The sequence below is a fragment of the Podarcis pityusensis genome (genome assembly GCF_964106645.2).
Source record: "Podarcis pityusensis genome assembly, chromosome: 1".
NCBI lineage: Eukaryota > Metazoa > Chordata > Lepidosauria > Squamata > Lacertidae > Podarcis > Podarcis pityusensis.
Genome location: NC_138028.1, coordinates 67,389,198 through 67,506,134, shown reverse-complemented (window position 1 = coordinate 67,506,134; position 116,937 = coordinate 67,389,198). Strand labels below are relative to the sequence as shown.

The following is a 116,937-nucleotide window of genomic DNA, read 5'->3' as shown; positions in this document are numbered from 1 at the left end:
GAATTCAGTCCACATATTGTTTCAAAAAGTGTAAATAAATCAGATTTACCTTTAAAAATGAAATGAATCGAATTTGCCCCCAACCCTAATAGTACCCCAGGACAGCCAAGTTATTCTGGCATCTGAGGGAGAAAACCTTGGAAGTAATTGTCCCTTCCCCAGGGAGTAAAAATAACCCCACAATAAATAATAATAAATTAAATAATGCACCATTTGCTGCCATTTCATGCCACCCAAAATCAACTGCCTAAGGCAGCTGCCTCAACCTACCTAATAGTAGGGCTAGCACTGAGGCTCATATATACATCCCCTTACATTTTGATTTTTCTTACAGAAATGAAGAGAGATAGCTATCCTGAGGCCAACAGCTATAACACTGGGGAAGGCCTTAAGCAGTTCTGCTAAATAAATATTATCTTGATCAACAGTTGTTAGCTGACTTTTTTTTTTTTAATGAATCAATGAGGAGCTAATCTGTACCTCAGATCACAACATGGGGAGCCAGACTGACATTTGAATGTAACCTAATTGGCCAGTTTTGTACTACATTCAGGAAAGGAGAAATAATCAGTGTGCCATTTGAGGGGTGTTAACACAATGACGGTGACTAATAGTAACCATGGAAATGAAAAGATAGCGGATGGAGCCCAGTGCACAAACCTCACTGGCGTCCTCAAAGAGCAGAAAATAGGAGCATGATTAATTTTGTACACATCAAAGCAAACTCTTGTCAGTGGCAATTATATGAAGGACAAAGAAAGCGAAGTCCATGGAGCCTTTTCAGTGGTCTAAGGTATTCAGGATATATTATCATTTCCCATTGCAAACAATGAAAATGCCTTTGATGTCAAGAACTGAGTGTGCACAGTGAAGATTTGCCTTGAATTTACAGCATGCAGAAGTCGTGAGGTAGAAACCACAAATTAGCTTTGAAATAGGATTGATGACAATGCGCATTAAAGGGGGGGGGGAGAATAAATAACAGCATCAGTGGGTGAGAGTTCTTCCTTGGAATGGAAACCAGGAAACTAGTGGCCTACGCCAAATGACATCCCATGGGCGATGCATTGTTGAGAATTTAAGAGAAACAAAAACCTGGAAAGTCATCACTTGAGACGTGAGGTTGCTAACCAGGCATCTCATTACATATGACTGCAATCTACAGAGTGGCTTGTTAAAAGAAAGCACCAGGTTGGTTCATTTTGAGTCTCCTCATAATCAAATTGGCTCAGAAGTCTCCATTGTTTGAAAACATTAGCTGGCAAGACCTAACAAATCAGAACAGAATGTGTTTGCAGTTCCCAATAACATCTTCTGCCAATTTGGAAAATGGAGTGTCCCACTCTGTGTACCAGGGGTGGCTAATATTTTTTGGTTCAACTACTGGATTCGTTTTTGGGCAGTCATCTGGGATGGGAATGCCATACCAGTGAGGAGTGTGACCACTGTCTTGCATTGACCCCCACCACACACACATGCATACAGAACAAAGACACATGTGCAGGATTCACCCACCCACAGGGGACACAAAGACACGCAGCTGATCCATGCATTCACTGGGGAGGGGTTTATCATGCCCTTCCCATTCATCAAATGACTAGGGAAGGGCACTGGACTGGGTGGAGCCTTTCTGAAATTCTTTTTCCACCACCAAAATCAGCAGGGATCTTGGGAGAGCCTGAACAATTTGCTTACAAGTCAGATTGTGCACTTGAGATAGGGAGGGCAGCCATCCCTGCTTTCCACATGATCTAAATCCTGCACAATTGAGGTTCCGGGTCAGACAGAAGCCTTTGTGTGTACAGCTGTATGTTTGGAAGCACCATCCTTGCAGGCATGCTGGATAAACAGATGCCAGGAGAAGAGGCTAGTTGGTGTGACGGCCCCCATTCCTGTAGATTTTTGGGTGGTACCTAAAGATGCTAGAAGCAGCTGGTGTGCATGATGCTGGTGGCAGGGCTATGGAGTGTAGTCCCATTCTCACAGTGGGAAAGTGTGTGAGTGGCCTTCTGAATCGCATTTGTATCACTGCTCAAGTGGCCATGGAGAGTCCTGTTGTTGTACTGTAATAAGGTAAGGTAAAGGTACAACTCCCATCATCCCTAGCTAACAGGACCAGTGGTCAGGGATGATGGGAACTGTAGTCCCAAAATATCTGGAGGGCCGAGTTTGGGGGTGCTTGCCCAAGAGGCTCAGTGGTTTACCACAGCGCCACCTAGAGCCCAGACTCCCTCATTTTTGTTTGTTGTGCACCTGAGGATCCTCCATTCTAGAACCACCCTGTTCTTTTGCATTTCTTTGTTTTCTATGGCTGCCACTGGCCTCGGATTCTGGAAGCCAGAATGACTTTTTGGTAAACTGGGGTAAGCTCAATCTAGCAGAAGAGATCACTGTAGCCTTACTCTGCACCCCTGGCTGTGGGTGATATTTTATTTCTTTCTTTTTTTTTGCACTTCCACATCCAGTGGTCTGTGCAAGGTAAAGCCATGCTATGGATAGTGAAAGCCTGCTATTTCTACCTCCTTTTTTTGGATTTATCCCAATGCCAAGGATAAATCCTGCTCCTCCCATGCTTTTGCCAGAACATTAGGAAAGAAAGGTATAACTATCTCCCTCTCTTCTTCCAGCTAGCTTTTCCAATTTTCCAACAGTTTCATTATCCTGCTTTCTCCCTGAGCACTGAAGCATCACTGCATAACCTCATTTGACTTCTTGCACCTTCATCTCTAAACCCCCTCAAGGTGTCTTCTGAAGTAGGTCACTCCACCCAGTTGCATGGCAAGACCGGCCCTGCGCTGGCATGGAAGATAATTCAGTGCGAAGGAAGAAATTCTGCTAAAGTTGAGCAGCTCCATAGCCGAGATCCTGAAAATCTCAGAAGACATTAATTCTGTATTAGTTCTGTTCAGCATTTACATTTTGGCCAAGTTAGCTTAACTCTCTGCACAGAGGCATCTTTCCTATTGGGCTTATTGGTGCTTTGCGCCAGGGTGCTGGCCTCTCAGGGGCACCCCAGCAAGTGGAGGAGCTGCGCGGCTTTGCCAGCGGCCTCCCCTTTCCCTTCACCCGCCAGCTGCACCTCGCCAACCATATGGCTGGCGGGCATGCAGCTTGCCTCCCAAACCTCTGCAGGAGGAGAGCGATCCCTGCAGAGGCTTAGGGTGGAAGCTGCAACCCGCCAACTATATGGCTGGCGGGTGTGCAGCGCTCTCTTTCTCTTTCTCTCTCTCTTTCGCCTGCCTGCCCTGTGGGAAGAGGGAGGCGGGCGATGGCAAGGGGGAAATGGAGCGTGAGGAGGAGGAGAAAGGAAGAAGAAGAAGAAGAGAGGCGTCCCCCCCTACTTGCCCCCTTTCTTCCTCCGGCCGCAGAGCCTCCGGGCTGGGTTTGCAGCCCTGCTTGCAGAGTCCTCTTGCCCGTCCTGTTCAGCTACATCTAGCCCAAGCCGTGAGTAGCAGTAGCTGCTGCCCTGGTTTCTCTCTCTCCCTGGAATCATGCCCTGTGTTTAATGTTATGGGCAACTCTATCCCAGGGAATGGAAGCCTCTTCCCTTCGCTTTTCTTCTTCTTCTTCTTCTTCTTCTTCTTCTTCTTCTTCTTCTTCGAGGGTGGGCTCCTTCTCCGCCCTAACCCTAACCCCACCAACAAGGTCCGTAGGGGTTGTAAAGCAAGCCAGATCATTTATCACCAACCACATTCATTCCAGCAGCTGGCCATCACCCACTCCAAGCCCTGCGAAAAATATCATCACCATTATTAGTATTACTACTACTACTACTACTAGTAGTAGTACTACAACTACTACTACTGCCCTCCACCCATAGATCAAGACGGCTCACAGCCTGAAACTACGGTACTAAGCACATGCTAAGAATTAGAACATAGGCAAACCAAACCAAGCCAGCAACCCTCCTTCTCCCTTATTTGTGAAACAAGCCTGTTAATTGCCTATCCAACTAAAAAAAAAAGGCACTGAAGGTTTTTGAGATCAATGCAAGCTAAATAGCATTGCAGGGGGTTGGGCTAGATGACCCGCAGGGTCCCTTCCAATTCTACGTTTTTCTGAAAAACACACAAGCACAACCCAACTGTGAGACTTGCTCCCCAGAAAGTGTGCCTTGTCTTGCTACCTGTGGTTTTTGGTCTCTCGTCAGCCCCCTCCCCCCCCCCCAATCTATTCATATTCCTTTCTCCCTAATCTCCAATATTACATTTTCCTCTGGCTGAGACTTAAAACAGAAAGCTCTAATTCCCAACTGTGTTTCTTGCTGCAGTCCTACTGTCTACTCAGAAGTAAGGTCCTATTAGATTCAGCAGGGCTTACTCTCAGGTAAGTGCAGTTAGGGCTGCAGCCTTTGTGACCCAAGTTTCGGGTCCTTTTTAGGTTTAGGATGTCACTGCTTCACACCCACACCCACTCCACCGCCCACAATATTTGAAAACGTCAGCTTTGTACTTTTGTTTGATGTATTATAGTATTTTAATATTCTTTTGGAAGCCGGAGTGGCCGGGGAAGCCCAGCCAGATGGGCGGGGTATAAATAATAAATTATTATTATTATTATTATTATTATTATTATTAAAGACAAATTGGCCGGGAACTGCATTGTCTGTGTCTTTATTAATTTATTTAAAGAACAACAAACTGGTGATTGCTTTAACTTTTTGATATGTGGTTATTTGAATCATGAGGATGAATTAGAAGAACTGCTGAGTCTTGAATGAGTCTTGCTTTGGAACTGAGGACTTCATTAGATTTCTTCTGCCCTTTCATTTCATTTCATTTTGGTCAAAGGGCTTGTTAGAGATAACGTATAAGCGTGGTGTCAGCTCCCAAAAAAAGGTCAACAACTTTGGGGTCCCCCCCCCCTTAAAAAAGGTTGACAACTCTGGGAAACAGGGGGGCGGGTGCGCCGGAAGGATCTTTGCACCACAGTGCTGGATATGCTTAAGACAGCCCTGTCTCTGCAATGCTTACAGAATTCTTGGGGGAGGCGGAAGACTAAGGTTTGCTTGGGTCTGATCTAGCAAGCTAAGTGGAACTGTCCAAGACACAGCCGAAGTCTGGAGACTAGCTTTCAAAAGGAAGAGACGGAGATAAATCAATTGCCCCCCAAAGCAAATTTGCTGATGTGTAAAGAGCTCCTTCTCATTGTTTCTATTTGCTAGGATGCCATCTGCTGCTGGCAGATGGCACAACTTAACAGTAGCCCAGCAGCTATAAAAATAAGGATGCAAAGAGGGAAAACAATAAAATTATTAGTGAATGTGAAGGTGTAAGGAAACGAGATATCTGATTGGATTTCACCCTTTTAAGAAGTGCCTGCTTGGAACAATTGCCATGTAAGGGAGAGGTTTTTGGGACCCCTCTCTCTTTTAAAGGCTTCAGGCAAGGGGCTGAGACTTTTTTATTTCACCAAGCTTTTAGTATAGGTTACAATCCTGTCTCCCTGCTATAATGCTGAATGCTTTTGACCTCTTCTTGATTTTAAAGCATTGGTTTTAGTAATTTGAACTGGTTTCATTGTGTCCTGGTTTGTTTTTTCCCTTTGTGATTTTGAAATGCTATTGAGTTTATTCTAGAAAGAAAAGTGGAGCATAATTTTCCTTTTTAAATAAGGCTGCAAAGCAAACCCCTGACCCACCATGCTTAGTGACTGTGTGGATGTGTGGATGGGGCAGAAGTATTCCTCGGCTTAGCCCAAAACTGCTCTCCTAGTCTCTGCCTGTGGAGGGATGCTTGTGTCATTCCTCCAGCATCAAGCTCTGTATACTGCCCACTGAAATTACCACTTAACATATTGGGGTCTGTATAATTGCTTGCAATGGGACATGTGCTATTGCTATATACCATAATTCAGTGGTTCTCAATTAGCTAATTATTGAGGAACCCCTATTTTTCGAAAGCCAAGCCACGGACCCCCTACTTTTGAAAATTTTGATAACTCTATGGTAGTTACCTGTGCAAAGCAATTTTTTTGAAGAAAATGTGGGGTGAATCCGAATAATCAAAGGTATACTAAAAAGCAGACCATAAAATTTGGGATATTACCACAAATTGCCTATCCCCAGACAGTAGGGAGAACTTCTCTCCATTGCTCCACTACAACTGAATTTTTAAAAAGCAATTGTTTCCCTAACTTGCAAGTGTTCTATACGCAGAAGGCCAGTGTGGTGTAGTGGTTAAGAGCTGTAGTCTCATAATCTGGGGAACCGGGTTCGCGTCTCCGCTCCTCCACATGCAGCTGCTGGGTGACCTTGGGCCAGTCACACTTCTTTGAAGTCTCTCAGCCCCACTCACCTCACAGAGTGTTTGTTGTGGGGGAGGAAGGGAAAGGAGAATGTTAGCCACTTTGAGACTCCTTAAAGGGAGTGAAAGGCGGGATATCAAATCCAAACTCCTCTTCTTCTTCTTCTTCTTCTTCTTCTTCTTCTTCTTCTTCTTCTTTTTATATGTGAGAGTATTCAAACATGCTATTCCTTACTTGTAATCTGAGGTGGTACACCTTAGCAAAAACTTTGCAGCATATGATTCTGCTAACTGAAGGAACTTGCACCTTCAAGACATAGGTGAAGGCTTGGTCAGGGCTTAATGAAGTATTGGTGAAGACGGAGTAGAAAACAGCTGGAATTTTGTAATGTTGGTAATAGTAGTAGTAGTAGTAATTTATTTATTTATTTATTTATTTATTTATTTATTTATTTGGCCAGCCCTCCTGTGCCCAAGTTTCATCCCTGGTTCAAAGAGGTTAATTAGTTAAATACAGTACTTACTTGGAGTGAGGTTTTTATTCTTGCTGATTACCCAATAGGAACAACCAACTTTTTAATTTATTAGGATTCTGCCGTACATCTGTTTCCTCCCACCCCCAAATGTAGCCACTTTGCTTCCCACAGAAAACAACCAAACAACATCGATGCAGACTACCTTTGCACAAAATAGGCCTGGATGATGTATTGATGCATCACGCATGACTGGTAAGAGGGGCAGACTGCGATGGCGAGTGAAGCCACCACTGTTTTTTACTCCCTCCAGCTGGCGCTGGTAGCAGAGGGACTCAGGAGTGGCGGCGGTTTCACCAATATACCACTGAGTGAAGCCATCCCACTCTGCCCTCATACTGGCAGAGGGAGAAACAAGCTGCATTGGTGAGGCACAATACAGTTTATTCCTCCCTCCCTCTGCTTCTTTAAACTGCTTGGGTGAGGAACGTGTAGCTGTCCTTGCCTAAGCCAAGCAGTTTTATGGAGATCTGCCCTGCCACCGGCTCACATGAAACTGCTTCACTGAGGGGTTTATGGTTGCTGCTCCCCTCAGTCAAGGAGTTAATGGAGCCCCAGCCTGCCACTGGCTCGTTCAGGTGGGATGGGGTGGGGTGGGGTGAGGTGGAAGGCCTCTTCCATCCTCCGGCTGAGCAGTTCAGCAAAGACCCAATGCTCCTCAGTTTGCACATGAACCTGAGAGGCATCAAGACTCACTCACTGTGCAGGGCTGGAACTGTCCAAAGATGGGACAAAGCAGCCAAGATAAATTCCATACATCATGATATATCAGCATATACTGGTGTTTAGCTGCTGATATACCACAATGCTGAAAAGAAAATCTCGCCCAGCCCTAGCACTAAACTAAATCATCAGAGGGTGAGCTGTTGTGCTAATCATAGCGGCAATTAGCTTAGCTATTTCCCCTGTTGGACTTCCAAGATGAGACATGAATCCCAAACTCATCAGGAAAGATTTACTGAAAGCCCTACCTACAAACAGTGAGAGAGTCCTCTAAACTTGATAGCTGTTGAAAGCAATTGGTTCTTTTCAAAAAGTAGAGAGCAAGGGAAAGGAATCCCTTACACTTAAAAAAAATAATGATAAGCATGTGAGCTGTTCGCACTCTCTCTTCCCCCCCACTCGCCCCATCCAATCGCAAGAACCCTAAGAAACTGTGTCAGAGGTTTGTGCCTAATCCCAGCTCACTTGCCATCCAGCAGCTCTTTCCCAAGTTTTCCCCCTGCCAACAAGCAGGTGCTGTTTGTGAGCAGAGGCTGGATGATCTATGGAAGGCTTTCACTGTGCAATTAGAAAGATAAGTGAGTCCCCTCAGGTGCATTCCATGGACCCCCAGGGGTCCCCGGGCCCCTGGTGGGGAACCACTGCCATAACTGGATCCCTTCAGACACCCTGTTTCCTAGGGATCCAGCTGAGCTGGGCATGAAGAGTAGTCTTTCTTCCCTGTCTGCACAAGGTGGGTGGCATAAAAATGCTTTAACTACCGGTAAACATTTGAAAGTTAGTACAGAAGGCTGTTCCATTAGAACAGCAGTATGTAGGAGTAGGAGTATGTTTAGAAGTTGTGTATGTGCAACAGGTATTCTGTGCATTAAAGAGCACTGTGCAATTTATGGGATTCCCAAAGTTCACAGTAAGTCAATGGTCATTGAGAGGAAAGATGTCAAAAGCATTTATCAGGATTGTGTTTTAGGAGGAAGAATCTAAGAAGATAATCAAGATGAGTCAAGCAAGAAAGGCAGAGTGGTGAAGCAAGAAGAGCCAGTGGAGCCAAGGGATCAAACCATGAAGTCAGACCGTAAGGTAGACAATGTGGACAGGAAGATATGGGCAGGAGCCTGGGTGGAGCACAGCCCAGGAGAACTGAATATGAAATTAGGCAACAGTCATTGCTGGAGTGAAACTGGAAGGTACTTTGGTGTAAGAACAGAAGAACATAATGCAGGCGGCCACCCTGGTCCTTGTGTCTGGGAAGGCAGGAAGAAGAAGAGTGCATGAACACACAGTGAAACAAAAAGGACAGTGGTATAAATATAATCTTGTGCTTGGGGACATTGATTACAATTAATGGAGAACTAATGCCTTATAGAAGTATCTGAGAATCTTATCAGGAGTTATACAGCCTCGTTTAAAAACAAATTTATTGAGCATAATGATTATTTGGGGTTGTAGTAGATAGCTCAATGAAGACATCAATTCAGTGTGCTTGCAGCTGTGAAGAAGACAAATCCCATGCTAGGGATCACTAGGAAAGGAATTTAAAATAAAACTATCAACATTGTAATGCCATTATGCATTCTCTATGGTGCAACTGCATTTGAAATACAGTGTACAGTACCAGTTGTCTCAATTGGAAATGCTTCTGAATACAAATTGCTGGAAACTACAAGAGGGAAGAGGGCTCTTGTGCTCAGGTCCTGCTTGCAGGATTTCCGCAGGCATCTGGTTGGCCACTGTGAATACAGGGGGCTGGACTTGATGGAGCCCTGACCTGATCCAGCAGGCTCTTCTTATGGTGTTGTCATTGGCGACTGAGGGCTTTAACAACATTTCAATCGAGGTTAAGTTCCTTAATTATAAAGGTGAGGTCACACAAGTTAAAAGCAAAGTTCTGTATTTATGCCACTCTGGGGGGAAATATGCAACAGGGAACACTTAGATGAATTTTACTACAGCACTTGACTCACAAAACTGCAAACTTCATGTTCTCTCTTCCCTTTAGAGCAGTTTTTCACATCTCTGTCCTTCATCCATTTTGGGCTACAACTCCTATCAGTCCCTCCCCCACCCACATGATGATGGGAGTTGTAGTCCAAAAGACGGCCAGCATTCATCATAAGCAAGTTATTTACTTTGATTCTGCCGCTGCTATGCTAAAAGGAGACATCACCAGGAGCTTGAAATGCCAGTCAGCAGATTGGCTGATAAGATTAAGTTGCATTGATTGTTTACTACTGGGCCTATGTTGAGCCTACAATGGCTACCATCTGAATTATGGATAGATGAGGAGAGTCAGCCACAATGTTGTAACTAGTGTTATGCAAAATATGTTTTATAGTAAAAGAACTTTTGAAAAGGCTGTAGTTTATTTCTTGAGCATGCCCACAACACATTATCTGGCTTTCCTGGTTTTCCAGGATGAATGACTGTGCTGCTTGTGAAGTTAAGATCAAGTTCAAAAGGATTGTTCAGCACTCTTAGGGAACTCCCTTCTTGACTACAGTCTGATTCACAAATACAGATGAATAATGTTCCTGGAATGTTTCCCTAAGTACTTCCTGTCCTCCTTCATAAAAACACAATAAATATAGGGTGCTCCCATGTTGTGTATTTACCAATTATCAGGCATACACCCTTGGGTGGAATGATATAGGTTTTCATGGGTGCAGTTTAGAACACCAAGGGCACAATCCAGGCATATTAAACCATTTCAAATCCCATTCATCTCAACTCTCAATAGGAGTGTTACTAGTTAGCGCTTTCATTATAAGTGCTTAAGTTCCGTTGAATCCATATTGCTAGTTGCTTCTGTTCTCTACACCAATATTTCCCAAGTTGTGGTCCGTTAGCTCCATTCAGATGGTTCACAGCATGTCTGTAGATTTGTTGTTGAATATGGGAGATAGCCCATCCATCACATAAAATGGTTTTAATTTGAATTTTTGTTGCTTTTTTGGTTTTTTTTATATTGTATTTTATTGTATTACACTTTGAATTGTAAGAAATAGAAGAAATAAAAACATAATTAAAAAGCATACAGCCTCCGGTGCAGTCTGCTACAACTACTACAACAGGTAGAAAAATCGTTAAGTTGGCCCTCCAAGACCCTAGGCATATTTCAGGTGGTCCATGGAGGCAGGGGAGTTTGGAAAACACTGAAAACACATGGGGGTGGTTTGGGGAGCAGATTGAACAAATGGAGGGGAATGAGGGGGCATAGGCATGGGCATGGGGCAAAAGTGAAAATTAGTGCAAAATGGGACTGCAGAGAGAGGAGCGGCTTCATAAATGGGGTTGGGAAGCTGAAAACTGATCTTAGTAGTTGCACAGAGTGGGAAGGGGAATCTCTAGATTAATAGCCCATGCAGAGCTTGTCTGAAGCCTGGGGAAGGAGTCTTGTTCTTGCCATGACAGCCGAAGTTCAGCAGGGCCCTGGTGCCCACCGCCTATGGTCAGCTTAGCCCTCTGAGGCCCAGGGCAAGTGTACCCTGCTTCCCCCCACAGGCTTGGTAAAGGGGGGCAAGTGGAGCAAATAGGGGTGCAGCTGCTGGTATAAAATATGCACAGATAATTTAAGTGCAAAGGGCAGTAATGTGTTTGTTATGCTGATGTTCCTATGTGCCTTGTGAAACTCTGAAATACTTCAGTGGCAGTTTAATGTTATGGCATGTGAAGATGGCGAGGATGGGCAGCATCCCTGGCAGCATGATGTCATTGCTATGGCATTACAGCAGTGCTTCTATGGCACTTTGCGGAGGTTGATGTTGCCATGGCAACTACAGAGTTGAAGCTGTGGCAGTATGAGGGGGTGGTCACAGTAGGGATGAGAGAAGTTACTATTGTAGCAGCACACAATGATTTTTGTGGGAATCTTGCAGCATATTGTTGTGATGTAGTCTGAGATATGCTGCAGTGGAATTGTGGGGGGCAAAAATGGCAGGACAGATAGAAACTGAAGAACAGCAGGATACTACACTCTGCTTAAATGGTAGAAAAAAGTAAAAGGCTTGGGAAAAGGGCGGGGGGGGGAGTATTTTCCTGACACTGAAATAGCAGCAATGGGGGCAACAGATGAACTCCTCTGAGGAGTACGATCCAAATACTGGAAGCCACAACTGGAAAGGCTCTATTTCAAGGTGTCACACATTAAACTAAGAAAGTGGGACACCTGGAGAACGGCCTCAGCTAAAGATTTCAATGAACGAAGGTATTGAAAGTATCCAGTAAGCATCTGTGTGGGGTTTTAAAAATAAGCAAAAACACTTGGAATTGAGTTTAGAAAGTAACTGAGAACCAGTGGAGATATTTCATCAGATATATGATCCCTTAACTCCGCTTTTGTTAGCAGTATAGCAGCTGTAAATGTAATCCTACTAATAGTGAACCTTTAGTTTGTAAGCTTGATGGCAGCGACTGTCTTTTATATCACTGACATGCAAGCTGCTTCTGGCTAACAGGAAGATAAAAATAGTTATAAAAATAATCAAAAAATACAATCAAGGGCCAAGAGAACTGGTGGCTGAGTCCCTTTCCCACCACCCTGGAGCTGTTCAACATCCATCTGCCCTGAGAGAAGGCAGAAGAGGGGAGGAAGCCCAGGCCAGAGAGCTTGTGCCACCAGCTCCTAAAAGGGGACCATTTGCACCATTCGTCGGTTTTAGTGTTTCACAACTGTAAGTCGCCTTGGCGAAAGAAAGAAAAAAGAAAAGGAATCATGCAAAGAATGTAAACAAATGACTAAATTAAGGAGCATGCATTGTGGCAGAAGTCGCAATGCATCTGTTCGGTCTCTTATGGCACCGCAAAGAAGTCCGTGTGGGCGTTTGCCGCAATAAGCCGTCCTCTGGAATTTGTCGAGATGGAAACAGAGGGCGATGGATGGGGATGTTTTCCCAGCGCACGTCGGGAGAGGCAAAGGGTCCTGGATGCGGAGTTGCGCAAGGCAGCGCAAAGAAGGCTTTTTTTGCGATCAGCAAATAATTTTTTTCCACGGGGGTATTCCGTGTTCATAACATTAACTTGTGCCGGCGATTCCTCAGGCGGAGCGGGAAGTCAATAACGCTTCAGCACCAGAAGCAGCATCTGCCCGAGATGAGCGGGAGGCTGCTCGGGTGAACTGACGGGCACTAAGTGGCGGGCAACCTTGGCCGCCGTTTGGCACAGGCGCGAGAGGGCGCCGAGAACGGGAAGCCGCGCGCCATTCCCGGGGGAGGGGGGCCTCCCCGCGAGGAGCGAAAACGCGCAGAGGCAGCGAAATCCCTCAGAAGAAAAACAGACTCCGCTGTCTCCGCCCAGCGCTCTGACGCTAGCGACGCTCGCGCGCGCGCAGGGAAGGCTAGAGCCCGCGCTCCGCGCTACAGCAGGGAGACATCCGGGTCCCACCCGTCCCAAACAGTCACTTACGCAACCGTTAAGAGGAGCAACAACAGGCCGGCAGGAAAGAGCGCGCGCGGGGGGGGGGAGCCTTGCTCCTCCTCCTCCTCTTCTCCTCCGCTCTTCCTCCCCCCTCGCTTCCCCGCCGCCTCACAAGTTACAGCCCTTTAAACAGGCGGGAGGAACGAGAGCGTTGATCCCCCGTTCCGTCGCGTTTCTCTCTTCTGCCGACGCCGCCGGTTGGACGGCCGGGGCGGAGGGCGGGACCGCGAAGCCTCTCTCGGCTGCCCATTGGGCGTCGTGCCCGCGTAGCTTTGTCCCGCGATTGGTCGGGAGGCGGGCCGGGGCTTGGTGCGGGGGGAGAAGCCATTGGTTGGAAAGTAGGTTAGTGGTGCGACGTTCAGTGGCAAGCCAGGCGGAAAGTAGGTCAGGTATAGGGGGCTGCTCGCGCCGGGCGTCGCTTGTGTTGCCATCCCGCGCGCCGTTGTGGGGGCAGCGCACTGTCACCCCCCCGCACCTCCCCCCCCGCTCGCCGCCGCCGCCCTGCTGAAACGGTGAGGAACGGGACCGGGGGAGCGCTTCCCTTCCGCAGTCAGGCTGGGGAGGAGGGCAGAGATGGAGGTGGCGAGGGAGGGGAGCGGGAGAGCGGAGCTGGTGGAGGAGATTCCTGCTCGGTGACTTCAGTGCGGGGAAGCGGGGGATCCCTGCCGGCGAAATGCGGAGCCCCTCTCGACTCCTGTCAGGTGCGGGGAGAGGTGGCTCTCCTTCGGGCTGCGCTGCTGCCCTCTGCGTGGGTGGGTGGGAGTGCGCGGAAAGCGCGGGTCTGGGTGCATGTGTGAAATCTGTCTCACGCATACCAGGGCGCTTATGCCCGAGACTTTTCGGGGGGGGGCGGGTTGCCCAACAGATTAAACGCATCTACTCCTGTGGGTGAGGACTTGAGGTAGTTTTCCTCCTCGGGGCCTCCGGGTCGGTGCACTGGAGAGGGAGAAGGGGGCTCGCATGCACAGGCGGGGAAATTATCCCCTTTCCCTGTGTTTCTTGGGCTTATTTCTGGGATATTTGCTAAGGAGCGATAAGGAAACGGGATTAGATTGTCTTCCTCTGGACCAGAGAACAGGGAGCGGAGTCTGTTTACCCAGGGCTGTCCTATTAACAAAACAACAGAAAACCTATATACATTCAGTGTCACTTGGGTGGTATTCTGGACAGAGGTTTTTTCAAACAAAAATTCAGTGGACAGGGTGGGAATGGTACCGGCATTGTAAATCCACAGCCCACCCTCTTCTTATTATTTTAGAAACAAAGTTGTGGTCAACTGAGCAACTAGTAAGGCCTTAGTAACTGACCTTAATTTTAAAATATAACTCATGCAAACTTAGTAAGAGGCAAAACTTGGGAGACAAAAGATGAATGGGCCTTGTGTTTCTGGGAGGATAAAGCTGACTTGCAGTGGGACTTACTCCCTGGTAATTATACATAAGATCACGATCTTATTTCCTTTGCCTGGGTTCTGGTTCTTTTAGTGGAGATGTCAGATGTATTTCTTAATACACAGTTTTGTGGTTCAGATTTATGACCAAGGCAAATAATTATGTGTTGGGTAAAATGATTTGTCCTGCTCATAAATCTGAACTAGATACTATGATTGTTCAATAAAGATAGCATTTGTGTCTTCTTTCTTGCTCTTATTGAGTTTGTATCCATCAAGCATACTACACGCTTAAAAATCTTGTATTTTGTATCATTTTAACCAATACCAAATCACTCTCTTGCTACAATGTTGCTGCCCTTCTTAATGCATGGTGATCTATTTGTCAGGTGGCCCCTGAACATAGGAGGATTTACTCAAAGTCACTCTTAAGTAAAGTTTGAATGGACCTTGGTGTAAAATAGCAAAATCTCTGATGTGTTGTAATTTTGTCAAGAAACAGTACCGAAAGAGGACATTAAAATGCTTGAATGGGGAAAAGGCAAATAGTTTTGTAAGTGCTTGATGAGTTAACTTCGTAGTTATTAATGAAGTTTCCAAAGCTCACTAGTAGAGCATTTGCTTGGCATGCAGAATCTCCAAGTAGGGCTCGGAATGTCACCAGTCTGAAACCTTGGAAACCCACTCCCAGTCAGTATAGAGGATACTGAGCTGTATTGACCAATGGTCTGATTCAGTATAAGACAGCTTCCTAGATCAGAGTGATGTTTAAGAGCATAATCCACTCTTCATCAGGGTGGATAACTGGTGGCCTTCCAGATGTTCCTTGACTATAACTACTATCATCCTTGACCATCAGCCGTGCTGGCTGAGACTGATCAAATTGTAGTCCACAGGTTCTCCGCCTCTGTTCTACATGTTATTTGTAAGTCCTACTGTGTCCAGTGGAGCTTACTCAAAAGTATATTTAGGATTGCAGCCTATATATTCATGCATGATAACCTGTTGTCTGTTGTCTGAAAACCATCTAGTGTATGCACCACCATGCAATAGGAGTATGTTGCATTGTTCACATTGTCTCTGCTGGGGGATTCTGTGCCTATTAAATTGAGTCAGTAGTGGATATATTGGCCATTTGCGTAACCTTCAGTGGCTATGTTAATTTAGTTTCCCTGTTTTCCTGAGCAAAGTGAGCTCCTTGATTCCAGACTTCGATCAAAATCAACATTTGTGTTGTGCTGATTGCTTATTCCAGCAATTAGAGCAATCAGAAGGTGCTTACAAGTTGTTCAGATGAGGCAGAGGCAAATTTAGGGCAATACAACTGGTTCTGCTGCATTGGGGACGCCATAGGATGTCACTACTATAAAATAGTGAATTGAGCAGAATGGAAGGTGAAAGGGAGTGGTACCGAATTTTGACCATTCACAGGGCACTGCTGAAATTTAAAAGACCAAAGTCCATCCCTGGATGAGGCATATTATCAGTCCATTTGTCCTTAGATGAAAGAGAACTAGAGAGGCAATGTATGGACTAAGAATCAATTTCTTACAAGATTAAATGCACTTGTGAAAGCTTATATGTTCTGGATATAGTATGATGCATGTGAAAGCCCACAGGGTATATGTAGTTCTGCTTGATACATTGAAATTTGTTAAGGCTGCAATTCTAACCATACTTAAATTGAGCCACACTGAGGTCCTAGGAAGTTCTTCAGTGGTAATTACATCTGAATAAGTATGGTTAGAATGGTAGCCTCACCTGGGATTAAGAGATTTCTAAGCATTTTATAAAGTTCACTTTAGTGTTGTACTTGCATTGGTCCCAATGCAGTGCCATTAATATGACATCATGAGTTCATGTAATAGATGTGGGCTGGTGGAATTCCCTTGCTGCTGTTCAGAATATTTATATTTGTAAACAAGGCTAGATGACAGCTCTAGCTCTGGCTTTGCACCATGGGAAGTCCACATCAAGCATGCACATAATACTGTAATTGTAGTTCTATGTGCACCTACTTGCTGCATTGAACTTTGTGGGACTTTAATTTATGAGTAAAAATGTGTAGGCTGTTGTAAAAATCAAATTTGAGTTAATATTTTTAAAAGGCATGGTGGGAAAAGGGGGTAGGAGTTACTGCTTTAAGCAAAAGAAACAAACTAGTGCTGCATCAGCCCTCTAGTGCTTTAGCAGCATAGAAAGGAACACACAGCCACCAAGGGTCTGCATTTCCAAAAATAGCGTGGACATGGGTCAGGAGCCACGGTCTTGTCACTTAATGCCACAGGCACTACCCAGTGAGTGCTCACCATGTTTTAACACCATGTTTCAACAGTAGCAATGAGTGTGCTTGCTTAGAGGAGGATCACTTCCCCAGCAACAAAAATATTTTGAGTACTAAAAAAATCACAGAAATATTACCTTGAGCATAGTTCCCATGCAACAAATTAGTCACATATACATTTTGCTGTAAATTGATCACCTAAGAGATTACTGAGTGCATTGAAACCAACGGAAATGACTTCCAAGAAAGTGTGTTCAGAACTAGGTTGTCAGTGAAAGAGGATAATTCTAGTACTTCAGATAAACTGTTACTTGATGTAGCTGTAATGGTCTAAAAATAAATTGTTTTATTTGGTTTGAGAACCTACCCAGTAGTAAACTCCAAATTGATAGCCATAAATGATGCCCTTAAATTAAACAGAGTAGAGACGGTAAAAATACTACAGTTAAAAATGCTGCATTTATAAAGCTCTTCATGCTTTCTGCATGCTTAACCACAGTTTCTAGGTGACAACCCAAACAGAAAATGCTACAGTCTTTTTTGAAATAATGGCTTTGGGAAGGCTAGAGTTCTGTAGTGTGGGGCACTCTAGAACTGGAGTATATCCTGTTACTGCCTTGCATGGTATTTTTTCAACTTTTGAGACCATGTGGGAAGAGCCAGATATGTCATATTTATTTGAACCAAGTACAGAATTGGAAGCCTAATGGTGTGTTTCACTAGGTGTCTGTAAAATTGATCAAGTTGTTGTTGAATACACACACACACACACAGAGAGAGAGAGAGAGAGAGAGAGAGAGAGTTGGTATCCTCATAGGGAGTTTATTGAGCCTTCCAACCCGCTTCCTCCTCACTGAACTCCATGTGCTCTACAACAGACCCAACCATTGCCATGAATGTGAGGCCCTTTGGTGCTAGAGAGGAGCAGATCTCTTGATAACTTCATGGGAAATGTTATTCAAGGCACCTCTCAAATGTACATAAGTATATTTCTGGTATTTAAAGAGCTAGAAAGTTTTCATGTGGGTAAGGGGCCAAATCAAGAAAGTGAGGAAGAAACAGTCAGTGCTTTAGAATAGTACTTATCTTACTTCACAATGCACTTTACCAACTCCCAGGGTAAACAAATAACCAATTGTGTCTTGTAAGTTATAGAAAAGTGTTACAAGCCACATTCAGTAAGTTTTCATTTTGCCTTTTTGATTTTGTTGGAAAGCAGAAAGCAATAGAATACACTTATCTAGATTTTTAGTAGTGCATACTAACTTGATATTAAGCCCATTGGCTATAAAGGTATGCTGTGGTAATTCTAATAAATTCTTTGAATAGAGAATATGGGCAATGTTTATTCTGTACTCAAATTTTAAAGTTTGACCTTATATTTATGTAACGATACTTACAGGGTGTGAAAGGTACCTTCTACCTTTTTACAGGGTATATATGTAGATTGGAAACACTGCTTCTGCCATGCTCCACTAACAACCACAATGTCATTGGCTATTGTAAAGATGCAACCTTTGTTCCCCTTACCAGAACTTCACTGGTAAGCCTATCCTACTGCATAATAGTTTTACAAGGTACATTTAAAGCATCTTCCAGCCTAGGTCAGTGACTTGCTCCTTTTTCCTGCAAAAGGATAGGAAAGTACCCTCCTACTGACATAAATGGAAAAATCCAGCAATTTCCTCCATTTCCTTCCATTGATTTGTGTGGGTATATATTTAATGTGGTTATATTGCCACTGATGTTTACCTTCTTTTTCTATGCAGAATGCCTGCAGCTCATTTTTTCATCATCCCCACCACACACACATTGTTATGAGTTCCAGCAGTTTTCCCCACAGCTCTCTTAAGATGTGAGTTGATGCTGGCTTGTGTTTCATCTCATTCTCACCAAGTTGTGGGGGTGGGGGACCACCCCAGGTTGGCAACATATTAGCTTGGTGCACATGAACTTGCAGAGAAGTTATGGCAAATGCTGTTTGGCTACCAAGTCATTCTTCAAGGTTAAGATACACTTTTGGGGTTACTTGTTTGGAGAGGGAAGGTGTGCTGGTTAAACAAAAAGGCTTGCCTTGCTTGTGAACTGACTTAAGTCAATGTTCAGTAGAGCTGACTTAATAATTTTTCACCTCTTACTAAATGTACACAGAACAACGGGAGAATGTATAGCACAGGACTGAGCACATGTGTTGCAAGTGGAAAACCACAGAGACAATTTCTGGCATTTATCTCTGGTTGTAGGGATGGAAAAGACTTGTGCTTGAGACCTTAAAGACTTATCAGCTAGTCAGCATAGACACATGGACTTGGATTGGTAAAGGTTTGGTATAAGGCAGCCTCATTTATTCAGTGAGAGAATCTCTGTATGGTCCCTATTGCATTTTTCTAACCTGTTTTCCATTTTCTCCAACTACTTCTAATGTAGCATACACTTGGCAATAAAAAATATTCAATATATGTATTCTTCTCTTTGGAACTTTGTTATACTTAATCAGTTTATAATGGAAAACCCTTTGATATCTAGTCTCAATAACGTGATACCTAGGATCCCTAAAAGCAGAGCAAAAATGTTTGTGACCTTTTCTGTAAACCTGAAGGAGAACGTCATCCCCTTTGCGCTGCTTTGGGCAACGAGTAATACCTAAAATGAGCTTTGAACTCCTTTAACACTGTCAGACTCTTGGCTGTCCTCCAGCAGTGAAGCAACTAACATGAAGAGCAGTAAAACTTGTTGATAAATTATCCCTCCTTCCTGCTTTGTTCTTATAAATAAGCCAGTGTGTAATTCTGAGTTAATTGTGTCCGGAAAGATCATTTTAGGGGGAAAAGGAGACACTTCCAGGTCATCTTTTCTCACCTATGATGGCAATGAGTATTAGTTGGCACCCACGAACTTGGTAACCTTTTCAGCCTCCTGCTATTTGAGAAGTTTGATATTAAGAGACTCAACAGCCAAGAGATGTTTCCAAGTCAGCTGCAGGAGCTGGAACAGCTTGTGATGTTGGTGTGATGCCACACTGTAGTGTGTTGGGTTAATTTCTAGTAGGAATGGTGCCAGTGGGCTACTCCTACAGCAAACAATATTGCCTGTGAATGGCATATCCTAGTCGAAAGATCTTGTAACTCCATTCACAACTCACTGAAGCTTATTCACACTCTAGTATACACATTAACAGCCTGAACCTGTGTGCAAATACTGAAAAGAAAATCCTATTGATTTCAGTGATACCCTCAGGTAATTTTGCAGTCTTACTTGAAGGGTGAGGATTATTGATAGCATTGGAATTTGCTTTCTAATCAGTGCTTAGGTTACCAATCTTAGGTTCCAGTCCTGGGTACTTCTAATATATTGATGTGGTTGATTGATTTAAAAGCATTTCTAGACTGCATCATATTTTAAAAGTTCCCTAAGTGGTGTATGAAAACAGTATTAAAAACAAAAAACAAAAAACCCAATATAATAAAACAGAATCAGGTAAACACAGGAATTTAATAGCACAATCCAACCTTGTATATAAATGAAAACCTGGGCAAAAAGATACGCCTTCACAAAACATCTGAAGCAACTAATATATGGCAGGGGGAAGAGCAACTTCACATATGGCAGGGGGAAGAATATTCCATAGTTCAAGGGCGACAGCAGAAAATGCCCATTTTCTGGTCACTGCCCTGTGATAGTCTGTAGGGTATAATTTCCCTAGGTGATATAAGTGATTACAGGTCTGTATAGGGCAGCCGGTCAGGTTACTTGGTCCCAAGCTGTTTAGAGCTTTATATGTTAGTAGCAATATCTTGGAACATGGCTGGTAGCTGTTCTATCCCTCAGCGCAACTTTAATATTTATGTGTCCAGATGCTCCACTCAGCAACCTGGCTGCAGCTTTTAAACTGGTCTTGAAGGAAGCCCCACATAGAGCACAATTATTTTTCCTTTTAATATTTGCTGGTAAGCCTATATTGCTTACCATTTAAACATGGATTCTTACAAAAGCCCACTAAACCTGCAGCCCTGCTTGTATTCTTAGGGCAAGATCCAACATTGCACTAGCAGACCTTCCCCTTCCTCTTCTTCCCCCATGCCTTCAATGTGCTCCAAAGGTTTTGAAAACTCCAGAAGCAAATTTTAGGGGCATCCATGGTGGGGGAAGGAGAAGAAGGGCCAGTCCCATCTGCACAAGTGAAGATCCATAATACAAGTGGGCAGCCAATATTTCATATCACCCTTATTATTCTCTCCACTCTATAAACCCAAGTTTGACTTGGGTATAGCTGCTTCTGCATTTTGGCAAACACAATCATATTGTGCCCTCTGTCTGTAGCAAACTTTTATTTTCCTTTTTGTACCCATGAAAAATAAGGTCGAGACAATGGCCTGGAACTGATACAGCACTGAATATGTATGGGTTATGTGCTGCCTTCTGATCCTCTGGGGAAGGATTGCAAGTTGATCTCTGTCAGAATCCCTGAGAAATTGTTACCCATAAGTTATCAAGTACTTCACAATCTGAAGACCCAGTTTGGCATCAAGTAATGGACTGGTTGCAGGCTGAGTTACGAACTGACTTGAGATATCAGAAGGCAGCCTTCCCAGCCTGTTGGCCTACAGCTTCCATTGTCCCTGAGCATTGGCCATGCTGGCTGGGGATGGTGGCAGTTGTAGTCCAAAACATCTGAGGGTTGTCCTAAAACAACATTCCACACACTGCTTCCTCCTGGGAATTAAATCAGTTTACTCCCATTGATTTGAGCGGGACTAATCTAGATGTTGCTTGGATTTGTATCCAGTTGGGTTTACTGCATAGGAAGCCTGTTTAGGATTGAAGCCTACATTTATACAGCTAGGAGAATTAAACTTTTTAGAGTTTTTTGTTTGTTTTGCACAGAACGCGCATCTGTAATATTTTTTATTTTGCTTGTCACATAATTGATTTGGTGACATTTGTTCCACATAAGCAGTACTGTCAGTTCCCATATGTTCTTGGCATAGTGCATTTTAAATTGGTTCATGTAAGCACTCATGTTTCAGTAAGTGAAGGGTAGTTAATAACTTCATAAGGGCGGGGGTAGACTTTAGTTTCAAAAAGAAAATCTGGAAGCTACATTTAACCTCATTCTCTGCTGCAGCCTGTCAATCTGATTTCTGAATTGTCTAGTGCATCTTTGCCTTAGTTAATTTGCTTAGTGGAGAGGTTGGGATCTAGGATGGCAGCTCCAGTCCTTCTCCTCCCTCCCCCTCCCCCCATTTCCCTCTCTTTCTCTTTTTCTGTCTCCCCATGTGGAGAGCCCTACGGGCATCTGATGGCTCATTGATGAAGAAGTTTTAGATTAGATGGCTTGATCCCATAAGACAGTGCCTGTATTTTTAGGCAGTACCAATGGATCTGTGCAGGTTTCATTTTGCAAATCATAGAAACCCAGGCCAAGTTGCAACATTAACATATACTGTATGCAGCCCCTGATGTTTGAAACTCCTCTGGAAAGCGGTAGAGCACAGGCTTTGCACAGTACAATTCCTGGGATCTCCAGGATAAGGGAGCAAGTGAGGCGAAGGGGAAGTCCTCTGCCTTTGGAGATCTTTGGAGATCCAATCAGAGCAGATCATATTGGATTAGGTGATGCAACAGTCTGATTTGGTATAGGGCAGTATTTTCCATTATAATTACCTATTTGGGTAACGGGTGTATAAAATTGATAGCTTAATTTTTTTTTTAAAAAAACCACACACACTGTAATTCGAGGTAGGGTCATCTAGATAGCAAGCTTGAAAATTTGTTTTTGGTATTGCCTGAAGTTGAAGGGTGTTTTTTGTTTTTTGTTTAATCATTGCAATGGCATGAATAATATCCACTGCAAAGTGGTGACTTGCCACAGTAGGTTTAGAAGTGTCCCGACAGCAACTGCTCACATTATGAGACTTTTACTCACATTTCTGCATAGGATCTAGAATCCAGGGAACCATTGAAAATTCTTCTTATGGTGTAGACAGCTACTACAATAGGTGGTTGCCCATGTAATTGTGTGTGCCTGCACAAGGGTGGGAAACCTCAGACTCTCTGTCTAGCCTTTAGGACTCTCCCCATGCTACACCCCATCTCCAGCATTGTTTTCATCCTCCTGGAGTGTTCGCGCCTGGCTGGAATGTGTACTTGGAACATTATAAAGACTGTTGCTTGCCTGGGTAGGGGTATAAAGAGGTATGTGTAGAAACCAGTGTATTTTACACAGGTCAAATGTCTATTAATTACTCCACCCACTCTTACCTTTGTCACTGTCCACCACTGGCATGCAACCCTGGAAGACTGCCCAGAAGGGAATGCAGCCTTTGGTCCTAAAAGGTTCCCACCCCAGCAGTAAATCTAGCATTTGTTAAACTCTTATCTGCTTTTGCCCAGTGTCTCTTTTCTGGCATAGGCCTCATGTCATTCTAAGGCTGCAATCTTAAGCATGCATTATACCTGATGCATGGTTGTAATCCTAAGCATACTTGCCTGGAATTAAGCCCTGTTGGAATCAGTGGTTTCTGTTCCTAGTAGACATAGTAAATATAGTACTATAAAGTTGCATACTTGATCCCTTGGGGGACATTCTATTAATTGAACAATGGTGGACAGGCTTAGTTCAAGGATTTATGTTCTTTATTCCAGTGATTTCTCTAAATAATGTTGTGCATAAAGCACATGTTTTAGGATAAGTGACTGTGGCAGGTCACCAATTCAGATTCTTCAGGAAATACAGTTTGTTTTGGTAACTGACAAGTAATGTGAAATGCTGAACACAGAAATATGTATGTATGTCTATCCTGTTATTATGTGTGGTGTAAAAAAGATATATGTGAGAGTCAATGTTGCCTTTGCCAACTTGGTGCCCCATGTGATGTTTTGAACTACAGCTCCCATCAGACCTATTTAGTAGAGCCAAGCAGGCTGGCGCTGGCAGGACGTATAGTTCAAGACATCTGGAAGGCACAAGGTTGGTGAAGGATGGCTGGCCAGATGTATAGTAATGGTTTATGTTTAAAACTAAGATTTCAGAATATCTTCCCCTAGATGAATAGGAAGCTCTATTTGATGTTCACAAGGTCCATAATTTATAACTATAGATTAGAACGAGACCTTTTCCAAGGTTTTTGGCTTAGGGTGTTGTTTACATACGCAGGAAAAGTCAAAGTGCAATCCTTAGCACCTATACTAGTGAGTAAGACTAAATGAAAATTTCCTCTGATTATACATGCCTGGATCACACTGTATGCATCCCTTTAAAATGTACCAAAAGCATCATGGTGGTCCTGCCTTTGCAGGGATTGTTATGCAGCTTGAAATACTGTATATGTAAAGCTTGAGGTACATCTTTTGCTCACAGTGTACCTCTGTGAATAACCCTTACCAAAATGCATAAATGATATGGGAAGGCATTACACAAGCTAATGTCAAACCATGGGCCAGGAGGTTGCTTTGGTTGAACACCTAACTGTAGAACTCGAACAACTTCCCCTGGTTTGGATGCAGTGCATATTAAGGGAAAGTGGGAGTAAAAGCTTTCAAAATCCTCCCCCCTTCAATAATAATAATAATAATAATAAATTTTATTTATATCCCGCCCTCCCCAGCCGAAGCCGGGCTCAGGGCGGCTAACAACAATCAAATAATCAATGAGTCTGGAAGGAGACTAGTTTTGTTCATGTCTCACTGAACCATGGTTCAGTGTAACAACTCAATGTGATTTTTTTTAAATAACTTTTTTATTCAAAATTAAAACAAAACATATTATCCAGAAACATATCATCCTTATCCCCCCCCCCCCATTTTTGTATAGTAAATTGGGACCTTTGCAAAAAATAATTTTCTAGTAAATTCTCTAATAAATATTGTAAATCAGAACACAGATGTTTACGTTCTCTAAATTTGTTTTGTTGCCCCATTAAATCTGGGTCTTTTAATATGATACAGTTGACACAAGTATTTTCACAATTACATGAAGTGTATGTGGTTCATATGATTGTGTCCTTGTGTGATGAAATGGACGATTTTGAGGGCAGGCGAGGCTGGAAACAAACATAGAAAATAGTTGCCAATGGCTAATGCCAATGGCTAATGGAACTTTGTATAGGCATGCAGGCAAATAAAAAATGTAATGAGCTGTTTAGTAAGATCATTGCCTACTAAGAACATTTGGTGAAGTCTTTCTGCGTGTCCCATCACCTGCTGAGGTACAATTGGCAGGGATGTGCAAGAATCTCTTATGTCATGCCATCAAGAATGTGGAACTCCTTGCCTTGGGAGGTTTGTTTGGCTTTTATGAGCTTTTGATTTGGTAGCCTAAGGTAAAGGCAGTGCAGGTGCTAGTATTGCTCTTGAAGTACTGAAACAGATTGTTGCTAGCCACAAAGCTCAGAGCTGCACTAAAAATCAGAATGGATGTCTAGAACTGTAAATTGTCTGATACTGTAGCTGCTTAAAGATTTGCTTGTACTACTTGCAACAATGTATGAGGTTGTGATTTGTGGCCAGTTGGATAAAAAAGAGCACTTACTCCTTTTTGAAGCGTTATTATGTTTATAATTCCTTGACTGTGTTTCTTAACCACCCCCTTGGACTTGTTCCTATCTTTCCAAACCTATAGGTAGGTCAGGTTTAACATGGCCAGAATGCAAGGCAATAACTCAGCTGCTATGGAAAGATGTCAGAGCTTTGAGTGAAGTTCAGTAGACTATGAAAATGTGTATTCAGAAAGTAAAATACCTGGGGGTCAATATGACTGCTAAGAATTTAAACCTATTTAAAGATAATTATGAGAAATGTTGGCTAGAAGTGAAAAAAGATTTAGAGATATGGTCAAACTTGAAGCTTTCCTTGTTAGGCCGAATTGCTGTTATTAAGATGAATGTATTGCCAAGAATGTTATTTCTCTTTCAATCATTGCAAATTGTGGAGAAAATGGATTGTTTCAAGAAGTGGCAGAGAGATATATCAAAATTTGTCTGGCAGGGCAAAAAGCCTAGAATAAAATTTAAAATACTAACTGACGCAAAGGATAGAGGTGGATTTGCCCTGCCAGACCTTAGACTCTATTATGAATCAGCAGCCTTCTGCTGGTTGAAAGAATGGCTGCTTCTTGAAAACACAGACATTTTGGATTTAGGTTTCAACAATGTTTTTGGGTGGCATGCATATTTATGGTATGACAAGGTTAAAGCACATAAAGCATTTAAAAACCATATTGTCAGAAAAACATTGTTAAATGTCTGGATAAGATACAAGGACCTATTGGAAAACAAAACCCCTAGGTGGTTGTCACCGATGGAAGCAAAGGCCCAGAAAAGGCTCAATATGGAGGCCAAATGGCTGAAATATTGGGAAATTTTGGAACAGGAAGGAGACAAATTGAAATTGCAGAGTTTTGAGAAACTAAAAAACAAAGTGCGAGACTGGCTCCATTATTATCAGATAATGGAGGCATATAATTTGGATAAGAAAATTGGCTTCCAGGTGGAAAAATCAAAATTGGAAACAGAACTGTTAGAACCCACTACTAAGACTCTGTCAAGAATGTATAACTTGTTGCTGAAATGGAATACTCAGGATGAAACTGTGAAATCTGCTATGATTAAATGGGCACAAGATTTAGGACATAATATCATGTTTGCTGACTGGGAACAGTTGTGGACCACAGGTATGAAATTTACGGCATGTAATGCCCTAAGAGAGAATATTATGAAAATGATATACAGGTGGTACATGACCCCAGTCAAGCTTGCAAAAATCTATCATTTGCCCGATAATAAATGTTGGAAATGTAAAGAAACTGAAGGTACATTATTTCACCTTTGGTGGACATGCCCAAAGATTAAGGCTTTCTGGGAAATGAGATATAATGAATTGAAAAAGGTATTTAAATATACCTTCTTGAAGAAACCAGAGGCCTTCCTCCTGGGCATAGTCGGCCAATTGGTGTTAAAGAGGGACAGAACTTTCTTTATGTATGCCACAACAGCAGCAAGAATTCTTATTGCAAAGTATTGGAAGACCCAAGATCTACCTACCTTGGAAGAGTGGCAGATGAAGCTGATGGACTATATGGAACTGGCGGAAATGACCGGCAGAATCCGAGACCAGGGAGAAGAGTCGGTGGAAGAAGATTGGAAGAAATTCAAAGATTATCTACAGAAATATTGTAAAATTAATGAATGTTAGAATGATGTTCGATAAAAACTAAGTGGTTCCTAGCTGAAATGTTACAAGGGAAGATGAAAAAAGGGTTTATTATGTAATATGTAAAAATCTGAAATTACAATATTTTTATGATTAATGATTAGGATACTAAAAGAGGGGAGGGAACTGCTGAACAAAATATGTGAACTGGAATACAAAAAAGGGAGGCATGAGGAGGTCGGGGAAACAAGTAAATGAAAGATAAGACATAGAAAGACTAATCTGTTTTCTTAACTGTTTTTATTTTGTATTTTGTATTTCTGTATTTATATATATATATATTTTATCTGTTTTCCTTTTTCTTTTTTCGCTCATTTTTGTAATATGTTGAAATTTTAATAAATATCATTTTTTTTTAAATGAAAATGTGTATTCAACCTCAATGTGTATGTAATTGCAGGCCTTTCATTCATTAACATTTCCTATTGTTTATTTGGAGGGGGAAATACTTTATTATTTTGGTGAGCCATGAGCCAAGTTATAGCTACCTACTGAGAGAAGTCATTTTAACATGCCGTATTTCAGAATTTTATAATGTCTTTTTGGTGGACTCAGACATGCTTCATTCTGGGAGGGGCAGTCTTAGCATCCTTAAAAAAAAACAAAAACCATTACATGTTGGCAGGCATTGGGAAGGAATCATATGCACCACCCTCCAGTGATAAGGGTACATTCACCAACTTGTAAGCCAGCTCGATCCTACTCACCTAGCAGCCCACCATGGATGGACAAATCCATGTCCAAGCTTGATTGATTAATTGAGAAGTCTATGAGAGGGTCATATATGGTTGTATAATGAATCAACTACATATCTACCTGGACAAAATATGGTGAAACATCCTTAATAATGGTCTTCAACTTAATATAGATGCTGACAGACACTAACTTGTGGTGCCAACTTGGGGTCCATCCCATTCCAAGGCATCAGAAAAGGTGTTGTCCCTTTGCCCACTCACTTAAAGCAAAAACATTCATTGAAACAGCCTCCTCTCTCCTTTGAACAAGCTACAGTATGTTTAAAAGTGGGAGAGAAGATGCTTCAAAAGGCACCTTTGCAAAGGGCTTTAAAATAGCCTTGTCTCCTGTTTGTGCTTCTGGAGGTTCAAATGGGAGTGGGGGAACTTTATGAAAGCCTTTACAGGTTTCACTGTGCTCCCCTTTTAATTTTAATGGGATTTGTATTATGGACCATTGGCAGACTTTTTTCTTCCTAATTTCTAATTACGGTTTCTGAGTTTTGACGTTATTTCATGTGCTTTATTGGGATAAATTCTGTGGATTGGTGTTGCCTAATTCTTAGGTGTGGGGTGTGAGTTCTGGCCATTTTCTGGTTTAAGATATTTGGGAAGGCAGATTTTTTGGGTCTGTTGTTCTAAGCAGCATTTGCTGCTAATGCCTGCTGGCTTATAAAAAAGGAAATATAAATACAGATATGAAAAATAAATAAATAGAATCAGATTAATTGTATATTGAAATTGCTTTACTTACAGGGGTTATGGATTTCATTGAACTATACAACTGATAGTCCTGGGTGCAGGAATATTTTACATTAGTGGCAATAAAGTTTAGGTTAAAAAGGGGCTCTCATTCTAAAGGTTGGGAATTACTGCTCTGTTTTCTTCTGTCTCTTCTGCCTCCTCTTCCCACCAACCTCTTCCTTTTCTCACTTCCTCTTCCTAGCCTTTTCATTTGCCCAAGCACTCACTTCCCTCAATCTTTCCCCCTTCATTTTTACTGTTTGTTTGAAAAACCCTTTAAGCATTCATTTCAGAGAAGTGTTTTTGAAAACAGGTTTGCATATGAGGCTGTAATGAAATGGCTATTAGTCATGATGCCTTAATGCATGGGTAGGCAACCTAAGGCCCGGGGGCCAGATGTGGCCCAATTGCCTTCTCAATCCGGCCCGCGGACGGTCTGGGAATCAGTGTGTTTTTACATGAGTAGAATGTGCCCTTTTATTTAAAATGCATCTCTGGGTTATTTGTGGGGCACAGGAATTTGTTCAACCCCCTCAATATAGTCCAGCCCCCCACAAGGTCTGAGGGACAGTGGACTGGCCCCCTGCTGAAAAAGTTTGCTGACCCCTGCCTTAATGGAACATCCATGGTCGGAGACTTTTTGCAGCTGAATGCTGATTTCTAGGGAGTGACATTCCTGCTTGTAGGCTCTTGGAGGCATGTGTTTCTCCCCTTTGGGAAAAAGAGTGCCAGTCTAGATGTACCTTTGTTTTCATCCTGCAGGGCTACTCTTACATTTTTCATAATTTTCCGTTCACAAAACACATGCAAAGTTGTTTGTTGGGAAGTCTGCATTGTATACTTTTGTCATTTTGGGATGCATAATGAAAGCAGGCACAACTTTCATCGTCGTATTTCTTTTGCTAAAAGAAGTGCAGTGCAGACATTGTTGGTAATTGAAAAAGAATGCCTTCGTGGTGTGGTGCACTTGTGATTCAGCAAGTGAGGAGTGATGTCTCGTTGGAAAGAAACAAGCATTGTTTTATGGTGACAGTAATTTTTCCTGTAGGCAGTGTTGGAGTTGGCAGCGCTTGCGTGTTGAGGTCTCACCTCCCAGATGGGTGCCTCAGCAGACTTTTTAAGTTGACCTACTTTTTTTTTTTTTGCTCTGACCTTGATTTGCTCATTGAGGTGTTTATGTGCTCATGATCTGATTTGCTGCGTGATTAAATCAATCATGTGACGATGGGCAGAAGCCCTGAATCCAAACGCAGGCAGAGTCTGTGACTTGATCCCTGATTTCTATTCAGTATCTCTCTGAGAAAATGTTTTAAGATAAAATAACAGAGGGAGAGTTGCATTAGCGGCAGAATGCGATCCATCGAGAGCATGCCTTGGTTCTCTTCTACCAGGACTCTAATCAGGAAGTGGCCTAGATGGCATTCTTTCAAATAAATCCTTGAAGTATCTTGGCAACAGGCTTGGGGTCACAATATGAAGAACTTGGCTGTGTTTGGGACTGTGGGTGTTCAGAGTATGTTACAGCAGGGCAGTGTTGCCTTGTTTGTGGGCTGTTTTGTGCAGTGCCTTGAGAAACAAGAGGACAGATCTGTTGTCAGTGTTCTCTCTCATTACATTGTAATAAAATGAGTAGCTGCCGCCTGGCAGTTAACAAGTATTATACCAGAGGTTACTAATGACAGAGTATTTTTTTAAAAAGTAACCTCAGTGTAGTAGATTTTATAATGGTTATTGTTTTTAGCACACAGCTAGTGTGAGGGAAGCAGTGCAGAGGGGTTGTTAAAAAAAGCAGAGTTAGAAGACATCCCAGATATGCATTGAAAAATATAGTGGCTTTCAATACATGTCCCACTGGCTTTGTTGGAAATTTGTTATTGTTGTTGTTATATTGATAAATAAGCCACTCATCTGACCCATTAATAATCCCACCCCCAGCAAATTAATAAACCATAGTAAACCATCACACATTAAAAAATTCCCTATACAAGGGTGCCTTCAGATGTCTTCCAAAAGTCAGATCGTTGTTTATTTCCTTGACATCTGACGGGAGGGTGTTCCACAGGGTGGACGTGACCACCGAGCAGATTCTCTGCCTGGTTCTCAGTAACCTCACTTCTCACAATGAGGTAACTGCCAGAAGGTCTTTGGAGCTGGATCTCAGTGTCTGGGCTGAATGATGGGGGTAGAGATGCTTCTTCAGGTATACAGGGCTGTGACCACTTAGGGCTTTAAAGGCCAGCACCAACACTTTGAATTGTGCTTAGAAATGTACTGGGAGCCAATGTAGATCTTTCTGGACCCGTGTTATATGGTCCCGGAGCCTGCTCCCAGTCACCAGTCTGGCAGCCGCATTCTGGATTAGTTGTAATGTCTGAGGCACCGTCAAAGGTAGCCCCGCATAGAGCATGTTGCAGTAATGATAATAATATAATAATAATAATAAATTATTTGTATCCAGCCCTCCCCGGCCGGAGCCGGGCTCAGGGTGGCTGACATCATAAAACTAACACAATATACAAAGAACATAAAAACAGACAATCAATTAATTAAAATTAAAATAGTAGTCCAAGTGGGAGATAACTGTAGCATATCTGCTTAATATTTTACATGATTCTAGTAACTTAGTTATGTTAGGTTTCCTAGCCTTTCATCTTGATAGTGTAAACATCTCCCTGTTCCTTATACCAAGAGTACAGCCATAAGCCCCACTGAATTCAATAGGACTTACTTCCAAGTAGACATGGTCAGGATTGCCCTGTAAAATCATTAGGGCTGCCATGTTAATTTAATCCAGAGGTGGCTAACCTAAGAGGTTATTTTGTACCAGCTGTCAAGACTCCTAATCACCTGGCAGTCATTTTATTTTAGTTCATTTTAAAACTAAATGAAGTGAAAGTCCCCTCAACTTTGGAGAGACCACCAACTCTTCAAAAATTATAGGCACCTCTACCTTGCCTTGCCTTGCAGAGACAACTCTTCTTGCTCAGGTGCAACATAATTTCAGAAAGGTCTTAGGGCTCAGGAAGGAGCGCTCCAGATGATGGGCCACAGACTGTAGGTTTATGAATTTGTCTATACTACAGTTGGCTACAACAAGAGAAATCTTTTTCACATCCAAATTATAGAAGTCCTTGCCCTGTGAAGCTCATTTGGGCCTTTTCCACTTTCCACTGGTTGGTAAATGCTTTTTTCTTCCAGCAAACTTTTGCCTTAATTAGTAGATGTCATTTTACCTTTTTATTCTTGTTTTTTACCTCTTTATTCTTGTCTGTTCTGTCTTAAACTGTTTGGTTCTAATATTTTATTACGAAGGGGCTATTTTAATGGTTTTTAACCACCCTGAATTATGAGTAAATATTAAAAGGGTGGGGATATACATTCTTGTGCAAATAAGCATACAATGTGTTCTTCTTGGCTGCATATCAGTCTTGCTCTATAATATGAAAATCTAACAATTAAAAAAGTTTTAGAAATTATGTAAGGCAACATACAAAAAGCAATGCTAACACTGAGAGCAGGAGGATAAGTAGTAAAATTACATTTTAATTAGAAGTTATTGAAAAAATTGTGTTTTGTGAACATGTAAATATTGAACCACAGGTGGTTTGCATAGTAAGCTTCTTTGGGTTAGATACAGAGTAAAGTGCACAGAGATGGGCTGAAGGAATTAAGCTTCCCAACTCCATCTTTCCTGGAGGTCAGGAAATGTTGTTGAATGGGATGAGGGGCTGAGGGAAAAGGAGGTTCCCAAAATGGGGCTGAGAAGCCATCTGTAAGCAGGGTTTCCATTCATGGAAAGTGCCTCAATCTAATGTTTGGCTATGTGTGTGCCCCCCCCTCCCCATTTCCAGGGGCTTCATTTCAGTATTGAAATGTTCCAGTATGTTGAAATTATGTTCCAGTCCACACAGGAGAGCTTCTATACATACATAGGTTAGGTTAGGGGCCTGGCAGTTGCCCAGTCACCTATCTATAAGAGTCTCCACCAAGGAAGTAACCAGGCTGAGAAACTTTTTTAAGTTGGGAAAGGGTTGGTACTTGTTCAGGCTGTTGAAAGTGCCTGGCACAGGCATGCTGAGACTTGTGAGTTAGTAAAAAGTTTTGCCAATATAGTTGCAAGGTTGCATGAGTGAGTTCCTCATTCACAGTAGCTCTGCATGGCCTTCCTTTGTGGGCATGGAGCTGTTCCATTTGTTGAAATTAATGGGGGTGGGGAGTTTGTGTATCTGAGCACACATCCTTGTACATAATTTCAGACTGGGCCATACAATCAGACGCCAGCCTGAAGGTACATTTAATTTTGTTTGACTTCGCCTTGAACTATGAATAGTCATCATCCAGTGCCATGACGCATGGATGTGAGGGGTGGGTTTTGTTTATGGTCTCTTAGTTTAACTGATTATTTCATTCATCTTTATTTGGTGTAACGAGAAACAGCATTTGGGGCTGCATAATGACAGACATGGTTATGTGTCTGTATTCCTGACTACTATGTATGTTTGTATCTGTTTAAAATACAGTGGTACCTCGGGTTACATACGCTTCAGGTTACAGACGCTTCAGGTTACATATGCTTCAGGTTACAGACTCCGCTAACCCAGACATAGTACCTCAGGTTAAGAACTTTCCTTCAGGATGAGAACAGAAATTGTGCTCTGGCGGCGCGGCGGTGGCAGCAGGAGGCCCCATTAGCTAAAGTGGTGCTTCAGGTTAAGAACAGTTTCAGGTTAAGAACGGACCTCCAGAACAGATTAAGTACTTAACCTGAGGTACCACTGTATATGCTTTTCTGTTGAAACAATATATAAGCAGAAACAGAACTATGATAAACATAATATCAGGCAGCAAGCAAAACCAATAAATGAGCAAAGTTTATAAAGCTTAAAACAGAATCCATAAAACTCACTTAAAATTCATCTATTGCAACAGCAATACTTACTAAACAGAAAGCTCTCTCAAATCTTTAAAAAACACTTAAACCACTATTGCACTCCAGATGTTCTGGGCTACAGCTCCCATCAGTTCTAGCCATCATGACTAGTGGTTGGGGGTGATGAGTGTTGTGGTTCAAAACGTTTGGAGGGCAGCAGGTTGGGGGAGGTGGGCAAAGTCTTGAAGAACAGAATGGGCTTGATTGTGGTCAAATGATATGTATTCCTCTCACCTATTGTGGGAAGAGCATTCCAGGCAGACATCACATACAAACAAAAAAACCTTTTTCCGAGTTGCACCCATACAATCTTGGTATAGGTATTTGCCAAAGGGGTATTTGCAGGAGGGGGTCATTTGGGGTGAGTTCCTATGGGACAAAAGGGCCTCAAGCCATTTAGGGATTAAAAGGTTAAACTCAACACCTGAAATTAGTGCAGTGCAGATTTTTTTTTAGATGCTGTTAATTGTCCAGAACGGCCATTTCCTCCCCTGCTGTGAACCAACTGAAATTTCTGAGCTGTCTTTGCCAGCCTCATGTACTGTGTAATGCATTACAGTATTACAGCCTGGGAGTTACGACACCTCTGATAAATCTGATGTAACTATATCAGCCTAGAAAGTGCCAGACCTGGTACATCTTATGGATGGTCTTTTGACCACCCACAGTATCAGCTTGACGTAAATGCTCTTCCAGACTACAAACTTGCTTCTTCATGGGGAATACAACCCCATCCAAAGTTGACAGAATGTCACCACTGAAGGCCAACTATGCACACCTCTCTCTTGTCTGGATTGAGCTTCAGTACGTTAGCCTTCATGCAGGGCATTACTGAGTCGAGGCATCGATTCACCACTGCCACCCTCTCACCTGATTCTGATATAAAGAAGTGGAATGTTTCCTAGCAGATTAAGGTGTGGACCCTTTGAACTGAACAATGTTAATTAGTTGTCACCTTGAACATTTTTTTAAAAGCATCGGAAGAATATATCTGGTGATATAATAAAGGAAATTGACAGTGTGATATTTCTTTCCTACAACCCAGGCATTTGGAAGCTGCTGAGAAACAAGGCTGGAGGAAATGAAAGGAGGGTTAAGGTGATTGGCTGCTTTTGCACTGGCAGCAGGAGTGCACATCCTTCCAGAGTGGATCTAAGATTCCAGAAATCAAGTCTACAGGTAGGAACAGCCATCAGGGTTTCGGTGCTTTTGGCTTGCGTTTGTATATACTCTTACTATATTTCACAAAGATGGAAATAAGAGTGGACTGCTTTGTTTGTTGAACTCTTAAGAACTCTATAAATGCTTATTACGCAAAACCGTAATTGAAAACTAATTATATTGCCCCACCTCTTTCCCCTTTTAAGTTACTTGAACCTTTTGCAGCTCTTTTTCCATGGAGAAATTTGTTTGCTTTCTACTACTCTCTTTTCCCAACTCTTTTATCATTTGTCTGTATTTTACAGATGTCTTGCCATCCTCTCAAATAAAGTCCCATCACTTTTAATCTTTTTTTAAATGTATCAATTCTAGGCTTCATATAATATTTCAAGAACTTGATATCCATGGTGTGTTTTAGGAATATGAGCACATGATGCTGATGAGGAACGTCAGCGGCTATACATTCAGAAGTGACCAGGAAATTACATGACAATTAGTTTTTCAGAGCAATCTTGTTGGCTACAGCTTTAGTTTAACAAAGAGTACTGTAGCACTTTGAAGACTAAAAAAAGCATAGCAAAACTGTTGCCAGAGTCATCTTTCTCTTTACTCAAATTGAAATTGTAAGCTTCAGCCATGGTCCCAGTGGCAAGAGTGTTAGACGTGGACCTGGGCATAACCATTCTGTTCAGCAGTAGACTACTTAGGTGATCTTGGCATGATGACTTTAAAAACAGACTGTAAAAAATCTCAAAGGATTATGGTGATTAGTCTTCATGGAACATCCAGGTTCAGAACCCCATGTACTTTTGACTGCCACCTCATGAGAACAAACAAAATGGCTGTCTCCATCTTACCTCTCTTGCGAGCTTTTCAGGAGCACTGGGATAGACATTATTTCTGATACTGAATGGCATTTCTTATCTATTTCTTCCAGTAGAATAGGGGAAAAGATTTCTTATTATACTTAATAGAATTGTTGTGGGCTGAGGTAAGAAATTATTGTAATGAAGTTAACTCTTAGGGATAGCAGGGGCTATATGAACCCATTAACTGTTCTTGTGGTGTAGCCATTCGGTAAACCAATTTCCTGTGCTTCTTTTCTTCTTCTTTTTGTGGTAATTCTAGACAATCCAATGGCTGACCAAAGGATGGACATTTCTTCTACAATCAGTGATTTTATGTCACCAGGCCCCACTGACCTAATCTCTAGTTCTCTTAACTCTTCAGGAATGGATTGTAATAGGAAAAGGAAAGGCAGTTCTACTGATTATCAGTAAGTGCATTTCCTATTAGTATAACCTTTCAGCTGTGCCTGTTGTTCAAATTCCATTTTTATTTGGAGTCTATTTTCCTTCCAAAAATAGTGGAAATAGATGAGGTGTTTTTCAACTTGTAAAAATTTCATACAGTGATATATTAATTCATGGGAAATAACAAATACACTCTTTTGAAGAGAATTGAGTTTTGGGGGACAATGGACTTTCATTTACATAAATGAAGACTGCTTTGTAAATGTGGCACAATGAGTTCTTATCCTAAATATTTGCATTTATAGGGGTATTATTTGTTGTATTATTTAATAAACAAGTCTTTACTTGTAAGTTGAATTAAAGCTGAAAATATGATTCAATTCTTTGCTCATTATTCTAGTTCTGCTTTCAGAAAAAGTTCAGAGATCTTTTGTCAGACCCAAAATGCACATTGTTCACACACTACTTTCTTTAGGTGTCCACCTGAAACAAAATATTATGAAATAAATAAAATATTTCAACTTTTTCAAAAGTCTTAACTGATTGTTGTTAATTCTTATTGATAATTTTATTGGGGGGGGGTTTGTATACCACTTTGAGGTGTCCTCCCCGCAATCAAGCAGTATATAAATTTCGTGAAAGAAATATAAATAAATAAAAGTCGTGTGTGAATAGAACAGACCTATACCTATGTTTGCAAATGCAAGTATCCTACTGAAACATTAGACAGGAGGTTCAGATTTTTAATAAAAATCTTCTCAAGGTACACAATTGCAATGATCAGGAAGTAGAAATTAAGATTCACTGAAAACTGAATGTGGATAGAAAATGCTTTTCATCATTTAGTATACATTGAACAATATTTTTCTCTCTTTTCAGACTCGATGGCTTTTCTTTTGAGTAAGTACAAACATCATATGGGGAAAGGGGGAGCCTTGTTACAATGCTCACTGTATAAAAGAATTGCAAGAGAAAAAATATGATTGTTTTCAAGCACAGTCTATATTAACTGTTGTTTATCTGGCTAGTCACTAGTTAGCAAAGTTCATGATTCTGATAAAATGCCTTTTTAAAGAAAAAAAGTGCTTGGGAAGGTCTGTCCTCAAATGTAGAAAGGGCTAGCTGAGGGGGAAATGACTTGCCATTTTCAGTGGCAGGCCAGTCCTGTGCAGGCATTTCTCATCAGATGATCGAAATCTTGTGGAGAAGAGACAGTGGGCCCGTAGGTATCTTATGCCAAATGCACATAGGCCACCCCCATGAGCTGGAACACAGAGCATATAGGGTTCCAGATCATGGCGATAGCCTATACATATTCTGTGGACTTCCCCCTTCAGATGCTCCTACAGCTCATGTACAGTGTTGAGAAGGGGACATTGTGAATCATAATGGGGAGACGGGGCATATAGCCCCTTGTCACTTGCTGCACTATATCAGTTGTGTGGAGAGAAATGCCTGAACCAGGCTCATGTGTTTAACTAGATAGTCCTTAATGTATCCACCTTCTAAAGTTAGCTGCTGTTTCTTTTAAATTAGGTGGATATATCAATGCATTACAAAGGATGGCCAAGTTCCAAGGATACACTTAAATGTGGGGTGGAGGTGAATGTCTGCTCATGGCCATTCAACAGCCTGTTTTTTATCTTGGTTATTTTCAGGAAATATAGATATAATGAATGTTGCTGCAGCACGCCATCTGTTTTTACTTGTGTAAATGCTTATGTTTTAGCAAGGTGTGGGAGTGAGGATCATTGAAGCAAATTCTGCTGCATTTTCACCATGTTGATTTTTCTTTTGTTCTGGTTTTGTAGCGAAGGTATGGACACAGATAAAGATGATCAACATGGAAGGTATTTATTTGTGCATCATTGCTGAATTGATTGTGCATCTTGAAAAATAAGTGTATTCAAAGTAAAGCTCGGATAATTCTAGAGAGTGAGATAAGGAGATGTGGAGTGTAATTGAGGTCTGTGAGAATCTGGAGAGTATACAAGGACTGGGGTAATCCTACCGGAAGATCAAGTCTTAATATAACACCTAGATGAAACAGAAATCCTCACCTTGGTGAGAAAATGCGTAGTTGTGATCCTTCTGAAATGGAAGTGGCTGTGATCCAAAGCATTGTGCAGTTAGTTCTACATATTCAAGTGGGCTTTGGGTATAGATTTATTTGAAAAGCATCTTTCTTCCTCACCTTGTCTCATGGCAAAGATTATACTGCTGTCTCAACTTGATTTGTATCACTTTTGTTCTCTGCTAGGTTGGAATATACAGACCAGCAAGGCAGAATAAAAAATGCAAGGTAAAACAAAGAGTCTTTGTTTCAACTCCGTGAACAGTGAGTGAGCTTATGATGTGATCCATAAAGGCCTTTTGGATGTGCTCCTATAATGGATTTTTATTTCTTTAATAGAAAATTATGCTCCTACACTCATGAGAGATGAGTGTATTAGGTTATATGAAAAAGCCATTTCATTTTTTGATCCAGAGATTACAACATTTCTGTCTTCTGCCAGTGCATCCCATATAGTTCCCACTGACAAGGATAATTTTCAAACCCTGCAGTTTGTGCTTCCTTAGTGTTTCCAGTTTATAGATTGTGGATGAAGTTAAAGATTTAGCTAATTATGAAGTATTTTAAATATATCACGTGACAGAGAGATTTATACAAGTAATAAATGTGCCACGTATAATAGATGTGAATTAAACACATAATCTTACAATAATGTTAGCTACGGCAAATCATAGAATCACTTCAGAGTTTGAGACCACGACCTTATGTTGTGTTCAGATTCCAAAAATGTTAAACAATATGGTAATTGAGTTAGGAGTGCAGGCTCAGATTCATCCCATACTTTTCAAGATCAGCATCACTAAGATTCAGTAGAGTGATGTACCTTTCTTACAGGATATGAAACACTCTTATGCAAAAAGGACATTTAATTAACTATGAAGTACATATCTTCAGAATATATGTAAATTATAAATACATATTCATACATGGTATTTATTGGCATGGCAAAGTTATATTAGAACACTTACATTTTTAACTTTACATATTTTCGAATATTTGATGAGTAGACTCATCAAAATATTTTGCAATACGCACCTGACCTATATGATCATTTAAGGTTTTTGAGTTTGGTGGGTCCCTAGAATCTGTGGGTGCTTGTGCATCACACACACTGCAACACCTATATGATCATCACTGAGCATTACCCATTCAGCATCTTTCTGGTGAAGCCTCACCTTCATGCTGTGTGGAAGTCCAATTTAGAATTTGATTGCCAGACAAATTGAGTGTTCTTGCAGTTGCATGATCTTGTGTGTGAAATGGCTTGAAAGCTCCTCTGAAATGGTCTGTCTGTTTTCCTGCAGGCAGGCATACCCGAGGCTCAGGGTTGTTGTCTAAACTAAAATAATTCATTTCAGATAATTGTAGTGCTTCTTGACTTCTTTTTTTCCCTTTACATGACCAAGACTATATCCTCATTTTACCCACGCGGGTGGCGCTATGGGTAAAACCTCAGTGCCTAGGACTTGCCGATCGCATGGTCGGCGGTTCGAATCTCCGCAGCGGTGTGAGCTCCCGTTGTTCGGTCCCAGCTCCTGCCCACCTAGCAGTTCGAAAGCACCCCTAAGTGCAAGTAGATAAATAGGGACCGCTTTATAGCGGGAAGGTAAACGGCGTTTCCGTGTGCTGCGCTGGTGCTGGCTTGCCAGAGCAGCAGCATCACGCTAGCCACGTGACCCGGAAGTGTCTGCGGACAGCGCTGGCTCCCGGCCTCTTAAGTGAGATGAGCGCACAACCCTAGAGTCAGACACGACTGGCCCGTACGGGCAGGGGTACCTTTACCCTTTACCTTTATATCCTCATTTATAGTTGGTTTCCCTCAATTTACTCATCAGCTTTCATCCTCCTGTTTACTTTGTTTCATTTCTTCATTATGTAGCCAATGTAAAGTAAATAAAGGTTTATCTCCTGATAACTGATAATGTAAGCAATCCTGTCTCTTTTTTCACAAAAGCAATTAAGATTTGTGATGTAACTCTGGATACCTGAAATGTCATGATCCTTATTTCATTATCACTTAGGGAGGCTCACAGTCAGATTGAAAAAAGACGTCGTGATAAGATGAACAGTTTTATCGATGAATTGGCCTCTTTAGTGCCAACATGCAATGCTATGTCCAGAAAACTAGATAAACTTACGGTACTGAGAATGGCTGTTCAGCACATGAAGACGTTACGAGGTAAATTTTAAAACAACCTGTGTAGTTAGAGAGGTTACTTGTGGAACTTAAAAACCAGGGGAAATGTTGGTGTGATGGAGCAGTGAAAGCACTTTGCACTTATTATTTCAGTATTGCTTACACCATTGTGGTTAAGTAGATTAGTATTATTTTAGATGGGAGAATGAAAGAGCAGCAGTTTACCTGAGGGCACCTTGTGAGATTTTGACTGAAGTGAGATTTGAACTAGCTTGCACCATGTGATCTACAGATTTGTTAAAGGTGCTTTCATACCAGTAAAAGATACAAAATAGATATTTTATCATGCCAACCTTTATTGGTAAAAGGTTTGTAAGTTTCTGAATAGAAAGAAATTGCTGCTGTCTCATAGTAGCTTTTGGGAGCAGCGTCTACTTGGTTTTTAGTATTTGAGGCATCATTCTAAGCATTACTAGAAAACAGACTAGGGACACTGAAAATAGTTGTGCAAATAGAATGTAACCCCTTCTGCACCTCGCACAACTGGTTTATTTACTCAAAGAATAATTACTTTTCTTCCCTTTGCCTTTAAGGTGCCACAAACCCATATACAGAAGCAAACTACAAACCTGCCTTTTTGTCAGATGATGAACTAAAACATCTTATTCTTAGGGTATGTGTTAACTTCAGATACATGAAAGCATGTATAGTGTGCAATGAAAGAGAAGATTCTTGTAAGTGTGGTGGCGTTTTCATGTAGGGTGGAGTTCTCTTATACCAGACACTGCAACCATAAATTCCTCCAGTGTAGGAGATGCATGCTATATGCAAAAGCTTCAGCCCAGGGCTTTCTTCAGCTGGAACGTACTGGAACTCATTTTCTGCACCTCTCAGGTGGGCGCCATTGTCATTTTAAGAGAACAAGGGAGGCGTTCATGGTGAGTTCTGGCACCTCTTTTTCCAGAAAAAAACCCCCTGCTTCAGCTCTTTTTAAACCAATGGACTTACCAGCAAGTCGCTGTCTGCCTGTTATGAGCACACTGTGCTAACCCCAATATAGTGTTGAGTAAGCTTCCCAGTAACATGAAACTCTGGATTAGTAGCCAGTAAACCAAAAAATTGATAATAAATTACCAGGGACTACAAAAAGTGATTATATAATTCATAATGCTCTACTGTTTTGAGGTTGACTAATGTGTTTCCTGAGCAGAAATGCTAAAGGGAGATGAAGCACCTTGGTTTCTAGAAAATGGCCTTTGATTTCGCTGTCTATTCACCCCACTCCAGTGTTTTCTTCTGGCAACAATGTATTCTGTATTGAATAGGGAACTTCTGATTTTGCTTGAAGTGCATGTGAAGGATGACACTGACTATAATTTCTTGTCAGGTTCAAGGTTTTTTTTATGGCAACGTGTGATATTTAAAACTTAGTGGAAACTGACTTGATATTTATTAAATTTGGGGTGTCCATGCTGTTTCAGTGAATTACAGTAATAAAGCCCATCTGCTTACCTGTCAGTAGAAAAATGGTATCCAGTAGTATCCTATACAACATAAAAATGCTCCGTTTCATTGGTTGCCACAAATCTTCAAAATCTCATTTGCGTTCTGCAAATTTGATCTGACTGCCCTGCAGGTTTTACCCTCTGGTAAACGAATGCCGAGTCTCTGCCCTGTCGAAGCAGCTTTGGTGTGCAACTGATACAAATATTCAGGCTTGAGTCTGTATGCTTCCATATGGACAAGCACTCCAGTGAAATTAAGTAGGATTTATAACCCTCTTTTTAAGATCAGAAGAGAACATCTCCTATGAAACTTTAGAGAAAGGCATCAGTAAAAGGAATTCAACTCTCTCCCACCCTGGGTGAGATTCATCATGGTCAGATAAGAGGTATAAACCAAGCGATAAAGGGGTGCCATCTTGTGGTGTAAGACAACCTCTTCCCTCCTCCCCTCTCTAACGTGGTGAGAAGATCTAGCAAGATCTTCAAGCAGTATTTTCATTCTTTGTTTTGCATGCATATGACCCCTTTCCAAGTGTCTGGTAAGATACTCCACAAGAATAATGTTCTGGAGTCTGCCTTGCATTAATCTAGCCTATTTCCAGCAATTCCTTTTCTCCTGGTTTCCTAGAAGCCCCTTTGGAAAGATTGCTGGCAACAGCCCAATGAAAGTGAGTCATTTTTGCCTTCCCTGCTTCTATGGCCTTTTCCACCCACACACATGAACAGCTCCTGGCAGACTCTTAAGATCCTGACAAAGGTTTCGTTAGAGCGAGAAGAGGAAGATTAGATGACCCCTTACTCTCCACCCCACCCCCCACGTCACCTCCTGCAGTTTTTGGAAATTTCCCTAAAGAAATGTTTTTAAAAAAGAAAAGATCAAGTGCTGTAAGGTGGTTTTTAAATAATTGCTTAGGTGTGACTGAATGTTACCCTTTACAAATAGACATTTACCAATGACATCCAGCCATTTTGCCTTGCCAATTTCTGGCATTATTATTTAAAAAATAGTGTCGCCACACTCAAGTCTCCACTGAATTTTTTTGCCATGTGCTAATCTAGTTACATTTAAATGCAAAGTGTTTGGTCACCGAAATTCAACTGCATGTTGTGAATAATTTTAACAATGTGCAAATAACACACTATAACAAAGTGGCCGTCCTGTGTTTCCCAATTAGGCTGCAGATGGTTTTCTCTTCGTTGTGGGCTGTGACAGAGGCAAAATACTGTTTGTTTCAGAATCAGTCTTCAAGATCCTCAACTATAGTCAGGTATATTTTGTCTTTCTTAAGATGTAGAAAAGAACAGAGCCTTGTAACATATTTTGTTCAACTCAGTGGTAGATGTAGATGACTCTGTGCTTAAGCTAACAATATTGTTGTCTGTTTTATTTTATGGGTTGAAGTGAAATATTTCAGTTTACAAAAACAGTATTGTTTTCATTCATTTAAAATATCAGTTAATTGAAATGTTACAAAAATGCTATTAACAGTTTTTCTTGCATGTCTGTAATAATTTAATTGGTTGTTAACATTCTTTATTGGCAGAATGATCTGATTGGTCAGAGTTTATTTGACTACCTTCATCCTAAAGATATTGCCAAAGTTAAGGAGCAACTTTCTTCTTCTGATACTGCACCACGGGAAAGGCTCATAGATGCGAAAAGTGAGTGACTGGACTGTTCATTGAGCTCCACAGGCTAGTTCACACGTCCTGATGATTTTAAACTAGTGCAAAATAAAGTGGAACTATTACCTTTTGTTACTTGGAAACTGTGGTTCAACTCAGGAAGCATGAAATCACACTGGCCCTTTTTACAGCAGTTTCACACTCCTGACTCATGTTTGGCCTGTAATCGACTGAAATTCCATTATCCTTTTCATATGTATTGTTGCTAAACCAAGTATTTCCAATCCCATAATTGCTTTCCCTGAATGCAGAACTTTGCTTTTGTCTCCATTCATTCTGTTGAGTTATGTTCATGGATACGAACTATCTAGTTACAGATCTGTATATTTGAAAATAGAAATTTAAAGCCAAGCCAGATTCACCATTTTGGATTTGTCTTCTTTCACTCCACTGCAGCTGGACTTCCAGTTAAAACAGATATAACGCCTGGACCATCGCGACTATGCTCTGGAGCAAGACGTTCGTTCTTTTGTAGGATGAAATGCAACAGACCATCCGTGAAAGTAGAAGATAAAGACTTTCCTTCCACCTGTTCTAAAAAGAAAGGTACCAGTAGTATGCCTTGATGAATCTAGAAAAATAATTTTGGTTCATTTCTCCCAATTAAGGTGTTTATCTGAGATCAAATAGACCCTGCAAAGTTGTAACTATGTGAAAAAATAAAGAAGAAACCTGACTCCCACTGGCTTACATTTTCTGACCTTATGAAGCAATTCATAGGTTTTGCATATGGGATCAGATTTGCACTGGCTACATAAAGCATCATTTGGAAAAAGAGATTTAGCTTCCAGTCCTTCCATGACTTTTGAGTCCACGAATAGTTGAAATAATAACATTGGAATAATGCTATTGCTAAAAACAGTCAATTCTCTTAGGAGTTTCTAATAATTTTTGCTCTCAAATAGTATATGTTTGGTGACGCAAGTCAAGTTGCTAGTGAGGTCAGAATATAGTTTGTAGACATAACATTTAAATTGTTGATAGCAAACTGCATTCAGAGCCAAAGATGACAAAACATGTAATTTTCTCTGATTCGTCCTTCCCCCTGTGTCCCCTGAAACTGTGCTCTAGGGTGTTGGTTGCCCTCCAAAGGCGGATGGGAAGAGATACAGGGAGCTTCAGAGAAAAGGGAAATCAGGGAAATATGTCTTCCCTCCCCTGAGAATTTCAGCAAGATAGCAGTTCCTTCTATGAATTCGGAAGGAGTCCCTGGCTCCAGCCCCAATGGCAGAGGAAGTTGCTCAGGCGCCTGGGACAGCATGCCAAGGGGTGGCAGGAACTGCACAAAGGGGCAGCGTGAGGGTGGGGAGAACAGCCCATAGGGGCGGAGCGCACCTCAAGGCCCCCAGAGTCTGCCTGCCTCCTCCCACTCAGCCGCCCTACAGCTGGAGGGAGGCAGCAGGCAGACCGTTTGGGCAGCACGGAGCCTGCACGTGCCCAAGCCACTGCGTCTCTCCCGGGAGAGTTGTGTGGCTCAGGCGCACTGCAGGCCCCACGGTGAGTGCCACCCAGCACTTTGTCACCCCCCTCAATGGTGACACCCGGGGCGGCCCTCACCCACAGCACCCCCCTTCCTCCACCCCTGCCCAGCCCATTGACATTAATATCTTAACCATTTTCCAAAGACAGAAAGGTTGTGCTTCACCTACTACAGATAGAAAGCCAGTATCACAACCATGCCCCGGAAATTCAACGTAAACTGTCTAAATTGGATGTATTGAGGATTCTATGGCAAGCTTGTCCACCTGACTTACAAAGTAGCAAAGTTGACATATCCAGCAGGAGTCCTTCTCTTCCTTTTCCTGTATTGATCAGATTATGTTGCCCTTGCTTGGAAATAAAATTATTTGACAATCTTAAGTGTAACAGCAATGGATATTTTTAAGGAGAAAGATTGAACCGGCCAAGTTCATCATAGTGGACTCAGCCTCGAAAATCAATATCTTTAGTTTTTTAAAATGACCATTTTCTCAACATATCTATAAATTCTACTGAAGCAGTGTGCATTACACATACTGTCAGAATGGGGTGTGTAGTCTGATTTTCTTATTAACAAGGCAGCACATGTCCTCTTCTGAAGGTCCATGATAACAACTAGGTAGGTGTACAAGAGCTGGACTCTGCTGATGGGAACCTGATATTGCTACCTATGGTGGGCCATAAAACAGCAGTGGCTTCTTGGAACCCACTGCATGACCCTTCTGGAGCCCTCCATGAGGAGCTTTTCTTGCAGACTCTTAATGGATCTCTGGTGTATGGTCAGCTAAAACTACCAGCTGCTGACCAAGATGATGATCCAAAAATTGCCTGATACCACTTTGGCAGATGTCTTTGTTCAGCACTGCTGTAGCACCTTCTTGATCCTCTCCCTGCCCAACCCAGGAGTTCTTGGTTTCTTCAGGGCTTCTTCAGAGACCTGAAGAAACCAAGAACTCCTGGTCCTGGACCAAGCATATGCATGGAAGTCTGCATACATACAGCCTGTTGCACATTGTACAGCTCTTCAGAAGTTGAATGCTTAAGATGCCAGATGTTTCATGTGCCTGAACCCCAAGCTGCCATTTTCCCACCAATTCAGTACTGATGACATAAACTTTATTTTCTTTTGTAGCAGACCGGAAAAGCTTTTGCACTATCCATAGCACAGGATATTTAAAAAGCTGGCCACCAACAAAAATGGGACTAGACGAAGACAATGAGCCTGATAATGAAGGCTGTAATTTAAGCTGTCTCGTTGCAATTGGACGGTTACATCCTCATGTAGTTCCTCAACCAGTAAATGGAGAGATCAGGGTTAAACCGACAGAATATGTTTCTCGGCATGCAATTGATGGGAAATTTGTATTTGTAGACCAGAGGTAAGAACAACATCTTTAATTTATGCTATCAGGACAATGGTCTGTTGACTTAAGTTTATTCTTTTACCTACTAATGTTTTTATTCAGAACAGCAATAATATTAGTTATGAAAATAAATAATTGCAAAGTACTTTTGGAGCAATTATGTATCCACAGTTTGTGACTCTAAATTACTTCTCACCCTAAAAGGCAGAATTCCTGTGGCATAAATGTAATCATTTGTTGCTCAAGAATATTGACACCTAGTTTGATGAATAATAATTAAACTTTTTGGTTAGAAAAATGGGATGCAATCCACAACCCCCCATGGTGCTCATATTATCTCCTTTCCTCCTAACATAGCACAGGAAACAAAGCACAATCTGACTGTTTTGTTTCTGGACCAAATTCAGAATGCTGATTTTAACCCACAAAGTCTTCAATGGCCCAGACATTAATAAACTATGAACCTACTTTACCTATATCTAGGGCTTGAGGTAAACACTGGAGGCCCTTCTCTGTGTGCCCCCTCCACCAATAGTCCAAAGGGCCTTTTCAGGGGTGACCCTCTATTTGTGGAATGCTCTCAGGAAGGTTCACCAGCCCCAGGCCTTGGCATCTTTTTGGTGTCAGGAAAGACATTTCTCCCAGTCAATTGTGTATTTATCCCTTGTTGCATTTGTTGTTATTGTTAACTTATTACCTGCCTTTTATCCTAAGGCTCCAGAGCAGGTAGCAACCATTTAAAATGCAACATTAAAAACAGTTTTAAAGAAATTACAATTAAAAGGGTTAGTCTTTGGCAGGGATGCTTACGTTGTTGGGGAGAGCTCGTGTTGTGTTTATGGTTTGATTATTTTTAGCGTTGGTTTTTGATTTTAAGATTATTTGTATTATGGAATGTTATTTTTATAAGTCATTCTGAGACTCCTTGTGGGAAGAAACTGATAAATTAAATGATGAGACTGGCCAGAGTAGGTGCAAGAGCTCTCAGCCTTACAAGATCATAGTTACCTCCACTGGGTTGTAAAAATATACCCATGGCTTCCCCAAATTAAATCCTTTGAATTTACTTTAACTTTATAAAAGGTGAGGAATAGAAGGGGTTGCTGATAAAGAGAAAATACATGAAGCTTCCACTTTTGTTGCATTATCATTCATTTGCACTTGATTTATTAAACCAAACTATGCCCCGGCTTAGTATTTAGAAGGGAGGCTAAGAAAGGGATATAAAAGAAAAAATGTGATTCTTTTATGCAAAGATGCACAACCTGCCTTTCAGTCTTTGTTTGGTGCAAGTGAAGGTTGTTTTGAGGGTGAAGGAACTTTACACAGTCATAACTGAATAATTAGCATGGCTGTGTGGCATATTTGCTGTGCACCCCTTTCCCCCTTCATTTTTGGCATGCCAAAGAGAACATGGCATGCCACAAAAATAAAATCTCGACTACAATTTCAGCGTTGGTTTCTGTAAACTTTCTGTAATGTTACAGCAAAATGCCACCTTTGTAGCCTTCTACTGAAGTGAGCAACGTCATTGTGGGCAGCAATCCATTTCTATACTGGAGCTACTGCTCTCACATGTTTTCAGTTTTGTGCAAGGAGGGATTATATCACTTTGGATTTCTAAATATATGAATACATTGGAGAATTGCTATACATTCGTTCATTTGGTAGTGTTTCCATTTTAACCCTTGCCAGTTAAATATTAAATGGTAAAAGCTAATAACTGGAAAATGGTCTCCAATGTTAATAAGTTACCATGGGAAGTTATATCCCTTATTGTAGTATGAAAATAAACCTTTAGCTTTCTGGACTATAATCTATTCAGCCAGCTGGCAGCTGGAAGAGCTAATCTGGATTTAGTGGAAGACAGAAACTTATTTGGATCTTTAACCTTGGGGGTGCTCATCATGTTTATTTATTTCCTTGAGTACTTTCATAAGTGAGTTTCTCTTTTATGCCAATAGCTAAATTGAAAATACTTGGCAAAGCCTCCCCAGAGTTATCTGGAATACAGATGCTAAAACAGATGGTACCTTAAAAACTACTGATAGAATATCAGAAGAAATATATTTGCATGCAAGAGATTTCCATGCCAACCTACTGTCCTGGCAACAGGAAGGAAGATCCTATTACTAGCAGCTAAATCATAACATGCAGATTACAGAGCAGAGGTGGAAAAGAAAAGGTTTCATGAATAATCTATCACATAATATACATTTTTGTCACTTCTTATTTTACATTTCTTTGTACCTTTGGTCTCACACTCAATGCACATTTGCTATCACCCCTTTTTTAACACTGTACCAAAAGTATGCACATACATGAACTTAATTTCTTGATTTGTTAATAGACTGAGTTTTGACTGTAACCACAAAATCCAACATCCAGTTACAGGCATTTGAAGCCCATTGAAATCAGTGGCATTGTGCTTGTGTACATCTGTCCATTTGTGGTCAACATATCTCTTTTGGGACACTGCTTGGAGATTTTTGAAATATTAAGTAGTTTATTGTTGTTAGCCGCCCTGAGCCCAGCTTCGGCTGGGGAGGGCAGGATATAAATTATTATTATTATTATTATTATTATTATTATTATTATTATAAAAATAAATCCATTTAAATAAATCCATTAAGTGCATGCTTTTGCTGCACCCCTCTGCCATATTTTCTGAAACCGTGTTCCCACATTAAGCTGTTATATACTGAATAATTAGCATTGGTTGTGACAACAAAAGGGAGAGGAAAGAGCTTCAGTGTGAGGGCCCATGTTTTTCGCAGTCTTTCTCTCTGACAGTAAAAGTTTCTCCTTGAAGGCAAAGGAGCAGGCCATGCCAATCTGTTTCTGGTCTGTTGGCACTCCTTTTTTATATAGTAATTTTCGCCTAGGTATTATTTTTTTAAGCTAAACAACCTTTTATATTTTAGGGCAACTGCAATTCTGGCATATTTACCACAGGAACTTCTAGGTACTTCGTGTTATGAATATTTTCATCAAGATGATATAGGGCATCTTGCAGAATGTCATCGACAAGGTAAAATAAGCAAAATAAAAAATAAAAATGCAAGGGGGTGGTAGTTAATTCCAAACTTTTTAAATTTCTGACTTTATTTCTGTTTTTTATTAAGAAAGAGTGGTTAGGAAACACAACCTGGATAAATTGAATAATGGGAAAATTTTAAGTTGATGTTGTAATTATAATAGTGCATATGTAGGAAATTTGCCACAGTGGGAAGGAGCACACAATGGAAAGCGATGAACACACAAGACTATCTAGGGAGTGTGCATTTATATTAACTTTTGTCCCATTTCCCCCTTCTTTCAGTTTTACAGTCAAGAGAGAAAATTAATACTAATTGTTACAAGTTTAAAGTCAAAGACGGATCTTTTATTACACTGAGGAGTTGTTGGTTCAGTTTCATGAACCCGTGGACCAAAGAAGTAGAATATATTGTCTCAACTAACACAGTGGTATCGTAAGTATTTTTCCTCAGGTGATAAGCTGGGCACTTAATCCTCCTTTCTATGTCTCAAAGGAGTTATAAGCAGACGTAGAAAATCAGCACATTGTTATCTGCTTGGTAACAAAGCATACACAGACATTCCCATTGACTTCACAGTTTTGTTAGGTCCAGTGGTATCAAGTGGCCTGCAAAACTGGACCCTACATGCTGCCTGGTTTGGGGCATCAACATATCGACAAGACAGTACATAGGTCCATACCACTTCATTGAGCCATTGATCTGCTTTTCAATGTCAAGAAATATTTAATCAAATAATGACAGAACTGGAAACAGCCAAATAGTCCTGATGTTCAAATATAGCAGAATGCTCCAATTTAGACTACCGTATTTTTCGCTGTATAAGACGCACCAGACCACAAGACGCACCTAGTTTTTGGAGGAGGAAAACAAGAAAAAAAATATTCTGAATCTCAGAAGCCAGAACAGCAAGCGGGATCGCTGCGCAGTGAAAGCAGCAATCCCTCTTGCTGTTCTGGCTTCTGGGATAGCTGCGCAGCCTGCATTTGCTCCATAAGACGCACACACATTTCCCCTTACTTTTTAGGAGGGAAAAAGTGAGTCTTATAGAGCAAAAAATACGGTAATTGTTTTCCTATCCGAAAGTTGCCGGAAAGACAAGAAAATATTTAACCTTCTGCAAAATAAGGGTCTTCACCTTGTTGATTGCCTTGGGTCATGGAAGGCAACTATTTCTGTTGCTATGCTCCATTGAAATGTAGGTTCTGGCCTATAATTTAGGGGTATCATTTCAGAATTTCTTCAAGGGACAAAAAATGAATAGGAAAAACAGAAGCAAGAATGGGAAGCGGCAAAGCTTGGTGGCGAAGCATCTGTCTTACAGAAGGGCCCTGGTTTGATCCTTGGCATCTCCAAGTAGGGGTGGGAGAGACTTCGGCCTGAAACTCTGGAGAGATGCTGCCAGTCTGTGTAGACATGACCAAACTAGATGGTTTGATTCCACATAATGCAGCTTCCTATGTTCCCTAATGCTCCAAGCATGTAAACGGCCTTCCCACCTTCCTTGATTCTGCTGTAATATGTAGTGGATCTCACCCCTGCTGCTGCTGAGATCTGGAAATCCCAGTTCTACTTTACGTATTGCAAACAGAAAGACAGAAACGTGATATTTACATTTTTGTTTTTGTGCAACATATGATCTGTTTCTTGATGATCAGTTTGTAATGCAAAGCTTGTAATTTCTTCTGTGTGTCTTTCGCTTTGTGGCTATGATCTGAAAAGAGAAAACACGGTGACTGGCTGCATTCAAGCCAAGGGTCTCATTTGTCTTTCTGTTTCTTTTGAAACCTCCCTCCCTGCAGTGCCAATGTACTTGATGGGGGAGACGCGACTTTCCCACAGCTTTCAGCTTCACCGCACAGCATGGACAGTGTGCTCCAGGCTGGAGAAGGTAACTAGAGCACCAAACAAAGCCATTCATAGCCGCCTTTTAGCCCCTTTAGCCAGTTTGGTGTTCCACCATCAAAGCTAAGTCAGCCAGTCAAGCCCATGTTCTAAGTGGCTCTTTTTGAAGCCAAGAAGCTCACTAAATTTCACGAGCCTCAAGTGCCAAATATCAGAGTCCAAATGAGCCCCTGAGCCAAAGAACACACATGAAGTTAATGTAACATAGGAGTTAAGTTTTACTTCATTACTGAGTGAAGATTTGAAGCTGGATCTTCCTAGTCTTACTCTAACAAACTCTAACTTGGCTCACTTTAGCTGTTAATAACATATCCCTTGTTGGTCAAAATATGTAGGTGTCCTGTCTGTCATTCTATATGCCTTCCTTTGGGAGTCATTTGAACAAGTAGCCCAAGGAAGGAAAGCACAGACAATTTCACAGAAGTTGCTCCTCTTGGTTGTGGCAGCAGCTAGTTTGAACTTTGGGGGGGGGGTGCATCTCATAACATCAAAGCATAACTAATTAGGATCTGCATCACGATTCTAAAATCTGTGAGCATTATTTTTTGTGTATGACATTGGGGTCTATCTTAATGCTCAAACAAACACACATGGCACTTAATGTAATGTCAGAAGGGGGCCTCCAAGCTTCTACTGCAACGATTGGAATCATTGGGCTATATCCAACAAACTCTTCTCAACGGTGCAAGGATTTACACAACAGGATCTCACCTCTTTAATAATAATAATAATAATAATAATAATAATAATAATTTGTTTATTTATTTATTTATACATACATACATACATACATACATACATACATACATACATACCCTGCCCATCTGGCTAGGTTTCCCCAGCCACTCTGGTCGGCTCCCAGCAGAATATTAAAAACATGATAATACATCAAAGATTAAAAACTTCCTGAAGAAGGGCTGCCTTCAGATGTCATCTAAAAGTCGGATAGTTGCTTATTTCCTTGACATCTGAAGGGAGAGCGTTCCACAGGGTGGGCACCACTACCGAGAAGGCCCTCTGCCTGGTTCCCTGTAACCCCTCTTCTCGCAGTGAGGGAACCGCCAGAAGGCCCTCAGAGCTGGACCTCAGTTGGGGGACCCCAGAACAGATTTAAAGGATGCACAAAGGAATTGGGGTGGGGAGTCCTGTTGTGCAAGCAGAAATCCTTGCACTGCCAGGACCCTAACTTGGTGCTACATTGGATACAACCCAATGACTACTGAAGTAAAGTATTTAACATTGGAAATGGAGGAGAGAGTGCTGGACAAGGGACATTTTCTGCCTTCCGCTGAAATTTTCATGTGTGTTAAAATTTTCATGTGTGTTAAAATTTTCATGTGTGTTTATGTTACCTCCTCCCCCCTTTATAAAGGTGGTCCTAAAAGGTCCCTTCCAACAGTTCCTGGTATTCCAGGTGGAACAAGAGCAGGAGCCGGAAAAATTGGCAGAATGATTGCTGAAGAAATTATGGAGATTCACAGGTGAGGAAAGCCCCAGTGCTGTTCTTCCATCTCTCAAGCTCTATTTCTCGAAAAAAAAAGGTGACCAGCTGCTTCCTTTCCATAAATAGCAAGTATCCCTGTTTAGTTGCTTTCAGGTTACAAGAAATCAATAGCTGCTGTAGTGTTACTATTGGTTGTTGCAGGAGCAGGAGGCAAACCTGACAAGCCCAGAACAAATATGCATTCACTTTTATCACCAAGTGTGCTCTCTCTTGATGCATTTACAGTAATTTGTGTAAGTGGTGTAGCTGTTTTTGTAGAAATGTGGAGAGAAAAATGTGTGGCAATATATTGGGTTATGTTGAGAGCAATGAGCCAAAATGGTCAAAACCTCTGCCTCAAAATTATGTTGATCACTGATAGGGGAGAGGGAGAAAAGAACCATAAGTGGTATAGTCAGGGCTTTTTTTCAGCTGGAATTTGCCAGAAATCAGTTCTGGCACCTCTCAGGAGGGCACCATTGCCATTCTAAGAGAATGAGGGAGGTGTTCATGGTGAGTTCTGGCACCTTTTTTTCTAGAAAAATATCGCTGGTTATAGTCAGTGGGAAATTCCTCATGTTATGTTTTCTACTTCCAATAATGTACACAATTGAGAACACCAAGGCATTGTAAGCCAGAACAGGTTAACACATCTGGCAGGTTAAAATTCAAAATGCTAAGTCCTAATCAGAGCATCATCTCTCTCACACTTGATAATGAGAGAGATAGGATCTCCTTGGGTACAATGTTCCAAGGTGGGTAGGGGACAGGTTGCCATGAATATGATAATTTGGTCAAACATTAATTGCATTGTTTAGCATAACCTTTCCAATCTGACTCCTTTTGTTTTGACAGGATAAGAGGCTCTTCGCCTTCAAGCTGTGGCTCTAGTCCATTAAACATGACCAGCACACCTCCCCCTGACACATCTTCGCCAGGAGGCAAAAAGGTGAGATGGGGTCTTTAAAATTGCTAGGCTTCTCTCAGCAGTCTCACACATTTGTTCTGCACATGTGCAGACATCCTGTGAGAACTTCCTGTTGCTAGATTAGTATTCTGTAGGGCTGAATTCTCAGCAGCTCAATTCAGGGGAAGAGTAAGGTCCATTCTGAATATTTTTGGAACACGTACAGCCAACAAAGTTACTTTTCAAATTGCCCAAAAGTTATCTCTCTACAGCAAATGCACAAGTTTTCAATTTTCAATGTGATTTGCTGTCTTGGCCTTTACCCCGATGCGCTGCTGCTTTTATGCACCAATTCAGCACTAGCACAGCTCCATCTCATGGTCTAGAGAGATAGATCTAGATGCTATCAACATATTGATGCCTCTGGGCTCCAAACCACCTGATGACCACATCCAATGGCAGTGGCACTGGGGACAAGCTCAACTTCTTCTTCTTCTTCTTCTTCTTCTTCTTCTTCTTCTTCTTCTTCTTCTTCTTCGTCTTCTTCTTCACATGAGCCTCCTGATTTGCACACCCCAACCCTTCTTCCCTGTGAAGCAGATTTTGATAATGCTGCACTCAGATCCACCTAACACAGCAAACCTTTCAAACATTCTTACTGATGCGATGACTCCTTTTTGAAATGTGCTTCTGCCATCTCCTGGTGAACATTTAGTACTGGCATGATCTTCCCGGATGGGTTTTGTTTAGGTTTTAGGTTCCCTCCTCTCCTCCCTTGCCCTCATTTCAAAAGAGCAGAGTAGGTGCTGAAAGTTTCCTAAGCGACATTTCAATTGAACTTTGTTTGTATATGAAATGGTAGTAAAACATGCCAGTAATAGTTACAACTAAGCTCCCACAACAAAAATTCTGTGGGTGCCCAGGCCCCTAGGGCCCCCTGGAGATGGCACCAGTGCCTGCATAAGAGTGCAAGAGAACAAAACTTATTTAGACAGGGACTGAGTCTTTTTTTAAGTTTGCAACCCCCAAATAGGTATGTGACTGCAAACCAGGTGACAAAGCACATTAGGAAGCTGTCTTTCTACCAAGTTAGACCAATGGCCCACCTAGCTCAGTATTCCCTACACCAGAGCTTTCCAAACTGTGTCGTGACACGAGTGTGTCGGCTGCAGTGTGTAGGTGTGTTGTGCGAATGCTCCCCGCACTCCTCCAGGGGCTGGAAAGGGGTTAGTTTAACCTCCAGTTTGCTAGTGAAACTGAATTACTGTGTCGCAAAATGATGCATATCTAAAAAGTGTGTCACCATCATGACAAGTTTGGAAAGATCTGCCCTACACTGACCGGCAGTGACTATCTCCAAGTCCTGCCTGGAGATGCCAAGAATTGAACCTGGGGCCTTTGGAATGCAAGGCAGGGACTTACCAGGTCATTTTACTGCCAGAAATAAAAATTTAGGACTATATGGAACTGGCTGAAATGACTGGTAGAATCCGTGACCAGGGAGAAGAGTCGATGGAGGAAGACTGGAAGAAATTCAAAGACTATCTTCAGAAACACTGCAAAATTAAGGAATGTTAGAGTGATGTTGGACTGAAAACAAGTGGTTTCCAGCTGCACAGGTTAAAGTTAAGGATAGATTAAGATTAAAGATCAAGATTAAAGATGTTTAAAGAAATGGAAATTTGATATTAAAAGGGAAAACTTTAAAGTTATATGATATTAAGATCAAGGATTAGGTTTAAAAAAATTGAAGTTATATATTTTAATATTTTATTAAATTAAAGATTGGGATTAAAAAAGTGGAAAAGAAACTGCTGGACAAATAATGTGGACTGGAATACAAAAGAGGGAGGTATGAGGAAGTCTAGAAAATAAGTAATTTAAAATTGGAAATGGAAAAGAGAGTTTGTTTTTAATTGTTGTGTTTTGTGTTTTTATTGTTAAGTTTTGTATTGTTTTCTGTGTGTGTTGTTTTTCTTGTTTTGTTGTTTAAAACTTTAATAAAAAATTATTAAAAAAAACAACAAATAAAAATTTAATTGCTTGTAACTCCATGTTTTTTAATTATAGTGCTATAAAAAAAATTGGCTATTCAGAGATTTTGTATTGATCTATTATTGGTTCACTTGCAGCACATTTAAATCATTCCGATGACAGTATAGCTTGACTAGCAGAGCTATTAACATAAGCACTAAAATAAGCTTTCATCACATGTTGACTCACCTTTTCATTTCCGCAGCCTAGCAGGTTTCAGTGGGAAGAAAAACCCCATGTGATGACTTGTTACATTGTGAATGGGTTGGTGCTAGGCCCAAAGGGAAATTCTTGCTGAGTCATAATGTAAATTTGAAGTTAATAATATCCTCCGAAAGTTGACGAATGGTTCCCTCTGCTTCAAATTCAGGTGTTAAAGCCACAAAGTTCCTAAGATTCACCATAGTGTGATACCATAACGTGTAGAAATCAGGAGAAATTATGAAAAGGTGTACAATTTTTTTTGTATTGGTTTTTTAAAAATTTGGCCTGTTTATTGTTAACTTGCTTAACTTTCATTTGTATTTTGTAAGTCACTCTGTCCTGAGCCAGGTGAACGGCAGCTTAATGGTTGAATAAATAAGTAATGTCAGAACTTAAGCTCTGTAAATGTTAACAGTTTGTAACAGGATCATGTGTGCAAAATATGCTACGATCAGAGCGCTCAGATCATGCTAGAGACTAAAGTCTGTTATGTTTTATCTATTTCTCTTTAGATTTTGAATGGTGGAACTCCAGACATTCCTCCTGCCAGTTTACTATCTAGCCAGATCCAAGACAATCCTGGCTACCCGTATTCTGACAATTCTTCCATTCTCGGTAAGTATATAAGCATGTAAGACAAGCTAAGACAAATAAAAGAAGGAATGGAGAATTGAACTACTTACTCCCAGTCACTATGTAGTAAAAATCCTTAGGGTTAGGGTCCTATCCCTCTAACTTAAAAGTATTGGTGAATTAAATCTTGAGGGCAAACTTCTCTTGATGGAATCCAGGGAAAGCTTCAGGGTCAGCAGCCTGGTATCACTGATACAAGAAACACTCTCTCCAGATGAGTCCCTCCCAACAAGTAGTATTTAACCCTCTGCTTCTTCTCTTATAAAGATAAGGTATTCTACAACTTTTGTAGAGCACCGATTCATTTGCATGTTTATCTGCATCAGATTATTTTTTTGTAAGAAAACTAGGAATATTTAATCTTTAAAACTTGAATTATTAAATTTCTTAGAACAAAGTATACAGAACAAAGGGAAAAGTAATGCCTCTTTGTAGTTTGGCATTGTTTTATCTCAGCTGTTTTTATTTATCAAATTTATATACCACCCTATAACTGGGGGTCTCAGGGCGGTTCACAGAATAAAATCAAGATATAAAACCACAAAATACCTAATAAAAACAGCAACGCAATAACCCCCTCCCCAACAACAAAAAACACATTTTAAAAGGGTATAGGATGTAATGGATCAGCCAAAGGTCTGGTTAAAGAGGCAACGTTTTTGCCTGGCACCTAAAGGTGTATAATGAAGGCACCAGGCAAACCTCCCTGGGGAGAACATTCCACAGATAGGAAGCCACTGCAGAAAAGACCCGTTCTTGTGTTGCCCCCCTCTGGACCTCTTGAGGAGGGGGCACACGAAGGAGGGTCTCAGGAGATGATCTCAGGGTCTTAAGTATACTGTTTGGACAGAGCTCATCATACTATAGCTTTCACTTTTTTCACCTTATTTCCAGGGGAAAACTCGCATATAGGGATTGACATGATAGACAACGACCAGGGATCCAGCAGCCCCAGCAATGATGAAGCAGCAATGGCTGTAATCATGAGCCTTCTGGAAGCTGACGCGGGTCTAGGGGGCCCTGTTGATTTTAGTGACTTACCATGGCCCTTGTAAATGCTACCCAATAGCTTTGAAATATGGATATATCAAAGTGCATTATTGGTGGAGTTCTCCAATCTGTGAAGCTTGTTGAATTGCTTTGATGTTTTAATTTCATAAAAAGCCATATCAAGAGAACAGTCATCCTTCTCCCATGTGTAATTTCAGACCACCAAGTGGAGATCAACCTGCTACAGTGTTCCTCCTACGTCTTTGATTTGGTTAGCTGTGTATAGCTTGCGTTAACTGTATATTTTGGATTCTGTTTTTGTGTTGACATTTTTTTTTTAAAAGGAAAAGATCACTGTGCGAACTAAGCACTGGCATCACTGGTAGCTTTTATATGCAAATGGTCATTTCAGCTGTATGGTGTGTTTTTACACTACAAAAATGGTCCCCCATGTGGATAATGGATATTTCTTATACTAATGTATCAAAACTGTTTCTTGTAAGATCCTTTACTATAAATATTGTTGAAGTGTAATGTATTAGACAGTTAAATATTTTTAAAATAAAATGTTTTCCCTTGTTCTAAATTACATTTACTTGGATTGAAAAAGCACTTCTGGTTGAAGTGCAGAATGACGACGGCGAAAGGAACAACAAATGCATTTCCGAAGCAAGTGATGGACTTACCTGAACAAGTATGCTTATGGGAATCCGTTGAATTGCCTGGCATCAATGGGGGTCTGCAATTTTTCAAATCACACACAACCAGGACTTCCTACGATGTATTTCTTCAGTCAAACGCCTACAAGTTTCAGCCTAGCTTCTGAAGCATGGAAAAAGATGTGGCGCATAGGAGATACTCTGCTGACAAAAGCAGGCGGTTAAGGTTTGACTGAAGAAATACAGGCTTATGAGATGAAGTTTTGCCTAAAAGCGACATGCAAAAACCTTCATACAGGGGAGGAAATACAGTGTTAGGTGCTGCTAACCACCAGGTCACTGCACTTGCCTTGTTGGCTTCTACTTATTCTTGACTCTTGAGCAGTTTCATCTCATGATCATAATCTAGATGTTCTCCTGCACTTTACTGCAACGCCTTCCAATACAAAGATGCACATCCCATCCAGTCTACCCTCATTACAGACAATGAATAACTTCCACATACCATTTGTTGTACTGGTCTTTTTTGATTTTACAGAGCTGCATATATAATCTTATACTTTTAGAAATATAGGAAGTTGCCTTACAACAGCGTCTTTGTGTCCTCATATACTATGACTGAGACCTAGGATATAGGTCCTTTCCATACCATTAAATGATTTCCCCTAAAAAAGACCAGTCTTTTGTCAGATGCGGATTGTCAGGGCATTTTATTTTTAAAAAGAGAGGGGGAAAGGGCATTGATTTTGGCACTAAATTCTGTTACGTAGTTTTACAAAAATACGTAATAAATTACTGTCACAGCTAATATTAAAATAATGGAAATTTTTATTTGAATGAAAAACTCGTTTACAATCAGTTAATAAATGAAGAGTGAACAATTTGCATTTTCCTATTCCATGACACTTATGAAAAAACTCAGTAAATAAATATTTCTGTGAACAGATTTAAGGTAAGGCAGAATTTTAAGATAAAGCCCGTATTGTATGTTCCTGACTCTTGAACATGGCTCACATCAAACATGAAAAAACCCTTCACTGAATAAATCTGAAAAAGAAGGCTTTTGGATCTCAACCTCACAATCCAAAAGCCCCAGTGGCAAGAATTAATTTTGTGCTCGTCCATAAGAGAACAAAGTAGGCTCATCACCTCCATTCAGAACAAACTATTTACATTTAGCTGAATAGAAAGTATCTGAAAGAAGCACACTGTTAGACTCAACATTGTGCATCATGACTATAAAAATGGCTTTGAGAATTCTTTTTGTCCACCATTAATAAAGTGCCACTATCAATTTTACGTCTGCATTTTGCCCACTCGTGTACCAAAATACTGAATAAACTGTAACTTCCAAATCCTGCTGTGACAGAGAGCCTTAGGATGAGGGCAGTCCACCATACAAATAACCAATACCACAAAACCTACTGGTAAACATATGCAGGTATGTAACTGAACCTCAGGATGTTGTTACAGATGTACTCCCACAAACCATAATCAGATCCCACTTTGGTCTTTTTTAAGTCCATACTGCAATATCCTAAAACATTTTATGTTCATTACACAATGGAGAGAAGCTGGAATTGTAGTGCAGTATGAGCTCATTACAGCATCTTCATTTTTATAATAGCATGCTTTTGTTTAACCAAGAGTTCAGATCAGAGTGGCAAGTTCTGTCCCTCAGGATCCACATCACTGTTGCTGGGTTGAGGGGGGACAGGAAGAATATCCAACTCATCCACTTGGGGAGTGGGGTGCATCACCACCAGCTGGTCTTGGGGAATGTCTGCTGCAGCTGCTGCTAGGTTGGTAATAGATTTACTTTTTACACACTGGAAATCAACGTGCCGACTTTTCCCTTCTTCCTTCTCCCATGACATCCTGATGAAAGGTCTTTGGACGTAATTATAGATGACTTCTGGCCGTCCTCCAGGCCGCTTCTTAACCTTTTCCTTGTATGTGGGGTAACCTGAAATATTAAAAGACAAACAAAATTTGCACACATTTCAACCAGAAATACTTCATTTCCAGGGCATCTAAAAGAATATAACACTTTAAGACACCAGGCAGGTGTTTTAGTTTTAGGAACTGCTCCATGTAAGGACCTCCTCCACCCTCCACTGAAGATATTATTGGCCAGGGGTCTGTAACCTTTAAGACAAAAAGAGCCACTTGGACCCGTTTCCGAAGGAAAAAAAACTGGGAGCCGCAAAACCATTGCGACATTTAAAGCATGCGCGCCGCTGCCCTCCGATCTGACAGCGGGCGGGAAGGTGACGTCGGGACGGTGCGTGACTAATGCACGCACCACCCCCATGCGACGTCACAGCCAGTACAGCGCCCGCCACAGTGGGGAGTGTCGGGGCGCACAATGCACCTCCTCCCCTCGCTAGTATCCAGCCCGGAGCCGCAGCAAAGGTGTAAAAGAGCCACATGCGGCTCCGGAGCCGCGGGTTACAGACCCCTGTTATTGGCACTCTGCCTTCAAGCAATATATTTTTGTCCTTTGTGTGTAGGGTCATATAATATATAACAAGCTAACAGACCACAAGAGGTAAAACACTAACATTTCAAGCTATGCTTATTTATCAAGGTAGGCTTTGCACTGGTACTTACGCAGGAAGATTTACTCATGTACACATGAATCATGAAATGGTCCATACATTCAGAATGATCAACTACATTCTTGTTCAAGGCTTCTCCCCCCCCCCCCCCGTCGCTCTCTCTTAATTTAGTTATCTGCCTTCCAGCGCTACCCTGTCTTATTCCATTTCTGTAAATGCAGAAGTGCACACACACTGATCTGTTGATGATATAGCTTAGGAAGTAATTCCAAGACCTCTTACCTTCTATACCTAATCGAATCTTCTTAAGGCCTCTTTCCTTCAGGACTGACTTGGCCACATCTCTGTTTTCAATGTACTTGAAGAATCGATACAACTTTGTACTATAAATAACTGGGGGGAGGGAACACAATGCACCGATGAATAAAATGTTATACAGTGTTTACCCCTGGTTCAGTAGCAATGGTCGATAAAGCAACGGATGCAGCATTCTCCTCCAGTGTTACAATGCTTGCAACTTTAATTGGAAGACAATCCTTTGTACCCACTTTGCCACACAAATAACAGAGGTCAAGCATTGTAAAACTGCAGGCAAGCCCTGTTCCCAGTGTCTCCAGGTACTTGAGCTACTCTTTACACCTTTGAGCAATTAACATGAAGCTCTAAAGAGGTTTTTAAGTGTGTTCTACTGAATACAATTAGAAACTCTTTGTGAGGAGGTACCCTGATAAGACAGAAACCCTCTTGTGAGCAGCAGCTGTAAGAACATTCACTCAAACCCTTTAAAAGTCCCTTCAGGCCTTCAGACTCATCATGCAAAGGTTTAAAAAGCAGTTGATGTGCCTGGGGCCTCCTTCTTGAAAGCTCTTCTATTATTTAAAAAGTGCATGTACTCTTTTCCCAGATTTGTTTTTCTTAAAAGCATGTACAACGTGACGGGCCAGTGAGTGCTTTTTGCTAACTGGCATAGCAAAAGATTTTAATCCAATGTGAGATAATTAATAGAAATTGGAATAGGTTTTAAGCACTGCCCCCACTTCAAAATTTTGTGAATGCTCCCTTCCTCACTTCTAATTTAACTGGACTAACCAAAATTTGCTGAGATGTAGTTCACACTTTGCTGATGGGATTTATGCAAAGGGTGCACTTGGAAATAACACTAGGTCAGTAATCGTGGTTAAGCAAAATTAGGCTTTGCACAAGTTCTATGCAGAACTTGAATGCTGTCGTTTCGCTCCTTGAATGCGACAGCTTGAATGCTGTCGTTTCGCTCCTTGCTTCCTCCAACTATCAAGCCAGGTTTGAGATCCTTGCATTAATTTACAAAGCCCTGAACAACTTAGGTCCTGGACACCTCAGGGATCACCTGAACCCTTATATGCAAGCTCGATCACCAAGATCTGCAGGAATGGCACTGGTCATTCCCCAAGTTGACAAGGTTCACTTCATAACAAGACACAGAGCTTGTAGTGTCATCTAAACCACTGAAGAAGAAGAAGAGTTTGGATTTGATATCCCGCTTTATCACTACCCGAAGGAGTCTCAAAGCAGCTAACATTCTCCTTTCCCTTCCACCCCCACAACAAACACTCTGTGAGGTGATTGGGGCTGAGAGACTTCAAAGAAGTATGACTAGCCCAAGGTCACCCAGCAGCTGCATGTGGAGGAGTGGAGACATGAACCCAGTTCCCCAGATTACAAGTCTATCGCTCTTAACCACTACACCACACTGGCTCTCAATGATTGGGCTTGCCAATCAGAAAGTGAGCATTCAAATCCCCATGATGGGGTGAGCTCCCGCTGCTCTGTTCCAGCTTCTGCCAACTTAGCAGTTCGAAAGCATGCCAGTGCAAGAAGAAAAATAGGTACTGCTGAGGTGGAAAGGAAAACATAATTTCCGTGCACTCTAGTTTCTGTCACAGTGTTCCATTGTGCCAGAAACAGTTTAGTCATGCTGGCCACATGACCCGGAAAGCTGTCTGTAGACAAACACCGGCTCCCTTGGCCTGAAAGCGAGATGAGCACCGCAACCCCATAGTTGCCTTTGACTGGACTTAACTGTCCAGGAGTCCTTTTAGCTTTATTGTGGAATACTCTTGCCCATAGGCGCCTTCAGTGTCAACTTTTAGACACCTGCTGAAAACTTTTCTAATACACTAGGCCTATGTAGTCAATTAAGTATGTTCTGTATAGATAAATTCCCCACACTGAACAAGAACCTTAACTGTATTGCAATGTGTGCCTAATTCATAAACACCACTACGTATTTAGTTAAATTTTTTTTTCTTAGAGATCACCATCAGGTGTTTTCTAGTGATGTTTGTATTGTTTAATGAAAATTATCTGAGGATATGTGCATGTATTTTTGGAGAAATACCCCAGAGCCAAATTTACTTTCAAAAAACCTCAGTGACTTACTTTGTGAATATTCTTCCCCCATCTGTGGAGGGTATTCTTCATCCCAATCGACCACATCATCGTCAGTGAGCACCACAATGTGGCACTCTCTTTCCCCACTTTGAGCACTGGCTACCATCAGTGGCAGTATCATTTCTTCAAGGTAAAATTCAAACTGTTTCCGAGCGCCGTCATTTGATAATTCATGCATAAGAGCACCTGAAATCAAGAACACCAAATCAATATTATTGAGCTCTTATTTAAGAAAGACACTTTAGTCAGTACACTAAATACACTTTAGACACTAAATACACTTTAGTCAGTACAGTTTTTCAAGACCAAAAAAATGGGGAAGCTTCTGCTGTCGTTCCCCTGACTAGGGAAACTGAACAATATAGTTTTTGTGGTAGGGAAATAATTTGTTGTGAATGCTTCATATAACAGGCTATGTTGGTTAAAAGATTTATTTCCCCATTGAGCCTCTCCTATGTATTTCCATGATGTTAAGGAATTATCTAGAAGAAAATAATGCCATGATACATATGGAGGGTCATCTGGAAATGAGGGGTTCTTTTTAAGGAGATGGCTGTATTGCTGCATAAATATTATTCTAGGAAAATATTTTGCAGTTAGAACAAGATATATTGAAAACACATACATATAAATCCAGTTTCAACTGTGTACTTACTGAGGTCTCTACATTTGATAGTGCTATAATCAAAAGAAATACAGAGATAGTCACAAGCTTCTCTAAGTTCAGGAATAGATATTCCATCTGGACAACGGATCACCCCAGTCTTGTAGTAATCCTTAGAAAAAGAAAAAGGAAAATTATACTACCATGAAACACTGGAAAGGAGCATCTAATTCCTTACTGAAAAGTTTTTCACTTCTCCAAAAATTCTGTTTTGCCATCTTAAGACAAAATTAGCTTACTATTATGCCTTTACATGGTAACAGAGCAGAAAATAGAGCTAATGCAGAAAGTTGCAGCATACTTTCTGCCAGGTGTGGCATGAAAGGCACATAGAAGGCTGAAGCTGCAATGACTGTACTGGATGCCAATTAGCTTCTGGGTACAACCCAAATGGCCTGCATTATTATGGTTTGTGCATCTCAGGGGATGGTTTGTGCATCTCAGGGGATGCCTGCCTGTCCTACAACATTGGCCAAAGATTTTAGCTTCCTCTTGTCATGAATTCTACTCATATTGATCCAGAGCAGATTCCAACATATAGCTATCAGAGTAAAAGCCTAAACATGTTGCAGGATTCCCAAAAAAATAGACCAGAGGCAATTGTATTTCATCCAGCAGAGCTTTCCTGCTACTGAAGGCAAATGAGCATAATGGTCACAAATCCAATACATTCACGATTGGCACTGTCCATAAGAAATCCAGTTGCAGCAGACCTAACTGAAACTTACAATAACTTGTAATAAAACTAAACCTTAACACTAAGCATACTATATACAGAACACCACACCAGAAAAGAGAGATACAAAAGTGTGAAACCCAGGCTCCTTCTGACCTTACTATTATAGTCAGCATGACCTTCACAGAAAAAGATAACAGAACCAGTTTAAGCCAGCTGTACTCAGCTTTTCTGAAGGAATAACCCGAACATCATGAACCTTCTACAGTACTTGTTTCTTTCACACAGAGAAGCTTCCAGAACCCTCTCGAATTAATTAGACTAGGAAAGGTCTCTACACATCAAATCAATACTTTCTGAACTAAGAAATGCAAAGTGACACCTCTTTCTATCTTTTCCTATCAGATTCACCCTCCCACTTAGCCATCCACAAACAACTCTGTGTGTGGGGGGATCCTGATGTTCCTTGGAAGATTACTGGAGATTCTTCAATGAGAATATCAGTAATATTGAACAGTGTTTCTTGAAAGACAGCTTGCCTGCTATTCCCCCACAATGTTTCAACACAGTGGTGCTGGCTGTGTTCTATAATTCAGCTTACAGAGTTCACGTGACACTCAATAGGAATGGGCAGCACCTCAAGCAAACCAAGTGTGCACTCAAAAACACTCTGAAATACCCAGCAGTTTCATGGAAAGAGTTCTGTGAACAAGGAAAGATGAAAATCACTGGTCTAGAGTCAAACACTGCAGAAATTAATGTCTGGCACTAGAACAGTTCTCACAGTACTGAAATAAGTTATCTCAACTGCCATACTGTGATACAAAAGGTCCATAATAATAAGCTTTTATGTAGAACTTCTTTATCATTGGAGACAATAACATATCTAAAAATAGATACCACCTTTTATATCCCTCGATTTCAGTTGAAGCCTTTTGATTACACAGCTGGAAACAAAACTGCATTGTAAAGGATTTTCATATTACATTTATTCTTTCAAACAATGTCATTCAATATATGTGAGAATGAAAGAGAGAGATGCCACACACAATGGAACAGAAGTGCCCTGCAGGAATCCTTAGTCACCCTCAATCACAACCCGCACAGGCCCTGGATATAATAGGATGAATGTTCAGGTGTTCTTTTTCAAGTCTACAAAACCATTTAAAAAATCTGTACCTCTTGCACATAAACTTATGAATGTGAAAAGAGCAGCAAATAATGTAATCTCACCAGAATAGCACGAAACACAGTAGAGCCAATTCCCTCGGCCACTTCATACTCTCCTTTCTCATTGGGCCGTGTGAAATTATGTTCTCTTCCTGATCCAAACATCCTAGATATATATATATAAAAGGTTTGCTTAGAAGTCATTTCAGATATACAGCGTTCATTAGTGTTCAAATTAGCAAGGTGAAACTGCAGAAAGAATAGTAGCAAATTAAGAGCTACAGAAAATAATAACTCTTGCATCTTCCCTAAGATAATATTTGTGTGACTTGTTACTTAAAATATGAAGACATAAAATACAAAGAGACTATTCAGGAGAGTGAACTAACCCATATTAATTATTGTATTTTTCCATGTATAAGACCCCCATGTATAAGACAACCCCTATTTTTTTAAACCCGAAATTAAGTTGTTTACATTTGGGGGGGTTGGGTCACTTCCGCCAATCGCTCACCCACCTGCCCACCACTGCCAATCGTACACCTCGCCGCAGCTAATTGTCTGCCCGCTCACCGCCACTAACAGCCCACCTGCCGCAGCCACCAATCACCCACCCAATCGCCACTGCCAATCTCCTGCTTGCTGCTGCTATTAATCGCACATCCCCCCCTCTGCATTCACTATCCGTGTATAAGACACCCAATTTTGCCTAATTATTATTATTATTTTTTAGCAAAAAGCATTGTCTTATACACGGAAAAATATGGTAATATGGGTTTAGTTCACTCTCCTGCATGGTCTTGTCATTTCGATCTACAATGTGTCCTTTAATCCATAAGTAGCAGGGAGGAATACATGCTTTCAAGTAAAATGTCAGCTTAAAATGGACAATGATCAATCCATAAAAGGTTTATTACCTCCTTTGCTGAATTTGAGAAGAGCCAACTCTACTCAGCACGGCCATTAGAAGTTACCTTACTGGTTTCTAGAAGAACAGACCTCGATATGTCCCTAATACTATACACTATCTAAAAATGAATCTGGTAATTCACTGCAGAACAATACCGCCACGGGTCACATCCCATGAGGAAATTCATTATTAGGTAATTAACTACTTGTAGAGAAAGTCATATAAGATATATTCCTCTCCAACTGAATTGCACCATGGACAGGTTTACCCAAGGAAAAAAACACCCAATATCTAAGTTGCATTTCATGAGAGAAAAGGTACCAACTCTAAAAGAGGCTAATTTCACCTGAAATGTTGCACAAAAATATTTAATCAAGACAGCTGTAAAACTGAGGTATAGAAAATTGAACAATTTATTTCATAAAACAATTTATTTCATGGTAAAAATATTTAAATGACTCCTATGAAATATGCTACAATTTGGAATTCTTAACAATCTTTTAGCTTTAAGAATATCCTAAGACCTCAAAGACAGTATCTTGATATTTATAAATAAAACTTTTTAAAAAACGTTATTGCCCTCCAACATCAAAATAATTACTGTTTTTTCTGGGGAAAGTAAATGAAACAACCCAAATTTGTACTTTGTGTATGTTTAATTTTAGTTTTCATTCATTCTGTTGGTTTTTCCTGTTCTTTTGTATTACCAAAGTGTACATCCTTGTTTAAATAAATAAAAATGTTTAAACAAATAAAAATATTGAACAAGCCAAACATTTGTTCTGAGCAGCAATTCAGGGAGTACAGTTTATGCGTATGAAGTAAAAAGAAATGCTGACCTGCCCAACATTGTATTTGGCTGTGCGGTAAAAACAGAAGGATCTACAACAAATCGAGTGTTGTCCACTATGAGCGTTACTCTCTCAGAAGTCCTTATGTTCCGAGCTCCCTCTTTTGCATTCTCGTATACAAATACCATTTCGCCAGCATTCTTGCAATTTCCGTCTGAACTTGACTGGCTGCTGTTTCTACTGTTCCCAATACTACTACTGGAACCATTTGGAGAGGTTTTCTGAAGTCGAGGGCTGCTTGGACGAGATGAGCTATGATCTTTCTCACGTTCTGCAACAAAAAAAATTAACATATTGTAAATTGTGTTGCAGTGTCCAAATATTCTACACTATCAGAATGTACATTCTCACAGGGGGCAGCTATTATTGTGACCCAACAAGCAGAGCTGCCACTGTATTGATTAGACCTTAGGTACAGTGGCAGCAGGGTGTGACCTTGTGGTGTGAAGGACGACAAAGGGGGAAAGTCTCCTAACCTTCGCTCTGCTTATCATTACATGGGTGACAGCTGCACAGAATGGAATCTTATTGTTATGAGCGGCAGTGGAAGGGTTCTCTGTGCACTTGTCCACGGACATAGGAAGTGAAGATCAGCAGTCATCATCGCTGCCACAGTATAGGAACTCCTGAGGTTAAGTGTGGAAGTGGGTGATCTGTTTCCCTTCCCACAGGCTGCTGGGACAGAACACTTGGGGAGGGGACAACTTGTATGAATGGAGTGGTATTTCACACATACAACTTTTTCTCAAACAAGCTTCAGTTATCTCTAGTCCTAGGTATCAATGTGCAAACCTATACATGCGGGGGAGGAAGGAATAGTCACACCTTACATCCAAGACTTGAGATAATCAACCATGGTTTGCTGTTGGCTTATGAATCCTAGCTTGGTAGGGAACAAGCCAAGATCTCAGGTTCAGACACTGTGACAAGTTTCCCGGTTGATTTCTTTTTGTGCCAGGGAAAGAAACAAGTGAGAAGAGACTGGGCTGTGCACACCAGCATGCTGCTTGCTCATGGTGAACCACAACAGGCCAGAAGCCCTGGTTCACTGTGATAAGCAAATAAGATCACCTCATTTTACAAAAGTGCAAATCAGAAGTATGTTCACTTAAAACGTGTTCAACAGTGGAACAGACTCCCTCTGAAGGTGGTGGATTCTCCTTCATTGGAGGTTTTAAAGCAAAGGTGGGATGGCCATCTGTCATGGATACTTTGGTTGAGATTCCTGCATTGCAGGAAGTTGGACTAGATGATCCTCAGGATCGCTTCCAACTCTACAATGGTTGATTACTATCCCCTGATAATTCTTCTTCTTCTTCTTCTTCTTCTTCTTCTTCTTCTTCTTCTTCTTCTTCTTCTTTGTATAACACCCTACACCCACAGGTCTCAGGGCAGTTCACAATATAAAACGACTGTTAATAAATCTATTTAATTGTTTTAGTGCTTTCCATTATCATATGATTCAATGAAGGCTCTGACAATATAACCTATTTGGTGTTGGGATTTCACATACTTTTGATCCAAATTTTGCATATGAACACAGGACAAATTAGTGAGGATATTTTTCATATATGAAGCTTAAATAAATAGCCTCCGGGCCTCTGTTGCACTATTTATGTTCACAGCTAACTACTGGTGTGGAAATAAAGTGGAGGATGGACATCTGTAATGCCAATGAACATACTGGCCAATGCAGTTTTTACATACATATGGCAATGTCAAGATTGCTATTGTTACTAAAAAGTACACTTAAAAAAAAAAAAAGACTTTAGGTGCTGTTCTCTCCTTACATACCTCCTTGATGCTGTCTTGTTGGTGAAGTCACATTTCTGATACACGGGGTGAGCTGAGACTCAAGCCTTTCATGGGAGGAGTCACGTGATCTATCACTTGATCTACGTCGGTCTCGTGACCTTTCATGCCCACCACTAGCACCATGGAGACTCATTTTGCTACAATCTCCTTTAGCAACACGTGAAGAAGAACTAGAAAGACAAATGTTTATGTTTAGTTTACAGTTGTCATATTAAGATTTACAAAGCAATCTACATACTGGAATATCAATAATTAACAGATCTAGTTCCAATCTTTCGTTAGCTGAAATTATTTCCTAACCTCAGTGGCATCCTAACATCAAGTTCTATTTCTGAAAAATTTAGGAAGAGGCACATTGCTTGTGGGAAAGTTTAAGTCCATCCTGGCAGAATCATTATGTTGCTCACCTCTTTATTACAGCTTGCAATACCCTGTCTATAGAAGATCCTATGGACCATTCATTGGAGCACACTGAAAAGTATATTCACAACGTGCAATATACTAAGAATATGTAAAATGCCTTTGAAACAAAATTTAAGATACTGACACAGAAGTAAAACAAAATTGAGATAAATATTATTTGAATTATTCCTATTTTTAAAAACCCTCAAACTTTTTGAAATAGTTTGACAGAAAGGATACCGCAACACTAATATTTATAATTAGTACAATTAATAAGTTTTAAGGGTCAGCTGAAAAATTAATTACAAGGGGAACCAGAGAAATGCCACGTCTGCACTCTACTTCCACAACCTCTTCTACATGCAAGTGGGGAAGGAAGTCTATGTGACTCCCAAGACACATCCTTGTGCCACAGCCCTTGGCTCCATTCTCCCTTGAAGCAATTGTGACATCAGCAGCAGATCAAACAATCTCTCCCTGCTTATTTGCATGCTTGGAGCCTTAGACCATTTCCGAAAGCTTCAAAGCAGGTACCACTAACTTGTACATATTCACACAGCTAATATGGTTCCTTCCTTTTTGCAGAAGTGGTGTCTTACCTTTAAAGAAAATTAACAGTGATTTGACATCGTACACACTGATTGACCCTAGCCTCTCCTCTAAAATCTGAGCAGTCAAATTTAAAAACCACCAATCCAGTCTACTTCTAACGCAGAATTGCTTTTTAATAGAATGCATATTAAACTGGATGAACATTAGAGCTGTACGCAAATGTAGTAAAGCTTGTTCAAAACAGCAGGACAGAAACTGTCCTGGTGCAAAGTCTGCTTGTAAGAATGAAACATGGTACATAATCTTATTTGTAATATAACACAATTTAGTGGTCAGATTTGCACCACTCTTTCTCTCTCTTAAGAAATGTGAAACCTGTTTTAAATCAACTATTTAAATCAGCTTTTTGTTGCCATTTTAAATAGCTATAATTGCCTTGATTTATCATCACTTCTCCCCAATAAGATCACAAGAAGAGCCGAGGAGACCAAAGGCCTCTTCAATCCAACAGTCCCATGGTGTCAACTAGATGCCTACAAAAGTCCACAAGTAGGATAAAAGGGCAATATAAATGGTCTTGGTTTTTATATACAAGTTATCAACAGATGAGCAACAGGGGGCTAACTGACCGTTTCAACTGTCCCATTATATTGCCTCAAAACCTGTGTAGCTCTCAAAACCTGGGAGCAAGGTCCTGGTACAGGCAGAAAACTGGTTGGTGAAGTTCATGTACATTCTGTCCCATTGCACTGGATCAGAGAAGAGGCCTGATATGATGGGGGATTCCACCCCAATTAAAAATGACTGGGTGGAGGGACAGGTGTGTGTGGAGGAAATGATGATGTGGTTAAAATGTGCCTGAACTTCAATGTAAGCCACTCACACAAATAGCTTCCTTTGCTTCACATGGATTGCTGCATGGATGAAACAGGTCTAAGATTAAATGTGACAAGCAAAAAGTATTTGTGTTCCACAGAATTATGTCTTCATCTATCAAGGAGGAACTGCAGTGTCAGAAAGTCCAGCCTCTAAGACTAGATCCTCCACACACTGGCTGACGGAAACTAGACAGCGAGCAGATTACCCGCTAAGGTGGTATACTACCCCACATATCCAAAAGACCTAAGAAGCCAACCTAAAGACTAAGAGGAATTAGCTAACCTGATGAAGGAGAAATTTCTTCTCATCTCAGATCTCAAGCATGAAGCAAAGCCTATATATTTATTAGTTGCATGTTATCACTAACACATCGCAAACCCTCTCTCTAACTGTGATGGTCCTTTATGCCAAAAAGGAAAGGGACACACACCCTCAAGATCTTAGGTGAGAGAAAACCCCTTCTTGACTTCAGCAGAACATAACTAATGCAAGGTCTCAAAGGGACATTTTTCATATTACAGGAAAGACAAGCTCCCACACTGCCACAATATTTCAACTAGGTTATTTCTGGAATGTTTTACATGTTTGCACACTGGAGGAAACAAAAGGAACCATGGCGCCCATATGACGGCATCCTCACCGCTCCCTTTACCATTGCCAATAAGAAGACACATCAGCAAGCTGGAGAAATACAAGAACCCTCCTGTTCCATAAAGTGTGAAGCAGGCCTCAGAGTGACAGACGGCCCACACAAAACCACCACAAAATGAATGCACCCTATGCCCAGTTGAAAAGACAGGAGGAAGAAACACCCCCCTACAAATACTGACAAATCTCTCAAAACTTCTGCAAAATATGAGGGAGGGGAGAGAAAGTGCAGTTACCTAGATCATTCAAGTGTGTGCCTGAAGTAGTTTACTGATGGAGAAAAAAGCTGGCACTACTCTGTGCTGTATTTATTATTACTGTCCATCCCTTCACTGCATGCTAAGCTGCTTTTCTGAAAGTCATTTTCCAAATCTATAAGCAGCTTAAGACAAAGAGTGAACATTAGTGAAAGATAGAGATCTCCAACTCTAGAATGGGAAATAAGAAAGCAGGAAACACGACGTGACATGACACATACGTTAGCTAAAGGAAGTAAAATTTCATAAAAGTCTAAGTCATGATTTTGCATCTGCATTTAGGCTTAAGTTTTTGTTTTGTTCCCTAAAGGTCCATCCTGCCCCAAAGCAAGTCTACACAACCCACAGAATAAAATACTATTCTCTTTGGCTGTTTTCAAAAACAAGCCAAGCTCATGAATATTAAAACCTGGAAATTATCTAGTGTAAACAGGTGCAACAGGAAGTAGTGCAGATGACTCACAATAATACACTTCCTTAGGCAGCCTGAAACTCTAGAATAGAGAATAATCATGCTACTGGAATTTTATTCTGAACCACAGTAAAAAAATATATTTTAAAATCCCTAAACTCTTTGTCAAGCTACTGAGATGTGTATTTTGAGGAGGAAAATCTAAACTAATTTTAAAACATATTTTACTCCCATTTTATATTGCTAATATTCTCTATTTCATCTACAAAGAATATGGCATATGTTTCCAGATGGAAATCACAGCAAACGTTTGTTTCAGAAATTTATACCCCCAAAATTATAGGCAAACAACAACGAAACAATAGCATAAATTGAAGTGTGAAGCTAAACTGAGACTATCCTTCAATTCTCTTCAACTATGTACAGGAGAATTAAAGAAACAACTCTACTCTTGAGTGCTTCAATAAGTTATTTTCACTGGGAAGAGTAGAAATGAAAGACGTTTGTACGCACTGAGTGTTGGCAGCAAGGACTAAGAGAGTACTGGAGATGAGCAGATACTTGCCACTTCGAAGGCTATCCCTGTGTGCCAAAGGAGGTACCATTCTGAGACTTCAGAATGGAAGATGTTTAATTTAATGAAACAATGAATTTCTAAAAATTAATCTGTGACAAATAAAACTGGACAAACTGGAATGAACACGGAATCATTAAAATCTAAAAACAAAGTAGTACTTAGCTTTCCAGGTGACTACTTCTAGGAAGCTATTAAGGGATATTAAAATGATTTATTCAATATATTTATAGCCTACCTTTCTCCCAAGTTGGGGTTCAAGGCAGCTTACAACATTATACACATTAATCATAAAATATAGAATAATAAAAGCAAACTAGTTAAAAGCAATAATAAAATACATTGCAACATATTTACAACCAACAATTAAGATACAATTTGCCCCGACAGCAACCCAGTGATCAGCACTGTCTGCACCTTAGTTTCCAAAGGCCTGTCTGAAGAGGAAGGTCTTAGGCTGCCATGGGAAAGATAACAAAGAGGGAGCCATTTTAAATTTAGTTTGGAATTCCACAATATAGGAGCAGCCACGTAAAAGTCTCTCTTTCATGTCACCAAAAACTGTGCTTCTGTTGCTGATTAGTGCATTAACAGGTCTCTGTGCCTTCATTTGTTTTCTTAAAATCTAAAAAACCTCTGAGTACGTTATTCAACTGCTATGACTCAGAATGAAATCAAATGTTTTAAAACATTTTAATAAAAATAAATTTCCAGGTGAAACATTGGAACTTGTTGAATGTTAATATTTAAACTCAGCAAGTGCACTTAATTGATTATTTACCCCCACATCAAATATTTCAGTTCAATTTCCTTTGGCTATTGGAAAAATGATGTATTTATTTATACACTTAAATTAATAATAGGTAGACACTGGAAAATGGAGTTGGCTTAACTCTTAGCTGTTGGCATTGCAATGTCTGGTAAATTGCACAAGCAGAAAAACTTACGATGGAGGACCAAAAAAAGTGACTTTGCTGACACATGGTTCAGCTTCCTAACATTTGTGAACACACACTCAACTCCAAGACCACTGACAACTCATTACTCAACCAACGAAAACTGCTATATCAACAGAATAACTTGTATTTGAGATTTTGTATACTTCCATTTGGGTTATTCTTATTTGCTACTGTTTGCTTGTATTATGAAAAAACAGAAATTAAAATATTCTTTAAAAAAAATAACATGACATATTTTAGTCTTTGTTTGCTAAATCTCAGTCAAATTACAAGTTACTTAGAGGAGATAGTTTCTTTGGAAACATGCACTGTAATGTAATGTAATGTAAGGGATGTGGGTGGCGCTGTGGTCTAAAACACTGAGCCTCTTGGGCTCGCCGATCAGAAGGTTGGCGGTTCGAATCCACACAATAGGGTGAGCTCCCATTTCTCTGTCCCAGCTGCTGCATACCTAGCAGTTCGAAAGCACACCAGTGGAAGAAGATAATTAGGTACCACTGTGGTGGGAAGGTAAACAGCATTTCCGTGCACTCTGGTTTCCGTCACGGTGTTTTGTTGTGCCAGAAACGGTTTAGTCTTGCTGGCCACATGACCCAGAAAGCTATCTGTGGACAAACACCGGCTTCCTCAACCTGAAAGCGAGATGAGCGCCACAACCCCATAGTCGCCTTTGACTGGACTTAACCATCCAGGGGTCCTTTACCTTTTACTGTAATGTAGGGGAGGCTAACCCCCCAGTTAGGGGGGCGTGACTTAGTCCCCCAAGCAGTTTTTCTGCCCTTTCTACAACCCCACCCATTTTAGTGCCAGCAGCCAAAAGAAAAATTGGAATTGGAATAGGCACAACCCGGGGGAGGGGCTTCCAGTTTCCTACTGGAGATGCAAATCACCCACTTCCCAGTCATCAGACTGATCATTTGGGCTGTGTGTCTGTTGATATATGTATGGGGCGCGGGCACCTCCACCATTGGCATGCAGCAATCAGATGTTGATCAAGAATGAATGTGGCCCTCAGGCCAAAAAAAAGTTAGTCATAGTACTTTAACACAAGTGCACCTAGAATACAGATTGCTGCCCAAACCTGGTAATTTGAAGGGGACATAAACCCTCGTTTGTAAACTCAAAACATTATCACACAGAATCACCCAGCCATTCCCATGTAGTAGCTTGCAACATGAATGGATGACTCCACACTATTTGTCTTCCTACAACAGCAAACCACATAAAGCAACTGTTTGTTGCAAGTCACTTCACACAAACATATTGATGTGCACAGAGCACATACCATACATGTAACTTTAAGAAGCCTCTATATAGTACAGTATTAGATTTGAACTAATCCAAACTAGTCTTAAGAAAAACAACCCATTAATTTCTATCAGCTATTTTGTGTATAAAACCATCAATTTCCTCATATTTTAAACAACTTCATATGATGCTCTACACTACAAAAATAATGCACTAAAAATGCAATAAAAATAAAATTATGCAATAAATGATGCAGATACAAAAAAATATTCAAGTCAACTAAAATGAAAGCAACTATTTTATCAGCCATAAGCATTTATAGTATATACTGTACAACTCTAGGAGATGTAAAGCAACATGTTAAAACTACAGATTTAAGAAGCATGTTCAATATTCATAGTTTAAAGAAGTGTGTAGGGACTAACAATGAGAAAACTCAGATTTTAGAGTACCTTTTTTTTAAAAAAATGCCAACACTTTCAGAGACTTACTAACCAAATCTTTTTATCTTCCTGATTAAGTGATAGAGTACATTTCAAACAAATATTACACCTACAAAAACTTTTGTCTATGAATCTTTCAAACAACAATAAAAGAATATTCTGTCTTGCACTAAAAAAAGCTAGTCAACCAAACTTAAAAATAGCCCCTTCTAAGAAACTGCATTTGAGTGGATCTACAAACTTCCAACTCCTCTTAAATTAAGCTAAATAAATGCATCTTAACACCCAACAATAACATTTCTGTTTATATTACAGTCTTTCCTTGAGACAAAAGATCATGCACACACACATCTGCTCTTTGTCATATCAGACATTTAAAGAGATCAGACTACACAAAGGACAGTTAGTCTCCTTTGCATTCCAGCTCCTGCTAAATGCTGTTCAGATTATTAATGGTTACGCACCTGCTTTTGGCGTAGAACAAGGAAGAAACACAAAAACATGGGGAAAATATCGAGACCAAAGTACAAAGGAAATCCGCTCCCTTCCAGGCGGTAGATTTGGAAGCCAGCTCAGCATCCTCTGGCATTACTTGCTAAGTTCAGCATATTTGCTATTTCCATCCTCCTCTCAGTACTCCTCTGCACCATTAGCCTGCCTTACTTTCTAGCATCCTCTTTTCCTCTCACCCTCAAGGGTAACAATCCTGTTACAGCTATTCAGTCCATTAAGTGCTCAGAGACGCAAGCCCCCTAGATATTAATTCAATTCATTTTCTCACAGCCACTGACTCAGCCGTGCACAGTGCAGTACTGACGTCTGACCTCACAGCCTCCTGTAAGCTGAATTCATGCTTACCATTTCCTCATCTCTGAGCAGTCATTGGCTAACATAGTTGATGGACAGTGTAAGGAACGCGTAAGAGAAGAGCTGCTTGGTATATTGCCAAATGCCATCTGTGAAGCTATTTCTAGTCCTGCCAGCTTGTCAGATTTCAATAAACTAACAAAACAAGGGAAAAGGTTTATTCTATCACACATCTTTCATGCCTGATTTTACAGTCATTCAAAGCAACACAAACTATGAAAGAGCTTCATTTGGGATCATATGGTTTGCTTGTATATTTAAAGATATTTAATAAAAGCCACCCTGTTTAGAGATATAGGAGAGAAAGGCAACAGTCAAGATAACTCAGGTTAAGAAACTGCCTGTGCAAAATAAGCAGGAGCCACCGTAACTGCTCTAACCAGAGTTTCTTCTACAACTTCAATGTTTCTCAGTTATACAATTACAAACCAAGATCTAGGCCGCTGATGTGAGGGGACAAGACTTGCTTGTGGGCTTCCACAGACATCTGGTTGGCCACTGTGAACAGAATGCTCAATTGGATGGGACTTTGGTCTGATTCAGCAGAGCTCTTCGTAACTCAAAAATGCAAGAAACTGTCGAAGCAAACAAATATTTAGCTCTTTCTAACTCCAGAAAGGACGGAAGCCCCTCATAATAAATTATGTTCATTTGTAAAGTGTCACATGACCCCAAATTTTAGATTATTATTTTGTTTGTGAGTTGCAAAAATAATACAAGACTGATCCAGTATTTAATTCTCTAGCAAACAGCTTCCACAAATGTTCTTCTGCCATGGCATAGTCAGTTTTTGCACTCTGCCTATCTGTGTGCCTTTTTCAATACTTTTGGTGTAATCAAACAATCGTTCTCACACCCTGAATCTAGAAGGGGAGCATGGCATAGTTTTGCAGTAGAGTACTTGCTATTGATGGCCCTGTACCCAACTTTGGTAACAAATGTTTGTTTGTTTGTTTTTTGAGATCTTAAAATGCTTGAAAACAATTTTGTTGTGAGATTTTCCATAATATTCCAAAAAATAAACACAGCATAATGACCCGTGTTCTCTGTTCTAAACGTTATCTCCAAATGTACACTTTTAACACTAAAGTCATGCATTTTTGTGTTTTATACTGTAAACCACCCTGTGATCCTTCGATAAAAGGTGGTATAGAAATTAGAAAACAAAGCTAGTTGCCAATTACTTTTATTCATATAATACAATTTTGTTTTATTTATATTACAATTGTTACAACAGAATCTGCTGCTTGCAATTCAGTCTCTTGAACCAAGCCTGATGTCCTAGGCTCAGGGTAAGTAACAAAATTTTTTGGCAGTACCAATGCATATTAAGCAAACAAGCTATTCCAGCTGACCCAACATATCCCCATCTAGTGAAAGCCTGCTGAAATCGGGCTTTATATCACTTCTGGAAATCACCCAGGGCTGAGGACCGAGTGGATTTTTCCAGAAACAGCAAATTTCCAAATTGGAAAGCGGCTTCCTAGAATATGCCTGCTCACCATTCTTTTCTTAGATGATTCACAGGCAGCTCTGTCGATATACACCAGCTGACTAAGGCCATCTAGGCTAAGGTTACCAGATTTTTTTCAATGAATCCAGGGACACTTTTCAACTTCAATGGATTTTGTATGGGGACTGATTTGTAAATCCGGGGACTGTCTCGGGGAATGGGGACGTCTGGTAACCTTAATCAAGGCAGCATATAAGCACAGTGGCTTCTAAGGTATCCTGTTAACAGTCTTAAACCAACAGCACGTTTTTAGTGCTAAAGTAGCAAGGTTACAGTGCTTATATAAGCAAGGCACCATAAACTGTATTTACAGATTTTCCACTGAACTGATACCTTCTGTCAGTAATATTCTAGATCTCTTTTTCCATCTCTGCAATGGATACTTCAATACCCAGCGAGGCAGAGAGGATTAATTTGAAGTACAATGAATGTATATGAACTTCTAAATTTAAAGTTATTACATGCAAAGATGCCAGGTGTTAATTTGCTTAACATTTTTTATTATGGCAATGCAAGATGCAAAGCAATTATTTCTGCTATCAAATGCCTTCACCTATTGGTTCAGCAGAGTAAGAGTCAAGTTATAGAAGGGAAAAAAATCTGTAGTTAGACAAGTATGTCAAATAGTCAATGTTGCTGACAGGACAAAGGTTATTCAGATTATTTATTTGACCATATATATTGCCTTAGATGTGTATAATTTATACCTAGTGGCGTACTTGTTTCATTTAAAAACTTTCTTCCCAGGTAGTTTTTTTTTGGTAAGTTTTAGATGACATAATCAATAATTGGTCAACTGAACTCTGTATTTTACACATTCTCAGATGGCTACAGCTGGCAGAAGTGAGAAGTGATTAACAAGCTCAATAAAGATACAAAAAATGATACATTCACTCAGAATGATGTTTATCATCTGTTACTGAGAGCATCAAACTTTTCAATAGTTTTTCAGAATCAATTTGGATTAAGGTTTTGAGATGCTATACAGCATATGTGCTACCTACCTTGAATGCTTACAAAGTTTACGGGGTCTACTATGCAATTTTCGATCACAATTCTCTGGATCACTGGAGTTACTGTCATAAGGATGAGGCCGTCCTGCCATTCCACTCCAAGCTTCCTCACACTACTGCTCTGAAAAGCATACAGCCAGCACTCATAACCTACATTAAAAGAGCAGCATTGACCTTTAAAATGCCATTTATAATAATAAAAAAGCAAAATTAGAAGCATTTTGCTATTTATTCACATGCACCCACACAGTCAACATAACAAGTCTTTTAGAAACAAACAAACCTGAACTTGGCAATGGTACAGAGACATTTCCACTATGGGAAGTCAGTTTTAATTATATGCATGAATGTTTGCCGACATGGAACATTGATAGCAGCCTCTTTAATTACCTTTTAATAGTACATACAAAAATACTTAACTGCACATGGATCAACAGTTTAAGCAAGAAACTCTAGGTTCTTTAATGCATGACTCATAGGAATATCTGTCTTTGACAGATAGCAAAATGTGGTCTCATAGCCTCCCATTTATTCTATAACACTGGAAGTTTTCACCAATTCCTTTGAATGGCTGGTACCTCCTCTCACCTAATCCAAGGTATGTTTTGAATTTATGCTTTGCCATGAAACCTGTTCAGTTCATTGTCTGAAAGAAGGCAAAAGCCCCCTTCAGTTCATCTGACAAGGGTCAAGTTCTTTGAATACTGGTCAATAATTAGCATGTATACAGAGCTTTTGAATATTCACAGCATTTTTCTTCAACAGCCTAGATTTCCATATGCATGGAGATAATATCCTGGTTCAGGCTTGCTTAGATTAAACTGGTTTATTGACTTGCTGGCTCAACATCACGCTTGCCCGTCCCCCCCAAAAAAACCAATTAGGTACTGGATCAGGTGCTCCACAGCCAGGTCGGTGTGTGTGTACATGTGTGTAAACACGGCCCCAAAACTTGCAAATTACACTATTTAAAAAGCAGATTTTTGTTTGTTTGTATGTATGTATGTATCTGGGCAGTGCTGGGCACTCCCCACCAGTAGTATATATTCTGATAAACACTTTGAATCTCAGCATAGTCCTAGTTTCGATCCCCATAAAAATCATCATCTGTTTGCACAGGTGAACAGAGGTGGGGAGGGGAATGAAGTTTCTTTAGACAGTGTAATCATCGGAGCTATTTAAAAAAACCCATATGAAGTATTTCAAAGCCAAACCAGATGTAACAAGTAGTTACTGAATTCACCAACAATCTGCTTCTTTGGTCTACAAGAGAATATATACAATGAAGCTCTGAGCAATGCAAAATTATCCAAGACTTAAAAGAATCAAGACTATAGAGGGCAGGAGAAGATCAAGGGAAGAAAACCTCTCAAGAAAAAAAGGAAATCATCCATTCACTTTGTGCTGTGACTGAATATGAAGGTAGGTAAGAAAAACAGAGCAAGTAGGTCCTGTGTGGCTTTGAAAGAAATAAAACTAGTAGCCTGCATGATTTGGAGAGGCTGTCAACTGACCAGTAAAATATTGTTATCTGGACGGTCAGCTACTTACCATGTTGTGGTAATATGTGAAATCAATAATGTACTAGTTTAGAGGCATCTGCCAATCTAAATGCATTATGCTTCTAAGAAGAACAAAACTATATAATTAGCATAGTGACTTCAGTTTGTTACTGATAAATTACCATTTTAAGTACTTAAATATGTGACCCTTCAAGAGACCAAGGGTCGACTTTTTGTTGTTTTGACCAGTCAAATGCTACTTCCATACTTTGCCTTCAAAGTACTGTATGAAGGCATTCAAAGGCTGCTCCTGGAGAAGGAATTTACCTATGAGAAAAGAAATCTACAGAGGGAGGGAAGGCTAGTCCCGTCCTTTTAGAGATGTGAACCCATTAGCCCTCAAACCAGGACTCAAATTCATAGTACATGTAATAATACTGAAAGCCATTTTTGGCAAGGTCTCTCTGCTGAAGCTATCATAAGGAGGCAGATTTATACAGGAGTATAACTGTTGTTTCTACCTAACTGTCAGGCTGTATTTGAATCACAAATATATAGCCCTGATTTCCCTTTGACTTGAAAAAAGAATGTAGTTTGTTAATATACACATACTGGGTCTCTGCTATTATACTCTAAGTAGACAAGTGGTTAGAGAGAAATGTCATGATAAAGGCTTCATTAAAATCTTAATTCTTTTCATTTCAATTTGTAATTTATACAATTAATCTCAATAAAGGCTAACCACAAGAAGAGACTCAGCAAATATCATCATTAGACATGGACGCTGTGAACTGGAAAGACCATTGTTCAAACCTCACTTGCCTGAATTCCCAAGGTGGCCTAAGGCAAGTTACTATTCTCACAGTTTCAGTCCCATCTCTACAATATGGGAATGACACTCACTGATTTTACAGTGTTATTGTAAAGTATATTTGAATAATCTGTGAAGTGCTTTGAATAATCTAAAAAATACATAAAAGTTATACTTGTCATATTACATACCCATCATATTAAATGAACCAGTATTAGACTGAGAAGCAATGTGTTACATTTAAGATCAAATCAATCCAATAATGAGAAAATCAACTGGATCAGAAGTGTGATCATGTGAAGGAGCAGAGGTGCAACTTTTAGGCAGAAGGCCTTACGCTTCTGGCTCAAAGAGCACTGTATTTAAATATGGGTACTACTGATCAGGCTACTGACATGATCTCATTTCATAGCTTCACCTTATCAGATTTCTAATTAGCTCAGGTGTAAATCCAAATACTAGCAAATGCCACAGCTTTCAGAACCATCTCTGACATTATCTAATATCTGTTTTCAGGGCCATTTCAAGCAAGGCTTTCATTTCCCTTGCTTACAGGCTATTGAAGGTGACTGTTTATTCCTGGTCACTCCACTTTAGTTGGTCCATTTTGCTGACTGTGTTGAACCTTACAAATAAACAATATGCAGGGAACTGAAACTGCTTTAAACTTACAACTTCCCTATACAATTTGAGTTTTCCTGAAATTGATTTTGCAATTCTCATGTCATGGGATAAAGGTGTCCGTCTGCTTTATCAAGGACAGCATCAGCGACATTGAGAACTGGGACAATCCTCCCCCTGGACTCCTTCTATGCCTTAGGCTTCTGCAACACTTTTCTAAGTCAATGCTCTTATATGTAGATCTTTGTACAACTTTTCCAATGGAGGAAACTCCTCCTCAGGCTTCTCCCTCCCTGCCTGGATTCTTATTATCAAGACACACACTCTTGTCTTTATCTTCCCACGGGCTACATTTATATTTCCCCCAAGGAACTGATAGTGGCTTGCATTTTCATTATAAAACTCTGTAAAGTACACCATCACAGGCATGGATAGCACCACTGTGTAGATAAATAAATGAATTTTGAACTAGATGGTATGCTAACTACTAAACTCTGGGCTCTTTCTATGTAACAAGTGAAGGGACAATACCTGAAAGATATGGGGCATCAACAAAGCAACAATGCTTTATTCCACTTTACTGTATTTTTTTTGAGGAAAGGGCTTTAATAGTGCTGTGCTGTTTTTATTGGTTTTATCACTTGTAGTTTAACAGATTTGGTTTTTATATTGTTTTCATTCTACTTGAGTTTAATTATTTTTAATGATTATTTTTATATGTTTTTAGCTTTTTGAATTTTATCTGTCTTGTTCTAATTTGTAAGCAGTCTTAAGTCCCAGTATGAAAAGGCAGGATATAAATATAATCCTCCTCCTCCTAATTGTAGAAAGGTGGTGTAATTTGAACTAACATAATCAATGGTGGCAGAACTTGCTGCTATTTCAAATTCCATTCAGGAGGCTCGGGGGGGGGGGGGGCTACTGTCACCTGAACTGGCAGGAAAGTGTGGGGGTCAGTTCTGAGCACTGAGCCCAAAGTCACACAATATGACCAAGCTAAAAGTTTAGAATAGGTATAAGTTTATCCTTGCCCCATTCTACCACACTCTGGAATGCCCCTTTTGGGGTCTTACATCAGCATAAATTGCACTGCCCGAGCCACAGACTAAGCCAGGGTGAGATCAGCCTAACTACTGTTCTCTATTTGCTGGTAACCTCTAGGTTAGATTACTGTAATTCATTTTACATAGGGCTGCCTCTGAAAATGGTTCAGAAACTTCAGCAGGTGAAGAATTTGATGGCCAGGCTACTTGCCAGGGCAAGAGGGTATGAGCACATTACACTGATCCTGGCCCAATTGCACAGGCTGCCAACTAGTTTCCAGGCCAAATTCAAAGTGCTGGTTTTGACCTATAAAGCCTTAAATGCCTCAGGACCAAAATACCTCAAGGACCACCCCTTCCCATATGAACTGACCCGGACCCTGCAGTCACCATTGGGGGCCCATCTTTGTGTGCCTCTACCACAACCAAGAACGGGCCTTTTTTGCAGTGGCTCCCCAAAGGAGGCTTGGCTGGCACCTTCATTATCTGAGCAGCCAAAATGTGTTGCATTACCAATATTGTGGCACCTGCTAAGATTATTGGGGGTCCTTCTGGATCCATAGCTGTCACTTGAGGCTCAGGTGGCCTTGGTGGCAACAAAGCGCCTTCCATCAGTTGTGGCTGGTGGCCTAGCTGTATCCTTGTCTAGGCAGGGACAGTCTACCTTCTGTCGGCTATGCTCTGGTAACCTCTAGGTTAGATTACTGCAATACGTTATACATGGGGGTGCCTCTGAAGATGGTTCAGAAACTTCAGCAGCCAGGATGCTCACCAGGGCAAGACGGTTTAGCATATAGACACAATCCTACATCAACTGCACTGGCTGTCAGTTAGCGATTGAGCCAAATTCAAACTGCTGGCAATACCTCAAGGACTGCCTCTCCTCATATGAACTGTCCCGGACCCTGCAATCATAATCTAAGGCCCTTCTTCATGTGCCCCCTCTACAAGACATCTGGAGGGGGGCAACTCCCTTGTTTATGGAATGTTCTCCGCAGTGAGGCTCACCTGGCACCTTCACTACATATCTTTTGGCACCAAGCAAAACCAGGACTTTAACTATTTGTGGCCTTTTAGGAGTGGGTGGGATTTTTTAATGTACAGTATTTAATTTTCCTCTTGGTTTTATTGTATCTATGTGGGGTTTATTGTCTTGTTTGTTTGTCTGTAAGTTGCTTTGGGTTGCCCTAGGCAACATAAAGTGACTAACAAATTTAATAAATAATAATAATAATTCACAGCAGCATGTAGTTATTTTTAATAATTATGGACATTTTGCCTTTATGTCCAATGCCTCTAGGAATCACATTCTTGCTACTGATATTTACATAATTAAAATGCTCTCATAAATATATTCCTGTTTCTGTCCAAATTTAAGTCTCTCCTTTTACTTACCAAAACCAGAATACTGTTCTACATTACTATGATGAAGGGGGCATTGTTGGAGGAGGCTGGAGAGAAATTAATGAAAACTTGTGATGGAGCATCTCCCAAAGTAAGGCAAAACAAATAAAACAGAATGATCCAAGCATACTAGTTTAGTAGTTGCAAATATTCTGTGAAAGGAAAATAATGAAGTTGTAGGTTTTGAAGAAGCAGAGTAGATGAAGAAAACATAAAAGCACCACACAGATTTAAAGAGGCTTAAAATCTCTATTTAGACAAGAATAACATTTTTTTAAACATTAATGGTGATATACAATATTAGTTGTACTCAGAGCATACCCACTGAAATCAAAATATGACTAGTGTGGATGCCATCCATAATCTACTGTCATTATACAATCCAGTAGATTAGTCTGAGGTGCTTTCTATTATTTTCCAAGAAGTGTATAGCCTAAACACAAATCTAAGTTAAGTATGTATATATTTGAACAAGTCCATTAATACACCCAAATTGTTTTGAAATATAAGAAAAGTACTCAAACATTTTACATGTCTTAAGTATCTATGGTTTAAAACTTTTAACACTGCAAGAATAAAAGGACTGACAAAATGGCCACATTCACACACAAGCCAAACTGCAGCTTAGCAGAAATGTGTAGGCTACTGGAGAGGAGAGGAAATTGTAACTACCGTATTTTTTGCACCATAACACTCACTTTTTTCCTCCTAGAAAGTAAGGGGAAATGTCTGTGCGTGTTATGGAGTGAATGCCTGCGGGTGGCAGGGGGGGGGGGATCTGCTGCAGTCGTGAGCAGAGGATCCATAGTTCCCCTTCCTTCCCTCCTCCGTGGTTACAAAGCATGGATCCTCAGGATTTTTGCATTGGGCTACTCCAAACTCACTGTCAGATCACATGTCTGTGGCCACAGCATGTACCACAAAAATCATATATCCACTATTTCGTTTAGAATATTTTTTTTCTTGTTTTCCTCTTCTAAAAACTACATGCGTGTTATGGTCTGGTGCGTGTTATAGAGCGAAAAATACGGTACTTTGTTCCTTCCTAGTCCTAAAGTCAGTGCGGTGTGTCAACTAAGCCAAGGTTTGGTTTACCATGTTATGTGAACCAATAACTCCTTTCCAAAAGAAAGAAACTGGCTAAGTATCATCTGTTGGAATTTAATTTTTGTCAGATGACGGATGCCAACAACAACAATTTATAAAGAAGGTATGTGGCATGACATCAAAAGTATTGTTAGAAAATATTTTTCAAAATAGTGAAATACAATACTAAACAAAAACCGTGGCACCAACTGAGTTACATGAATGACACAAGGATCAAAGAATAAATGATAAGTCTGGAACGAGTGATGTGACAGATATGGGGATACTGGAATTACTGGACCCAACTGCATTCTCCTGTACTGGTAGCCAACTCTAATAATAGTAATAAAAAAACTACGAACGACACTGTAAATGATTTGTGGCACAAACAACATCCCTTATCTTCCCAAGTAAACATTAGAAATATTTTAAGCCTGCTCTCTTTAGAACACCAAAGTCAGAATAAACCACAGAAAGAGCAGCACATATATTGGGAAAACTACAAGGCAACTTTTCCCATAAATCTATGTTTTCCGTTAAAAAATTCAAAACAGTCCAACTTTTTTGAGTACAGTATTGTATTCTTAAAACTCCTCCCCCCCCACACACACAACCTCTCCACCTCCTCATCCCGGGCTTTTCCCCAATATGCCCCCCAACACCTTTCCAGAAGGGCAGGATGTGGCAAAGAAGGGGGCAAAGGTGAGCTACCCGTGACAAGGCACTTCTGTAGGAGCAGCCATACACCCAACAAGCCCATCGGTGAAAACGGTAAGAGCACCAGGAGAGGGGCACTGGGAACCGGGAATCACCATGAACGAGGCCGTAAACAGCCTATAAATAAATTAAGAATAAGAATAAGAATAACCACCACCTCAATCCCGCCCTTCCTTTCTTGCAACTCTTTGTGGTCCACATGGGTTTTAAAACAGATACCCCCCCCCTAGATAAACCTGTCTTGCCGCACTTGTCAGGTAGACGAAGATACACGCGCATCTGACGTGCGTCACGCATACACACACACACACACACACACACACACACAGTCAGGTATGCGCGTGTACACACACAAACGTACCTTAATACCACGCGGCACCCACCACCACACGTACCCGGCTTCCCAACAACCGCTGACCCTCCTCATTTTATAGACCTCCCTGGTAACGTCCACCCACCCTCCGCCAGCACGGACGAGCAGCGCCCACCTGCCCGCCACCGCGACGCTTCGGATCTCCGGCCCAGACCCGCTTCTGTGGGAGAAAACAACCGGTGGCCGCCGCCGCCCGCTGTCCTGCCTCTGCCTGCCGACCACCGTCTCCCCGACCCTCCCATTCTGCCCCAACCAACCCCCGGGGGGGAGCTTAGGGGGCCTCCCGCCGCCCTCCCACTTTCCTCACCTGCTGCGCCCCACGACGCCGGGGCTCCCGCCTCGCCGCGCTTCCCCCTCGCCGTCGCCGCCGCTGCCTCTCGCCGGCAACTGCTGCTGCTACTAGGCCCCGGCCGGCCGTCTGCCCCTGCTCTCGCGAGAGCTATGCGCGGAAAACTCGCGAGGCGTCGCCTGGCAGCAGGGAGGGAGGAGAAGCGGGTGGAGAGCGCGAAGCTCGCTTACCGCGCGAGGGCTGCTGCTGCTGCTGTTGCTGCTGCGGGCGGCTTGCCTCCGAGGCGGGGGAAGGCGGGCGCGGGTTGGCTGCTCCGCGGCGGCCAGCTCTTCCTGCAGGCGCCTGCCGCGTTCGGAGGAAGCGGTGGCTGCAGCGGCGGCGTCGTTGCCCCTCGGCGCTCTCTTCTCTCGCCCCGCTCCTCTGGTAGCAGCGACGTCTCCTCCTCCTCCTCCTTCCTCCCGTCCTTCTCCCGAATCTGCTCAAGTGGACGGTCGTCCCCCGAGAATTGGGCATCAGTGGAGGATTGTGACGGCGCTTCTTTCATTTATTTCATTTTATCGTATTTTAATATTTTGCTGGAAGCCGCCCAGAGTGGCTGGGGAAACCCAGCCAGATGGGCGGGGTATAATTATAATTATTATTATTAATAATAATAATTAACACGCTCGGACCGTGTGTAAGCATGACCGGGGCTTGGCTATTTGGCGCCCTAGGCAAGGCTAACTACTGGCACATCCCCTCCCCAACCCAAAAAACATTTGCTAACTTCAGTTTTCAGAAACAGATGTCTTGCAGGAAAAAAAAATTAAAAGCACAACCGTTGAAGCTGCTAAGTTTATTTTAAACTGCAAGAATCGGTGAAACAGGAAACTTTGATTATCTTTCTCAAATCCAAAACTAGAAACGTTAAGCACATTATCCAGGAGTTTTTGTTGCAGTATGAAGAGAAGTGCCCCTTGTAGCAGCATAGATTCTGAAAGTTTTCGAGCTATTGCTGCATAGGTCCACAGCACAGATCTTCAGCATCCATATATTTGTTTCGATTGAGCATCAGTGATTTCTCAAAATTCTTGCAGGCCTTCAATACATCTTCAGCTGATTATTTTTTGTTGTTGTTGTTAATACTGTATATATCACAGAGGAAGCCAAATAGGGAATTAAAGTGTGGTGGCTGTTGGAATCTGTTTTCAACAGACTGTTATGGTCATGTCGTGAGACAGCATAGCAAAAACCTACCGGTACTTTGGAAATCTGCTTCGGATCTTGCAGTGCCTTTTATTGGGCCACAAATTTAAACTGCTGTTTCTTTCTCCTCTTTCTAACTTGTTCTTTCTCAAAAGTTTGGTAGTATTTCTAGTTCCTTTGCAATCTCAGGAGCATCTGTCAAAACTTGTTGAAAACCCTCATCACTCCTGCAGCCCACAAGTTAATTCTAATCTACTAATTACTTCATAAATGATAAAATTCCTCAAAATTAAAAAAACCAGAAATTTATAAGATATAATAAAAACTGTGCCCATCAAAAGTTAGTACTGTGCTCCTTCTGAGGTCTGTGCCCTAGGTGGCTATCTAGTTGGCCTTAATAATAATATCAGCCCTGGGTGTGAGCTCAACAAGTTGCTCTTCTTAACGCCTTACTTATGTCAGGGGTTTTGCAAGTTGTGAACCTACAGGTGTTGTTGGACTCCATTTCCCATCAGCCTCAGCCAGCACTGCCAAGGATCAGTGCTGATGGAACTTGTAGTCCAGCAACATCTGGGGGCCCTTACGTCAAAGATTAGTTCCACATAACCGCCACTCCTACTCCTGCCATAATTGATTTCTGATTTGTAGTCCAGTTCAAAGCATTGTTACTTGGAAGGGCAGAGCATATATCTGGTAGGGAGCTTACCTTAGTGGTACAATGCATGCTTTGCATGCAAAAGGTCAAAGGTTCAACCACCAGCAACTTTAGGTAGCCTGCTTGTGTCACCAGAAACAAAATGAGAAGGTTGTGCTCAGCTAAGAAGCAAATGGAATTTGGAGCGCAGCAGTGGAGGCCACCCACTGAAATGTCACCACACTGTTGGCAAACTGCTCAACAAAAATAATATGCTAAGAAGCTGCCACATCAGCAGTGACTGCAGATGTAAAAGAGGTTATTTTTAGTTATCCAATTTTCCATGGTAAGGGGAAACTAAATTGGGGTGGGGGAAATACTAGCTGGCATTTTTATTTATCTTGTATGGATGCTGTGAATAACTTGTGTTAATAACACTGATCCTACAATGAGCTCTCATCCGAAAGTGCCCTGTGAAACTCTTAAAAGATTTCTCCACATGCTAGCACTGCTGGTCCACACGCTAGCAGAATAAGCCAGCTAAAAATGGGTCTTGTGACTTTGTCTTTAGGGCTCCTGCTTTGTTTGAAAAGCTTAATCATCTGTCTGTTCTGCCTGAAGATAATATCACTATGGGAGCAAAGTCCTTGAATGATTACGTTTATTTTTTTCCAGCTCTAATAATGACCTCTAATGGCAGGACTGTTGAGATGTTTCTTATTCTTATCCGTTATATCTTGTTTCGTTTGGGCCAAAAAAGTGGCATGGTTTGAGCCAAACTCTCATCTTGATACCAAATCGAAATATGGCTAGGTCAATAAGGAGGGAGTAGGATAGACACTGCAGATAGGCCGCCTCTCTCTGCCTACGCAAAACCCCACAAAATATAATGCTAGAACATGCTGTTATACATTGCAAGTAATTACAGACATTGTGCTCAGTAAAAAATTTCCATTGTTGTCTCTTAGTTCTACTCATGGTGTCATTGCAATAAGCTTAAACAGCTGAGACTGGACTGGTCACAAACAGATGCATATTTGTCACTGCGACTAGCAGAGCACCATTTTCACCCCTGGTAGGGGGCCACAGCTTGAGCTGCAACTGTCAAATGGAAAACCATGCACTTGGTGTTTTCTTCCCAGCATTTGAACATGTTACAGGGGGAGCTTGCCCTCTCAAGAGGTATCCCTGCTCCCCCCGCCATGTTTTTTTCTCGTGTTTCCAGGTTAACATAAATACTTTGTTAGAATCATAGAATCGTAGAATTGGAAGGGACCACGAGGATCATTTAGTGCAACCCCCTGCAATGCAGGCATCTTGCTCAACGTGGGGCTCAAACCGGAGACCTTGAGATTAAGAGTCTCATGCTTTACTGACTAAATACAGTTGGATGGATCCAAAATAAAGGTGGGATTCTACTAGTGACCCCCATCAGTGGACTTCCACTTGCACAGTGAGACTTCACCCCTCTCCTCTCCTTCCATGTCCACCAAAATTGGCTTGGGGAGGGGGGCAGGAGAATCTTCAGAACAGCTTACAGGAGGTGGAGGGGGAAGATTGTTTCATCTGGCAAGCCAAAATGCTTGCCCTGCTTCAATTAAGACATTAGCACAATGATGAAGTCATCCCTAAGTTAGTTAAACCTATCCCCACTGAGTTGAATAGGAACTTAGTCAAAACTAATTTTTCATACTGATCTCTCCCCCTGCCATGGTAGTATACTGATCTCAATGACAACTTGGTTCAACTAACTGTGGGTTCAGCTGAATAGTTTTATTTTCCGAAATTATGAGAAAGTGCATGTATAAATAATGACAGAAAGACCAAAGGTTTATGCTTTTCAACTACTACTGTCCAAGAGCTTTTGGTCCATTTTATTTGACAATTCATTAGCAAGATACAGATATAAAGGAATAAAGATACATTTGTGTAAGTTAGACATGAACATACAGCAAAATAATAAATAGAAAGTGCATATTAAGGTCTTAGTCCCACAAACATACCCTATCTCATGTCAGAACCTTGCTCCCACATGGAATGCCATTTGAATGCAGTTCTCTGCAGGTTCAAGGGTCCGTAGTAATGTATTGTCTGTTTGCAGAAACATGTCTTTAGTAGGGGTCCAAGATAATATTCTGACCCTGAATTGAAACTTTGCCACTGATTTAAAGGGAGCCAGAATTTTCCTTGCTGTCTAGATATAATGAATGTCAGCTCGCTAGTTGCAAATACACTTCTAGTCTAAAAAATGGCGGATGTGTTTTGACATTTATTATTTATTCACCAACTCTTGCAAAATGCATGAGGTGCCACACGTACAAACAGGTGAGACAGACATAAAAGCAACCATACTGGATTAGGCCAGTGCAGAGTAGCAGCGTCTGATCTTCCTTAGGTCTCACGTGAAAAAGAAACTAACATATTCAACTGGAAGTTTGTGACTGCTGAGAATCTGCAAGATTATGGCCTCCGTCTCAAATCTTGCACCATCTGCATCTCCAGTCCTGGATCAATTTGGGCAGCCCTATGATGTGTCCCTGATGTTTTCCCCTTGTAGCGTAGGATTGTGTGCATTTTTACTCAGAGCAAGTCTCCACTAAGCAAGAATTCGTAGGATTGCAGCCTCACAAATTTATGTAGATGTACTTCCTTTGACTTGAATGGGGCTCCCAGGGAAATACGTTTCAGATCTGGGTGCCAGGCTCTGATTCAAAGCACACTTACTTGCAGGTAAGGTGTTCAGAGGCGCATTTTGGGCTCTGGGTAAGCAAGGGCTACAAACATCCACCCTGGTGTTGGAGAAGCCTTTGTACGTGCAGTAGGAAATGTGCACGGGACTTGCAATGAATGTGGCAGCACATCACATCCTCATACTGTGCCCTATATACTCATGCAGTGCGTCCAAGTCTCAAGTTCTATCTACACTAATATATGTTTTATGCCAGCTTAACTGCCATGGTTTAACCTAAAGAATCCTGGGAACTGTAGTTTGGTGTGGCACCGAGAGAAGTCTCTACAAGAGAGCTCTAAACTCTCCGCCAGAACTACTGTTCTCAGAGTTCCCCGGGGAGAGGGAATAACAGTTAAACTAGATTTAGTCTGCTCCATGAGCATGCTGCTTCTTTCCATATGGCTTTAGGAAATAAAGTGCTGATAACTTGAGCCTATGAGCTTAAATATTTTACAAGCTAGTGTACTCTACAGGTATCAGAACACATGTTCCTTCCGATTTGGTTCTGCTGTGCACATTTATCTAACAATCCGAGTTCGCTGAATCTTCCATGTCTCCCCAAAACCCCTTTGTCAGTTTGCATTGGTGCCAGTCCAAAGGCCACACAGGTCTCCACTGCTTTTGTTTGTCTCCGTTGCTTTCTCTGGGAAAACCCATTGTTTACCACTGAATCAGAACAAACGTCAATCCACAGAAAAACCAATGGATGTTTGTTCTGATTCAGCGCCAAACAGCTGTTTGTCCCATGGGAAAGTGGTGGGACGAGCCCTTACTTTAGCACATTTGGAGGCTTACTGAAATGTATGGTACCTTTGCAGGGCGACTACTTGTTTCTGGATAAAAACCATTGTCAATTTCTTAAGCTATTCAGACTTTACCAGTGACCATGTATTAAGAATGGGGACAATTCCAAATCAATGTTTTTGTGCCATCTTCCACAAACACAAACACTCTGCTAATTCACGTTATTGTCTTCATGAGAGATGGGAGTGAAATCAGATCTCCACAGCTACTGCCTGCCTGGATACAGGAGGCTACCATCTCCCGGAAACCAAGACAGGGACTGTAACATCCCAAACTGATGCCTGGACTTCTCCATGCCACTCCCTTTCCTAACTGCCAAGAGAAGGCAACAAACTGCATTATTTCAACAAGCAGGGTAGAAGAGGGCAACGGGTGGGTCCTGGCACCAGCTTACCCTGCCAGAGGATTAATGGATCCAACTTGCTTGTCTGTGTTGCCTCCGTCTGGAGATCCAAATGAGTGACCTGGGCAAGACATGCTCTTCATTCATTTGGACATGTCCTTACAGCAGCAGACCAATGTGTCAGGCTCAGTAGTAGAGCACTCAAGAAGTGTAGGAGATATCCTTGGAGAGGTAAGGGTCCCTCTCATGCCACCCACCGCAATAATGGAAGATAATAATGTAGACTGCTCAGTTTGCACCGGTCTCCAATTCACCTGGTTAGCCATATGAAGAACCGAAGAAGTAGTGTGTGAACCCCCACTGACAGGTACACTAGGAGAAATGAGATGTACAGCAGAAGCACACCCAATCCCCATCATGCAGACATGCCCTTAAACATCATTTTATAAACAATAAATAACAAAATGCCCTAATTGCTCACTACTGTATGCACTTAGCTGGAAAGACAACATTATGGACCCTCTCACTGGAGTCTTGTTTTGAAGGTGACATCTCTATAATTTTTGTTAGAATTCACTGCTTTCTTTTGCAGCTTTGCCTGCAGGTCATCAGGGAGCAATCTCCAGCTTCGGACCTCACGGGCCTTAACATCCACTGCTTCTGCTGCTTCATCGGCCTGGGGGTCATGGTGCACGGTCTGCAGTTTCTCAAGGAGCCAGTTTTGCCTGTTTGCAGAATGCAGGTGTTCCCCCAAATTATGCATCATTTGCATTTCACTCACTGACCTCTTCCTGTAATACAGATAAATAAGGTGGGATTTAAAACAACCACATAGCATTAACAGCCCAACCTTTGGATGGAGAAAAGCAAATAAATTTCCTTCGCTTAAGTTTGTAATTAATGCATCTGTTACCTCAAACCACACAGTGCCACTGTTTGTGTAGCAATCAAACCAGCACTTGCTTGTAAGCCTCTCTGCCTAAGTGAATTCCATCCCTAAAAGCCTAGCCATTTTGTTTGTCCTTCCCCACAGGGACATCTTAAGCATATCTAGCGCAGTGGTGCAAAGCTCCCTCCGGGAGGACAGCGCTGCCGGTGGGGCTGGAGGAGGCAGGCAGCGGCTGGAGGGCAGGTCCTCCGGCAGGGAAGAGGCGGAGGCCTGGACGTGGCACCTCCTGGCTCAGCTGGCCACTTTGTGCCGCGGTGGCCACGGCAGACGGAGGCTCTGGGCGAGGCGGAGGTGGGCTAGGGTGGCAAGCTGATGCCAGGAGGTGCCACATCCAGCCTCCACCTCTTCCCTGGTGCCCTCCGGAACTTGGCGCCCTGGCGCCCCGCACCACTAGCCTCTATGGGTAAGACGCCCCTGCTTCCCAGCTTTGTTGAGACAGGATGTCTGGTCCCCCCCCCCTCTCATCTCTACTCATCCTGTGAATAGTTCCTGCATGGATAAAGTTTTTGAACTCTAGAAACTTTAAGTAATTGCTTGAATCTAATTCACGCAGGCTGCAAAGTTTGCTAACACCTTTAACTGCACCTATGGGCCAAAGTAGACATGAGTTCACATAATTAGCAATTCCTTGACTTTTATTTTTATTTTTTTGGAGTTAAAAGGCATCCAGGTGGGAGGTGGCTCCTGATTATCACTCTGGTAGGATGTTTCAGGACTTCAACTCTTTTCTCCCTCCTGTGGCCCCAATTCTGATTGGCCCCTCTACACCTTTATATTTGTATCAAGAGGAACTCTTCCTTGGAACCAAATGGGGCCTCATCAGGATTCCAGTCCATCTAGTGGTCCCCATGATGGATTTTTACTCACAAAAAATATTCATGCAATTTACTGAGGTGATCAGAGCAAGAAGCAGCAGCAGTCAGCTGCCGCCCCATCATGTCTAGAATATGTTGCTCATTAACTCATTTCACCTTCTAAAAAAATTCAGCAATATACTGTACTTACACCACAGCTTTCCCATCGGAGTTGGCAAAGAAGCAGACTGCCCATAAAATGATTGCACTTTTAGCCATGTCTCTGATTGAAGTCATGATAACTATAAGAGATGAAAGAAAGTTATCATATGGTTGGATTGAGTTAGACAATATGAGATATTAAATAGAATGCTATACATAAATATCAAAGCATTCAAGAAGGTGATGTTCACTGTGTAACAGTAGTGTATTTTTCTTATTTGAACAAAGGACCAAACTGGGGAACAACTTCACTTCCCCACACACTTTTTGTAACACCTTGGCTAAGCCTATTAGTTTCTCTCCCTTATATTCCCCCCAGATTAGACTGAAGAGAACAGTACAAAACATTGGTGTTTATTAAAATAAATGTGATTTGTCTATTCCATACAGCTACTTGAGGTATTGCAACCAGCCATTATGAGACTTGTTCAGTAAAAACAATTCTCCATCATATTCATATGCCAGCCATATAAGGGGAGTGCCCTTTGCTTCATTAGCCACCCTCTATAAAATGAAAAATACTGCATGGGCAATGAACATACAAACATAACAAGAGCCTGCTGGATCAGACCAGTGGCCCATCTAGTCCAGCATTCTCACAGTGGCCAACCAGGAGCCAGTAGGAAGCCCACAAGCAGGGACTGAATGCAATGGAATTGTACCCCAACTCAAATAATATTTTGTTACAGTGATATTTTTACACAGGAATGCCTGTTTAAAAATATATGAAGAGGATTTTAGTGGTCTTGCCCTTGATGGATCTTGATGCAACAAGCACGAGGGCTTGAAAATGCACAATACTTTACTGATTCTGTTGAAAACACCCGCATGATTAAAGTCATATACTTTGGTTGACGAACACCTTGCGACTCAAACATTTTGGCTCCCGAACACCGCAAACCTGGAAGTAAGCGTTCCGGTTTCCGAATGTTCTTTGGAACCCGAATGTCCAATGTGGCTTGTGTGGTTTCCGATTGGCTGCAGAAGCTTCCTGCAGCCAATCGGAAGCCGCACCTTGGTTTCCAAACATTTTAGAAGTTGAACGGACTTCCGGAACAGATTTTGTTCAACTTCCAAGGTACGACTGTACACGGAGACGCTTAAAACATATGATTGCTCTGCACCTGAGGATCATCTGTCCGGCATACTTTCCTCAGCATAAGGAGCAAAATGAGCCGTCCAAAAATAAATAAATGAGCCCAGGGCAATGGCCCCTCTTGCCCTGCCCAGGCTATGCCCATGCATTTTAAAACTCACTTTAAACTTTAAAGGGATATCTTAAAGATCTAACAGCCTATATTTCCATGCTTCACTTTGCTGCATATTTTGTGACTTTAATACTCTGCTGGGATTCTCTCACCAAAGAGTGAGAGAATATATATATTGCACCAACACATTACACCCCTGCTTAACTCAATTTTGGCGTATTCCCTGGTGTATGATAAGTGTACATGGAAGGAGACGACACTGAGACTCCAGTCCAGGTAGCCAGGGAGGGAGATTCAAGATGGGAGAGTCACACAAATCACATGCTGAATTCTACATATATCTACCCAGACTAAATTCTCTGTCAATTTGCGTTAATTTAGATCTTAATAGCATTGTGTCCCTTGATCCCATTAAGCTAAGGTTAAGCCCTGTCAAGTCCCACTGATTTTAAGAGTAGAGATTTAAGCATGTTGATGAATCAATGGGCCATAAAATAGCACTGGGTTGTGCCTAGTGATATTAGCTTGCCTGTTTCTTGTAAAATGGCATCACAGACAAAAGAAAGGCTTGTTTCTAACCTGATTCTGGCTTGCTTATGCCATAAACTCCCCCTCACTCAGAGATTCATTGTGACATAGATAAAATTGCAGCAAACTCTTTCTTTTCTCTACCTTCCTTATGGAAAGGAAATCACATTTCCTTTTGCTTTGCTCCATAAAGTTTATAGGCACAGAAAATCTGGTGCTTAAGCTACATGCCGGCATAAACCCATCACGATCATTGGATGTTTCACTGACAGAGCGCTGTGAAAATCTCTGCAGTGATCAGTATTACTGCTGCTGATGCAAGGAGCAGAAAGAAAACTATCTGAGCCCAATTTCAAGTCTAGCTTTACATTTTGAGAGTTATACTAAGAATAAAGAAACAGCAGTAAGATGCCTAATAACTTTAATTAAAGTTTTCAATGTGTTTTTTAAAAGCAATACCTGTGATGCATATTATTTTTTACTACTTCGGCATAAGAATACCTATAGTTACATTTTATATGACTATCATCCAAACAGTTCCACGTGATTTACATGATTATTGAACTAGTCAATAGGTTTCCATTCTAGCAAAAGTCTCCCTGACAGATTTCAGAAGCTGCTGGTTAAAGAAACAATTTAGACTGGCAGTCAAAAGCCTCTGTTGACATTCCAATAATGGATGAAACAATCGATTTTGATTTTGCTACAAATAATTGCTTTCAAAAGAAAATAGAAAAAGTTCTTACCAAAGTTTCTCAAGCAGGTTTTCCGCAGAAGTTGATTTAAAATCTGCTTAATTGGTCTAGAAGACTTCTAAGTAACTAAGGAGCTCTTTTATTGTCTCAGTTGATGTCACTCCAAACACACCCCCTGACCCTCATGTACCACCCATCATGTGCTTTTGTTAATGGGGCATTGAAAGAAAAGAAAAGTTGAGGGCAAAATACAGTAACCTGGGCAACTTCAAAAGAGTTTGACTTTTAGGGAATCTTAGCTTAGGGTTGGAGAAAAATGCATTATAAAGAAATTATGTCATTGGGTTAATTAATTAATGATCAGCTCTAAATGTTAATGAGCCCACGGATGACTAAAAATGGCCACATTTGTGAGTGAGTTACAAACAGCTAATAAAATAAATGCCAAGCTCTAGAAAACTTTTACCAGCGCACTCAACTTCATTAAATCCAACCTATTCAAGTCAGGAAAAGGAAAAGCTACACAGGTGTCCTGCTGACTATTGTAACACTAAAAATTGATTTTAAGTACAAATCACAACATAGGGAACAATCCCGTAGCCTAACTTTCAACGTCATCAGTTACCCACACTGCAACATCAACATCAACTTGCTGTGAAAGTTTAAGCTATGAAATCAGACGAGAGGACACCAATTATTGGAACGTTTTATTTCCTTCCTTTTGGAAACAATGAAAAATAAAGCAGAACTGTTATTAAGCTAGACTTTTTACCTAAAAGCAAGCATTCCCCCCATGCAGCAGCTTAACTATTACAATAGAATTAAAGGTTTAAATTAGTTATCTTGGCTCTGCACAAGTAGAACACGCTTTCCTCAGTAACTGAAGGGTGCATTGTTTTGTTTTTCAGACTTTTTGCTGCTTGTTTTCCACCATGGAAGGTGACTTGGCTCACTTGCTTGAGTTATTTGTATCTCTTGATTGTGCAGGCAACATTTTGAGTTCACCGATTCTCCAGCATCACCACCACCACCTCCACTTTTAGACTGTGGCTTCGATCCCATATAGATTATTCTGCAGAAGACTGCTAAGTGGATGGCCTTATTTCCTGCCCGAAGCTAGATTTTTGAAGTCTTTCACCAATATGCTTGTATGATATATGTTAACAACTTTTTACTGTCTTTTTAAGATCATGAATTTGTACTCCCTGGGTAAATGAAGCAGGAAGAAACATTTTCATAGACCCATCGAACTGCAGAGTTGGAAGGGCCACAAGAGTCATCTAGTCCAGCTCCCTGCAATGCAGGAATCATTAGGCCAACGTGGGGCTCGAACCCATGACCCTGACAGTAAGAGTCTCCTGTTCTACCAACTGAGTTATCCCAGTATGACTACCGTACTTTACTTACCTACATTACTTACTTTATAGTACCACTGCAGGCATCCCCAACCTGCGGCCCTCCAGATGTTTTGGCTTACAACTCCCATGATCCCTAGCTAACAGGACCAGTGGTCAGGGATGATGGGAACTGTAGTCCAAAACATCTGGAGGGCCGAAGGTTGGGGATGCCTGACCTAGTGCAAGGATCACCAGCTTTTCTGGTCCAGAGTCACATTTGCAACCTGGAGAAATTGTTGTGGACATCACACATGCACACTCTCCCACCCACCAGCAATTAGACTTGAAAAGTGTTTTGGCTTACCCCTACACCACACTACTAATTGGGAAGGGGTGGTCTTCCTAAAGATTGCAGCTGCATTGGATAGGTTACCTCTTGCTTCTTTCAAGCACCCCATGGACTAGCAAGGAGATAGGAAACTGGCTCTGGCCTGCTGACTGGATCCTTCTCTCTTCTCATGGGCCACCCACCTGTCAACCCCCTGACATCACAATTGACCCAATTGAAATGAAACAGTTTAGGCATGGCAGTTTGAACCCCAACCATCAGCTGACTTCAAAGCGCCGCGCACAATGCAGATGTAGGGTTGCCATACTGCGAACTGTGAAAATCCAGACAAAAAAGTTTTTGCCATTTTTGAGGTATTTTTAAGGGAAAGGGGCAAAAATGGTACTGCCAACATGGGCTGCCATACATCCGGAGTTTCCTGGACATTTTCCTGATTTCCGCCAGGACGCTGCTGCCGACTGCAGTATTCCAAATATGGCAACCCTATGCAGGTGCTACTAATTAACTGATTGGCGGTACCTGCAAACCCTTTTGCCCCAAACCCGCCTTTGCCTGTCCCACATCTGACATCATGTATGGCATCAGGTGTAGGGAAGGTGGGCATGGCTTGGCTAAAATGACCTCATGGGTCAGTTGATGAGGCCTGACCAGTCTAATTAGGTTCATGAGCCAGAGCCGCTGGCCTAGCAAAGGCATACAATAAATATGATATGACACACTGAATCAACACGTGAGTGGGGGCCTGCACGCAACATTGCACACACTGCCTTGGCCCACACTCTGACAGCCATATGTTCATTACATACATCTGCAGTAAGGATGTTTTGACATGTACGTGCAAAGGCATCCATGTGATCTGGAGTTCTGTGCAGAACACAATGGTGTAAACAGGTGAGGCAAACCACCATGCAAGTGCAACATCAGGTGGGGATAGTGAGGACCCCACTTGTGTGTTGATTTCAGTGTACGATCATTGATTCCGAATTAGGCTCTTTTTTGGGAGAGGGCCTGGGGCTGTTGACAGTGGGTCAGGACCACAGGTGTTTGACAAGTGTGGAGGCTGAGGATGTGGAAAAAATAAAAGAATTAGAAAAGCTGGAGGTCAAACTGCAAATATTCAAGTTCTGTGTGAAGTGGAGACATTCATAGGTCACCTTTTGTTTTCAGATTCAGTGACTTTATGATTCCAAAAAAGAGCTTCGATGTGGATAGAGTTAATCTTTTATCACTGCATCTCTTGAACCCACTAATATTAATCTAAAATTTGTAAATAACTTTATAATGACGACCTTGTCTCGGATATCAGATTTAAACCCCTGGGCATCATGAACTTTTGAAGGACAGCAATTATAGGGTGAAGATGCTGGTGTCTCACATTTTGAGAGAAAAAGCTGAGCGTGACCTTTTTTCCCACTGAATAGCAAACAGTTATCTGTACTCCAATCTGGTCAGGTTTATTTGTGTGTTTTGGTTTATCCAAACATGAAATATAGATGTAAAGATATATCACTATCTTCCACTGACCTTAAAATGTGCAGCAGAGCATAAATAAATGTTGCTGTCTTTGCTCTGGTAAAAAGAATGATGCACTGACGTGCAATTGTGCAATAAAATGTACAGTGGTACCTCGGGTTAAGTACTTAATTCATTCCGGAGGTCCGTTCTTAACCTGAAACTGTTCTTAACCTGAGGCACCATTTTAGGTAATGGGGCCTCCTGCTGCCGCTGCACCACTGGAGCACGATTTCTGTTCTCATCCTGAAGCAAAGTTCTTAACCCGAGGTACTATTTCTGGGTTAGCGGAGTCTGTAACCTGAAGCGTATGTAACCCAAGGTACCACTGTATTGTATTCCATACAAGAGGACAAATCACACTGATGTTGATTCCTCCTACTCATGCAACAATTTTTTCCTGTTTTGCCCAACTTTAGTTGAGAAAGGGCAATAAAAATCTTTCCTTACCTTTGAGCATGCAAACACTTTCATTTACTTACGGGAGTCTCATAAATTGTAAGCTATTGAAGGGACTACACTGCAGTGCATTAGTGTTTGACTCCTTGCGCACGTCAGGGAGCTGCATTAGATGTGTTCACTAACAATGCCACAGCCAAGGAAGAGGAGGGAGGAGGAGTAAGTGGTGACACATGGATGGTTGTGGTGAGGCAACCATTCTAAATGTGTCTAAAGAATGTTTCTCTCCTGACACAATGGAGATCTGAAAGCACCGTCAGTTAACTCCTTTAGATCTTGATTTGATTGACAAGATTTGTGGCTTCTTACATACCACAGCAGCATGCCTAGTCCATAACATAACCAAGTTGACGTAGCCTCTGGTGTCTCTTGAGCAACGCTAGCAACCAAATGAAGCTTTCAGCGAAGGATAAAAACTGACAGAAGGGCTCTGGTGCCCTATAACAGCCCTGACCAAAATGTCATGCTTGGACAATGTACTTGTTTATTAACAGCTCTTGATCATTTTGAGCTTCAAAATAACTTCTTCAATCAATGGGGCATCTAGACAAGAGGCAAAGGATGTCAGTGGAATGTGGGCTTTCAAAATACCAGTTCCTTTTTTTAAACTCATAATAATAATAATTTTATTCCTTGTACCCCACCCATCTAACTTGGTTGTCCCAGCCACTCTGTTATGTGCAGATAGGAACAAAGGAAGCTACCTCATAGCAGGTACAACAACAATTTAGCTCACTATTGTTGACTCTTAACAATATTCATGCCAGTATTATCTACTGACTGACAGCTGCTTTCCAGAGACTTGGACAGAGATCTTTTATATCACCTTCTACCTGATCTTCTTTATTGGCTCTTCTTTACTGGATATATCAAAGGAACCTGGGACATGTATCCTACCACTGAACTGTTTCCCTTCCACCAGGTGGTGACTCCTATTTTGTGCACACTGGTCCCATGCTCTCTGTACAGCACATCATTAACATAAGAATTCAAAGGGCTGGTTTTGACCTATAAAGCCTTAAATGGCTCAGGACCGCAATACCTCAAGGACCGCCTCTTTCCATATGAACCTACCTGGACCCTGAGATCACCTTCTGAGACCCTTCTTTGTGCACTTCCTCCTTGAGAGGTCCAGAGGGTGGCAACGTGAGAACGGGCCTTTTCTGCAGTGGCTCCCCGTCTGTGGAATGCTCTCCCCAGAGAAGTTTGCCTGGTGCCTTCATTAAAGCCCTTTAGGCGCCAGGCAAAAACGCCCCTTTTTTAACCAGGTCTTTGGTTGATCTGATTTATATCCTATGGCCTTTTAAAATGGGGTGGGGCAATTGGGTTGTTTTTATTTCTGTTATGTTTTTTGTGGTTTTATATCTTGATTTTATTCTGAGGCCCCCAGGTATAGGGCGGTATATAAATTCAATAAATAATAAATAATGATAATAATGTAGGAAAAGCCTTGCTGAACCTGCCCAATGACCCTTCTAGTCCTGCATCTTGGCCTCACATTGGCCAGCTAAATGCCTATGGGAAGCCCACAAGCTAGAATGTGCTGGCCAAATTTCTAGAACATGCTTGCCCACCTGTCCCTCTTGAAAACAACAACAACACTATCTGAATGTTTCTGAAGATATTCTCTACCTCTTTATATTGTGCAATGTGCAACCATCCCAAGCATTTATTAATTGTGTCACTCTCATCAGGTGGTCAATATCTATAAATGCAGTGGTGGTCTCTGATTGAGAAAAACAGAAACTGTATAAGAAAGACTAAGTCTCATGTAGGGATGGGTGTTGTTGTTGTTGTTGTTGTTGTTGTTGTTGTTGTTGTTTAGTCGTTTAGTCGTGTCCGACTCTTCGTGACCCCATGGACCAGAGTACGCCAGGCACTCCTGTCTTCCACTGCCTCCTGCAGTTTGGTCAAACTCATGTTGGTAGCTTCAAGAACACTGTCCAGCCATCTCGTCCTTTGTCGTCCCCTTCTCCTTGTGCCTCCATCTTTCCCAACATCAGGGTCTTTTCCAGGGAGTCTTCTCTTCTCTTGAGGTGGCCAAAGTATTGGAGCCTCAGCTTCATGATCTGTCCTTCCAGTGAGCACTCAGGGCTGATTTCCTTAAGAATGGATAGGTTTGATCTTCTTGCAGTCCATGGGACTCTCAAGAGTCTCCTCCAGCACCATAATTCAAAAGCATCAATTCTTCGGCGATCAGCCTTCTTTATGGTCCAGCTCTCACTTCCATACATCACTACTGGGAAAACCATAGCTTTAACTATATGGACCTTTGTTGGCAAGGTGATGTCTCTACTTTTTAAGATGCTGTCTAGGATGGGAGAATGTGTCAATTTCGGTTTCTCTCAAGTTCTCATTTTTGCACTCTTCAGTTCAGTTCTTCACATTTCCACGTCAGCCCATCTATTTTTAAAAGTCCTCATGAAAAATCACCAGCATTTTATTACAAATTTCTCTTAATACATGCAAAACAATTTCCCCTAAGAGAATGCATTTTGTACGCTATTTTCACTCATATATGCATTTTTATGCACATACTACCCTAGTGTGTGCATTTTTGTACACATTGCATGGCTCTGATAGTAGCACTGTAAAACTATCACTGCAAAAAAGTGTGAATTTTGAAGGATGGCTGTGTTTCAGTTTGCATATTATTTGATATGTATGAATTAGGTAGGTTAGCCTTTAAATGCAATCAAGATCAAATTGCTTTCCTGTCCTTGAGTTTCATGGTCATTCTGCAGAAGACCTTACCTTCTAAAATCTCAGCACCAGTCACAATAATACATGATTTCTCAGGGCATATTTCTTGATATACAATAGCTGCTGAGTGGACTTTGCATTATATATCTGAGGTGGCAGGGTGGTCTGCAGCTTGCTTCTGAAGCATACACCATGCATGAGTTCAGGCCTTTTCCATACAGTGCTCTGTGCTGGATATGCTATGTTTTGAAGACAAGACATGTCATCCGCATGCCATCACCTCACACCTTGTCTTGCGTAGGGGGATTCATCTAGCATTACATAGCTGTTTTGAAGCCTAAATGGGGAAGGATGGTTACCTCATCTCTCTTTAATGAGAAGAATCCCAGGCTTGATGAGCTGCGCAGAGGAATGCTGGTAAGGAAAGTCATGAAGAGGCGCTTCATCTTATTAGGCTCAGAGACATAGCCCAGTGATCAATAACAACAACAAAGACACTCTGCGCCAGGAATGACAAAGCATGCCTGAGACCCCACATAATCTGCTTGTTAAATAGATGGGATGGGCATTGTTGATGCGGCGGGCAGGGAGTAGGAGGGGGGATAGAAATTAAATAAAGGAGTTTTGCTTTCTGCAAAACAGGAGGCATCGTTTTATGCATTTGCAGGAAGTGGCTTTATTGCTTTGGTTTATTACATCTTTGATCCGTTCTTATCTTATCGTTCAGTAGCTTTTGGCTGTGAAGCAATTTATGAATCTGCAAATAAAAGGAAAATAAAATAAAATAGCACCTGCAAATCTGTGCCATGATATGTCTGTGTCCTGAGTCCTTTACGCACCGAGCAACACTCATTATGTGTGACAGGAGTGGGCAACCTTTGACCCTCCAGATAGATGCTGCTGAACTATAACTCCCATCCGCCCCATCCGCCCCATCAAACATGGCTAATGGCTGGGGGAAATGGGAGTTGTAGTTGAGCAACATCTGGAGGGCCAGAGGTTCCCCACACCTGATGCATGGCATGATCGAGAGCCCCATATGCAATTTAGGCCTTCCATCCCAGACCGTGTGAAGGAGCCCAGAAACAGATTCACCTTCTACAGTGTTAAACTATGGGATTCCTAGGCTTTCTGTGAATGGTGCAGGTAGCTCAGATCTCAGCACAATCTGCTAAAATCTGCTAAAAGTATGGGAGGCAGTTCAGATGCCTTTCAAAGGTACGCTGAAACAGTTTAACCTTATACTGTGAAGTGTGAGTTTACACAGCACATAGATAAGTAAAAATCAGAGCAGAGTACATCAACAATCAATTGAGGACAGAGGTATTTCTCATATGAGAGAGCTAAATCTGTTAGAATTCCTGCTCCATGATTGCAGTCATGGGATTGTTGTCTATCACATGATGGTGCATGTTTTCATTCCACAGAGTGGGAAGTGACGGAGACAGGATGTTTGTGTTACTGTGTTCCATGAAGTGGGACTATTGTCCTTTGTTCATTCTCTTTGCTGTCTAATACTAGAGAGAGAGGGAGCCATACTGCAGTGCTCTGTGTGTGTTTATATGTAAATAAACGTAGATTAGCCAAAATGCTGAGTTGCTGAGTTCTGTTACGCAAGCTGCAAAGACTCTGAGGATCCCTAAGTGTGCCGATGTCTGTTGGCATGGGTCACTGTGATGTTTGGGCAGAAGAAAGCTTTTGAAGCTCCCAAACGATCGACCAGGAGGGAGAGACATGCCAGTTGGGCATGTGTCTCTGCTAGGGTCCTACTCGAGTGTAGGACGAGCTCCTGACAAAATCAACTCTGAGCTATCCCTCACACTTTTTTTTTTAATGAATGCCTGACTGTTTGTAGTGAAGATGAAAAGTGAAGAGAGGCACTGGTAATGTGAATGAGCATGTAGGTCAATGTAGATTTGAATTCACTTCACAAACCAACAAGCAAGAACCACTTCTTATGTGAAATTGACCTACATGGTAATGCACAAGGCTGTTAAAGGAGAAGAAATGAAGATCTAGATTCATCACTGCAAGAGCTTCCCAAGCACACAGCTCCCTATATTTTTTCTGATTTACCATTAACTTCTATCTCCAAACTCAGCTTGTCTAATCTAAAACTGAGCTCAGGCTGACCTCTTATATTTTTATGACTTTAGATCGTTGGTAGCCCACAAGTTGTTACAGCCCCCAAAGCACTTATTCTACCTTCTGTGGAAGCTACCAAATTTCAATCGAGGTACGGTCAAATAATTTGCTCTCAATTTTGCTTGTTAGAAAAAGAAGCAGTAAGTCTCTGTTACCAATGTTCAGAGGTGAGTGTCATTGCCAAAACAGCACCATTCTTGCGCAAGGAGGGAGGAGGTACCAGCAAGCAAGGTTTGCAGAAGTACAAAAAACTTGGGGGAGACACCAAGTGGGGGAAACTCTCCCCCCCCCATGCCAAAGTATCCCAGTGAGGACTGAGAGTCACCAGCGGGCACAGAATGCTGGCTGGGTGTTGGGGAAGAAAACAGGGTCACAGGAGAGAATTCTGCAATGTAACATTTTGTCTGTAAACAGACCCCTGCGTTGCAATATAGACAAGCTGAACAAAATAACACAACAAGATGGCCAATAACAATGGCACTAAACACTATTTATAGACTAATACAAATGATCAGAAATTACAAGCAAAGTCTCTAAATCTTCACCAGTCGCGGTAGAATAATTCAAAAGTTTGATATATACATAATCTGTTACCAAATATCGCCGGAACAGAGTTTCTGGATAACCAATCTGTTTTGTTCAATGCTTCATCAGCCAATCTTGATCAATTCTTCATCAGCTGGACTTGTAAGAATTCATATGAGAAGGATGCAGTTCAATTTCTTAACAAGCCAATCCTACATGCAAGCAACTATAAACACTGTAGAAAATATGCTTTGGACCAGTGCTCATATACTGTAGTCACAGGGGAGTATTCTGCAATGTAACATTTTGTGGCAGGTCTGACTTCCTTCATACAACTTTTATTGTATTGTTTTCCTCATGTGCATTCTAGAAAGCCTCCCCAAAGGATGATTGTTCACTATCTGGGCTCATGCAACCCATACTTGCGAAGCCTTTACTGCTTGGTGACATTAAATCCATCAATTCCAGTTCCTGGGAGCACCTGGAAAACAGAGTGGCCCTGAAGAAATTGGCCACCCCTGCTTTAAGATATAAAACAATCAGTCTTGGAACACAATCTAAATCCTACCCTATCGAGGTGTGTTCAGCAGGTGCACACAGCAGGTGACGTACTGGCTGTGGTGCAGAAAGAAACAAGAGATTTTCCCAGCACTGCTGCTTGAAAGAAATGCCAAGGTCCAATTCTCACACTCTCTGCAATTTCTGCAGATAAACTGATAACTTCTGCAGAAATGATCTGTAGATGGTCGCGACAACATGGGGATGATGGTCATGTTATTGGTTCCCAAGAAAACAATACCTTGCTCAGGTCGTTTCTTCACTGCATGGTGTCCTCCACTAGCTGTCCCACTTCCTGCCAGTATGAAAGGATCAGTTATTGAACTAGCCTTTATGATTTGAACTGAAGCGCTGCCTACAGGAAAACGACGAAAGCAGCAGCACTGGGCCATCCAATGTAGCTGAACATTGGGCCTTTCAGGACAAACTGAAGAAAGTACTTTTTCACACAGTATACAGTTGAACTATGGCATTCATTCCCACAAGATGTAGTGATGGCTGCCAGTGTGGCGTAACGGTTAGAGTGCTGGACAATGACCTGGGAGGCCAGGGTTTGAATCCCCACTCAGTCATGAAGCTCACTGGGTGACCTTGGGCCAGTCATCATCTCTTAGTCTAACCTACTCACAGGCTTATTGTGAGGATGAAATTCAGGGAGGGAACCATATACACCAACTTGAGCTCCTTGGAAGATAAAGGTGGTATATAAATGCAATAATAAATAAATACACAAACAAACTTGGGTGTCTTTAAAGGAAGTGTACAGAAATTCAGGGAGGATAAAGCTATCAGTGGCTATTAGCCACAATGCCTATGTTCTACCTCCACTGCCAGAGCCACGATGGCTCTGCAGCGATGGATTCATTGCCAGTTTAAAACTCAGCTAGTTTGTTCTTTTTTCCATTTGAATTGAAGCTGATCTGGGGGGAATGCAGCATTTCATAAGAAATGTCAGGTCGAATACAAGGATAGATATAGTGTGGTTAATGTCGTGTGTACAGCACTTCCCCAACCAGCCACAGGAGCACACTGGATGCAGAGTCAATGGGAGCGTGTACAAATCCTGAAAATTAGCTTCTGGGAATTTATTCATTCATTGTGCAAATGTTTTTCTTTTTCTCTAAGGAGCCTAAGGTGGTGTACATGGTTCTGCACCCTCCCTGTTTAATCCCCCAAACAACCCTGTGGGGTAGATTAGGCTGAGATTACCCAGTGAGCATTATGGCCAAGTAGAGATTCAAACCCTGGCCTTCCAGGTCCTAGTCCAACACTCTAACCACTACACCAGACTGACTCTTGCTGATGGGGAGCATGCTGTTGCACTTATGTTCAGCTTGTGGGCTTCCCACAGGCATCTGGTTGGCCACTGAGAGAACAGGATGCTGGGGTGAGATGGGTCTTTGCTCTGATCTAGCAGAGCTCTGCTTCCGTTCTCATGCACAGGGTGGCTCTCATTCTTGACATTGCTCAGACGGTTTGCACTGGCAGCTGCTGTGTGGCGTGGGCCCCACCCCTTTTCCTGTCATGTAATATAACACTGCTCCGTATTAGCTCACTAACCCAGCATGATAACTACTTTGTCACCGGCATTCCCTTGCATCATATATCTTCCTGTGACCATGAAACACAGCTGGTAACAAGTCATGCAGTTAATATCTGTGCCTGAGACTTTAAATAGTCGCACGCTGAGATCCTAAAGGCATTAGGATGGAAACCCCACCTCCTCTGGCATGTCCCTGTCACCCAGCCCCTGGCACTTTCCATGTGTTGGAAGGCAAAAGGGAACCCGTTCTAGGCTCCCATGTGGTTTGTGTTTTTGTTTTTAAAACCTGAGTTCTAATTCACACAGGGAGCTTCCAGGCATACAGCAAGCTCCCTGCTGTAGCCCTTTGCTCTCCAACACATGGAAGGTATCAGAGACAGAAATGCAACAGAGAGAGGATCTGCACTCACCTCTAACCACATTGGGCTTTGAACACCTGAAAGGCATATTTTTAAAAAATGCTTCTTTGTAGAATCATAGAATCCTGCAGTTGGAACGGAGCACGAGGGTTATCTAGGTCAACCCCACAGCAATGCAGGAATCTTTTTGTCTCGTGTGGGGCTTGAACCCACAACCCTGAGGTTAAGAGTCTCATCTGTACCAACTGAGCTACCCGCATGCTTTGGAGGTACCTATGGTTATGCTCGCATGACAACTGTCTATGGGCATTCCCCACAATGAATAATAATCAGCAGGCACCTTCTGTTTCAACTTTTAACAGCCTGCTAAAATTTTATCTATTCTGCCAGGCCTATGCAGGCAATTAGGAATATATCTTTCCACAAAGGTTAATTAATGTTTGTTTTTAACGCTCTCTCTCACTCACGGTTTTGCTGTAAATCACTTTGAGCTTTTCGAAAATAGTGGTCTATAAATATTTTTAGAAATAAATAAAATACCCAGTTTCTCTGCTTTCTTGCCTTCTTTGAAGTACATTTCTAGCCTTTGTAGAACCAGAGACATTAAGTAAAAGGGGGGGGGAGTATTCGTCTCAGCTTTTGTTGCTGGGGGGGGGGGATGTGAAACATTTCAGCAGACCTGAATACAAGCCACTCTCCACTTCCATGGGAGTTACGTTCACATAAGGGAACATCACATAAGTGGGAAGCACCCTCTAGACACCCTTTAAATGCCCTCTCTGCCACTCTCTCTCAAACCCAGTTCAAAAATACTGTGCCCAAAACATCCATAACTGGAACTGAAGCTCTGGGGCGAGCTGGAGGCTGCAGGATGCATGGGAAAGTAGCGGCTGCTGCTGCACTACCAGCTGTTAAGTGGTGAGGCAGGGCAGCATAAACAAAGCCCTACTGAGCCTCTGTTCTCTTTGGGGCTTCCTCTGCCCTCACTGCCAACCTAGCAGTTCGAAAGCACATCAAAATGCAAGTAGAAAAATAGGTACCGCTCCGGCAGGAAGGTAAACAGCGTTACCGTGTGCTGCTCTGGTTCGCCAGAAGGGGCTTAGTCATGCTGGCCACATGACCCAGAAGCTGTCTGCGGACAAACGCTGGCTCCCACGGCCAATAAAGCGAGATGAGCGCCGCAACCCCAGAGTCGGTCACGACTGGACCTAATGGTCAGGGGTCCCTTTACCTTTACCTTACTGCCCTCACTGACGTTCTCTTCTGGCTTCAGGGAGGGTCTCTTCATGAGCCATGAGGACTCTCCAGCTTTCTCCCACCATTTCTGGGTATGAATTAAATTATTTAATTATTTCCCAGCACCACACGAGTTGATAGCACGCAGTAGGGGAAATGCCTGTATAACCAATGGTACTCAATCTAGCATACTATGACTGCGGCTTTTTGTTCAGCTATCTCAATTATTTCAGGTTCTTGGGGGTTTAACCTCCCGTGTTTCTCTCCCCCCACCCCGCCCACTTATTTGTTCTGAACTTTCCCTCAGTGTATCTTTGCTTGTTGAATTTTATTTCAAGGCTATTTGCAAGCAGGGACAGATCTCATACGCCCTTGCCATGAAGGGCACATTTCCTTAGTCTGCCTTATCATCATGTCGGTATTACCAGCGCCTTAGCGAACAATTCTCACACGTATTGAAGTAGAAAAGATAAGTAATCTGAGGCTTGCAACAAAACTGCACAGTAGTACATTTCGTCAGCACTGATCAAATGAGGGCTTGCCTCACCAAAGTAAAGGGGGAACTTCAGCCAGTGGATGCCGAGAAAGGGGCAGCTGCTCTCCCACCCCAATCCCATCTGTTCCCAATGTCCTGTTCTGGTTCCACAGAGGAACCCACTGGCCCAAAGCTGTGACTGGAATCTGTGGCCCTGGGAAGCTGTCTTGGAGCTATTTTGTGTCAGCATCGCCCTTGAGCCAGTGCCACCAACTGGACTCATCCACTTCAGCCCCGACTGGGCTAGGCGAGCTGGGTAGCACTTCCAGAGACCACCTTCTACACAGGAACAGGTCAAAGTGCTGTGGACTCACAGCTTAGAGTTGTGAGCACCGGATTCACCGGAGAGCCAGTGTGGTATAGTGGTTAAGAACGGTGGACTCGTAATCTGGTGAACCGGGTTCGATTCCCCGCTCCTCCACTTGCAGCTGCTGGGTGACCTTGGGCCAGTCACACTTCTCTGAAGTCTCTCAGCCCCACTCACCTCACAGAGTGTTTGTTGTGGGGGAGGAAGGGAAAGGAGAATGTTAGCCGCTTTGAGACTCCTGAAGGGGAGTGAAAGGCGGGATATCAAATCCAAACTCTTCTTCTTCTTCCCACAAGAAGACAGTCATCGCACAGCAGAGTACAGCAGAGTTTAGCAGAGTATATAAACAGCTCGGAGAGCAGCTCTGTAGAATATCTTCTTTATTCTATAACTACAACTATAATACAACTATATACAGAGCTAAATAGGTCTAAGCATAAATGAATGCTGCACTGCACTGAGTGTCTGCAGCTGCTCTTAGCAGCAACCTTATCTCTACACACAATCTCTAACACTCAGTCTCCCTCTCTCTCTCTCTCTGACACCGACTGACTGACTGACTCGGTGCTGGAGCAGAATAAGTAGAGAGCAGAACACGCCTCCTCCTCTCTGGAGAATCAGCAGACTCCTCAGGAGATTCTTGGATATGGGAGGGGTGAAATCTCCTCATCTTGTGCTTTTCTAACTCAACTTTGTTATTCATGACAGAATTAGATCTGTTTAAAAAACAAACAAAAAACAGAACCCCCCTTCATATTGTGCAATCTAAAAATGACTATAGCTCCCCCCCCCCTTTTCACACAACTGGTTTGCAGGTACAGCAGCCCATCCAGAGTGGATTAAGACCACCAAATTATAGACAGATACATCCAGGGGGTTTCATGCAGGGAACCTATAGACTTTGGTTTTTCAAAGGCCAGGAGCCTGTCTGCCTGTCCGCAAGCTCAGACAGATGGACCAACAGAGGAGGAGGTGCAGGAGGGAAGAGGTGAAGCAGAGAAGACCCAGCCCCTATGGCCGTGGAGGAAGTCACTGGATATCGCTCGTTGCCAGGGGCACAAGGGTCAGGGGACACTGATACAGCTCCTTGCCAAAGACACAATGCCTCTGCTCCTATGCCTAGAAATTTTATCCACTTCTGTCAAATGAAGAAAAAGTTATAGTTTATTATTATTATTATTATTATTATTATTATTCCTTATAATAGTGAATGGTGGGAAACAGCTCTATTCTTAAATAAGCTGTTCTGGACTTGAAAGAAAAATTGAGTCGGACAGACAACAGAGCAACTTAGAACAGACTGGGCTGCTTCCCAAAGCAACAGAGATACAGATCCAAATGGAATCTCATTGCCTGCGCATGCCCTTACCCTGAAGCAAAATGTGAATTGTCCATTCCTTCCTTCGCCAGCTGAAAAATGTTTAATTCTGCCCATTTTCTAACTGCTCCACCAGCATGAAATGGAGCATATTGCATGTGTCGTTATAGCTCAGCAGTCACCAATGTTCACACAAGAAATTTTTTCTCACAGAGAGTCATTAAGCAGGTATCTCCTTGTAAACAACTCCTTATCAGTAGTCATTACTAAGCAATCAAGTTCAACACAATGTAGTCATCATTCATTTGACAAACCTTAACATCTCTGTTACAATACTGTAGCATACTAAACAGCATTTCATGACAGGTCACCTCCGGGATGACTGTATTTTGTGTGTGGGATCCAAGTGCATCCTGGAAATTTCGGTTTGTGCAATGAAAATAGGATGGAACCATTTTGTCGCCCTAGCACAATGAATTCACTTTTTAAAAATTGGCTTTTTCCCATTGGGAAAGTGATGGGGAAATGCAGCTTAAATGAACTATTTATGGGAAGATATATATACACACCACACAAGCATTTCAGGATGAATGTTCATTGTTGTATAACCTCCCCACAAACAAATCAGAATGAATGCTCAATAAAGACCAGACGTAGGCTGGATTCACTCTGCTGTTTATTCTGTTTACCTGTTAATTTGCACATTATTTTGAGTTTTCACATGATTTAAAAGCCACTTCTGGAATACTAATGGGATATGGTGCAAGCTTAACAGACATATCTGTGTTATTTGGTTCTGGAAAAATCCATTTGCAACCCCCTTAACCCAGAAAACCATGGGAGTTTCACATGATAACATTCCTGCTGTTTTCACAGGTTCATGCCACAGCTGTTTGCATGACGAGCCATGAGATGGCATAGGAGGGTGTACTGCATTCCCGCCCATTTCAAGTCTCACACCTTTTTTCTTTTGCCCGATGACAAGAGTGTGCCAGTATTCTCAGCTTTGAAATTCATACCAGAAAGGTAAAGGGCATAAGGATGGCGGGATGTAGAGGGAGAGGAGTGAATAATGGAGAAACAGCAGTGGATATGGGGCAGGTGGAACCAGTGTAGTACAGTGGTTAGAGTGTTAGACTAGGACATGGGAGACCAGGGTTCAAATTCCCACTCAGTCATGAATCTCACTGGGTGACCTTGGGCCAGTCACTGCCTCTCAGCCTAACCCACCTCACAGTGTTGTTGTGCAGATTAAGTGAACAGAGGGAGAAGCATAGACATCCTATCTTGAGCTCCTCGGAGATAAAGGTTAGGTATAAATGCAAGCAAGCAACAAACAAACAAATAGAACATCTCAGTTGACATCTGTAGATGCTCATTGCTCATTGTTGAGTGTCAATGACATTTAATGCAACATGGCAGTATAGTGGTTAAGATATGATGGAACAGGTGAGGGCAGTGTGAAAAGGACATTAGAAAACAGGACAGAAGCATTAGCCAGTTAAACTAATGCAGGAAACCGTGTGCAGCCTAAGTTTAACCTCTGCAGAAGTACTGTGCTGGCAAAGAAGACAAATGCTCAATAAACTGGTTGTCTGGAGGGTGGATTAGGCACAGAAATTTAGGCTGATTTTCACTGTAGGAAAAAGCCAACAAGCTCTGGCTGCCAGGCCTTACTCTGAACTCTGTGATGGCAACAGGATTTTCTGGACCCATTAAACCATATATCAGGGGTGGGAACCTGGAACTTACTGGTGCATCAGGTCCTTATTCCCCTATCCCCACAGTCCAAATTTGGTGGATGGGTGGGGCCACCCAAGTGTCAGTCATCTGGCATGACAGTGATGCCAGGTGAAACCAGTGCTTTGAAGTGCCTCCAACCACATGATCCTTGGGACTTCAAAGCACAGCTCTGGGCTCTTTCCAAACCCCTTGCAAAAGGTCTTGCAATGTGCTTTGTAGTTCCCAAAAGCTCACTTTTGAAAACTCTTCTTAAAAACACATGTGGGCAAGGATGTGATGTTAACATAACAAATAATTAGCACGCCGATTGCTAGGTTGTGCCTTACTGCTACACAGTGCTTTTTTCTGGGGGTCCGCATACCCCTAAACATTTTGTGAATCTAAATTTGACCTCATTGAGGGGCAGTATTTCAATAGGAGTAGGAAAATGAGAGTACCCCTAAACATTTTTTAGAAAAAAAGCACTGCTGCTACATAATAATAATTTCAAAAAGTTGCAATTAAACAAAGTATCAATTGGCATGTTTTTTTTGGGGGGGGGGATTTCCACTCACCCCACCCTGTAAACAGTTCCCAAGAAAATGTGTGTTCAGACAAGTGTTATTTCTGTATTCTTCAAAACTAACTGTAATAAAAATTGCATATAAACAAGCAGCTGAAGAAAGCCGGGTGCCAAATATCCAGTCACCATCTTGATATCCAAAACCTGCCCATAGCCAAACAGTCTCCAGAAGAACCTTGGGTGGGGGGAAGGTTGAAGGTACCTAAAGCAGTGAGGAAAAATAGAAAACACAGAGTGAGGAAACAAAGAGAAATGCTGGTTTCTTATATCAACACTAGTTATACCTTTTCATTTTCCAATGGGAAGGGGCAGTACTGGCTAAAGTGATAGTTAGACCTGGGCCTACTCTGGAAAAGTGATGGGTAGATTCAGCTTTGCTGGGCCTAACTTAAAATTAAACCTTGAGGTAATCTATGAATTCATACAGAAGGAAGGAGGGTAGAAGAACTGGACTAGTTACCTATGACAGACTGTACCTTCACATGTTTTCCTTCAGGGTAGTGTTTTTCATTCAGAAAATACTGTCCAACCTTTAACTTCAAAGTATATTGGAAAGTCCATCTCTTCAATTTTAACACATATTTCCTCAGTCACCACTAGATGGGGATCTTTCCTTTACTGAGCCTGTTCTCCTACTTCTCAGATATCTCTAAAAGTTAGTAAGTGCTAAATCTTCCTTGGCTAGCAGATTTTATATTTTGAACTTCCACAGTTCTATGTCCCTTCTTATGTATTCAATAGTGGTTCCTCAAATCATAGAATTGCAGAATTGGAAGGGACGCCCGACGGTCATCTAGTCCAAACCCCTGCAAGTGCAATGCAGGTATTTCAATTAAAGCACCTATGACATAATAAAAGAGCGTGTGTTTCACATAAAGAAGATTACAGGCAGTTCAAAGAAACATAGGCCAACCAAAAGGTGTTGTTTATTGGAAAAACTTCCCTTTTTCATTTATAAATGTATGAACCTCAAAGTGGTTGACAATATATACCTAATCTTTAAAACCAATAATCAGCAACAGTTACAACGTCCAGTCGTATAATTTCAACAAGCATAGCAGCCAGAACCAAAATAGAAAACAGAATTCCAATATCTACAGTCAGAAAATGCAAACAGAACTCAAATGTCTACAGATGACATGCAAAGCAGATGTTCTACCAATGTTGTTTGACTCCAACACCCAGCAGCCTCAGTCAATGGGGCCAAGAATGATGGCAGTTGTAGTCCAGTAGCATCTGTTGGCTACCCCTCCCCTAGAGGGTCTGATGGGAAGCAGTGAAGATGGGAGGGCAATGGAAGAGTGGGTCTTCGGGGGTGAAGTCAAACCACTGGGAAGTTACAGTACCTCCTGTGGCTGTAGAGGCCGATAGGGGAGAGACCTGTTTTGTTGCAGCTGGGGCAGATGAAGGCATCTGGTTTTCCTGCTACAGGTGTCCTGTAGCATTTCTTCTTTCTGCGCACCTCCCAGTGGTCATTCCTCCTCTGGTCACTGCTGTGGATACACAACCTGACGGATTTGTCAGGATCTCCGCTCAGCCAAGCTGATAAGGCTCATCTTCCGGAATCGGCCTCCCGACGAATAATTAATGACCTGAGCCTTTGATGAGGCTTTCAGGCACATTCCGATTCAGCAGAGAATCAAAGCAGCAGAAGCGATGAGATTTATGGCTACATGCTATGCTTTATTACTAAGCTACGCAGAGAGCAAAGAAAAATACATCCTTTCCCTGTGGGAGCAGAGAGCAACTGAACAAAGGAACAGAGAAACCAGTACGTCACATCCGTCTCCCTTCTCCCGTGAGACTTCCAACAGCCTGGAAGGTCTCTGGAATGTAAACAGAGCCTTGTGACTCTAAGCAGCTGCTCAGTGGCAAACTGTGATGGCCTGGGAATCTGATTCAGAGGCTGAACCTGAGGAATCCCAGCCTGCACAGGAGTCCCCGCCTCCAGGGCCGGGGCAGGGGCTTGAATCTGAAGAGCCCGCACCTGTGTCGGATCCTCAGGAGCAGACACCAGATGAATCCACTCTGGCTCCGGAGGTGATTGAGGACCCATTGCCTGCAGGTGCTCCTCTCCCTGCCCTGTCAGGGGAAGGTGAGGTTGCCTCTGGGTCCAGTAACCCTTCAGCCTCTCCTGAGCTGCAGAGGCTCAGGGCAGAGAGGCGGAGGGAACTAGGTTCTCTCAGGAGGAGTGCTCACCTTAAGGCCAAGAGAGGCGAGTCACCTGTGGGCCGGGACCGCCCTAGGCCTCAGAGGAGATAAAGGCTAGTCAGCCTAGTCCCAGGTTGCAGGAGCAACATCGCTGGAAACCTGTTCCTGCCAGCACCCTGACCTGCTCTTCCGGAGTTCCTGACCATGCCCGGCTCCTTGCCTTAGACCCCACTTTGCCCTTGATTGACAGCCTCCAGACCCTCGACCCCGGACCGGACTCAGACCATGCTGCATGGTAACCCCCCCCTAATACCAGCACAAACAGAAACTAACATCCTCCCCCTTTCTGTGAACACCACTGGGCAGCATGTCAGTACAATCTCAGTACAAACCCAATTTCTGTACATAGGTACAGTGTTGACCCTTCAGAACAACCTTGGACAATAAATCAGCAAGAATTTCATTACCTGGCATGTAGGACACTGTTACGAGTCCTTTCTGAACACATTCTCTAGCATGTTGCAGCTTCAATTGTAAGTGCTTCGTGCTTTGCTTACAACCTTCAGAAGTCAGCAAAGCCAAACATGCTTTGTTGTCCTGATAAACCTGGATTGGACACTTTACAGGAATTCTCATGTCTTTACACAATTGTTAGAACCATTCACAATCCACAAGTGAATAAGACAGTGCATTCAGTTCAGCTTCACAAGAACTCAAGCTTACTGTTGTTTGCTTCTTGCACGACCAATCAAATAGACCCTGGTTGTACATGTAGCAAACTCCAGACGTACTTTTTCTGTCTGTAGTGTCGCTTCCAAAACTCGCATCAGCAAATATCTCAAGACCACCAGACTTCTGATTGCTAAATCTCAGTCTGTAGTGCATAGTGCCTTTCAAATAGCATGCTATGCGTTTCAGAGCTTTCCAATCCTTAACAGTAGGATTGTTGACTTGTCTGCTTAGCAAATTACAGTTTGCCTAGCACACTTCTGTACAGTGTAGTGTCAGAAAATGCTTCTTCAGTATCATCTACCTGATAACCTGTTGCCACTGGTGTGTCTACAGGGTTAGCATCCATCAGGTTTAGTTTGGTTAA

General features: G+C 41.7%; 3 protein-coding genes across 9 annotated transcripts; 1 reads left to right on the top strand and 2 right to left on the bottom strand.

Annotated features, from left to right (window-relative positions):
* The first annotated feature begins 13,250 nt into the window (after nucleotides 1–13,250).
* Nucleotides 13,251–57,643, top strand: BMAL1 (basic helix-loop-helix ARNT like 1). Its single transcript, XM_081012096.1, has 19 exons — nucleotides 13,251–13,425; nucleotides 34,250–34,383; nucleotides 35,494–35,641; nucleotides 36,498–36,518; nucleotides 37,430–37,468; nucleotides 37,879–37,920; nucleotides 39,714–39,871; nucleotides 40,423–40,502; nucleotides 42,510–42,602; nucleotides 42,879–42,996; nucleotides 43,417–43,566; nucleotides 45,632–45,878; nucleotides 48,788–48,894; nucleotides 49,186–49,336; nucleotides 50,704–50,792; nucleotides 52,179–52,287; nucleotides 53,145–53,238; nucleotides 55,947–56,049; nucleotides 56,962–57,643. The coding sequence occupies exons 3-19, from the start codon at nucleotides 35,502–35,504 to the stop codon at nucleotides 57,120–57,122; spliced, it is 1,902 nt and encodes a 633-aa protein (XP_080868222.1). The 5' UTR covers nucleotides 13,251–13,425; nucleotides 34,250–34,383; nucleotides 35,494–35,501; the 3' UTR covers nucleotides 57,123–57,643.
* Nucleotides 57,644–58,526: 883 nt separating this feature from the next.
* On the bottom strand, nucleotides 58,527–86,568 carry BTBD10 (BTB domain containing 10). Of its 7 annotated transcripts, XM_081012163.1 has the most exons (11): nucleotides 86,425–86,518; nucleotides 83,933–83,988; nucleotides 78,552–78,710; nucleotides 76,026–76,169; nucleotides 68,773–68,963; nucleotides 66,967–67,249; nucleotides 65,281–65,383; nucleotides 63,363–63,483; nucleotides 62,696–62,893; nucleotides 60,560–60,670; nucleotides 58,527–59,682 (listed from the first exon to the last, which is right to left on the bottom strand). In XM_081012163.1, the coding sequence occupies exons 3-11, from the start codon at nucleotides 78,650–78,652 to the stop codon at nucleotides 59,372–59,374; spliced, it is 1,563 nt and encodes a 520-aa protein (XP_080868289.1). In that variant the 5' UTR covers nucleotides 78,653–78,710; nucleotides 83,933–83,988; nucleotides 86,425–86,518; the 3' UTR covers nucleotides 58,527–59,371. The 7 variants fall into 7 exon arrangements, with proteins under 7 accessions (XP_080868289.1, XP_080868288.1, XP_080868290.1 ...); XM_081012162.1 differs by lacking the exon at nucleotides 83,933–83,988 and having other exon boundaries at nucleotides 86,425–86,552; XM_081012164.1 differs by lacking the exon at nucleotides 83,933–83,988 and having other exon boundaries at nucleotides 78,552–78,681; nucleotides 86,425–86,534.
* Nucleotides 86,569–92,529: 5,961 nt separating this feature from the next.
* PTH (parathyroid hormone) lies at nucleotides 92,530–98,397 on the bottom strand. Its single transcript, XM_081012457.1, has 3 exons — nucleotides 98,270–98,397; nucleotides 94,058–94,148; nucleotides 92,530–92,894 (listed from the first exon to the last, which is right to left on the bottom strand). Exons 1-3 carry the CDS (start codon nucleotides 98,292–98,294, stop codon nucleotides 92,627–92,629), a joined length of 384 nt encoding a protein of 127 aa, XP_080868583.1. The 5' UTR covers nucleotides 98,295–98,397; the 3' UTR covers nucleotides 92,530–92,626.
* Between the last annotated feature and the right edge of the window lie 18,540 nt (nucleotides 98,398–116,937).

Bases quoted from the DNA above. Each gene is read 5' to 3' on its own strand.
- BMAL1 (XM_081012096.1), top strand. From the start codon at position 35,502: ATGGCTGACCAAAGGATGGACATTTCTTCTACAATCAGTGATTTTATG. The intron at 49,337-50,703 runs GTAAGTATTTTT...CCCTCCCTGCAG, and splicing joins TCAACTAACACAGTGGTATC to TGCCAATGTACTTGATGGGG. The intron at 52,288-53,144 runs GTGAGGAAAGCC...TTGTTTTGACAG, and splicing joins GAAATTATGGAGATTCACAG to GATAAGAGGCTCTTCGCCTT.
- BTBD10 (XM_081012162.1), bottom strand. From the start codon at position 78,652: ATGGCAGGACGGCCTCATCCTTATGACAGTAACTCCAGTGATCCAGAG. The intron at 68,964-76,025 runs GTAAGCATGAAT...TTGTCTTTCTAG, and splicing joins TGCTCAGAGATGAGGAAATG to TTCTTCTTCACGTGTTGCTA. The intron at 65,384-66,966 runs GTCAGCATTTCT...ATATATATCTAG, and splicing joins CCAAATACAATGTTGGGCAG to GATGTTTGGATCAGGAAGAG.
- PTH (XM_081012457.1), bottom strand. From the start codon at position 98,294: ATGGGGTGCTTGAAAGAAGCAAGAG. The intron at 94,149-98,269 runs GTAACCTATCCA...CATCTCTTATAG, and splicing joins GTGCTTGAAAGAAGCAAGAG to TTATCATGACTTCAATCAGA. The intron at 92,895-94,057 runs GTAAGTACAGTA...TCTGTATTACAG, and splicing joins TCCGATGGGAAAGCTGTGGT to GAAGAGGTCAGTGAGTGAAA.